This window comes from Scyliorhinus canicula, chromosome 20 (assembly GCF_902713615.1).
Source record: "Scyliorhinus canicula chromosome 20, sScyCan1.1, whole genome shotgun sequence".
NCBI classification, from domain to species: Eukaryota; Metazoa; Chordata; class Chondrichthyes; order Carcharhiniformes; family Scyliorhinidae; genus Scyliorhinus; species Scyliorhinus canicula.
Window position 1 is genome coordinate 34,952,230 of NC_052165.1, and position 129,433 is coordinate 35,081,662.

The 129,433-nt window shown below is 46.9% G+C and overlaps 1 protein-coding gene across 2 annotated transcripts; it reads right to left on the minus strand.

The window, feature by feature from the left end:
- Nucleotides 1-59,742: 59,742 nt before the first annotated feature.
- On the minus strand, nt 59,743-114,889 carry LOC119954833 (thioredoxin reductase 1, cytoplasmic-like). 2 transcript variants are annotated; one of them, XM_038780376.1, is made up of 14 exons: nt 114,711-114,889; nt 103,531-103,653; nt 99,122-99,194; nt 92,118-92,237; nt 85,804-85,946; nt 81,855-81,970; nt 78,370-78,595; nt 72,290-72,382; nt 71,503-71,579; nt 68,617-68,773; nt 67,129-67,236; nt 66,478-66,573; nt 65,171-65,305; nt 59,743-61,729 (listed from the first exon to the last, which is right to left on the minus strand). In XM_038780376.1, the coding sequence occupies exons 2-14, from the start codon at nt 103,615-103,617 to the stop codon at nt 61,667-61,669; spliced, it is 1,494 nt and encodes a 497-aa protein (XP_038636304.1). In that variant the 5' UTR covers nt 103,618-103,653; nt 114,711-114,889; the 3' UTR covers nt 59,743-61,666. The 2 variants fall into 2 exon arrangements, with proteins under 2 accessions (XP_038636304.1, XP_038636303.1); XM_038780375.1 differs by lacking the exon at nt 114,711-114,889 and adding an exon at nt 109,524-109,754.
- Nucleotides 114,890-129,433: the final 14,544 nt, after the last annotated feature.

Sequence of the window (129,433 nt, forward strand, 5' to 3'; positions counted from 1 at the left end):
TGGACTGCTTGGGTGGAGGGAGGGGGGGGGGGGGCGTCGGGGTGCACCCTGGAGTGATGTAATACTGACTCTTGGAGGGTTGGGAAAAGGCAGAAGGTAGTGTGAGACGGACTGGGTTGTGGAGGGCACAGGTGTGGGGGTCGGTGGATGGGAAAGGGAGAGGGGGAGAGATGTTTAGTTATCTTTCTTTTCTCAGTGCTTAACTATCTCTCTGTCTATTAGCATTTAGTTCTTTCTCTCTGTCATTACCAATGTTTATCTCCCTCTCTCTCGCACTGTCTACATCACTGTCTAGTTGGCTCTCCCTCTCATTTCTATCAGTCTTTATCACTTTCCATATCAGTCTTTATCTTTCTCTGTATCATTCGTTCTCTCTCTCTTTATCAGTCCTATCTGTCTCTCTTATTTTTTATTTTTACAAAAACTCCGTCAAGTCTCCCAACCACACTGAGGCGATGGGTGGAGATGCAGATCTCCACCCCCAGCAGAACCCGCCTCCGGGCAATCAATATGGCGAAGGCAAGACCATCCACCTCGCACCCTGCAGCCCCAGCAAGTCCCACACCCCAAATAGAGCAGTCTTTCAGCATCAACACAGTCTCAGAAATGGAGAATCCCGACCTTTCTCTCATTGTCTAGATCAGTCTCTCTCTCTTTTTCTCTCGTTCTCTTTCTCTCTCTCTCCTGTCTCTATTAGTCTTTATCTCTCTGTCTATTTCATTTGAGCGCGGTTCAGCGGACAGAAGTTAAAGTCAGCTTTCGGACACATTTATGGGGGGGGGGGGGGGGGGGGTTTCTCGGTGGATGCAGTGCCGAGAACACCTTACTATTCTACGCCACTTTGCCGTGTTTTTTTGGCTTCAGGAAATTTCTCGCCGCCGAGCCCGCACTTGGGAGAGATTTCCTGCTGGCGAGCTGATCTGAGAGATTCTGCCGTGGACCTAATCAGGTGGAGGCAGAAAGGCAGCACAGGATCTCCACCCACCCCCTCCCACATCATTAAATGCCCCCTGACCACCACCACCCCAAACCTGCCACGGGGGAGGACACAAGATCCCACCCTTTATTTTGCTGTGTATAGAACCATTTTCAACTTCTGCCTTGTCACCTTTACCCCTTCACCCTACCTCACACTGCACCAGGGCAGTCTGCCCAATATCTTTTCAAACATTGTAAAGTTTGAATATGAGAAATTCTCTTGCATCAGCAGCAGATTCATTCATTTCAATTACAGTGATCATCGATATAATGAGCTCACTTGGGCCCATTATCTTTCTAAGTGACATTAATGTAAAATATTATCGCTCCAAAGGTCAACCTGGACTGTTTCTGAGTGATGTTACAGGCATTGCAGTTAATGAGGTCTGACTGTGGCTGACAATCCATATCTGCACACATGTGTATTCCCTTCAGTTGCAGACCAGCTCAATGGATGTTTAACAATTGGATCTGAATGAGGTTGCTGCATTCAAACTGACACACATTTTGAATGCTTCATAGCTCCTGGGAGAGGGGGACTGGGAAGTTTGGCCACAGATTGTTCTGCTGTTGCTGTGTGAAAGGAGCCACTTCACCAATAAATAATCAACATATCATCGCCCATTGGAGAAGTTATATGCAAGTGTTTAATCTAATTATAGCTTTGTTTGAACACCGAGCAAAGGTTTGAAGGGTAGGATGTGAGTTGGACAAAGGCCATCAGGAGGTGAGGGTGGGGTGTGTGTGTGGGGGGGGGGGGGGGGGGGCGCAAGAATCAAAGCTCCATCCACAATAGGTGTTGGAACCCGGCAGAAAGTATACAAATCCATTATAACATATTTAGTGCTGTGATCTCTCTCACGAACATCCAGCAGGAGTACGCCCCTCGATCTCGCTCCGCCATTCAATAAGATTGTGACTGATCTGATTGTAACCTCAACCCCATATTCCTGCCTAACCCACGATAACCCTTTTTCCTCAACGTAACAAGAGTGTGGGCCTTTTCCAATCTGTCATGGTTTACCTGTGTGTGCGAATGTCAATCAGTAAGTGGGTTGAATCTAGGTTAGAGCCCTGTGCTCTGTCTGTGCAGTGACAGGATCACCCTGGACTCTGATTTGCAAAATTTGCAAAATTAGGTGTAAATTACTCCTGGCAGGAAGAGATCCATATCAGAATATTTTTTGAAAAGCATTAGCAATTGGTCAGGAATCATATTTGCTTTCATCTGGTAAGGAGAGTTAGATGCATCATAGGAAAATCTTTACTGAAAGCTTAATCACACTGACCTTCCAGTAAACAGGAAATTATTCCAAACGATGTGTAAATATTGTAAAGTTGAAATATGCACTTTTATTCTGTGAGTTGGCTTTTGTACGAACTGAGTAAGGCCAATCAGCCCCTCAAGCCTGTTCTACTATTCAATGATCTGCATCTTACTCCATTTCCCCACTCTTGCTCCATGTCTTTTGATACCTTTTTACACAGCGAGGGGTAATGAACTGGAACGCGTGCCGATGAGGGTGGTGGAAGCGGAGACTATTTATCATTTCAAAAGGTAATTGGGTGGGCGCTTTAGGGAATAAACCAGCAGTGCAACGGGATAGAGCAGGGGAATGGGACTGACTGGATTGCAGAGGACCGGCATGGACTCGATGGGCGGAATGGCCTCCATCTGTGCCACCATAACTCTATGACTTTACCTAACTAAAATCCATCTATCTCAGTACTGAAAAGTTCAATGTTTCTCCTAGCATCAACAACCCTTATGGGGCAGAAGTGCCAATTATTTACCTACCTTTGTGTGAATAAGTGTTTCCTAATTTCTTTCTGCAATAGCTTGTCTCTAGTTTTAAGATTATGTATGTGCTTTCTTGTTTTCCCACCTGAGGAAATTGTTCCTTCCCATCCCTATCGAATCCTTTTAATATTCCAATCTCCTCAATCACCCTTCAATACTTCTATGCTAATTTTTAAGTATATAGATTGCTGCCAATATAATATTTAATCTGGATATTGTATAGCTCTCAATATGCAGAATCACAGAATTTTCACAGTGCAGATAGAGGCCATTTGAAAATAAACCTTTGTAAATGCTCCTTGATTACCATATTGGCGACATGGATAAACTAGAATTGCAGTCGGCGCTGCTAGCCATTTGGAGCACAGCCACTTTCTCTTCGCAAAGGAATAAGGTTTGCACCATTTTGAAAATGGCGCACTTTGGCAGACTCGATGCATTCAATGTGGGGGTGGAGTACATGGTGTATGTGCTTTTTTTTAAAGACGAACGCTATCGTTGGAGATGATTGGTAGACGGTAATTCTTCTGGCTGCCTGTGGGCCCCCCACCTTCATAAACAGCCTAACATACCCCAGACTCCAAGACATTCGAAGAGCTAGTAGCGCTTGCAACAAACCACTACAACCCCATGCCATAGGCCATTGTGCAATGATACCAATTTAAAATAGCGGAGAGCACCCCAGGGGAGACCATTGCCGAATTTCTGGCGTGATTACGCAAACTGGTGGAGTATTGTGTCAATGGACCATTCCTGCCCGAGAAGCTATGGGACCAACTTTTCAGCACGGTAGCATAGTGGTGAGGGTAGCATGGTAGCATAGTGGTGAGCACAATTGCTTCACAGCTCCAGGGTCTCAGGTTCGATTCCCGGCCTGGCTCACTGTCTGTGAGGAGTCTGCACGTTCTCCCCGTGTGTGCGTGGTTTTACTCCAGCTGCTCCGGTTTCCTCCCACAGTCCAAAGATGTGCAGGTTAGGTGGATTGGCCTTGCTAAATTGTCCTTTGTGTCCAAAATTGCCCTTAGTGTTGGGTGGTTTACTGGGTTATGGGGATAGGGTGGCGGTGTTGACCTTGGGTAGGGTGCGCTTTTCAAGAGCCGGTGCAGGCTCGATGGGCCGACTGGCCTCCTTCTGCAAATTCTATGATTCTATGATTCTATGCGGAGTGAATAATATGGCGACCCAGCAGAAATTGCTGGGCGAGCCGTTGCTGGACCCAAAACGCCGTCGAGATTTTTCTCTGACAGGAGAGCACAAAGAAGGGAGTCCAGAAACTCCAGGGGATACCAAGGATGGAGGTAAACAACATCGGACGCCCCCATTCTGACACACAGCATGGAACCCCTGGAACCCCGCCGTGGCCCGAACACCATCGGGACCAGGCCTGTTGGGCTTCTGTAACCAGGCAAGACGCCTCCCCAGAATCAAAGGTGGATGATCTACGGTGGTGCAGCACTTGTGGCCCAGCGAAGCCGCAGTGATAGGAAATCACAGATCAGTCAGAAAACCTGCAGCCCTACCCAAGCGAGACACAAGCCCAGAGCCCAGGACTCTCCACATGGAAAGCCTGCTGAAGATGAGTGCATGCAATTAAATTGCATTGCTTTACCACGGGAATGCACATCCAAATAGCTGTCTAGGAGAACACCCACCCGTTGGATATGGAGCTGGACATGGGAGCCACAGTTTCAATAATATGGAGACAGACATTTGAGAAAATTAGGATGGGGATTCAACAGCTGGGTTTGCAGGACACCGAGGTAAGGCCAGCACCCTACATAGGGGAGCCCCTAGCTATCGCAGGCATGACTATGATCCCAGTCACCGATGGACAGACCATTAATAACAGACCGGGTCTGCTGGGCCATGAGTGGCTACAGCACCTCCACTCGACTGGCAATGGATCTTCCAGGTGGGCCCTTGAGAACTTTACAAAGACTTCGGGAAGTACCCAAAGGTCTTCCAGGACAGCCTCGGCAAAATTAGGGGGCTGTGGCCAAGATACACGTAGACCCTGAGGCCCATCTAAAATACATCAGGGCCGGCCCAGTCCCCTGTGCATTCCTGGCGAAAGTCAAGGACGGGTTCAGACAATTGGAAGGCCTTGGTATCATCCGATTGGTATGTTTTGCCAATGGGGCAGCACTGGTAGTCCAGGTACTAAAACCTGACAAACCCATAGGCCTGTATGGGGATTCTAAGTTGGCCATAAATAAAGCCTCTCATCTGGACAGATACCCAATGCCAAAGATAAAAGACCTTTATGCAAAGCTAGCTGGGGATCATTCCATTTCCAAGCTCGATATGAATCACTCTATCTCTATTTGCAGTTGGATGCCAATTCCGGACATTAGGTGACCATCAATACCCACAGGGCCCTCTCTGAAAATACAAGGTTGTCATTTGCTTGTGCAATTTTCCAGCACATCATGGAGAACATCCTCAGAGGGCTCCCCCATGTGGCGGCCTACTTGAACAACGTCCTAGTCACCGAAACCACACAAAGGGAGCACCTGAGCAACCTGGGGGAAGTCCGCTGCCGGTTTCCAGAGATGGGTGTGCTCCTCAAGAGGGGAAAGTGTGTTTCTCACATACTTGGGGTATCAAGTTGATCGTGGCAGCCCAATTTTGGAAAATGCAACAGAGCTGCGGTATTTCTTAGGTCTTGTAAACTACTACAGGAAATTTATTCCCAGCCTGATGATCATCTTCGTCCGTCACACGCATCGCTGAAGAAGCACCAAGAATGGGTGTGGAGAGCGCTTCAGGAGAAAACCTTCGCCAGAGTAAAGCTGCAGTTGACATCTTCAGGTTTGTTGACCCACTTCAACCCTTCCAAGCACCTTTCGGTGACGTGTGACACCTCACATTCCGGCATCGGAGCAGTATTATCCCACCACATGGAGGACAGACAGGAGAGGCCAATAGTATACGCTTCACAGACTTTGGCCGCGGTGGAACCGATTCACCATTGTGATGAACCACAAACCATTGCTAGGGCATTTTTTAGAAAAGTGTTTTTATTCTCCTGGGCGGTGGGACGATTACAAACCGGATGGTCTACACCTGGGCAGGACTGGAACTAATGTCCTAGGGGGTGCTTTTGCTAACACTGTTGGGGAAGTTTTAAACTAATGTGGCAGGGGGATGGGAACCAGATTAGGAAGTTAGAGGTCAGTAAAGAAGCAGCAACTAAAGCCAGTAAGGTACGAGACAATAAACTCAATGTGACTAAGGGGCAGAGTAGACAGGGAAGAGATGATGAACGCAAAGGTGGTCTGAGGTGCATTTGTTTTAATGCGAGAAGTGTAGCGGGTAAGGCAGATGAACTTAGGGCTTGGATCAGTACCTGGGAATATGATGCTATTGGTATTACTGAGACTTGGTTGAGGGAAGGGCAGGACTGGCAACTGAATATCCCAGGGTATAGATGCTTCAGGAGGGATAGAGAGGGAGGTAGAAGGGGTGGAGGAGTTGCATTACTCGTCAGAGATGATATCACAGCTGTGATTAAGGAGGGCATGATGGAGGATTCGAGCACTGAGGCAATATGGGTGGAGCTGAGAAATAGGAAGGGTGCAGTAACATTGTTGGGACTTTACTACAGGCCTCCCAAAAGCGAGCATGAAGTAGAGGTACAAATATGCAGACAGATTATAGAAAAATGTAGGAGCAATAGGGTGGTTGTGATGGGAGATTTTAACTTCCCCAACATTGAATGGGATTCGTGTAGTGTTGGAGGCGTAGATGGAGCAGAGTTTGTAAGGAGCATCCAGGAGAGTTTTTTAGAGCAGTATGTAAATAGTCCAACTCAGGAAGGGGCCATACTGGACCTGGTATTGGGGAATGATCCCGGCCAGATGGTTGATGTTTCAGTCGGTGATTACTTTGGGAATAGCGATCACAATTCCGTAAGTTTTAGAATACACATGGACAAGGACAAGAGGGGTCCGAAAGGAAGAGTACTAAATTGGGGAAAGGCCAACTATAACAAAATTCGGCAGGAGCTAGGGAATGTGGATTGGGAGCAGCTGTTTAAGGGTAAATCCACATTTGAAATGTGGAAGTCTTTTAAGGAAAGGTTGATTAGAGTGCAGGACAGACATGTTCCTGTGAAAATGAAAGATAGAAATGGCAAGATTAGGGAACCATGGATGACGGGTGAAATTGTGAGACTAGCTAAGATGAAAAAGGAAGCATACATAGGATCAAGGCAACTCAAAACTGATGAAGCTTTGGAGGAATATCGGGAAAGTAGGACGAATCTCAAACGCGCAATAAAGAGGGCTAAAAGGGGTCATGAAATATCTTTGGTTAACAGGGTTAAGGAAAATCCCAAAGCATTTTATTCGTATGTAAGGAGCAAGAGGGTAACTAGAGAAAGGATTGGCCCACTTAAAGACAAAAGAGGGAATTTATGCGTGGACTCAGAGGAAATGGGTGAGATTCTTAATGAGTACTTTGCATCGGTATTCACAAAGGAAAGGGACAAGACGGATGTTGAGGCTAGGGACGGATGTTTAAATACTCTCGGTCAAGTTGTCATACGGAAGGGGGAAGTTTTGGGTATTCTAAAAGACATTAAGGTGGACAAGTCCCCAGGACCGGATGGGATCTATCCCAGGTTACTGAGGGAAGCGAGGGTCGAAATAGCTGGGGCCTTAACAGATATCTTTGCAGCATCCTTGAGCACGGGTGAGGTCCCGGAGGACTGGAGAATTGCTAATGTTATCCCCTTGTTGAAGAAGGGTAGCAGGGATAATCCAGGGAATTATAGACCTGTGAGCTTGACGTCAGTGGTAGGCAAACTGTTGGAGAAGATACTGAGGGATAGGATCTATTCACATCTGGAAGAAAATAGACTTATCAGTGATAGGCAGCATGGTTTTGTGCAGGGAAGGTCATGTCTTACAAACCTAATAGAATTCTTTGAGGAAGTGACAAAGTTAATTGATGAGGGAAGGGCTGTAGATGTCGTATACATGGACTTTAGTAAGGCGTTTGATAAGGTTTCCCATGGCAGGTTGATGGAAAAAGTGAAGTCGTATGGGGTTCAGGGTTTACTAGTTAGATGGATAAAGAACTGGCTGGGCAACAGGAGACAGAGAGTAGTGATGGAAGGGAGTGTCTCAAAATGGAGAAGGGTGACTAGTGGTGTTCCACAGGGATCCGTGCTCGGACCACTGTTGTTTGTGATCTACATAAATGACCTGGAGGAAGGTATAGGTGGTCTGATTAGCAAGTTTGCAGATGATACTAAGATTGGTGGAGTTGCAGATAGCGAGGAGGACTGTCAGAGAATACAACAAAATATAGATAGATTGGAGAGTTGGGCAGAGAAATGGCAAATGGAGTTCAATCCAGGCAAATGCGAGGTGATGCATTTTGGAAGATCAAATTCAAGAGCGGACTATATGGTCAATGGAAGGGTCTTGGGGAAAATTGATGTGCAGAGAGATCTGGGAGTTCAGGTCCATTGTACCCTGAAGGTGGCAACGCAGGTGGATAGAGTGGTCAAGAAGGCATACAGCATGCTTGCCTTCATCGGAGGGGGTATTGAGTACAAGAGTTGGCAGGTCATGTTACAGTTGTATAGGACTTTGGTTCGGCCACATTTGGAATACTGCGTGCAGTTCTGGTCGCCACATTACCAGAAGGATGTGGATGCCTTGGAGAGGGTGCAGAGGAGGTTCACCAGGATGTTGCCTGGTATGGAGGGTGCTAGCTATGAAGAAAGGTTGAGTAGATTAGGATTGTTTTCGTTGGAAAGACGGAGGTTGAGGGGGGACCTGATTGAGGTCTACAAAATTATGAGAGGTATGGACAGGGTGGACAGCAACAAGCTTTTCTCAAGCGTGGGGGTGTCAGTTACAAGGGGTCATGATTTCAAGGTGAGAGGGGGAAAGTTTAAGGGAGATATGCGTGGAAAGTTTTTTACGCAGAGGATGGGGTGCCTGGAACACTTCACCAGCGGAGGTGGTAGAGGCGGGCACAATAGCATCATTTAAGAAGCATCTAGACAGGTTTATGAATGGGCGGGAACAGAGGGAAGTAGACCTTGGAAAATGGGAGACAGGTTTAAATAAAGGATCTGGATCGGCGCAGGCTGGGAGGGCCGAAGGGCCTGTTCCTGGGCTGTAATTTTCTTTGTTCTTTGTTCTTTTTCACATTTTCTCCCAAATTTGCACCCACCAACAATAAACAATAAGAAGTAACAAATTACTAGTCACTATTAACACATACAATCTCCCCCCCAACACCCCAAACACCCCCGCCCCCACACTAATGTTTGATGTTATCCAATTCTTGAAAGTGTCCATGAGTTGTAGAACCCCTCCATCCTTCCCCTCAGTTCAATCTTAACCTTCTCAAGAGTCAAGAATTCCAACAGGTCCCCCCGTCACGCCAGGGCACAGGGTGGAGAGGTTGATCTCCACCCTAACAGGATCTGCCTTCGGGCGATCAATGAGGCGAAGGCTACAACATCTGCCTCTGCACCCATTTCCAACCCCGGCTGGCTCGACACCCCGAATATGGCCTCCCGAGGGTCTGGGTCTAGTTTCACGTGCACCACTTTAGAAATTACCCTAAAAACCTCCTTCCAGGAATCCTCCAGCTTTGGACAGGACCAAAACATATGATCGTGGTTTGCGGGGCCTCCCCCGCAACGTTCACACACATCTTCTACCCCTTCAAAGAATCGGTTCATCCTCGCCCTTGTGAGGTGTGCTCTGTATACCACCTTCAGCTGTATCAGCCCCAACCTCACACACAAGGTGGAGGCATTCACTCTCCGGAGCTCACACCAGAACCCCTCCCCCCCATATCCTCTCCTAACTCTTCCTCACACTTTGCTTTGATCCCTTCCAGTGGTGTCTTCTCCTCTTCCGAAATAGCTCCGTAAACCGCTGACACTACCCCCTTCTCCAGTCCCCATGTCGTCAGTACCTCCTCCAGCAATGTGGAGGCCGGCTCCACCGGGAAGCTCTGTATCTCCTTCCTGGCAAAATCCTGAACCTTCATGTATCAAAACATTTCCCCCCACTCCAGTCCACACTTTGCTCCCAGCTCCTTCAATCCTGCAAACCGACCCCCAAGAAACAAATCTTTTAGTGTCTTAATCCTCTTCTCCTCCCATTTTCAAAAAGTTCCATCCCACCTCCCTGGCTCAAATCTGTGGTTCCCCGAATTGGCATTTCCCTTGACCCTGCCCCCAACCCGAAGTGTTGGCGAAACTGCCTCCAGATTTTCAATGAAGCTGTTATTACCGGACTCCCTGAATATTTCCCCAGGGCCATCGGGAGCGGCGCTGTTGCTAGCGCCTTCAATCCCAACCCCCGACACAAACTCTCCTTCATTCTGACCCACTGGGAATCAACCCCTCTGACCCAGCTCTGCACCTTCTCCACATTCACCGCCCAGTAATAGTACATCAGGTTCGGAAGACCCAAACCCCCTGCCTGCCTTCCCCTCTGTAGCAGCACTTTTCTAACTCTATCTACCTTCCCTCCCCATATCAACGAGGTAATCATTCCTTCAATCTCTCTAAACAATCTGACCAGGGGAAACTTCGGTTCGGAGCCCATTAGATTCGAGGGACTGTGATACAACAGACCAGACCAGACACGTACCAAGTAAAGACTCATGAACAGGCAGTGCAGAAGCACCTTGATTACCTCAGGAGCAGGGAGCCAGTGTTAGGCCACGTCCCACCAGAGGAATCATTTTGTATCCCTTTGAGCCCCTTGTTTGTGAGCTTTTCATGCAGACTTGTTGGGGTGCAGCCTCGTTCCCCGCAGTCTTTCCTCTGCCATCCATTATTCACCTTCTTCATCCACCTCTTTGACCCTCTGCCTGCCATCATGAGCCCTCACCATTCCTCCTCTCATTGCACAGCCTTCCTTCCACATTGCCCCCAGTCGAACTTCGGACCTTTGTTGTGTTGGCTGCATGAGTCCCGTAGCACAGTGCTGTCCAGATAGACACTGTTATGTGGTACCAGGGGAATAGAGATCCCTGTACTCCCAAGCCCATGCACAGTACTGATTCGAGTTGGTGACACAGGAGGGTCCATGGGTCCAGCAGTACATCACTGACCATGAAGACCAGCTCAGCATGGAGATGGAGGGCAGGAGCCAGTCTGTCCTGGCAGAGCTGGAAAGGGTAACCCACTTTCCCACGTGGGCAGCACGGTAGCATGGTGGTTAGCATAAATGCTTCACAGCTCCAGGGTCCCAGGTTCGATTCCTGGCTGGGTCACTGTCTGTGTGGAGTCTGCATGTCCTCCCCGTGTGTGCGTGGGTTTCCTCCGGGTGCTCCGGTTTCCTCCCACAGTCCAAAGATGTGCGGGTTAGGTGGATTGGCCATGCTAAATTGCCCGTAGTGTCCTAATAAAGTAAGGTTAAGGGGGGGTTATTGGGTTACGGGTATAGGGTGGTTACGTGGGTTTGAGTAGGGTGATCATGGCTCGGCACAACATCGAGGGCCGAAGGGCCTGTTCTGTGCTGTACTGTTCTATTCTAGACACATCAGACGGGCACGTGGGGGCCTGGGAGTGCCACCCTCTGGGGTCCCGACACCGAGATGCGAGAGGTGGTGGACTCGGATTCTGAGATTCCAGGCACACATAGTTTCCGTGACCGTACCAGGGATCAGTAGCCAGCAGTAACCCGCCAGACGGTCATCGCAGAAACGACGATTTCCAACAGGCTGCACAACCCCCCTACCCAGCCCCACAGCCACAGGAGGTGCAGCCGCGAGCAAAGATGAGACGTTGACCTCCTACACTCCCTCCTTCAGAGGGACTGACAGACTTTGGTGTGGGGATGTAATAACCCCCCCGAGACCCACGGAGACGACTTGATTAATCTCCCTGTGAGCCTTGGGGAGTGGGAGCTCCCCTGCTGAGGAGTGGAGGCTTATCAACCAGCTTGATAATTCCACAGGATAAAACATGGCCCAGGTAGGAGCCAGGGTTCCAGAACAGTCCCGATTGGGCCTTGGAACGTTGCTTGTATATACTTGTCCTAAACCGAGCGTTATATATAAACCTTTTTTTAAAATAAATTTAGATTACCCAATTATTTTTTCCAATTAAGGGGCAATTTAGCGTGGCCAATCCACCTACTCTGCACATTTTTGGGTTGTGGGGGCGAAACCCACGCAGACACGGGGAGAATGTGCAAACTCTACACGGACAGTGACCCAGAGCCGGGATCGAACCTGGGACCTCAGCGCCGTGAGGCGGTTGTGCTAACCACTAGGCCACCGTGCTGCCCTTATATAAACCTTTTTGACTCTCCATTCCGGACTCCCCCTCGACTACCATATTCCCTTTTGAATATCTCGATCGAACCTGCCTCCATCACCCTCTTAGGAAGTTTGTTCCAGACTCCAACCACCCTCTGGGAGAAAAAAATCCTTCCTCACATCCCTTTTACTCTTTTTGCCTATTATTTGGAATTTGTGTCCTTAAAATCTTGATGCTCTCGAGTGGCAACAGTTTATCACTATTTATCCTGTCCATTCCCCTCAGGACCTTGCATGCCTCGCTCAAGTCACCTGTTGGCCCTTTTTCTCCCAGGAAACAGTTCCAACTTCTCCAATCTATCCTCATAGCTACAAGGCCACAGTAACAATAGAAATGTAGCCAATTGCAAGTTTCCCTTACCTCAATGATCCATAAAGTACAGGTTGAGCCCCATCTGCTGAATATAGCCGGTACTGCAAGAAGCTTCAACAGTATGAATACTGCTGGAATGTCAAAAGACATTTGGGGATGTTTGATTTGAATGGTGCATGATGTATCTGCACATATTTCTGTTGCTGTTTGTTTTTATTAGTGTTATTTGATTTTAAAAAAGGTCCACCAATAATGCTGCTGATTGATAGAACCGACAGTGTGCGGACTTGGTAAAAGGCAGAGGGTCAATCTTAGCAACAATAACCTCCATCTACATCGGATTTAATGTAATAAAATATCCCAAGGTTCTTTAGAGGAGCACTGTCAAGAAAAAATTGACAGTGTTACTAGGGTTGCCAACTGTGATTAAATATATCCCTGGTTTTGTCACATGACTTGCCCCCATGCTCCAGCCATTAGTTTGCCAACACATTGATCATTGTGACGCTCTCTCTACCTTGCTACATCAATTGCAAAGCAGAAAGGCTCATTGCCCGACTGGATGATGCTTGACTGACAGCCAAATAACCTTTTTTCCACCATTTTCTATATATTTATAACTGGGAAAGAGAATTGCTCAAAGAAAAGAAATATCTTTTTTGAATTTCCCAATGATTTTCCTCCAGGGTTGCACACTCCTGTGGATTGGTTTTCAATTCCTGGAGATTCCAGGCCAATCCCGGAGGGTTGGCAACTCGAGGCGTTGCATTCAGAGCTATTGCAGCAGATGTGAAAAGGTTTGCTCAAAGAGGAAGGCTTTAAAGAGCATCTTAAAGGAGGAATGTGAGCTGGAGAGAGGTTTGGAGCAATAATGAGAGGGTGTGAATTTTAGAGTTTGGGCCTGGGCAGCTGAGGAGGGCAGTCACCAATGGTGAAGCATTAAAATTAGCGATGCTCAAGACATCAAAGTGGGGAAACACAGGGAGTTGGTGACTGGCGGAAATTACAGAGATGGGGAGGACCAAGGCCATGAAGGGGTTTGAAAACTAGGATGAGAATTTCAAAACCAAAGGTTTTCTGGATCAAGAGCCACTCCAGGTTATAGAGTAATGAGGGCAATGACAATAGGATAATGGATGAACAAGGCTGGGCACAAGCACACTACATATAACTGCTGGTTAACATTCAACTTCCATGGTGCATCCGTGCATGAATAGTGCCCCACGAGGCAACTAGTGACCTGGGAACCATACTCTGGCGAGATGAGTAAAAGAGAGGGATTGATGGAAACTGGCTCTAATAAATAAAATTGGCATGAAAAGGTCAATATGGGGTGAACATGTACGCAGTGAATTGTTGTGGGCTGGAACGCACTATCTGAAAGGAAGCAATTCCAAAAATAACTTTCAGAAGGGGAAAGGTTTTCGGGGCGATCAGGGAAAGAGCAGGGGTGTGGGCCTATTTGTTTAGCTCTTTCAAAGAGCTGGCACACGTGTGATGGGCTGAATGGCCTCCTCTGTGCTGTACCATTCTATGACATCTTATTTTTTAAAAATAAAATGCTGAAACAGTGATGGTGAAGCAAAGGAATTGGTGAACAAACAGAAGGCAGATGAAATGAAAAATGAAAAATGAAAATCGCTTATTGTCACGAGTAGGCTTCAATGAAGTTACTGCGAAAAGCCCCTAGTCGCCACATTCCGGCGCCTGTCCGGGGAGGCTGGTACAGGAATCAAACCGTGCTGCTGGCCTGCTTGGTCTGCTTTAAAAGCCAGCGATTTAGCTGAGTGAGCTAAACCAGCCCCATGATGTTGGACTAGATGTTGGACTAGTACAGTGTTTGGGAAATCCTCTTAGCTTGGGTCAGAATATGGTTCATGGCACAGAATTGAGGGCTGTCTAATGTTTGGGGGGGGGAAAAATCACCTTTGGACGCATTCCCTTCAGGAACCAGCACCAGGCAAATTGATGGTTTTATTGGGGAGGTAGATGGAGCTTGGGGCACTGTTTGCATCGTAAAATAGAACAGACAATTTCTCTTTTATAAGGTTCTCTGATGTAGCAAAACACTCAAGTTCAAAGTTCCTTATTTGGGCTTCTTTGAAAAGTATCTGTTTTTTTTTATAAGGTGTTCCCTCCTTTTATAACATCCTCCCACCCCCCCCCCCCCCTCCCCCCCCCCCCCCCTCCCCCCCACCCCCCCCCCCCCCCCCCCCCCCCCCCCCCACCCCCGGTCAGGGAGCTTTATCCTCTGGCAGTACCAGAGGGAACTGCCCGGTAGAGATGTTGAAACAAGTACTTTGGTGAATTGGCTCAATAAAAATAGCCCTCGGTCTGGAGACACTGGTCATAACATCAGAAGAAGCATTTTCTTTTACGCTATTCACAATAGACTAAAGAAATCACACACTCTTCATTATTCAAGGCTGTATCCAGCTCAACACGTTTGACATTGCATGCTGTGTCTGCAGATGGCATTTTGTACCATTAGGAAGGCTGAGGGAGGTGGCAGCCACCAGCGTTACCCAGCCAATAAAATGTGATCAACTTGTATTGATGAGGTGCCTCTGGCGTAGGGAACACATCCTCGATTTTACAATTCAAACTATGCCATGGCCTCGTCCCTCGCTAACCTCCACCAGTCCTACAATCCACCAAAGGGTCTATGTACTTCTCCAAGGCCTCCTGTTCAGCCCCAAATATAAACGCTTCACCACTGGGCAGCCATGCCTTCAGTTGCACATGTCTGAAGCTCTGTAATTTCCTTCTAAACCTTCCGCGCTCTCCCCCCCCCCCCCCCTCTATTGCTTCCTTTATGACACTCCTTCACCCCTACCCTCTTAGGCACCCAGTCCGAATTTCCCCTCGCTGTGAATAGGTGTTGAATTTTGTTTGATAATATTCCTGTGAAGCATCTTACTAACGTCAAAGGCACTGTGTTGCAAGTTGTTGCAACAAGGTGCTAGACAGAAAGGCAAATGGAAACCAAGGTGCTGAAGGAGCGGTTAGAAGGGTGGGGGAGGGGATGGGGGGGGGGGGGGGGGGGGGGGGGGCGGGGGTGGGGGGGGGGGGGTCAGAATAAACCTGATCAGACATAGATCTGGTGGAGGTCTCTTTCGAAAAGGAAGAGAGTGGGACCAAACAGTCCAGGGCAAGATATTTCAGAGTAGATGCTTCCACTACTGTCGGAGCAAAGTGGCAAACAAACAGAAGTCAAACTAGTATAATGTTTGGGAAGAGAAAAGACAGCATTGGACAAGGTTGGGAATATAGGGTGGGGTCACTTTAAGAGTTCAGTCATGTGACGTACTGATGCTGTCACTGGCAGTTTGGGCGGGCTAACAGTCAATCTATCTTTACAGCCTGTAGGAAAAACACCTTTCCAATAAAGCTCTTGTTTGTTTGTACCTTTGTGATCTGCAAGCCTATTCTTTAAAAATACCACAATATCATAGAATGATACAACACAAAAGAAGGCCATTCTGCCTATTAGTCTTGTGCCAGCGCTTTGAAAGAGTTATCCAATTAGTCCCACAGCCTTGCTCTTTCCCTATAGCTCTACAAATTTTCCCCCTTCAATTATTTATCCAGTTCCCTTCTGAGAGTTACCTAAGGGACTGCTTCCTGTCAGACACTGCGTTCCAGATCATAACAATTTGCTACATGAAAACATTTGGCTCTTTGGCTTAAATCTGTATCCTCTAGTTGTTGACCCATCTGCCGCTGGAAACAATTGTTGCTCGTTTTACTGGAGTGTGATTAACACGCCTCCGTTTAAAGGCCGTGTGCTTAACACTACTATGGCTCTGTATGTGTAATTATGCTCGGAGTCGCCAGGTGTCGTATTGAGACACCGTCACAAGTATATCAAGGTCAGGTTCAAATTAATAAATCCATACACCGATTAGTAAGTCCAAACGATTGGTGTTTATTATAACAAATATAATAAATACTCATGCATACGCTAAAGAGACTAACTTACTTCTAATACTAAACAACTAAATACTTATCTAGGCAGGAACAGGCAAGGTCAGGGAGCAAGGCCTTCGTCCCGTTCTTGGTCTGTAACTTTCTGATTGGCAAAGTTGTCAAGAGCTAGCAAGGTCTGGATCACGTAGCGATCGTTGTGTTGGCACTTACAGTTCGATGGCTGATGCTCAACGGCCGGTGATGAAACTGGAGTCAGGCTGCATGCAACAGGTCTGGGCCGGAGTCTGGAAGCAACAGACCGAGTCATGTGCTTGACTTTCTCTTTATAGGTCCTAGAAGTCCGTGCCCCTTGGGGCGGGCTCTTTCACCTGCTAGGTATCGATTGGGTCTTTCCCAATCGATATCTTTCAAACTCCCCAATCCTAGGGTCGTTTCTCGATGTTTGGGACGGTCCCTACGGCTCTTTGCTTTGGTTGCTTTGGCGCCATTCTGTCTGGGCGTCTATGGAAAAGTATCCATTGATACTTAAATGTTTCTATTGTACCTGGGCCTGGGCCGGGATCACCTCATTAATATGCAGATATGTTTCCCATTTGCACCTTTGGCTGAAACTCTGCAACTCTTTGGAAACTGGTTTCTGTACGTGCAAAATGCAAAACAGTCTTTTGCAAGCTGTGTGTCCTCACTATGACTGTTTTTCCCTGTGTTCCTTGTGGTTCTCCATTTTGTAGCCCAGTGTCCATCTTAGATGGCTACACAATTTCTCCTTATTTACTATCTTGAAGCCCTTTCTGGCAGGTTCCCTGACCTACCGTTGATAATCACTCCTCCAAATCGCACCGACACATATCCAACAACGGGGTGGGAAGGCAGAAATGGTGATTGTTCACAAAGACTTGTGCAGACAATTCTGGCCGTATCTTATTGTGTCACCAAAATGATGTTACCCCCACGGAAAAATAAAGCATTTCTTTTCTGCAACAGACACCCAGAAGACATCATCCATCATTTCTTCAATGGCTTTCACAAACACTCTGTCCATTTCAGGAAGCAAACCCTTGTGATGACCGCAAACGCAGAAGCAATTAATCAGTAAAATTGTGCCACGCCGCCCCGATGCCGGCACGCAATTCTCCGCAGAGCGGAGAATCGGCGCCAGTGGAGCCGGCGTGGTTGGCGCGGCTCCGGTCGGGGGCCGCCCTACGCGGCCGGCCTGACGATTCTCAACCCAGGATGGACCGAACGGCCGAAGTAAAACGCCGGGTCCCGCTGACGCCATCCACACATGCTGTCAGCCGGCGGGAACTCGGCGTGGAAGGATCGGGGACGGCCTGTGGCGGCGGAGGGTGGCCTGACGCCGCGGGGGCCTCCGATGCGGCCTGGCCCGTGATCGGGGCCCACCAATCGGCGGGCCGGTTACTCTGGCTGGCGGCCTCCTTTTTCCCGCGCTGGCCCTTGTAGCCCTGCGCCATGTTGCATCGGGGCCGGCGCGTTGAAGGAAGCCACTGCGCATGCGCGCGTTGGCGCCGGTGCCACTGCACATGCGCGGATCCCGCGGCGCCCAGTTCGCACCGGGATCAGCAGCTGGAGAGGTGTGACCACTCCAGTGCCGTGCTGGCCCTCTGTAGGGGCCAGAATTGCTGATCCTGAGGCCGTGTTGACGCCGTCGAGAAATGCGACGGCATTTCCGATGGCGTCAACACTTAGCCTCAGGATCACAGAATCCCGCCCCCTATACCTTGTCCAAAGTGTCATCTCTGATTTCTTACTGAACAATTTTCTTGGATTAAATTCAGGTCCATAAACCCATTCAAAAGAGCTAAATCTTGTCGAATCATTTGGTGCACCCAAATGGCAAATAATAAAAATGGGATCCCAATCATGAGGGTAATCTTAACTATATGCTCTCCTAATTGTTTTCAAAGTTTGATGCCACCTCTCTCATGTTCCCTGTGGCTCTGGATGATATGGCGATGATTTGTGCTGTCATTTTCCAGGCTACGCATGACCTCCTGGAATTTGACCCATGATCCAATTGTATCTCTTTCAGTAAGCCATATTTAGTAAAGAACTTGGTTAATTCCTCTACCACTCTCTTGGTTGTAATGTTTTTTAAATATATGGAATCAGAAGATTTGGTGAATATATCCATAATAGTTAACAAGTATTGATTTCCACTTTGCGCTCTCGAATGTGGTCCAACAAAGTCGACTCAAACTTTTATAAAAGGTTCATCGATGGCTGGAAAGGGATCAAAGGTGCTTGCTTTATTGCAGCCTGTGGTTTCCCTGTTATTTAAAACCTGTGACATGTTCAACAAAATTTAACATCATCTTTATGTAGTCCCAGCCAGTAAAATTGTTTCTGTATCTTCGCTTATGTTTTCTTTATTCCTAGATGTCCTTTTCTTTTTTTCCAATTAAGGGGCAATTTAGTGTGGCCAATCCACCTACCCTGCACATCTTTGGGTTGTGGGGGTGAAACCCACGCAAACACGGGGAGAATGTGCAAACTCCACACAGGCAGTGACCCAGAGCCGGGATTCGAACCTGGGATGGGGGCGCTGTGAGGCAGCAGTGCTATCCACTGCGCCACCGTGCTGCCCCCCTAGATGCCCTCCTAATGAAATGTCATTATTCTTACCTTAGAATCTTGTTCCTATGCTAAGGAGGTAATACATTTAGATGTATTTTAACCATTTGCCATCTGCACTAATATGCGTGGGATGCTGTTTTGACAATAAAATGCGATCCTTTACTTAATAACATTCAGGAATATACTGAACCTCCAATTCCAAGTAAACCGTTTGATAGATTTGTTTCAATTTGGAATTACCCTGCTGAAATTCCATCAATTTCTTTGAGCTAAACACATCTGTTTCTTTCCCTTTGGCTTTTCCATCTTCATTCAGCTTACTAAAGATAGTATCAGATGGTTTATCTAGACTTTCAGAAGGCTCCGAACAAGGTCTCACGTAACAGATTATTATGTAAAGTTAAAGCGCATGTGATTGTGGGTAATGTCTTGAGATGTGTAGAAAGCTGGTTAGCAGACACGAAGCAAAAATTTGCAATAAATGTATCTTTTTCCGATTGGCAGGCGGTGACTAATAGAGTACCATAGAGTTCTGTGCTAAGCCGACAACTGTTCACATTATATATTAATGAGTTAGACAAGGGAACTAAGTGTATTATGTCCAAATTTGCAGATGATACAAGGTTGGGTCGGAGCGCGAGCTGTGAGAAGGATGCAGCGATGCTTCAGCAGGATCTGGATAGGCTGACTGAGTTAACGTATGAATGGCAGATGCAGTATAATGTGGGAAAATGCGAGGTTATCTGCTTCAGTAGCTAAAGTGGGAAAGCAGATTATTATTTGAATGGTTGTAAATTGAGAGAGGTGGATACTCAGCGAGACCTTGGTGTCCTCGTACATCAGTCATTGAAAGTAAGTGTGCAGGAGGCAGTAAAGAAGGCAAATGGTATGTTGGTCTTCATAGCGAGAGGATTTGAGTGTAGAAATAGGGATGTTTTATGGCAATTGTATGGGGCACTGGTGAGGCCACACCTGGAGTATTGTGTGCAGTTTTGGTGTCCTTATCTGAGGAAGGATGTTCTTACTATGGAGGGAGTACAGCAAAGGTTTGCCAGGCTGATTGCTGGGATGGCGGGACTGTCATATGAGGAGAGACTAAGTCGATTAGGATTATATTTATTGGAGTTTAGAAGAGTGAAGGGCAGCACGGTGGCACAGTGGGTTAGCCCTGCTGCCTCACGGCGCCAAGGTCCCAGGTTCGATCCTGGCTCTGAGTCACTGTCCATATGGAGTTTGAACGTTCTCCCCGTGTTTGTGTGGGTTTCGCCCCCACAACCCAAAGATGTGCAAGGTAGGTGGATTGAACACACTAAATTGCCCCTTAATTGGAAACAAAATGAATTGGGTACTCTAAATATATATTAAAAAAAAGAAGAGTGAGAGGGGATCTCATGGAAACCTATAACATTCTGGTCTAAGGTAAGAAGAAAGGTGGGCTGGATTCTCCCCTACCCGGCGTGAAGGAGGGTGCCGGAGTAGGGGAGTGGCGCCAACCACTCAGGGGTCGCGCCTCCCCAAAGGTGGGAAATTCTCCCCACCTTTGGGGGCCAGCCCTGCGCCGGAGCGGTTTGCACCAGAAGACCGGCGCAAAAAACCGGCGCCCCCAGCAGCGGGGCTGGCCGAAAGGCTTTCGCCGGTCGGCGCATGCGCCGGCAGTGACGTCACTGCCGGCGCATGCGCGATGTGGTGTTCCCTTCCGTCTCCGCCATGGTGGAGGCCGTGGCAGTCGCGGAGGAACATAGTGCACCCAGGGCACTGGCCCGGCCCCTGATTGGGGGGCCCCGATCGCGGGCCAGGCCACCGTGAGGGCACTCCCCAGGGTCTGATCGCCCCCCGCCCCCCAGGACCCCGGGGGCCTGCTCGCGCCGCTGATCCCGCCGTTCCGGAGGTGGTTTAAACCTCGGCGGCAGGAGAGGCCTCCCAGCGGCGGGACCTCGGCCCATCCGGGCCGGAGAATCGCCGCAGGGGCCTCTCCGATCGGCGGGGCGAGATTCCTGCCCCCGCCACTTCCCGGGTGGCGGAGAATCTCTGCAACGGCGGGGGCGGTATTTTAGGCGCCCCCAGGCGATTCTCCGAACCTGCTGGGGGTCGGAGAATTTCGCCCGTTCTATCCACAGAAAGTGGTGAATCTGTGGAATTCACTACCACAGAAAATGTTGTGCGATTTCAAGAAGGAATTAGAAATAGCTCTTGGGCTAAAGTGGAAAAGGGATATGGGGGAAGGCAGGATTATGGCATTGAACTTAGTGATCAGTCATGATCATAATGAATGGTGCAGCAGGCCTGAAGTGCCAAATGGCCTCCTTCTGCTTCTATTTTCTACATACGTTTCTATGTATGTTTAAACTTAGCTCATTTTTCTCAGCCTGTGCTCTTAACTCCTCCCTTTGTCTCATCTTATATGCCTGTGATCTCATTACCACACAATCAAGAAACACCCCAGGTGGTCGGTTTGCAATTTTTATGCAGCTGGATTTTCTACCAGCAGTTCAACCACAGTAGACATCATTACTATCCATGATCCAGCTATACCATTCCTAGAATGAATTGATTCCCTGCAATGGCCAATGTTTCTACCACTCCTAACACCACTTGTCCTGTCTTCAAACTACTCTTTAAGTTTACTTTCACCGGAGGAATGTTTCATATCTCATCGTGGGTACTGCTGACCAGAGGCTCTTCCTTCAATTTGGGCAGCACGGTAGCACAAGTGGATAGCACTATGGCTTCACAGCACCAGGGTCCCAGGTTTGATTCCCCGTTGGGTCACTGTCTATGCGGGGTCTGCACGTTCTTCCCGTGTCTGCATGGGTTTCCTCCGGGTGCTCCGGTTTCCTCCCACAGTCCAAAGACGTGCAGGTTAGGTGGATTGGCCATGATAAATTGCCCTTAGTGACCAAAAAGGTTAGGAGGGGTTACAGGGATAGGGTGGAAGGGAGGGCTTAAGTGGGTCGGTGCGGGCTCGATGGGCCGAATGGCCTCCTCCTGCACTGTATGTTCTATGTTCAATATCCCTCTGGGCAACAAATATCTTTATCCCACAACATTAGGGATACTCTATAAGAGCAGCGTCCAAATATCTTGTGACTATATCTTGCTTCTTTATGTCTTAAAATTCTAATATCTTTCTCCATTCCATTTTGTAAACATGAAAAAACTTTCCTTTCACGAACTAAACACATTAGCCACCTGCTGTTCACTCTGCCTCTGTACAGGTTATGCACACATTTTCACCCCGTTGTTCACTCTCTTTGTTTCTTCTTCTCTGTATACAACCCCTGCTGGCTTCTCGGGTTCTTTAGTCCCTGATTTCTTATTTTTGTCCTTAAGATCTATAACTCCAATTGGTTTGCCATTTAACCGGTGGCATAATAATTTGGTATGACCCAGTTTATTACAATGAAAGCATCTAACTCTTCATATCTCTCATTCCCTGGCACCATCTTTCTTACCTGGAGGTAAAGCCTTCCTGAAATGTTCAACCTCTCCCTCTTTTGCTTGACTGTCTTTTCTCACACCTTTCCATTTTCTATCTTTCTCAGATCTAAAAGTGTGTCGAAGAAAGGCTTTAACCTATGAGCCAATTCATAGCCATCATCCAGCTCCATGGGTTGCCTTGTAGTTTTAACTCTTTGTTCATCCACATGAGTTCGTATTATTGCAGGTATTGAATTCTTCCAACAGAATTGCTTCTCTAAGCGCTTCATTGGTTTCTTCTATTTTTAATGCTCTCACCCACCTATCAAAATTACTTTGTTTAACCTTTTCAAATTCAATCTAAGTCTGTCCAGACTTGTTTTCACATTTCAAAACTTTTATTTGTAAGCCTCTGGTACTAATTCATTGGCACTCAATTTGGCTTCCTTCACTGTATCATTCTCCCCAGACCTTTCTTCTGACAATGATGCATACACTTCACTAGCCCGACCTGCAGGTTTACCCTATAAGAGCAGCGTCCAAATATCTTGTGACTATATCTTGTGACCAAGGGCAGCACGGTAGCATAGTGGTTAGCACATTTGCTTTATAGCTCCAGGGTCCCAGATTCGATTCCCGGCTTGGGTCACTGTCTGTGCGGAGTCTGTACGTTCTCCCCGTGTGTGCGTGGGTTTCCTCCGGGTGCTCCGGTTTCCTCCCACAGTCCAAAGATGTGCAGGTTAGGTGAATTGGCCATTCTAAATTGCCTTTAGTGTCCAAAAAAGGTTAGGTGGGATTACTGGGTTACGGGGATAAAGGGGGATAGGATGGAGGTGTGTGGCTTAAGTAGGGCGCTCTTTCCATGGGCCGGGTGCAGACTCGATGGGATGAATGGCCTTTATCTGCACTGTAAATTCTATGATGATTTCATTTGTCTCACTATTTTCTCAAATGAATTTTAAAATGCCTCAACATCCTTTTCGTCATATGCCTGTACAAATCTAAACATCTCCCCACTAGATTCACATCTGAACAACTTCCTTGCTCACCCTCTCTACTGTTCTGCTTTGGCTTCCAACATTTTAAGCTGAAATGCTCTCCTTTTCTCTCTTTCTGCCATTGCTAACCTCTTCATTCCCAATTCCCTTTGAAAAGCTCTCTCTGTCTCTTTTCTATCTTTTCCTTTGGTTTTGCTTTTCCTGCATCTCTGATTCAAGTTTTTTCATTTCCAGTTCTTATTATAATTGAATATTAGCAAATTAATTTGCACATTCTCCCCGTGTTTACGAGGGTTTCATCCGCACAATCCAAAATATGTGAGGGCTAGGCGGATTGGCCATACTAAATTGCTCTTTAATTGGCAAAAGAATTGGGTACTCTAAATGTATTTTTAAAAAAGAAAAAAAAAATTGCCTCGCTTTGCAGAGAACTTGGGCGCGATTCTCCGCTCCCCACGCCGGGTGGGAGAACCGCGGGAGGGCTCCCCGACAAATTTCACGCCCCCCTGGTGCCCCCCCGTGATTCCCCCCCCCCGGCTCGGAAGAATCGCCTCTCGCCGTTTTACACAGCGAACGGCGATTCTCCGACCCGAATGGGCCGAGTGGCCTGCCGTTCGCGGCCGTTTCACGATGGCTGCAAACACACCTGGTCAGTGCCTTCGTGAAACGGGAGTGAGAAGCCCGTTTGGGGCTTGTAGGTGGCCTAGCAAGGAAAGAACACCACGACTGTGCTCGGGAGGGGACAGGCCCGCGATCGGTGCCCACCGATCGTCGGGCCGGCGTCCAAATCGGACGCACTATTTCCCCTCCGCCGCCCCGCAAGATCAAGCCGCCACATCTTGCGGGGCGGCTGAGGGGAAGGACGGCCACCATGCATGCGCGGGTTCGTGCCATCAGCGTCATGACGTCAGCCATGCATGCGCGGATTGGAGCCAGCCAAAGAACATCTATTAACTTAAATACAAAAAACACGCACAACAAGAAGGACCATAATGCACTTGCAACACTTAATTACACTGATGGCTATACACACACAGTATTAATTGAAGTTACACCTTGTTTCACAATGACCTAAATTTTCTGAACTTTGAGGTACCCCTTCGTTCCCAAACAACATTGAATATTATACAACTCTATGAGCTAAATCCACAAGATAATTACAGGCACAAGTTATTTGACCATGTTTAGGAAAACAATCTTCAGTTTCAGCAAAGGAAACATCCTTTGAGTTCAATCTCTGGATCTTAACCAGCTGCCTGTTTAGCAAAACTCATTTTTAGGAGATCGTTTCTGCAGCTGGGTGTGGCTATGATGGTAGTTGCTACTGTGTTCCATTTCTCCAGTTATTGTGCTATGGATATATCATTCGTTCCCTTTGATGTTACCCACCCTGTGGATGCAATGGTTAATAGATGTGTGTCAATTACCTTATCGCTGATCTTTGAAGTTACCTCTTCTATACCCTTTGTTTTCCCCTCGTCACATCGGTAAAACACTTGCTTTTTTCACTGATATACTAATTCATATTTCAAAATCTGTTCAGACAGCTGTCCTTATCAACTCCCTGTTTTATTTGATCCCAATTTCATTTTTCAATCTTAATTTTCCCCAATTTTAAACAAGGCAGATTCCACTGAGGCATTCAATGAGAATTGAATTATCAGAAGAAGAAACATTTGCGGGCCTACTGGGAAAAGGCAAGGGAATGAGAGTGACTCTTCCAGTGAGTTGGCAAGGACATAATGGGTCAAATGGCCTCCTCCTGTGCTGTGACAATTCTATGAATGTCCCTATTGCCCCCTTTACTGGCAGGGGAAAACAGCCCAAAACTTGTTCCAGTTCCTACTAGGACTTAGTTTGTGTCCTTGACTAGAACCCACAAGGTGTTCCTCACAAACACCAGTGAAATGGTCAAACATGTTAGACGTTTAGCTGCTGTTGTATAAAGAGTCAAAGGTTCTGCTCCTTTTCCACAAACACCTTTAATTTACTTTAACAGACTCTGCACAAAACTCTAACATCACATCACCTGCCACAAAGGCCAACTGAAGCCCCTTTACATAATCAGTGTCAATTATTGGATACTTAACATAAATGAGACAACTAATTGGAATGTCTCTTAACCCATTACTTAACAGAAAAAAATAATTAGGTGAAAACAAAATTACAAGAAACTCAAAAACACACACGCAATTTCCCCCCTTCTTTTTTTTTCATTTTTGGGAGAAAGAAAAACAGTCACAGAAACAGGCGCCCTCATTAACAATATCCAAAAATGTCTGTGACAGCTACTGTCATCCCATTTAATTTTTGCTATTTCCCCTCTGTCCAACATCTGCTTCAAACTTGCGATGTCTATCCTTAACCTTTTTTCATTGACACTTTTTGTAGAGTGCACATTTTCCCACAAGAATTTATTGTCAATGTGACGTTCAATAGGTATATTACCCAAATCTCCAAATCCCAAAATTTCTGTCAATATCTGAGATATATAAAAGGCCATCTCCACCTCTACAAGGCTTAACGTCTCAGCAGCCAAAGTGCTCTTGACCACTCTCCTTATTTTCTTTGTTTCCCACACAAGAGGGCAACATTTACCATTGTTCCCCAACAGAAAAATTATAAAACCTCCTCTGCTTGAAACCCCATCACATAAATTTGCATAGGACACATCACTATAAACTATCAATTTCAAGTGCCTAAGGTCATCTAAAACCGGGAACTTCAAAACACACTCTTGCATTTTAGTTTGGCCAACGCTTTATTTGCTCTTATTATGTCTTCCACTTTGGGATCATTCATTTTTGTACTTAACTCTAAGACATCAAAACGCACGTCCGGTCTAGTCTGTCTACCTAACCAATTCAGTTGTCCAATTAAACTTCGCAGTTGCTCTTTTTCCATCTTTGAAACCATCGCCTCTTTTTGTGAAACCCGGCCTTGGCTAATTGCTATTGGGCTGATGCTTTCCAAATAAGATTGGTGATGTAAAGTTGCCCCTAACTTAGTCTGTCCGATTTCTGTCCAATATATTTACATGCACCGGAAGCCTGCCTTCCAACCCTGAATTCTTTTCTCAAACCAGAGATTACAATAGCTTCGAAATCACTAGTCCCACCCCACAAAGAATCACCGACATGCACCCAACACTAAGGCCAATTTTGGACACTAAGGGCAATTTATCATGGCCAATCCACCTAATCTGCGCATCTTTGGACTGTGGGAGGAAACTGGAGCATCCGGAGGAAACCCACATGCACACGGGGAGGATGTGCAAACTCCACACAAACAGTGACCCAAGCCGGAATCGAACCTGGGACCCTGGAGCTGTGAAGCAATTGTGCTATCCACAATGCTATTGTGCTGCCCTAAATCATCAGAAGTGTTGTGTTCCTCTACAGAAGCCCTATCTATATCAGATAACTGGTCCTCATAGTTCTGTAACACATGCGTACCAGATGACCTTGGTTCCTCGTCATGTCTGTCTGCTCTGTCTAAATTTGAAAATTTGTAATCTGTACCCATTATCCTTGATGAATGTACCCTAACAGTTTGATTGCCATGTTGCAAATAATTGTTTTGCCATATATGCCTATGATCTTCCCTATGCCTTTCCATTCATTAAAATTGTCTCTTTTATAGTATACTATGTCTCCTTGCTGAAAAACGGTATTTGATGGCCGTACATTATGCCTCAAAGCTCTGCGGATTCTTTCAGAGACTTCTGCTTCCAAAAAAGCTTTTCTACTCCTATGTAATGCATTTAAATACTCAGCAAAGGCAGAGCTAATTGTAGTCCCTTCACAAGCTGGAGGCTGGTCAACCCATATCCATCAATGGTCTTGTTTGAAGCAAACGGACACAACCTTCTTGTGGGGCCACCCAGAATAAGAGTGGGGCCTGGTCTACCTAGGTTGCAACTTAATTTGTGCCCTTGCGATGCACTCCTACCAGAGTTATAGCTATGGTGGGAACTGCAACAGATAGTATTACTGGCAGGGGGCTTCCCAATTGAAAAACTGGGAGCACTGAATTTACAGTGCAACAATCCTAGAGGATCCTGAGAGATGTTGAAAAGGGGAAATCTTGCATATATTACAGATCCCCCAAGGCTGATAGATTACTTCACCGTGATACTTTCTGTTGGACATGACATTTTAGAATGATGCTAATTTCAGATTGGCAGGGCCGGATGCCAAGTCGTGGAAGTAAATGAAGCGGTTTAATAATAAATCAGTCGAAATTATTCAAATCTACTGTTCTGACAACTTGCAATGAGTCATCTATCTAGGCAAGTGAGCAAGTCTTAATCCTCTCCATCAATCTGCAATGCTGGTATAAAATAATTGGCTGTTTAAAAATATCCCCCACCTTGCTGAAATCTGACTGAGGGCCAAATTGGAACATTACTTTATTCTTAATAGTTTGAATATTTCAAGGATATTTTCGGGTTATGAGTCACTTGGTTATTTTTTGCATGCCTGTTGTGTGCAGAACTCAAAGCCTCTTGACAATGCAAAATGTCTTCCCTTGGTTTGCAGAGCAGGGATATATTTTTAAACATGCTGACATCAATCTGGAAGTGACACCTGGCCATGGGAGTGGGAAGTGTGTCGATTCTTCCCTCACCCTACCATATATGGCCTCTTGAAAGAAAGAAATTCTCAGGATATGATAGCAATGATCGGATAATGACCAACCAATCTGACCTACCAATGCCGATTGCAGGATATACATTGGCCAAGATATGGGGAGAGAATCTACCAGCCCCCCCCCCCCCCCCCCCCCCCCCCATAAAAAAAGTTTTATGCTCAATTGAGTGGGGCTTGGACCCACGACCTTCTGACTCTGCAGTGAGTGGTATCCAATGAGCCAGGAACAGGAGGTGGCAAAGGAGACTGATAGAGGTAGCAAATGTACGCTATATGGATTTGCTGCAACCACAGGACCTGATGTAGTTAGTTAGCAAAGCTGAGAAAGCAATGTCTCCAAAGTCTTTTACCTTATTTATTTGTATCTCATAAACATTAGCAAATTATCACCAATCTGGCAATGCAGCATTGCTCATCCCAAAGGTTAATGTCAACCAGCTTTTGACCTCATATGAAAATTAAAGCTCTCTCCTAATCTGTTACACTGGGCATAATTCGCCCCAAAAATGACTAAGCGTAGTTTTGGGCGGGATTCTTAGGGTGATCTGCATCGGCTGGAATGGTGCAATCGAGATTGCTATTCACTTAGTGCAAAAAATGAGCCTCCACATGAAACTCGCCATGCCTGAGTCCCCAGGCGTCTGATTCGCCTGACCCGCAGCACAGCTGCTCGCAGCTAATGAGGGGAGCATCATTTAAAACCTCATTCCCTCAGCCCCAGTCAATCCAGGAGGATGGCAGCACGGAGACCTGCTCCTCGATTTGGAGATGCCAACCTGGCCTCTGGATGCCATGGAGGAAAGGAGGGGAAGCCTGTATCCACGAGGGTGGAGGAGAAACAGTAGCACGGTGAGTAAGGCTGCCTGGGAGGGAGTGCTAGCTGCAGGTAGTGTGGGCAGCATGACCAGGAGGACCTCTGTCCAATGTCGGAAGGAGATGAATGACCTCCTGCGAACTGCAAAGGTACCTTCCCAATCTCTCCTCCTGGCATCAGTCCTGTCTGCTACACTTCAATTCATAAACCCAACCCCCCCCCTCCCAAATGCACTGCTGACACCTTGCACCCTCCCAACATCGACCTCCACGTTTGTCCTTAGAACACCCTGGTAATCGCCGTCACAACCCCTTAATATCTAGGCCCACGCATGCCACCTGATCCCCCCTGACACATCAAACATACTGCTCACAATGTCCTCTCTTTGTCCCAGCAGGCGAAGATAGCCCATAATAAGAAGGAAAGGTAGAAGACGGGCCGGGGGGGGGGGGGGGGGGGGGAGGGAGAATCCCAGTGATTTGAGTCCTCAATCCCTATGAGGAAAGGGCCCTAGAGATTGCAGGGATTCCCGAGGAGAGAATATATTTTTTAACAGACAATTTTATTGAGGTATTTTTGGCATTATAAACAGTAACAATATGCATTAGTGTGCAGATACCAATTACAAAAAACATAGTGCAAATAACAGTACCACTCTCGCAAATAGACCCGCCTATTCTTCCCCTCTACTCTACACTATTCTCCCCCCCCGCTGATCATTAGTTCCCCGCGAAGAAGTCGATGAACGGTTGCCACCTCCGGGCGAGCCCCGATAGTGATCCCTGTAAAGCGAACTTGATTTTTCCCAAGCCGAGAAAGCTTGCCATGTCCGACAGCCATACTTCGGTCTTTGGAGGCTTTGAGTCCCTCCAGGCCAACAGTATTCGTCGCCAAGCTATCAGGGAAGCAAAGGCCACAACATCGGCCTCTATCCCCTCCTGTACTTCTGGGTCTTCTGACACCCCCAAAATCGCCACCTCTGGACTCATCGCCACCCTTGTTTTCAGTACCCGGGATATGACTTCTGCAAATCCCTGCCAGTATCCCCTGAGTTTTGGACACGCCCAGAACATGTGGACATGGTTCCCTGGTCCTCCCCCACATCTAGCACACTTGTCCTCCAGCCCAAAGAATTTGCTCATCAGGGCCACCGTCATGTGGGCCCGGTGAACCACCTTGAACTGAATCAGACCGAGCCTGGCACAATGTTGCGGTTGCATTTACCCTCCTCAGAGCGTCTGCCCATGCGCCTCCCTCCAACTCCCCACCAAGCTCCTCCTCCCACTTGAGTTTCAGTTCCTCGGTCACTGTGTCCTCCGCTCCCATAAACTCCTTATAAATATCTGAGACTTTCCCCTCTCCTACCTCACCCCTGGAAACTACCCTGTCCTGGATCCCCCTTGGTGGAAGGCATGGAAAGGACGGGACCTGTCTACGTACGAAATCCAGCACCTACAAGTACCGAAAGTCATTACCCCTCGCCAGCCCGAATTTCTCCTCCAGCACCCTCATGTTCGCGAAGCTCCCTTCCAGGAACAAGTCACCCATCCTTCCCACCCCCACCCTCCGCTATGCTCGAAACCCGCCATCCATCTTCCCCGGGGCAAATCGGTGGTTGTCACATATTGGGGACCAGACCGACGCTCCCACTTCCCCCGCATGCATCCTCCATTGGTCCCAAATCCGCAGAGCCACCACCACTACAGGGCTGGTGGAGTACCTGGCCGGCGGGAGCGGCAGGGGAGCCATGACCAGGGCTGCCAAACTGGTGCCCCTGCACAAAGCAGCCTCCACCCGCTCCCAAACCGACCCTGTACTCACCATCCATTTCCTTATCATGGCTATGTTAGCCGCCCAGTAGTAGTTGCTGAGGTTCGGCAACGCTAGCCCCCCCCTCGCTACAGTTCCGTTCCAGCATCCCCCTCTTTACCCGCGGGGACTTCCCCGCCCAAACAAACCCCAGGATGATTTTATTGATTCTTTTAAAGAAGGACCGTGGAATGAAAATAGGGAGACACTGAAAAATAACCAGGAATCTCGGGAGGATCGTCATCTTCACCGTCTGAACTCTCCCCGCTAGTGACAGCGGGAGTGCATCCCACCTCTGAAACACGCTCCTCATTTGCTCCATCAGCCTGGACAAGTTCAACCTATGCATCTTACCCCAGTCGCGCGCCACTTGTATCCCTAAATACCTAAAACTTTCCCCAACCAGCCTAAATTGTAGCTCCCTCAGCTTATTCTCCTGACCCCTCGCCTGCACCACAAACATCTCACTTTTTGCCATGTTCAACTTGTAGCCCGAAAACCGGCCAAACTCCCCTAGGATTTCCATAATCCCGTCCATCCCTGCCGCTGGATCCGACACATACAAAAACAGGTCGTCCGGGTAGTGCGAGACCTTGTGTTCTACCCCCCCCTGACCATTACCTTCCATCCCTTGCAGCTCTCAGAGCAATTGCCAGCGGTTCTATGGCCAACGCAAACAGCAGTGGAGAGAGGGGGCATCCCTGTCTTGTCCCACGGTGTAGTCTAAAATACTCAGATGTCGTCCTGTTCGTGCTTACACTAGCCTCCGGGGCCTGATATATCAGTTTAACCCAGTCCACAAAGCCTTCTCCAAACCCAAACTGTCCCAACACTTCCCATAAATAGTCCCACTCCACCCGGTCAAAATCTTTTTCGGCATCCATTGCCACCACTACCTCCACCTCTCTGCCCTCCTGGGGCATCATAATCACATTGAGTAGCCTTCTTAGATTGGCTACCAGATGCCTGCCCTTAACAAACCCCGTTTGGTCCTCCACAATCACGTCCGGTACGCAGTCTTCGATTCTGGACGCCAGGATCTTGGCCAGCAGTTTAGCGTCTACATTAATCGGGGAGATTGGCCTATAGGACCCACAGACCTCCGGATCCTTATCCCGTTTTAATATCAGCGAGATGGTGGCTTGCGACATCGTCGGGGGTAACACTCCATTGTCCCTCGCCTCGTTAAACACCCTAACCAGCACCGGCCCCACTATACCCGCAAACGTTTTGTAGAACTCCACTGGACACCCATCCAGCCCCGGGGCTTTACCCGACTGCATGGCCTTCAGGCCCCCCATTACTTCTTCAGCTCTAATCGGGGCCCCCAGCCCCATTACCATCCCCCAGCCCACCTTTGGAAAGGTCAGCCCATCTAAGAAGCGCCTCATCCCCCTCCGGCCCCGTGGGGGGTTCCGAGGCTTACAGCTTACTGTAAAAGTCCCTGAATACCCTGTTCAGTCCTGCCGGGTCTCCCACCCAGTTCCCTGTCCACCCGAGGAGAGAATATTGATTGACAGCGAGGTCAGTCTGTTCCAGATAAGTGAGGATCCATTGTCCCTTTATCCAGCTGATTTGTCTCAAGTGAGTTGTTGATGCCCCAGACAATGATCCTTCCCTTTCACTGAACCCATTCCCATTGTCTTGCAGGATTACCATCTGATGAGGCGGGGCCATCCAGAGTCACTGCCCCCATCACCACCCAAGTGACTACCTCGGAGGAGAGCTCCGAGGATAACACAGGCGACGCGTCACAACTATCACCCGTGTTCAAGTCAAAATGCAAGATTGAGAGTGACCTCTCCAGTCTCTTCAACGAGTGTAAAATTCCACATCCTGTGACTGCTGAAGCCAATCTGGCACGACTGTTTGAAAACCAGCTGTCCCTACCAGCAAAATAGCTTAATATTAATTACGAGCCCAGAGACACACCTCGGTTGGCAACATTAGCAAAGAGGCTTCTGGCGAGAATCACACAGCTACTGATGTACATCAGGTGGACGCAGGAACATCCAAAGGAGACAACAGTTGGAGGTCTGCTGGATCCCTGGACTCGGTTGAAAAATGAAATGAAAATCGCTTATTGTCACGAGTAGGCTTCAATGAAGTTACTGTGAAAAGCCCCTAGTCGCCACATTCCGGCACCTGTCCAGGGAGGCTGGTACGGGAATCGAACCATGCAGCTGGCCTGCTTGGTCTGCTTTAAAAGCTAACGATTTAGTTCAGTGAGCTAAACAGCCAGATGCTGAGCCCCTGGATAAGGTTCTTCCTTGCCTGGCGCAAATCCCGTTTGAGAGCATGACTGGTTTGGCATAATAATCATCTCCACTTTCCCGCCTTATCCCCATAACCCTTGATTCCCTCACTGATTAAAATCTGTCTATCTGTGCCTTGGACATATTTAATGGCCCAGCCTCTACAGCTCTCTGTGGTAAAGAATTCCACAGATTCACTGCCCTCTGAGAGAAGAAATTCCTCCTCATCACTGTCTTAAATGGTGGCCCCTTACTCTGAGATTTCAATCACCCGTCATTCCTGTGAATGACCTTGTTCTGAATGGTCAAGCAATGCATCCATTTTAGAACTCTCCTCCATGTTTTCAAACCCCTTCATGCCCTACAATTCTCCAATAAACTGTACTCCTCTAATTCGGGCCCGGTTTTCCTTTGCTCCACCATTGGCAGCTGTGCCTTCAGCTGCCTGGGTCCTATAAGCTCTGGCATTCCCTCCCTCCACTTTTGTCTCTCTACCTTTGCCTCCACCTTCAAGATGTTCAAAAAAACCTACATCTTCCTTCTTGTCCTCAGTGTAGCTCAGTGTTAAGTTTGTTTGACATGGTTGCGAAGTTCAAAGTGTAGGTGTTATCTACTGAGCCAGAAACAGGAGGTGGCACAGGAGATGTCAGGTGGTGAAGGTATGCTATATGGATTTGCTGAAACGCTAACCATTGTAACCACAGGACCTGACGTAGTTAGCTAGCAAAGCCGAGAAAGCAATGTCTCCAAAGGCTTTTACTTTATTTATTTGAAATGAAATGAAAATCGCTTATTGTCACGAGTAGGCTTCAATGAAGTTACTGTGAAAAGCCCCTAGTCGCCACATTCCGGCACCTGTTCGGGGAGGCTTGTACGGGAATCGAACCGTGTTGCTGGCCTGCCTTGGCCTGCTTTAAAAGCCAGCTATTTAGCCCAGTGTGCTAAACCAGCCCCTCATAAACGATAGCAAATTATCACCAATCTGACAATTGCAGTACTGCTCCTCCCAGCCGTTAATATCAATCATCTTTGAGTTTAATGACCTTAAAGTTATCTCCTAACCTGTTACACTGGGCGAGATTCTCCTGCTTCGTTGCTCTCTCGCTCGAGTGAAACGAAGCCAGTGAATAGCGGGAGAGACTGAAAACGAGAACTGCGCCAGGCGCCAAACAATTTGCAATGCAACCGGCCCACTTTGTAGGCAAAATTAGGATCTTGCCGTAGCGTGGCGAGAAACCAATTATCACCATTTAAGCCCTATTTCCATACAGTTAACGGGAGCGACACCATATCCAACGGCCTCCCCAGCAAGCGCTCACGCTGGCCCCGATTAGTACTCCTTTTTAAAAACATGAACCTGGGAGAAGGGAGGTGGGGAGTCCAGCAGGTGATTAGCCATCTTTGCTCACAGGCAAAGAGCTCAGGGGCACTGGGCTTGCCAATCTAGTGCTCGGTGGGGTGGTGGGAATCCTCGGCTGGGGAGGGGAACCCTAGCTTGGAGTGGGGGGCCTTCTGCAAGAGCGGGCTGCCGGGGGGAGGGGGGAGGTGCTGGAGGGGCAGCCACATGTGGCACTACCATGCCAACCCCTGACTTGTCTGTATATGTTCAGGCCCGTCTGCCCCAGCGTCTACCCCAGCGTCTGCCCCACCGACCACCCATAAGGCCCACTGCCCGCTGAGGCCTCTGGCCATGCGGCTGAAGGCTATTGCTATTGGCAAATTGGCAATCGTAGCGAAGTGAACACTTCACACATCCCAAGTGGATTCTGTGGTTGGGCGGGCCATATAGCACGTGGGAGTCATTACCTAGCATCCCAGTCTTCCCGTGATGCCTGGACTCTGTGTGTGAACACTGCGAGAGGCAACACCACACATGCAGCAGCCAACATCCGAACACCTTGGGTACTGTGTCACATCACTCCAGGGTGCTGGGACTGTGTCAGCACTGTCAACGGTCACTGTCGAGGGGGGGGGGGATGATGATAACCCACAACGAGCTTAGCGCCAGTGCTCCTCAATCTATGCCATAGTCTGACCACTGCCTGTCTGCTGAGTGATCACTCACGCCCATCACCTGCACGTGATGTGCCCACGGGGAGGGGGGGAGGGGGGGATGGGCCAAGGGTTTGGAGGCCGGCCCGCATTGTGGAAGAAAGTGACAGAGGCATTAGGGTGTTTAATGTGTTATACAATTCCTCACTCTCCCGATGGCCAGAGGGCCCGGTGCACTTGTCGGCGGCACAAACACAGCTGTGCCGCCCTCTCCATGTGCTGACTGTGAGTCGCGGCCTCATCATAGGGGTGGACCTCGGGAGCTGGTGGCCACCGTCGTCGTTCCATGGGAAGGGTCTGGGTTGGCACCCAGCACCCCCTCCTCCCATTCAGTTCCAAAAGGCCCAGAGATTCACCTTGGGATAGAGAGGCAGCTTGTTCGAGTCCTGGCTGCCCCTGCATCATCTGGCTCTGCCAGCCCTAATGGCTCCCCGATGTCTGCACCATCATTTAAACGCCCTCAGCAATGCTCCTCAGTAACTGGAGCACCTTGGCAATGCCCAGTTGTGACAGGGACAAGCTCTGCAGTGTCTTGGCCATTCCCATTCCATCCTGAGAGCGGGATATGTCGCACAGAACCTCATCAAGGTCAGCCTGGTACTGGGTCACATCCCCCAGCGAGTCGGACATCCTGTCGAGACCCTCAGCCAAGGCCGCCACCGACTGCGCTACACCATGGACACCTTCACTAATGGTGCTGACATTGTGCACCAGCTCTCCATTGCGGTCGCCATGTTAGCAGAGTTGGCCTCAGTGTCACGCATTGCCGGCGACATCTCCAGTGCCCGTAGCCTCTGGGACTCCTCCACTCGGCTCTGGACCAGCTGGAGTGTTGCTGACATCTCCCTCTGAATGTCCTGAACGCACCCAAACATCTCCATCAGCTCTGGGTAACCCTGAACCAGAGGCTCAGGATCTGACTGGGATCCAGCTGGGTCCTGGTATCCAGCAGAGCTCCGACTGCTGTCTCGGCTGAGGGTTCCTGCCTCCACCTGCTGTACATCGGCAGCTGTGTGGTGCTCACCAGATTGTGCCCCAGAGGCCTGACCACTAACATTTCCCATTGAGGTGCGTGTATGTGCGCTGGTGGGGGGCGGGGATGACAGCTGTGACGCCTCGATCGTGTCTTCCTCTGAGCTCCCCTCTGAGGTGTTCTCCTGGGAGACAGGAGAGGGGGCCACCCAGGATGGGCCGACGCCATCGGCTGGAGGACCTCTGGGAGAATGGACATGTGGTCAGTGAGAGGGATGTGTCAGTCAGTCAGTAAGGTAATAACAACTCATGTTTGATAGGTCTCTGGGTGGGGCTCAATGGTTTCTCACCTCTGCAGCTTCCACAGGTGCTGGGCCAGAGCTGTCGCGATTTTTTTTTAATAAACAATTTTATTGAGGTAGTTTTTGGCTTTATAAACAGTTACAGACATCAACAGAAAGAAAGCAAAAAAGGCAAAATGTGTAAACATCCATGTACTTTCAATACTTCAATCGTAACATACTGCACAAGCCCGCTCCTCTCCCACCGGTACTACCCACCATTTTATCCCTCCTACTCTACTCGACTCTAGCCCCCCCCCCCCCCCCCACCCCCCACCCCCTGCTGACGCTCACTCTCCCGCAAAGAAGTCAATAAATGGTTGCCACCTCCGGGCGAACCCCTGTACAGATCCCCTCAAGACGAACCTAATTTTTTCCATACCCAGAAAACTCGACATGTCCGCAAGCCACAACTCAGTCTTCGGGGGCTTTGAGTCCCTCCACGCCAATAGTATTCGTCGCCGGGCTATCAGGGAAGCAAAGGCCAAAACATCGGCCTCTTTCTCCCCCTGGCCAAATTTAACTTGTGCAGCCTGCCCCAGTCTTGTGCCACCTGGATTCCCAAATGCCGGAAATTTTCCTCAACCAGCCTAAACGGTAGCCCTCTCAATGTGTTCTCCTGGCCCCTTGCCTGTACCACAAACAGGCCGTATTTAATTTGTATCCTGAAAACTGGCCGAACTTCCTCAACATTCCCAGTATACTTCCCATCCCGGCCACTGGGTCCGACACGTACAGGAGCAGGTCGTCTGCGTAAAGAGACCCTATGTTCTACCCCGCACCTCACCATCCCCTTCCAACTCTCAGCGTAATCGCCAGCGGCTCTATGGCCAGCGCAAACAACAGCGGGGAGAGCGGGCAGCCCTGTCTGGTCCCTCGGTACAACCTAAAGTACTCCGACACTTCTCTGTTAGTCCTGACGCTGGCCCTCGGGGCCTGATATAATAACTTGATCCAATCCACCAATCCCTCCCTGAACCCAAACCGTCCGAGCACCTCCCATAGATAGTCCCACTCCACCCGGTCAAAGGCCTTCTTGGCGTCCATCGCCGCCACTACCTCCACCTCCCTGCCCGCCGGGGGCATCATTATCACATTAAGTAATCTTCTCAGATTGGCCGCCAGCTGCCTACCTTTCACGAACCCCGTTTGATCCTCCCCAATCACCTCCGGTACGCACTCCTCCATTCTAACCGCCACTACCTTTGCCAGGAGCTTGGCGTCAACATTAATCACGGAGATTGGCCTGTAGGACCCGCACGCCTCCGGGTCTTTACCCCGCTTCAATATCAGTGATATAGTGGCTTGCGACATTGTCGGCGGCAGGGTCCCTCTGTCCCTTGCCTCATTGAAAACCCTCGCCAAGACCGGGCCCACCAGCTCAGAAAACTTCCTATAAAACTCTACTGGGTATCCATCCGGCCCCGGGGACATCCCCGACTGCATGGCCTTTAGGCCCCCCAATACCTCCTCCACTCTAATCGGGGCCCCCAGCCCATCCACTGGCCCCCACCTACTGTTGGGAATGTTAACCCGTCCAGAAACCTTTTCATCTCCTCCGGTTCTTCCGGCGGCTCCGAAGTATACAGCTTGCGATAGAAGTCCCGGAATACCTTATTCAATCCTGCCGGGTCCTCCACTTTGCACCCCTCCTCGTCCATCACTCTACCTATTTCCCTGGCCGCCTCCCTCCTCCTGAGTTGCTGCGCTAACAGTCTGTTAGTCTTTTCCCCATGCTCATACATCATGCCCTCGCCTTCCTAAGCTGTTCCACGGCCCTACTCGTGGATAGTGCCCCCAGTTCTGCCTGTAGTCTCTGCCTCTCCCTGAGTAAAACCTCCCCCGGGGACTCCGCGTGCTCTTCATCTATCCGACCCATTTCCCTGACCAATCTATCCATCTCTGCCCTGTCTGCCTTGGCTCTGTGGGCCCCAATTGAAATCAGCTCCCCCCGCACTACTGCCTTTAGCGCCTCCCACAGGGTTGCCGCTGAGACCTCCCCCGTGTCATTCACCTGCAAGTAATTTTTTATACATTTCCGAAGCCTCTCACAGATCCCCTCCTCCGACAGCAGTCCCATGTCTAGCCTCCATTGCGGGCGTTGGTAGCTCGCTCCCCCGATCTGCGGGTCTACCCAGTGCGGGGCATGGTCTGAGATAGTAATTGCCGAATATTCCGTGTTCTTTACCTCCCCTATACAATCCCTGCTTAGTACGAAGAAATCTATCCTAGAATATACTTTATGGACGTGCGAGTAAAACGAGTAGCCCCTTCCTGTCGGCTGTCTAGCTCTCCAGGGGTCCGCTGCCCCCATTTTCCAGGGGTCCACTGTCTCCATTTTGTCGCAAATATTTTGTAGAAGTTCGCCAGGAACCCATCTGGTCCCGGCGCCTTCCCCACCTGCATGGAGTTTACACTTTCCATGATCTCTCCCAGTTCTAGAGGTGCTCCCAGACCCTGTTTATGTTTTCATTATTAACGAGTTTTCATTGGAATGGATTTCACCTAGGTTCATGACGTCTCTATGCTGCACATTCATTTAAAAAAATGTTTTAAAATAAATTTAGATTACCCAATTATTTTTTCCAATTAAGGGGCAATTTAGCGTGGCCAATCCACCTGCTCTGCACATTTTTGGGTTGTGGGGGCGAAACCCACGCAGACACGGGGAGAATGTGCAAACTCCACACGGACAGTGACCCAGAGCCGGGATCGAACCTGGGACCTCGGCGCCGTGAGGCAGCTGTGCTAACCACTAGGCCACTGTGCTGCCCCGATGCTACACATTCTTAATCAGGCAGGCGACGAACATTTATTGCAACAGACACCAGGGTGAACAGCTTTTCTTCTATCCTGTAAGTAAATAAAGCATCACTTCAGCAGGAAACCACCACCGAGAAGTTCTCATCCAAGCCACTCACCATCCTGACGTGGGAATATATCGGCCGTTCCTTCACCGTCACTGGGTAAAAATCCTGGCATTCCCTCTCTGTCAGCACTGTGGCTGTAGCTACAGCATATAAGCTGCAGCAGTTCAAGAAGGCAGTTCACCACCAGCTTTTCAAGGGTTATTAAGAATGGGCGATAATGCTGACCTAGCCAGCGAAGCACACATCCCTTCAATTCATTTTATAAAAAGATCACAAGGCTTGATCTAAGAGATGGATTTCTAAAGATAGTTTTTAAGGAGTGCCTTGAAGAAGGAAAGAGAGGTAGAGATTCAGAAAGGTAGCCCAGGCAGCTGAAGGCAGCCACTTAGGATGAAGTGATTAAAATCGAGGAAGCTCAATAAGCCAGGATCAGATGAACGCAGGTACCTTGGAGGGTTGTGGGGCTGGAGGAAATTAGAGATTGTGAATCTAAATACGCCTTCCGCCAGCGTGGAAAGACCATTGAAGACCACCGTAAGCATGGCGTAGGCTTTTCAGTAAGCAACTGCCTGGAATGGTTAACTGAGTCCCCGTAGCAATCTCGCTACGCCTCATCTCCCTGCAACTATCATCTGATGGAGGTGCAGCCAACATCATATGCACTTATGCACCAACTCTGCTTGCCAGTATCTCAGACAAAAAACATTTCTATGACTCCCTAGGTGACATTCTAAGGAACATTCCAATTAGGCTATTCATCCTGCGTGACATCACAGTGCGCGTGCTTGGGCAGAGGGTGATTCACGGCCAACATGCCATGGGCAAAATCAATGATAATGTCCAACTTTCTTTTGACCTTAGTACCTTGAAAATGAATTCTGCACCAGCACCTTCTTTCAGGGCAAACATCGCCATACGTTATCATGGTGCCACCCAAACCTGGACATTGGCACTAACTAGACCCGGTCAATATTGGGAAGGCACAATCAACTCTGTGTTCTCCACACCCACACCTACCATGGCACAGATTGTGACTCTCAGCACTCTGTCAGCAGCAGAGTGAAGGTGCATCCCCAAAGGTTTTACAGCTCTAAACACGATGGCCCGTCTTACATCAACATTGGCCATGCTAAATTGCCCATAGTGTCCCAGAAAGTAAGGTTAAGGGGGGGTTTGTTGGGTTACGGGTATAGGGTGGATACGTGGGTTTGAGTAGGGTGATCATTGCTCGGCACAACATCGAGGGCTGAAGGGCCTGTTCTGTGCTGTACTGTTCTATGTCTATGTCTATGTCTATTCCTTACACACGTAATGATGCCAAATACAGCACCTCAGACTTATAGGGTGACGTACAGTTATCAAAAAAAATAGCTGAACAATTCCCATCTTCACTGTCTGCAGTGTATTATATCCTAACGGGACAAAGTCACGAATGCGGCAATTCTCTCAAAGGCTCCCAAGGTTGTTACCATTCACCAAACAGAGCCGGCTTCATTGGCTCAGGCAGGCCCACAGGGGCGGCTTCATTGGCCCCGGAAGGCCCATAGGGGCGGCTTCATTGACCCAGGCAGGCCCACAGAGGCGGCTTCATTGGCCCAGGCAGGCCCACAGAGGCGGCTTCATTGGCCCCGGCAGGCCCACAGAGGCGGCTTCATTGGCCCGGCAGGCCCACAGAGGCGGCTTCATTGACCCAGGCAGGCCCACAGAGGCGGCTTCATTGGCCCAGGCAGGCCCACAGAGACGGCTTCATTGGCCCAGGCAGGCCCACAGAGGCGGCTTCATTGACCCAGGCAGGCCCACAGAGGCGGCTTCATTGGCCCCGGCAGGCCCACAGAGGCGGCTTCATTGGCCCCGGCAGGCCCACAGGGGCGGCTTCATTGGCTAAGGCAGGCCCACATGGGTGGCTTCATTGGCCCCGGCAGGCCCACAGGGGCGGCTTCATTGGCTCAGGCAGGCCCACAGGGGTGGCTTCATTGGCCCCGGCAGGCCCACAGGGGCGGCTTCATTGACCCAGGCAGGCCCACAGAGGCGGCTTCATTGGCCCTGGTAGGTCCACAGAGGCGGCTTCATTGGCCCCGGCAGGCCCACAGAGGCGGCTTCATTGACCCCGGAAGGCCCACAGGGGCGGCTTCATTGGCTCAGGCAGGCCCACAGGGGCGGCTTCATTGGCTAAGGCAGGCCCACAGAGGCGGCTTCATTGGCCCCGGCAGGCCCACAGGGACGGCTTCATTGGCCCCGGCAGGCCCACAGGGGCGGCTTCATTGGCCCCGGCAGGCCCACAGAGGCGGCTTCATTGACCCCGGAAGGCCCACAGAGGCGGCTTCATTGGCCCAGGCAGGCCCACAGAGACGGCTTCATTGGCCCCAGAAGGCCCACAGAGGCGGCTTCATTGGCTCAGGCAGGCCCACAGGGGCGGCTTCATTGGCCCAGGCAGGCCCACAGAGGCGGCTTCATTGACCCAGGCAGGCCCACAGAGGCGGCTTCATTGGCCCAGGCAGGCCCACAGGGGCGGCTTCATTGACCCAGGCAGGCCCACAGGGGTGGCTTCATTGACCCAGGCAGGCCCACAGAGGCGGCTTCATTGGCCCAGGCAGGCCCACAGAGACGGCTTCATTGGCCCAGGCAGGCCCACAGAGGCGGCTTCATTGACCCAGGCAGGCCCACAGAGGCGGCTTCATTGGCCCAGGCAGGCCCACAGAGACGGCTTCATTGGCCCAGGCAGGCCCACAGAGGCGGCTTCATTGACCCAGGCAGGCCCACAGAGGCGGCTTCATTGGCCCCGGCAGGCCCACAGGGGTGGCTTCATTGGCCCAGGCAGGCCCACAGGGGTGGCTTCATTGGCCCCGGCAGGCCCACAGAGGCGGCTTCATTGGCTCAGGCAGGCCCACAGAGGCGGCTTCATTGGCCCAGGCAGGCCCACAGAGGCGGCTTCATTGGCCCCGGCAGGCCCACAGGGCAGCTTCATTGGCCCAGGCAGGCCCACAGAGGCGGCTTCATTGGCCCCGGCAGGCCCACAGGGCAGCTTCATTGGCCCAGGCAGGCCCACAGAGGCGGCTTCATTGGCCCTGGCAGGCCCACAGAGTCAGCTTCATTGGCCCAGGCAGGCCCACAGAGGCGGCTTCATTGGCCCAGGCAGGCCCACAGGATTTCATAGATTTCATAGAATGTACAGTGCAGAATATAATTTTGAAAATGCCAATAAAAAGATTTTAAAAAAAATAATGAAAACATACATTTGAACTTAATGCAAAATTCAAGGTAACTGAAAGAAACTTTCATAGAATTTACAGTGCAGAAGGAAGCCATTCAGCCCATCGAATCTGCACTGGCCCTTGGAAAGAGCACCCTACACAAGCCCACACCTCCACCCTATCCTCATAACCCAGTAACCCCACCCAACCTTTTTGAACATGAAGGGCAATTTGCCATGGCCAATCCACCTAACCTGCACGTCTTTGGACTGTGGGAGGAAACCGGAGCACCCGGAGGAAACCCATACAGACATGGGGAGAATGTGCAGACTCCTCGCTGACAGTACCCCAATCTGGGAATCGAACCTGGGACCCTGGAACTGTGAAGCGAACAATGCTAACTACTGTGCTACCGTGCCACCCTATGAAACAGGATGAAAGACAACAGCATGGCCAAGGACTTTCTGTATCGTGAGATAGCTGGAGTTGGAAGAGGAGTAGGATGCCTAAAACTCCACTTCAAGGATGCTTCCAAGCGTGAAATGAAGGCCCTAAACATTGACTATCGTGCTCGGGAGTTGCTAGCTGACAACAGATTGAAATGGGGACACCCCCTGTGGGCTTATGTGTGGAACCATGAAGACCTGTGTCGACAGCAGCTTGACAGCAGATGCTAACACCAAAAACAAGAGCCCACAACGACAACTGGTAGCTTCGTATGCAGAACATCTGGCAGAAAACCTGTCTCCCACATACTGGCCTCTTCTGCCATCAGTAATGGTGCGCCATATGAATACACCCTCTCTGAAGTAGATTTTTTACTGGGTGTCCATCATTTTTCGTAGTTGGAAGGATGCTGGTGTTATGTGATGGAATTTTGATTTCGAAGCTGAGATATCAATGACCTAACATTGTAGCTGTCGGCCCTCTTCTTGCTGGATTCCTGCCAGCAAGAGGAGGAAAGAAATCACAGCACTTAAGTTTCAAGATAAATTAACAAAGAGAATGTCTTATAAAAAGCGTCACAGACTCGAGGGGCTGAATGGCCTCTGTCTGTGCTGTAACCATGACAGGAAGGTGCTGAAAAAGTTTGGTAAAAGTTTCAGGAGCATATGGATTTTTAGGGATATTGAGACCATTGAATTGGAGTCAGATTTAAAACTGATGACTCTGAGGCAATTGTAACCCTCAGGCACAGAGTAATAATGAGCATGTTAATGTTTACTTAAGGTGCTATTGATTTTGTAATTGTGTTCAGAAGCAGATTGAAGTAACCCAATAAAATTCTGTTAATATTTGACACCAAAACCTGATCTAGATCAACAGGGATTGGGAAACCGGTTAGCAGGTGAGATGATTGATGGTTAATAATTTTGTAAATCATCACTTGCACATTCAGCTGCCAATCTAATCCTATGGGTGTCAGCCATTACACTTGAAATGTAATCAGATTTAAGGACGTAATGTCCCCAGGCTAAAAATACAGAGAGCAATTGTCATAGATGCCATAGAATTTACAGTGCAGAAGGAGGCTATTCGACCTAAGCGCAATTTAGCATGGCCAATCCACCTTACCTGCACATTTTTGGGCTGTGGGATTAAACTGGAGCACCCGGAGGAAACCCATCAGCCACGGGGAGAAAGTGCAAACTCCACACAGACAGTGACCCTAGCCGGGAATCGAACCTAGGACCCTGGAGCTGTGAATCAATTGTGCTACCCCCCCCCCCCAATTGACTGAAAGCTGGCAAGAAAAGGAATGGAAAGGGAGGAATTTAGTTCCACACAGATAAATAGCTGTGATAAATTGGCATAGCTTTGTTTCAGTGATGAAATGTGCAGGCAGCTGCCTACTTACTGCCGAGCTTATCATGATATTTGTTTTGGTTTGGTTTGGTTTTGTTTATTGTCACGTGTACCGAGGTACAGTGAAAAGTATTTTTCTGCAAGCAGCTCAACAGATCATTCAGTACAGGGAAGAAAAGGGAATTAAACAGAATTCAAGAAAATACATGAGAATACATAATAGGGCAACACAATATATACAATGTACTACATAAGCATTGGCATCGGATGAAGCAGACATGGGTGTAGTGTTAATGAGGTCAGTCCATAAGAGGGTCATTTTGGAGTCTGGTGACAGTGGGGAAGAAGCTGTTTTTGAGTCTGTTCGTCCGTGTTCTCAGACTTCTGAATCTCCTGCCCGATGGAAGAAGTTGGAAAAGTGAGTAAGCCGGGTGGGAGGGATCCTTGATTATGCTGCCTGCTTTCCCCCGGCAGCGGGAGGTGTAGATGGAATCAATGGATGGGAGGCAGGTTCGTGTGATGGACTGGGCGGTATTCACGACTCTCTGAAGTTCCTTGCGGTCCTAGGCCGAGCAGTTGCCATACCAGGCTGTGATGCAGCCCGATAGGATGCTCTCTATAGTGCATCTGTAAAAGTTGGTAAGGGTTAATGTGGACATGCCGAATTTCCTTACTTTCCTGAGGAAGTAAAGGCACTGTTGTGCTTTCTTGGTGATAGCGTCGACATGAGTGGACCAGGATAGATTTTTGGTGATGTGCACCCCTAGGAATTTGAAACTGCTCGCCATCTCTACCTCGGCTCCGTTGATGCTGACAGGGTATTAGAGTAATTGTGGTAGTGTACTCCAGTATTAGATATAATATGGTGCATGTGGTGGTTGTCCCTTTTTAAAAAAATAATTTTTATTAAAGTTTTCACAAAATATCAACAACAAAATGGAAAAAGAACCCCATAGAAGTAAATACAAAACAAAACACCCCAGTACCCACCTCCCCACTGCACATAAATAATAAATTAACACCCGTCAAAACACAAAGCAAACATAGCAAATATGTACACCCCCTCAGATCCCCCAGTATTGATCAACAAAAGTAAAAAAGAACTCATCCCCCAACAACCCCCCCCACCCCCCCTTCCGGGTTGCTGCTGCCACTGATCGTTGTCTACCGTTCTGCCAGGAAGTCTAGAAACGGTTGCCACCGCCTAAAAATCCCTTGCACCGACCCCTCAAAGCAAATTTTCTTTTTTAGAAATTTAGAATGTCCAATTCATTTTTTCCAATTAGGGGACAATCCACCAAGCTTGTACATCTTTGGGTTGTGGGGGAGAAATCCACGGAAACACGGGGAGAATGTGCAGACTCCGCACAGACAGTGACCCAAGCCGGAATCGAACCTGGGACCTTGGAGCTGTGAAGCGATTGTGCTATCCACAATGCTACCGTGCTGCCAAAAACACTCACACACTCACACACAAGCACATATAGACACATGTCTACACTTATACATACATACTCACGTATAAAGACATAGATACTCAAACTCATATATACATATACACAAAGACAGACGCGCACACACACACACACATCCGCACAATGACACACATGCTCACATAAACATGCACACATCCACAAAGACACACATGCTCACATAAACATGCACACATCCACAAAGACACACATGCTCACATAAACATGCACACATCCACAAAGACACACATGCTCACATAAACATGCACACATCCACAAAGACACACATGCTAACACACATTTACACATGAACAATGACACATGCTGTTGAGAACCCTGCTGATGTTAAATGCCAGGTTTTCCCAAAGCCCAAAAGGATAACTTGGAACACCGTGGTATAATGGTATTATAATTTGGTCTCATGTGAGGAAAGATATTCAAACCAGTGAAGATCAGTCCAGTCTTCTTGTAATCAATTAATAAATAATATTTATTCACATAAAATAAACAGGCAACAAGAAAGACTACCATACACTGCAACAGCACACTTAACTACAATAATGGCTGCACACACAGTATTTAATGAGGTTAACCCTTATTTCCAGCTATCTACGTTCCTGAACTCTGAGAAATGCCCCTTTCCCAAACCACATCCAATATTATATAACTATCTGTGCTAAATCCGGCATATAGTTACCACCCACAGGTTATTTTCCAGATTGGGAAAACCTTCTTCAGTTCATCCTAGCGGTTAATCTATTATTTAGCATGGCCAATCCACCTAGCCTGCACATCTTTGGGTTGTGGGGGTGAAACCCACGCAAACACGGGGAGAATGTTCAAACTCCACACGGAGAGTGACCCAGAGCCGGGATCGAACCTGGGACCTCGGCACCGTGAGGCATCAAGGCTAACCCACTGAGCCACTGTGCTGCCCAGTGGTTAAGCTCTGTTAAGAGTTTTTAAAACAGCAACATTTGTCACGACTTTTGTTTTTTCCTTTTGGGAGAGCAGGATTTCTCCAGCTGTGTGTGGCTAGGATAGTAGCTGCTCCTCTCTTCGTGTACTCAGCTATCCTCCTATGGTTAGACGTTTTTTCCCCTTTGATGTTATGGTAGTTTAATATTACCTGGGACCAGACTTCTCGTATATAGGTGCAAATTATATTCCTCTCTCTCCACGTTGAACTCACCTCTTCTACAGTTCTAACACCTATTTCTACACACCATTGGTCACAGTCCTCAAGAATTTATAGACGAGCAAACACACTCACGTGTTTACATGTATTACCGCCAAATGAAATAGATCCCACAAATTTGGAAAATTGCATGTGGGGCCACCCTATTGCTACATTGGTGTGCTTTCAGCCTGTTCCACGCTGAAAACTGAAGGCCCAATTTACAGCAAACCCCTCCCCCCCAACCCGGCCCCCACCCAACACCACCACCCCCAAAAACAATTAAATATTGGTTTCTGCTCATTTGAAAATATCCCAGCTGCACGGTCAAAATAAAATGTTCTCATTAGCGAATCTGTCAAGAGAAATTCTACCTGTTGCAGTCCCCCTCAGTGTTGTTGTAAGCAACATAAGGCTGAGTTTATCAGTCAGTGGACAACAGTTCATTACATGTTGCGGGGCTGTGAAATCCAGGCTCTCAGTACATTGTGCTGCACATTTACTTGATACAGCGTGCTCTTACTACACCCAGACATTGATTTTTTTTTTTTGAAAAGCACAATCTGGCTTGTTGGAACAAATCATTTCGAAATTATCCGAGGAGATCGAAGCAACCATGTAATTCAGTACTTGAGCACTTACTGTTCCGAATTATTAAAGGACAGAAAGTACTTACAATGACATGGTGTCGTCCAAAACCTAAACCTTTGCAAAAAATTATTTACTTTTTGGGGTGAAATGAAGGAAACGTGGAAACCGCTTTAAAGTCATAGAGCTCTAGGGGGGAATTTTCCCATAATTTGTCAGAGTGTCAGGTTCTGATGGAAAGCAGGTGTGTGTCTCTCCAGGTGCACTGTCGGGCTCTCAGCACAGATTTTGAGCCACTATGGCAAAACAAATTGGGGGCGTGGTTGATTCCGTGATTTTGGTGGGGTAGGGCCCGGTCAAACCAACAAGGCTGACTCCACATAGATTGGGGCACCATCTTTAAAGGGTGCCCTGATCTGAGCTGAGGTCAAATTCTCTGTTGGCTCTGCCAGGTTCACACAGGTTAGTAGTGCCAGGTTGGCAATGCCAGGTTGGCACAGGCTGGCAGTGCCAGGCTAGCATTGCCAGCCTATGCCTGGGAAAGTGTGAGGGGCAGTGTCCAGGTAGGCCCCTCTCACTCCAGGGCTATATACAATCTTTATCAATGTCACAAGTAGGCTTACATTAACACTGCAATGAAGTTACTGTGATAAGCCCTTAGTCACTACATTTCGGCGCCTGTTCGGGTACACAGAGGGCGAATTCAGAATATCTAAATTACCTAACAGCATGTCTTTCAGGACTTGTGGGAGGAAACCGGAGCACCCGGAGGATGCCCACGCAGACCCGTGGAGAAAGTGCAGTCTCCGCAAAAAGAGTGACACAAGCCGGCTAACTTTGGCCCACAAGTACTTCACAATAGCTCCTCAGCGAGGTATGAATATTTAGCCGGGGTGGGTGGGGGGGCATGACCTGGATGTGACTTCAGGCTCCTCATCCCCCTCTCCTCTCTGCCTCGGTGCTCAGAGACCAGCTGATGGAATGCAGGTCAGCACAGACAGCCAGTATCCGATCAGTGACACACGTCTCTCAATAGAGGAAGCCATGCATTCTGAAGAGTGGGTCACCCATCTTGGCTTGGATAGACCCCTCCTCTGTCTGTGACCAGAACATACGACCCCTTTGGAAACTCTACCACATCTCCAAGGACCTCATGCTGTACGTCCATCATCTGCCAACTAATGGTCAACTTCAGACAGGCGTCATCAAACTGGGGTTCAGCATCTAGGTTACATCACCCACACATACCCTCCCATATAGATCCAACTCCGAAATGGCTACACACTCACCCTGGCAGATCTCAAGAGTTCATTGAGCCTTTTTTTCTGGCACTTCAACCAGGTTCTTTGGACAACCCCGAAGGCTGCTGACCTCTCCAGTGACCTCAAACCAGGCTGCTTTGGTCTGGCTGGGGAGTCTCCTACTCCAGTCTGCAGGCATGAAAACTTGCCACCCGTCCTTCAGAGCATGGAGGAGGCCTCACAGAGTGTCACCAACTAACAGTGGGGTGATATACCTTCAATTCACCGAGAGGCAGAGAGAGCGAGTGAACATTAGGCTTTATTAATCATGAACTTGCCTAGCCAGAGTCGGTTGTACAGATGAATGCCACCCACAGGTGGCCGGTCTATATATGGCCCCGGTGAGGGCGGAGCCCACTGGGGTTACAGTACAGTACCTGGAAGCAGCTCGTATCACCACTTCCAGGTCATAGGTCATAGGTTACAGTATCATAAATGCATTAGGTGAATACGTTCACCACATGGGGCATTCCATAATCTGGATTCCTAAGCAACTGCTGGCTCCATTGTCTAGGTTAAAGAGTAGAATGTGAGTCTTTTCTTAAACACTTGTTATCCATAAGGAGGAATGGGTCAGGTGTGTTCAAATGTTCTTTCCTCACTATAATAGGGTAAGGGTCTTGAATAATTCACTAGTCAGCAACATTTAGAAACAAATTCGTAGCTGCTGCCTATGGTCCACTTAATCTAAAAATGTCAAAGTTAAAGTTTTGTGTCTCCAGCTTTCAGCCACCAGAGCATTTTCTGCACATGCCAAATTCCCACTCCAGGGTGCCTTTAAATGGGTAGTTGTGACCAAATTCTGGCTCACGGCCTTCCCCCCCCCCCCCGAGTTATCCTGCCTTTCATGGCTGATTGAACACACTACTCGCTATTCTCCTCTGCAGTTGATCAGCTTCCCACCAGGTGTCCATCAGTTGGTCGCAAGATGCTTTATCCAAGAGCTTTAAAAAGAGAGGGGTTGACAAACCATGCACTCCCATGGCAGATTCCCGTCCACGTATCTTCTCCACTCTTTAGAGAACTATTCCATTTTCTCCAGTATCTCCTGTTACTGAAGACTTTCTTTTCAATTCTATTATTAAGCTGCATCCCTGATGCATAAATTTTCTTTGTGAAATATTCCTTTGGCTGTTCGGGTACACTGAGGGAGAATTCAGGATGTCCAATTCGCCTAACAAGCACGTCTTTCGGGACTTGTGGAAGGAAACCGGGGCTCCCGAAGGAAACCCACACAGCCACGGGGAGGACGTGGAGACTCCGCACAGACAGTGACCCAAGTGGGAATCGAACCTGGGACCCTGGTGCTGCGAAGCAACAGTGCTAACCACTGTGCTGCCATGGGGTGGTAATTTATCTAATAAAAGTCTATTAACCTTAGTTTTGAAATAGAACATAGAAACGTATAGCACAGTACAGGCCCTACGGCCCACGATGTTGTGCCAACCATATATCCAACCTAAGATCAACCTAACCTACACTTCAATTTACTGCTGTCCATATGCCTATCCAAGAGTAGCTTACATGTCCCTAATGACTCTGACTCCACCACCTCTGCTGGCAGTAAATTCCGCACATCCACCACTCGCTGTGTAAAGAACCTACCTCTGACATCTCCCCGATACCTTCCTCCAATCACCTTAAAATTATGACAGCCATTTTCACCCTGGGGAAAAGTCTTTGGCTATCCACTCTATCCATGTCTCTCATCACCTTGTACACCTCTATCAAGTCACCTCTCTTCCTTCTTCGCTCCTGTGAGAAAAGCCCGAGCTCTCTCAACCTTTCTTCACAAGACATGCCTCCAGTCCTGGTAAATTTCCTCTGCACCCTCTCCAAAGCATCCATATTCTTCCTATAATGAGGCGACCAGAACTGGACACAATATTCCAAGTGTGGTCTAACCAGGGTTTTATAAAGCTGCTGCAAAACCCTGCGGCTCTTAAACTCAATCCCCCTATTAATGAAAGCCAACACACTATACTCCTTCTTACAACCCTATCAACCTGAGTGGCAACTTTGAGAGAGCTATGTTCGTGGACCCCAAGATCCCTCTGTTCCTCCACATTTCCAACAATCCTGTCTTTAACCCTGTATTCAGCATTCAAATTTGACCTTCCAAAATAAATCACTTCACATTTATCGAGGTTGAACTCCATCTGCCACTTCTCAGTCCAGCTCTGCATTCTGTCAATGTCCTGTTGTAACCTGCAACAGCCCTCGACACTATCTACAACTCCACCAACCTACGTGTCAGCGGAAAACTTACTAACCCATCTACTTCCTCATCCAAGTCATTTATAAAAACCACAAAGAGCAGAGGTCCCAGGACAGATTCCTTCGGGACACCGCTGGTCACCGAACTCCAAGCGGAATACTTTCCATACACTACCACCCACTGTCTACTTTCGGCCAGACAATTCTGTAGCCAGACAGCCAAATTTCCCTGTATCCCATGCCCCCTGACTTTCTGAATGAGCCTACCATGGGGAACCTTATCAAATGCCTTACTGAAATCCATATACACCACATCCACTGCCCCACCTTCATCAATGTGTCTCATCACATCCTCAAAGAATTCAATGAGGCTTGTGAAGTATGACCTGGCCTTCACAAAGCCATGCTGACTATCTTTAATCAAATTATATTTTTCTAAATAATCAGAAATCCTATCTCTCAAAATCCTTTCCGGTATTTTGCTCACCACAAACGTAAGACTGACTGTCTGTAATTCCCAGGGATTTCCCTATTCCATTTCTTGAACAGGGGAACAGCATTTGCCTCCCTCCAATCATCCGGTACTACTCCAGTGGAGAGTTATGACGCAAAGATCGGCAACGGTGCAGCAATCTCCTCCCTCACTTCCCGTAGTAAGCTTGGATATATCCCGTCTGATCCAGGGGACTTATCTATCCTGGGGCTTTTCAAAATTTGGCCTTGTAGCCCCAGGAACAATCTTTGAGTGTGGATACTTCAAGAAACATTGAGGATTAAATTGAATGACCCTTGAAAACAGAGACTATGATGTTTGATTAACCCCTGCCTGTTCATTGCAATAGAGGCAGCATGCTGTATTTGTGCTGCCTGTTCCTCGAAATGATTGCTGCATGTAGATGTTGCTCCCCACTCTCTTCATTGGCTAAATACAGCAGCAGAGGTCCCAAAATCAGAGTGGCTGCTGTTATTTTAAAGGTAGTTGGCACTTCCTAAAGGGAAGGTGCACAAACTGCTGTGAGCTTTCTGAAAAATTAAACCAGTGCTGTGGAACTTTGAAGAATGGGTGAAAGAGTGAGCATAATGTTAAATTACATGAAGGATCTCTGTCCACCAGTGCTATTTAAAGAGAGCATGAAATACTTCTAGGTTAATTGCTGGGTTATTATGTTATTATACTTGATTATAGTTTGAATGCTTACAGGAAATTGCCAGCCTGGTATTTCTGATCATTTAAAAAATAGCACTGAAGCAACTTGCTGGGACATAATTGGCCGGGCAGGGTTTTCTCTGGGAATAGAATGTGACGAGAGAAAGAAAAGAGGTCACACAGAGCAAGTCAAACTGCTGGAAGCAGGAGGCTATAAATGCTGATGATTTCCAAGGACTAATTTAGCTCTCAACTTCAGTGATGACTAATGCGGGAGACATCTTCACTTCAGCTGTAATTTAAATCTACAAACTGCACCAACCACAACTCCAACTTCAGAGCAAAACAAGGGCCACATTCATTTCCTTGTAGCTGTCAACACTTATGGCTCTTTAATTCTTCTATCCATCTGCGGGGCAGCAGGGTAGCATGGTGGTTAGCATAAATGCTTCACAGCTCCAGGGTCCCAGGTTCGATTCCCGGCTGGGTCACTGTCTGTGTGGAGTCTGCACGTCCTCCCCCTGTGTGCGTGGGTTTCCTCCGGGTGCTCCGGTTTCCTCCCACAGTCCAAAGATGTGCGGGTTAGGTGGATTGGCCATGCTAAATTGCCTGTAGTGTCCTAATAAATGTAAGGTGGGGTGGGGTTTGTTGGGTTGTGGGTTTGAGTAGGGTGATCATGGCTCGGCACAACATTGAGGGCCGAAGGGCCTGTTCTGTGCTGTACTGTTCTATGTTCTCTCTCTCTCTTGTGTTCCGTTTAAGACAGGGCATTGACTGGCGCCTGCTCGAAAAGTTGTTAAGGGTGCATCCACAAACACTTTTACCAAGAAGGCATCCTGCAAACCTCCTTGTCAGAAGTGTGCATGTGCATCTGAGGCCCTAAGGCAAACTATGGCGATGTTGGACACCTTCCGTACCCCACTCTCTCCCTCAGCAGCCGTCACGCCAGTTTTACAATTTTTAAAGGCACAAGTGAACATCGCCGATGGGAATCCAACCCATTGGAGAGGGGGAATCGCGAAGGGTAGCAGGTCGGGCCCACTAATGATATGTAAACTGTCCCTACTGTATAAGCGGAGTGAAACGCATTGATGTCGTTTTGGAGGTGACAGAAAATCACAATTTGCCGTCAAATCAGTGTCTGCCACGATTTTGCTGTGGGAAGCTATTCTCCGGCCAATCGCATTTCCCGATTTTGGCATCGGCTAACGGAGAATCCCGCGCCCACAATGTTTTGACCTCAACTGTTTTCTGAGATAGCGAGTTCCACAGGCTCACCACTCTCTCGGTGAAGAAATTTCTCCTCATCACAGTCCTAAACGGTCTACCCTGTATCTTTAGACTGTGACCCCTGGTTCAGGACTGCCCCGCCATCAGGACCACCCTTCCTGCACCTACCCTGTCTAGTCATGTTAGAATTTTATATGTTTCTATGAGATCCCCCCTCATCTAATTTCCAGCGAATATAATCCTAACCGATTCATTCTCTCCTCATACAGAAGTCGCTTCATCCCAGGAATCAGTCTGGGAATGAACCTAGTGTGTTAATGTCAGTTCTCTGCAAGAGTAATTTAGTGGGCAGCAGTCTCATGGCACCAAGGTCTGCGGTTCGATCCCGGCTCTGGGTCACTGTCCGTGTGGAGTTTGCACATTCTCCCCGTGTTTGTGTGGGTTTCGCCCCCACAATCCAAAGATGTGCAAGGTAGGTGGATTGAACATGCTAATTGCCCCTTAATTGGAAAAAATTAATTGGGTACTTTAAATTTATTTTAAAAAGAGTAATTTAGTTAGTCCCACTTTTATGCACTTTTATGCCCTTTTCCCTTAGTCCAGCAAATTGTTTCCCCTCATGCGCTTATCCAACGCTCTTTTGAAAGGCATGATTGAAACTGCCTCCACCAGACTTCCCACGCAGTGCATTTCAGATCCCAACCATTCACTACGTACAGTTGGTTTTTTTCTTGTGTCGTCATTGGTTCTTTTGTCAATCACTTTGAATTGGTGTCCTCTGATTCTTGATCCTGGGAACAGTTTCCCTATCTACACTGAATAGACCCCTCATGATTTTGAACACCTCTATCAAATATCCTCTCAGCCTTCTCCTCTCCAAGGTGAAAAATTCCCAGTTTCTCCAAACTATCCACGTTCCTAACCCCATGACTTGTTCTCATAAATCATTTTTGCTCCATCTCTAACACCTACATACTTCTCTGAAAGTGCGGTGCCCAGATTTGGACACAACACTGCAAATAAGGCCCAGTGTTTCCTAAAGTTATGGCTAGCCTTTAGCATCTACGCAGTAAAGTTTTAAAATATCTGTCCAGATGTGGGTGCAACTGACTAGGCCAACATTTATTGTCCATCCCTAATTGTCCTTGACAAGTTCTGATGAGCTGCCTTCTTGAACCGCTGCAGTCCATTTGGTGTAGCTTATTCAATAAGCGCATTTACTTCAGCGGCTTTTCCCCGGCGGCTTTTCAAAAATGCCGGTTATGATTCCGGACACCTCGTTGGCGGGCCGCATAAAAACCTTTGTCGGGCCGCATGCGGCCCGCGGTTTGCCCACCCCTGTTCTAGGTGGTAGTAGTCAAAAGAGCATCGATGAGTTGCTGCAGTGCATCTTTCGATAGAACACACAGCTGCTACTGTGCATCAGTGGTGGAGGGAGTTAATGTTAAACGTGACGAATGTGGCTAAGCTACTTTGTCCTGGTGGTGTCAAGTTTCTTGAGTGTTGTTGGAGCTACACTCATCTAGGCAAATGGAGAGTATTCCATCACACTCCTGACTTGTGCCTTGTAAATTGTGGACAGACTTTGGGGAGCCAGAGGGTGAGTTGTTCTCCGCAGGAATCTCAATGTCTGACCCATTCTTGTAGCCACAGTATTTATTTTCCTGGTCCAGTTCAGTTTCTGGTCATTGGTAACTCCCAGGCATGTCGGGCAAGAAAGCAGTGAGAGCATAGGCAGTTTCATTGCTGGCCTGATTTGAAGAATGTTTTACCCCTTAATGGGGCTCTTGAACCTGTGTGAGATGGATGGAGGCAACAAAGTCAGGGGTATTGCGTACAGAATGTTAGCTTGTTTCATGGCTTGCAAATTTTGTTTACCACAATCTCAACAATGAAAGCACTTGTTTTTGAAGGGGAGGGCTTTTTATTTTAACTCGCACTTCTGTGGCAGGGAAAAATAAATCTATTGAGCATATGAAACTCAACACAATGTGACACTTCATTTGCAATAATAATGTTCATATCTTTGGTCTTTTTTGGGGTTAAGCAGTAGAATATTTTAATTTGACAAAATATAGAGTAATAAGGACATCAAAAAGATGTCCAATTTTAACATGTTAATTTATTAAACAGATGCATGGCATTTTCCATTCAACCACATTGAATGCATTTTAAAAATTGAGGCCAGTTCAATTATACAAATAAACAAACTAAGCCTTTCTATTGATCAGATAACAATTATTCATTTATTAATACTCATAACCAAGGCCCAATTTCTATTCCAAAAACGGATGTCTAATAAATAATGTTTATTAATGTTCGCCACTCAATATTCATCCTGGCAGTAACTGCATATTTTACATTCATGCAGGAAGTTGACCTATTTTTGGAATAAATGTGAAAGCTTTAGTTGTTAATGTAGGTTGCACTTTATGAAATATATTTCTATATTAATGGAGATTGAAATTCTTCAATATAGCTCAGGGGCTGGTTTAGCACACTGGGCTAAATCACTGGCTTTTAAACCAGAACAAGGCAGGCCAGCAGCACGGTTCAATTCCCGTACCAGCCTCCCCAAACAGGCACCGGAATGTGGCGACTAGGGGCTTTCCACAGAAACTTTATTTGAAGCCCACTTGTGACAATAAGCGATTTTCATTTAATTTCATTCATTTCTTGAAAATGTTGCACTTCCCGTGATAGGTTGGTTCATTATCCATTTCCCAGCACGTCGAATCGAATAATAAACTGACTGGCAAATGGTACTGATGACCTCACTCACTCATCCCAATACTCACTCATTCCAGTGCTGACCCTCACTCACCCCAGTGTTGACTTTTATTCTGGACCCTCACTCACTGATCCCAGTGGCCTGTCCAGGGCCTCACTAACAGAGAGTGAGGGATGGAAGGAGAAATAAATCTCATTTTTTCAGAAATTTGTTCAATTATTTATTCAATTTTGCAGGCACTAAATATCACCAGATCGCATGCTGTCAGTACACACGATCTCAAAGTCTCACTCGTTGAACCACGACTCTTCCATGCCCCTTCCTGTACCTCAGCACTGTGCATAAACCTGCTGATTCAACACGCTTGGGTCAACACAAGCACCATTATCTACAATTTATGAACAAAATGTGTGTCTTGGGGATGCATTATATCCTGCCCTTGAGATTATCGCTTATTATCCGACGAGATTTTAATTTGTTCAAACAGAATGTCCTCTGGGAAAGGTGAATATTAATTTTTGCTGCAGCATTTTTCGATGCATTACAAGTAAAGACTCTGGAAATGTTGAGATGAGATAGGGCGCAGAACAAGGGTGTAATTCATACGTGTTATGGGCCAGGGTTTAGAGAACCCCAAAGTCTATCATGGAGTTCACCTGACCCACAACTTTTAATAGATTGTGGTATAGGGAGCACTAGGCCCACTCTACAGTTGTGGTACAGCAAAAATTGAAACATTTTTCTTTTAAAGCAAAACAATGTTTATTCTATGAACTCAAGTTAATCTTTTTAACACATAGTGAACATCTTAGCAACCATCAATTCAAATACAACCCCCAAAGAATACAATACTAACTAATCCTTTAAGCTTTCCTTTCAACATCCATAAGACTTAAAACACCTTTTACCAGAAGCACATCAGGTTAAAGTCACTACTGTTATTAGTTTTAAATCACCAGGATCGATTTAGTCTTTAGATTACAGAGATTCATACACCTTCTGGCTGTGACTGCAGCTATCCTGCTTTGAAAAAACCAAAACACACCCTGCAGCAAACAGCCTAAAACGAAAGTAAAAAGCTGACAGACAGCCTAGCTCCACCCACACTCTGACATCACTGCAGTAATAAACACCCATTTCTTAAAGGTACTCTCACATGACATACAGGAAAGACCATGGGCTGGATTCTCCGATTCTGGGACTACGTCCCCACGCCGGCGTGGATTTTACGCCAGCAAAACAGCCGATTTCCCCGTGGAATGCGAGCTGCTGGATTTCTAGCTCATCGCAGACAGGATGAGGAACTATGCTCCGCTCCATTGGGTATTGGTGTGTTGTATACCCTCCCCGGTTATTGTTTGCCCTTAACCAAATTGTGTGCCGAGAGAGATTAATTGTATAGTTCTTTCAAAATACTGGCACAGGCACAACAGGCCAAATAACTTAATAATAATAATTTATTGTCACAAGTCAGCTTCAATGAAGTTACTGTGAAAGGCCCCTAGTCGCCACATTCCGGCACCTGTTCGGGGAAGCCAGTATGGGAATTGAACCCGCACTGCTGGCTTTGTTCTGCATTACAAGCCAGCAGTTTAGCCGTGTGCTAAACCAGCCCCTTGATGCTGGACGCTCCTACAATTTTACTTGTGTGGACCTCAGCCTCTTCGGAGCTCCATATTAACCCACAAATTGAACATCGCTCGTGCCATGAGTAGATAGCTACCCTCCAATCCCCGATATTTAAACAACCTATAGAATTTATAGAATTCCTACAGGGCAGAAGGAAGCCATTCGGCCCCATCAAGTCTGCACCAACCCTCTGAAAGAGCACCCTATCTAGGCCCACTCCCCTGTCCTAACCTGCATTTTTATTTTGGGACACCAAGGGGCAATTGTATCAAGATCAATCCACCCAACCTGCACATCTTTGGACTGTGGGAGGAAATCAGAGCACCCAGAGGAAACCCACGCAGACATGGGAAGAAGGTGCAAACTCCACACCGTTACCCAAGGCCAGAATCGAACCAGAGTCTCTGGTGTTGTGAGGCAGCAGTGCTAACCAGTGTGCCACCATGCTGTCATCACTAAGAAACGTGAAATAATGTGGATGATGGAAATCTGATGTAAAAGCAAAAAATTCTGGCAAGACTGAAGTGGGTCTGACAGCATCCGTGCAGGGAGCAAGAAACAGAGTTAAGTCCATGACTCTTCAGGGCTATTTTGCTCTACCGCCTCTTAAGCAAGTACAAAACCAATCATATTTCTCGCTCTCCTTAGCTCCGAAGAAGTTATATAGACTCTAATGTTAAGTTTCTCTCTCCACAGGTGTTGCCAGATCTGCTGAGCTTTTCCAGCATTCTTAAAATAACCCAGCCCCAAATTTGACACGGTCTGACACACCAACAAGAGGAACACATCATCCAACAAGTGAAATTGTTTCAACCCCCTGCATGACCTGGGTTCTTATACATCAGTCACTGAAGGCAGACATGCAGGTACAGCAGGGGGCAAAGGCAGCCATTGGTATGTTGTCCTTCATAGCGAGAGAATTAAGAGTACAGGAGCAGGGATGTCTTGCTGCAATTATACCTGGAACACTGTGTGCAGTTTTGGTCTCCTTATCGGAGGAAGGATGCTCTTGCTATAGAGGGAGTGCAGTGAAGGTTTACCAGACTGATTCCTGGGATGGCAGGACTGACATACAAGGAGGATGGAGTCGGTTAGGATTGTATTCAGAGTTCAGAAGTAATTGGATGGGGAAGGGGTGAGAGATCTCCTAGTAATCTAGAAAATTCTAACAGGACTAGACAGGGTAGATGCAAGAAGGGTGTTTCTAATGGTGACTGTATCCAGAACCGGGGATCACATCCTGGAGGATACAGGGTCGACCATTTAGGACTGAGGATGAGAAAATTCTTCACCCAGAGAGGGAGCAACCCGTGGAATTCAATGGCACCAAAGGTAGTTCAGGCCAAAACATGGTAAGTTTTCAAGAAGCAGTTAGATATAGCTCTTGGGGAGAAGGGGATCAAAAGATATCCTCCACTATCGCCGAACAGTGACAGCCATGTGTACCATCATATATCAGTCAGGATCTCATTGAATGGCAGAGCAAACTTGATGGGCTGAATAGCTCCCATGGTCCTAAACCCGCGACAGAAGTGATGACAGCCGAAAGAGAAACGGGGGCTCAAAATTCAATGTCAGCTGTCCATTATACCCTCTATCTTGTTACACACCCTACCTGGTTTTCTATGGCTGATCTGCCACCACTATTAACTACTGATCTCCACGGTCACATCCGCAATAGAAGATGGCACGTTTGTGGTGATAGCATGGTTGTGCTGCAAGTCACTGACTGGCCACTAGCATAAAAGTGAATGTTCAAGTTGGGCGACTGCTCAGACTGGCTGGAGGGAGCTGAAGAGAGAGGTTGCTTGTAATAATAATAATCTTTATTATTGTCACAAGTAGGTTTACATTAACACTGCAATGAAGTTGCTGTGAAAAGCCCCTAGCCACCACACTCCAGCGCCTACCCGGGTACACAGAGGGAGAATTCAGAATGTCAAATTCACCCAACAGCAAGTCTTTGGGACTTGTGCAAAGAAATCGGAACACCCGAGAAACCCACGCCGACACGGAGAGACTCCATAATCATACTGTTATTCATCTGTTTTGTACGTAGCTTACCCACAGTTAATATTAATAAATCATTTATAGTTTTAGCTACTTCTAATATAAATCAGGCCACCCAACAAGAACATTACACAGGGTTTACATCATTTGAGATTTGTTTAATTGCACAACTTCAGTTCTTTAAAAACAGCACATCAGAAACATTAAGTTATATGCATCAATATGGAACACAAGAGGCTGTAAAATCAAAGCAATTGACACAAAATAATTGGATACAGTATTTTTGAAAAATGCACAAGTCACTCACTCATTCCAGAAATATATCTGCTGACATTTGGATAATTTAATACTTCTGCTGGTGAATTTTGTGCAATAGACAGTAGTCACCAGAGGGTATAATTCTTGTAGATCCGAATGCTGTACATGTTACAAAGGTGTAACCTGTGCTCTTCTTATACAACCAACATTATGATTTACAAATTTGTTCCTAGAACAGTTAAACACTGAATGCTAAGGCAAGTCAGTGCTTGAAACTATACTGAATGAAACTATAATGAATCCAATGAAACTATAATGAATCCAATAATCCAAAGAAAAGTTTTGTTCAGTGCATGAGTTAGGAACATTAATGATTCCAACATGGAGGGTTCATCTGAAAGAGCTCTTCTTAAAAGTTTCCCCAAATAAGTTAGTGATAATTGAGTGAAACTAAACCTGGGCTGTAATTGTTACACAACAGATCCAAAGCATCTAATTCACTTCGCTCCATGACTCTTCAACCAACGATTGAGGAATTAAAGCCTGGGTCGTCTGCCAACAGCAGCATTGGAACAAAGTAGTTTATTCTTGTACCATAAAAGTTACTGTACAAAGTCAGAGCTTGATGAATCCTGGGGACACTCTCAGCGATACCAGATTCACCACCTCTGCTCTAGATTTACACCACAACCTTAGCACAAAAGTGTGAACCAAACTACTACTTGCACAAACACCCAATGCAGTGCCAACCCACTATCAATCTTCAGTCTTTCAATGGCTGTTTAATGACCTTCAATTCACCCTCTAGAGAGCCCATGATCTTGTTCTAGAAGGCAGGGGTTTGTGTAGAGCCAAATGCGGATTTGTACAATTTTTATTCCAGAGAGAGAAAGAAGGAACATGAGCCCGGTATATATTTTTTTAAAATCTACTAACGGAAACAGCATCTAGAGAGTCTTCAGTCGTGACTCCAACGACAACAGGAATGTTTCGGGGAAAGTGATGGCTTTAGGAATTAACCAGCTTTCTGAGAAATCTTAATGCCCGACATCTAAAGATATTGGGGATGAAATTAGTGTTGCAGCCAACAGTAAATTGTAACTAGTTTGCCACTCACTCTGCTCATCTGTTCCTGAGAGGGGGGTATGAAACAGGCTGCCCCCCCCCCCCCCCCACCCCCAGACAAATTTCAGCCCCGTTGCATTCAGTGCAGAGTTTTAACATAACAAGAATAAATATATTCAGCTTCAACATTAAACATGATATGCAGCTTCAATATTAAACATGATATCCAAAAAGCTCACTTAACCCCCCAAAGAGGTGAACATACAGTGAAAAGAAAGGGAAAAAAACTCTTGGTGGAAAGTACCCATAATACAATAATAATATTACAATCGCTTTCTTCTGCGTCTTTTTGATTTTGGTCAGCTGGAGAGTTCTCCGGTTATAGTGGAAGCCCTTGACGTCTGAAGTTTGCTCAAAATTGCTAGACTGTGCTTGCGTTTTTTTTCCATCGCAGCCTTCCATTCGAAACTGGTTCCAGGCCGGGACTTCATGAAAGCATCGGGATGATGCCCCCGCAGCGCAGCAGCGTGCTTCCGTGGTCAGGTATAACCCTGCCATTGCACTAGTTGCCAAATTAAGTTCACATCATCTCACACTGCAGCAGATTCCTCAACAATGGTGTGAAACATGAGGAGTTGCAGTGTCCACAGAATCAATGGGAGTCCCTGCCCCCACTGAGTTATTCAGTGAGACAATGTGATCCATTACAGCAACAGTGGCAACAGCAGGGATTTAACCTCAGCAGCCAGATTGTTGGACATTTTGACCAGACTGCTTAGTGACAGATAGTGTGGTGAATATCTAAAAAAAAAAAGAAATGCCATCTTTAATATTCATCTATAATGGAAAGCAAACCTGGTCTAGTTTTAATGAAGTTTTGAGGTAAGCTCAAGCCATTGCGACCTTCCTTAGCAGGGTAGGAAGGAAAAGCGAAGTAAGGGAAAGAAACGGTGGCCATTGGCTCTCAATTGGTGGGATGGCCAGTGTGGATCAGATGATCGATGCCATCTGCATGGGTCTCACCCCCACAACCCAAAGAGGTGCAGGGTAGGCAGATTGGTCACCCAAGTTAGGCCTCATCTGATGGCCTCGGGTTGTGATCTTTTCATTAATCAAACCTTCTCATCCCACTTTCAGCAGGCTTTTCAAACTGACCAAAATGAATACTGCGCTATTTTTAAAGAGTGAGGCACGCAGGAGGAATCATCGTTTTTGAAAACCAAAACAAGGGTTAGCCTTTTGAAGGCAAGATTGAAAAAGAAAAAAATTTCTTCAAAGTAAAATCCCCCCACAAAAGAAGAATCCAAGAATTAAATTTTCATCCAAAAGGGAAAGGATTAAACATCAATGGACATAATTAGATGAAAATGTTCATCTCAATATGGAACACAAGAAAAAAGGTCCAAGTACCTCAACAGCAGGAATCTAATTTCAAGTGGATGAGACAAACCCTGTTAATTGAATCATTACAATTTTCATCAAACGGTATACGTAAATCCGCTTTAAGCATTCATGCACAAATATCTCATCAAGCTAGCTAATTATGTCCCAGCAAAGGGCAATGAGATGCTAGACGAAGGCTCGTTTATAAAACATAAAAAGGTGCTTTGAATTATAATACGGAGTACTTTACAGGATTACTTGGGCAATATTTTCTTTTTTAACCTGCCCACTGAAACCTTGCACTTTCTCCCCAACAGACACAATACTGCAATCGTGTTTGAGAACAAAGAAAAGTACAGCACAGGAACAGGCCCTTCGGCCCTCCGAGCCTGCGCCGACATGCTGCCCGTCTAAACTATAATCTTCTACACTTTCAGGGTCCGTATCCCTCTATTCCCACCCTATTCATGTATTTGTCAAGATACCCCTTAAACATCACTATCGTCCCTGCTTCCACCACCTCCTCCAGCAGAGAGTTCCAGGCACCCACTACCCAGTGTAAAAAATCTTGCCCCTCGCACCTTAAACCCATGCTTCCTCGTAATTAACCCCTCTACCCTGGGGAAAAAGTCTCTGACTAGCCACTCTGTGCCCCTCATAATTTTCTAGACCTATCAGGTCACCCCTCAACTTCCTTCGTTCCAGTGAGAACAAACCAAGTTTATTCAACCTCTCCTCATAGCTAATGCCCTCCATACCAGGCAACATCCTGGTAAATCTCTTCTGCATCCTCACAAATCTCTTCTGCACCCTCACTGAAGCCTCCACATCCTTCTGGTAGTGTGACGACCAGAATTGAACACTATAATTGAACACTACGGGGCAGCACAGTAGCATGGTGGTTAGCATAAATGCTTCACAGCTCCAGGGTCCCAGGTTCGGTTCCCGGCAGGTCACTGTCTGTGCGGAGTCTGCACGTCCTCCCCGTGTGTGTGTGGGTTTCCTCCGGGTGCTCTGGTTTCCTCCCACAGTCCAAAGATGTGCGGGTTAGGTGGATTGGCCATGCTAAATTGCCCGTAGTGTCCTAAAAAGTAAGGTTAGGGGGGGGGGGGGTTGTTGGGTTACGGGTATAGGGTGGATACGTGGGTTTGAGTAGGGTGATCATTGCTCGGCACAACATCGAGGGCCGAAGGGCCTGTTCTGTGCTGTACTGTTCTATAATCCAAGTGTGGCCTAACCAAGGTTCTATACTGCTGCAACATGACTTGCCAATTTTTATGCTCAATGCCCTGGCCAATGAAGGCAAGCATGCCATATGCCTTCTTGACTACCTTCTCCACCCGTGTTGCCCCTTTCAGTGACCTGTGGACCTGTACACCTAGATCTCTGACTGTCAATACTCTTGAGGGTTCTACCATTCACTGTATATTCCCTATCTGTATTAGACCTTCCAAAATGCATTACCTCACATTTGTCCGGATTAATCTCCATCTGCCATCTCTCCACCCATGTCTCCAAACGGGAATACAAGAGGGGTGGAAATTCTGTCTTTTGAATATAGGTTGGTGCGGACATAGCCATCTATTGCTAATCACACAAGTAATCCTGTACTGATGAGCAATATTGCATCTGTGTATTATAACCTGCAGTTTTATAAACGGTCTTCAGAAATCGACACAGATGAAAGATTGTATTTTAAAATTCTTTAGTTAGGAACAATAGTAGGCTATTCAATTGGGGGATAATGGCTGGTCTGTAGCTCATCCATTTTGCCATCTGAATTCCATCTTCCTCAATACCCATGCGATCAATCAATCCCAATTCTTGAAAGCTCCAAGTGTCCCTTTGCATTGAAGCCTTTTGGAGAGAGTGATCTAGATTTCCACTAGTTCTTTATTGTTCTCTATTCACTTATTCCCCCACATCTACCCAATTGAATCTCTATCATATATATTTGATCATTTCTGAACCCATTATAATGGACTAGATGCTGAGATCCCTAGATGCAATGCGCTCCTTAAAATATAAATAATCTAGATAATCTTTATTAGTGTCACAAATAGGCTTACATTAACAATGAAGTTACTGTGAAAAGCCCCGAGTCGCCACATTCCAGCACCTGTTCAGGTACACAGAGGGAGAATTCAGAATGTCCAATTCACCCAACAAGCACATCTTTGGGGACTTGTGGGAGGAAACCGGAGCACCCCGAGGAAACCCACGCAGATGCGGGGAGAACGTGCAGAGTCCGCACAGACAGTGACTCATGCTGGGAATCGAACTCAGGTCCCTGGCACTGTGAAGCAGCAGTGTCAACCACTGTGCCGCCCAAATGTCACTATCCTCCTCTAATAGGTTTCTTTAAAAAAAAAATCTGACCACCTCTTCTACCATGACTCTGTATGATTCTATGTGAAATACTCAAAGATGTTTTGTGAGGTTAAGAATCCACACAGCGACAAACTGTTGCTCTGCTACTGAGTTCCATGTAGCAGAAATCCTCCTCCTTCAAGGACCACATCCTAAGAGGGGGGTTGACAACCATGAATTTCCATTGGATTAGTCCATGATTAGGCTTAGTAAAGTACTGCAGTGATTTGCCGTTGCCTTCTGTAGTGGGGCTGACCAGGAAATACTCCCACTCTTACTGTCTGCCATCAGGCCTATTGGAAAGATCAACAGACTGTGAATCATTTGTTTTGCCATATTCTGGACACTCCTTACGTGGCCATCAAGCCCCAAATGGAGCTTGCAGCCGAGAGAAAGGGACGCTAGACTTCCGTCCTTAACAAAAAGTACAAGATTAAAATTACTATGCTCGAGTATCCTAAATTAATAACATTATACAAGTTTTAATACCTCTGCACAGACTGGGTGGATTCCTATTGTGCTATCCAACAGCTCCTTGGTCATTCCGCATTTCATTGCGGCCCCAAACCCCTGCGTGATTTCTCCTGCATTCGGACCCAACACGTGGAAACCAATTACCCGATTCTGAAAAAAGGAAGTGCACTCCGATTAATTTCACATTTACAGCTGGAAAATTACTTTTGATGAGAAAAATTAACCCAAAGTGCTTTTTCTCCACTTGCTATTCTTCCTCCCTCCCCCTATGTAGCAGTAGGCAGTGTTATGCTCCAGGGTTTAAATAGATTTTGGTTATGGGGAGCACTTGGGCCTACTTTACAGGTGTGATGCAACAGAGAACTAAGAGTATTTTTAAACAACAACAATGTTTATTCTATGAACCCAATAAACACTTAGAAACATAGTTGAACATCTTAGCAACTATCAATTCAAATACATCCCCGCAAGGAATACAGTACTCTATATAAATAGCCCTTAATCTTTCCTTTTAACATCCACAAGACAAAAATCCTTTTTACAGAAGGACAGCAGGTTTAAATTCTCTACTGAGAGCAGTTGCCACTTTAAAATCACCAAATCAACATTCTTTAGCTTGCAGAGATTCATACACACCGTGCTGTAACTGCAGTTTCTCCAAATCTAAAACAAAACTAAAACAGAGCCCCAAAAGCAGCTTTTCAGCTCAAAGTGAAAGACAGAAAGGCAGCCCAGCTCCACCCACACTCCAACATCACTGCTGCCATTTGAGAAACTCACACTTCTTTAAAAACGGACCCACTACAGCTATCTGATAAACACCCATTTCTTTTTTTTAAAATGAATTTAGAGTACCCAATTATTTTTTTTCCAATTAAGGGGCAATTTAGAGTGGCCAATCCTCCTATCCTGCACATCTTTGGGTTGTGGGGGTGAAACCCACGCAGACACGGGGAGAATGTGCAAACTCCACACGGACAGTGACCCAGGGCCGGGATTCAAAACCAGGTCCTCAGCGCCGTAGGCAGCAATGCTAACCACTGTGCCACCATGCTGCCCTAAACACCCATTTCTTAAAGACACTCTGACATGACAGCAGGCACAAGACCACCCACACAGGTCTAGGAATTCAGGAAATGATTTGAGATACACCCCAGGAGGTATGCCAGCTCAGAATCAGAAGGTGGGGGGTTTTCAAGTCCCACTGCAGAACCCCCCCACCCCCTCAAGAGCCAGACTGACTCCAGTTTAATCCATCGAAATCAACAACTTCCTGCTGGCACTGGAAAATAGTCCATAAATTAACCGCTTGCAATACATACTTGATCTTGCTTGTTGCAGATAATCTTGGCATAACACTTGTTGTTATCCCTTGATGGAATAGTCCACTCCAGAGGCCAGAAGTAACTGTGATAGGTCTGAAAAAATAAGTTGGAATGATATTTAGAGTTACTGGAAAAAGTCAATGCAACATTTTTCACATCATGATCCAGCAACTTCACATTCTCCTGCGTCTGCATGGGTCTCGCCCCGACAAACCCAAAGATGGGCAGCATGGTAGCATGGTGGTTAGCATAAATGCTTCACAGCTCCAGGGTCCCAGGTTCGGTTCCCGGCTGGGTCACTGTCTGTGCGGAGTCTGCACGTCCTCCCCGTGTGTGCGTGGGTTTCCTCCGGGTGCTCCGGTTTCCTCCCACAGTCCAAAGATGTGCGGGTTAGGTGGATTGGCCATGCTAAATTGCCCGTAGTGTCCTAAAAAGTAAGGTTAAGGGGGGGGTTGTTGGGTTACGGGTATAGGGTGGATACGTGGGTTTGAGTAGGGTGATCCTTGCTCGGCACAACATCGAGGGCCGAAGGGCCTGTTCTGTGCTGTTCTATGTTCTATGTGGTTAGGTAGATAGGCCATGCTAAATTGCCTCTTAATTGGAAAAAAAAAGATTGGGTACTTAAAAAAAAACGATCCAGCAACTTACATCCACATTCTCCATGCCATATTTTTCAATAGCTTTCTCTTCTGAATAACCACAAGCTCCATATTCCAAGGGAGTAAAGACTGTGGTGGGCACGTTTGCATAGTCACACTGTCAGTGTTATAAATCAGAAAGAAAGTGTCAATACCAATGGAACATCCAGGCTCCAAACATGCATAGAGCTATTCTTATGAGTATTCTCCAAGTTTGCATTGTTTAGAGCAATAACTTGCATTTATATAGTGCCTTCAACATCCCAGCCAAAAATTGACTGACATCACGCCAAGTAACCAAAACGAAGTAGGTTTTAAGGGATGCCAAACAAGTTGGAGAGTTTAGGTGAGAATTTCAGAACATGGCCTAGACAATTGGTATGGCCAATATTGTACATTTAGAGGAAACAAAGTTGGACTTAAAGACCACTTGATCGTTGGAGACCACAGTTATTCTCAGTGCAATTCCATCCGTTTTTTATTTTACAACTTGGCTGGTCCAGGTCAGTTTCTGGTCAATGTAACCCCAGGATGTTGATAGTGGGAGTTTTAATGATGACAATGCCATTGAATGTCAAGGGGAAGTGGTTAGATTTTCTCGTTGGAGATGGTATTTGCCTGGCACGAATATTACTTGCTCAAGCCTCAATGTTGTCCAGACCTTGCTGCACGTAGGCATGGACTGCTTCAGCAGGGGTTGCTGAACGGCCATTGATGAAGCAGCTGGAGATAGTTGGGCATAGGGCACTACCCCAAGGAATTCCTGCAGTGACATCCTAGGACTGAAATCCAGCAACCACAATCATCTTTTATGTGCCAAATGACTTAAATCAGTGGAGGGGACAAATAAAGTGAACTTCTTATAGATATTGTGGGGCTGAATTATGCTATTGGCCACCAATAGCTCAGAACCATGAAACATATACGCAATAATTTGAAAAAATTATCACTGAAATATCATATCCATCTGCCAAAGGCTAACTATTGGCATCCAAATTGTTGCAAAGTTCTTTGGAAGTTTAGTGACTTGAAATTGGGTGAGAGCATTGCTGGCAAGACAAGCATTTATTGGCCACCCCAATTGCTCTTGAAGCTGTTGGTGCATCCAGCTTCATTAATTAATGGAATTTAAAATTGCCACAGCTGTCAGGCTGGGGTTTTAACTCATCTCTGGAACATTGTTCCAGGCCTCTAGATTACTAGTGTACTCATGTAACCATTATGCTGCCATCCCATTAATTCCCCCTAAACAAGTTGCACTTCATCAGACTCCTGCCAGGCAGAGAGCATGACAAACCCCCGAGTATTCACAATCCTTAATTGCCACCCAAACAAGACAGCAAATTGTTGGTTGGAGTCCGCAGTTTGATGCCATACTCATAGGAACTACTGCCCCAAGAATATGGATTTGGAGAAGCATCAGTTTTCTGCCCATAATGGGCTTTTTACACTGCTTTGGGTGCTGCAAGAAGCCAGCAATAAAAATGTAGGTTTGTACCTTGACCGAAGAGCTGTTATAGAGCCTTCCAGCAAGTAAGCGGCCAGCCTGGATCGCTACTGGAGTGAGCTGCAACTTGCCATCCAGTATGTCCCCAATGGCATAAATGTGGGGAATATTTGTTTGTTCCAAATCATTGACTGGAATCTTACCAGACCTAAAATACAAAAGAAAACGGATTTAAAATAAAGATCATTGTTGGGAAATATTCATCAGGTCTGCAGCATCTGTGGAGAAAAAGGTCAGTGCTGGAAAGCACTCTGGCTAGGCAGTCCATTGAACCCGCCACACTATTCAATATCATTGTTGATCATCCAAATCATTGATAAATGCCGAACTGGAGCCCCAGTACCGATCCTTGCAGTACCCTACTAGTCACAGCCTGTCAATGCAAGAACAACCCCTTTATTCCTACTGTTTTCCACCTGTTAGCCAAGGAAACAGGAACATAGAATTATAGAATCGCTACAATGCAGGAGAAGGCCATTTGGCCCATCAAGTCTGCACCAACCCTCCAAAGGGGCACCCTACCTAGGCCCACACCCCCATCCTATCCCTGTAACCTAACCTACTAAGAGTCAATTTAACATGGCCAATACACCTAACCTGCACGTCTTTGGACTGTGGGAGGAAACCAGAGCACCCGGAGGAAATCCACGCAGACACGGGGAGAACTTACAGACTCCGCAGTGACAGGCACTCAAGGTAGGAATTGAACCTGGGTTCCTGGCACTGAGGTAGCAGTGCTAACCACTGTGCCACCCAATTTAGATTTAACATCTTCAGTATCTTTGCTTGCATTTTACCAATGTTGCATTAGTTAATCCTTGATATTGCAAACAGAGGGCAGCATGGTGGCTCAATGGATAGCACTGCTGCCTCACAGCGCCGAGGTCCCAGGTTCAATCCCAGCTCTGGGTCACCGTCCGCGTGAGGTTTGCACATTCTCCCTGTGTTTGCGTGGGTTGCGCCCCCACAACCCAAAGATGTGCAGGTTAGGTGGATTGGCCATGCTAACTTGCCCCTTAATTGGGGAAAAATGAATTGGGCACTCTAAAAAATTTTGTTTTTTTAAATTGCAAACAGCCCCCTGAAGCAATGTCATGGTTACTATATTGACAACTGGCAATGGGCACAGATAAGGAGAGCTCAGCCTTCAGCATCAACCTGCTCTCTACCAACCTGGCTAGCAAAGAAGACTATGTTAAAATAGAAATCAAGGCCAGAGTTTGAACAGAGGCCTGCTCAATTTGGAACAAAACATACATTAGTTACTAGCTGGATAGAGGGAGGGCAAGATTCATCCTGGTTACCAATGTATTCCAAGCTAAATTCACTTGTCAGGATATTTCATATTTGAACTATAGAAGCATTTAGAGTTTTTTTTTTTCTTTTTTTTTTAAATTTAGATTACCCAATTATTTTTTCCAATTAAGGGGCAATTTAGCGTCGCCAATCCACCTACTCTGCACATTTTTGGGTTGTGGGGGCGAAACCCACGCAGACACGGGGAGAATGTGCAAACTCCACACGGACAGTGACCCAGAGCCGGGATCGAACCTGGGACCTCAGCGCCGTGAAGCGGTTGTGCTAACCAGTAGGCCACCGTGCTGCCCTAGGAGCATTTAGAGTTACGCTCCAAGGCAAATCCAATCCTGCTAATTTTGTTTTATTGGACTTAGTTAACAGGACAGCTCGATGGTCTTTGTGGGCCTCATTTTACTCCTGATTGTATTTACATAGCACCTGATCACAGGGCATACAAACAAAAGCACAAGTGTAGTTTTGCTGTAATGTAGCCCCCCCACCGTGCCCCACCTAACTCCCGAAAATCAAGCCAAGAGATCTTAAAAGCATCTTGTGGGAAAAAAACCAGCATCTCTGACATTGTAGTACTCCCTCAGTACTGCACTGGAAGATCAGCTTAGGTCCTGGAGTGGGACTTGGAATGCTCAACCTCTGACTCAGGGTGGAGAGCTCCCAATGATAGCCACAGGTGATATACCAAAAATTTTGCTTACCTTGTTAGACAACCAAAAATGTTAGGTAGAATTGGAGCGAGACACTTCAGGCAACAACAACTCCAAATTAAAAAGTATCCCATTATCTGTTCGGGGGGGGGGGTAGACGAGCTGGGAGAGAAGTACGGGTTGGTGCAGGAGGAAGGATTTAGGTACCTGCAAGTCAGGAGTTTCCGACCTTCCCAATAGCGCCAGCCCCCTTGCTGTTCGAGGAGGTACTGTCGGCAGGGGGTTTGGAGAGGGGGACTGTGTCGGTGATCTATGTGAAGATTGGAGGAAGATAGGGTGTCCATGGAGGGGATTACAGCCAAATGGGAGGTAATGGAAGAAGGTTTATGGTGCGAGGTGCTGTGAAGGGAAAATGCCTCAACCTCACGCACAAGGTTGGGGCTAGGTCAGGGTGGGGCGGGGGAGTTGGTTTTTCTTTTTAAACCTGCTTTGAACTTGAGCCAATGTTTTAGGCTGCATATTGCTGGGTGGTTTTTGCTGTTGATTCTTTGTTTTCTTTTGTTTGTATGATGAAAATGCAGCGAATAAAAAAGATTTAAAAAATAAATGCATCCCATTATGCAAAAGCTTCGGATTCTGGAGATCAGCCAAAAGTTCCAAAACACAACGGTAGGTTTTTGTTCGGCAATTGTATTGTGCGTCATGGAACCAAGGTGGACAGGCAAGCCAGAAGCAGAACGGAATGCTGGTTTCTACATTCCCTCCAATTTACAGAGGGAGTTGGAGGGATTTCAGGCCACTCACTGGTCTGAGCCAGCAAATACCCAATGGGACACGGACTTCCAAGTCTGACAATGTTCCACAAAAACAAGGTCATGCACAGGAAATGCACTACCAAGAAATAGCATTCGCTTACTTTTCATTGATCTTGACTCCCACTGTCTCTAAGCCAATATTTTTGGTTTTGGCATCCCTCCCAACAGCCAGTAAAACCTGCAAAAACAAAAAGCTTTGAGAACATTCCAAGCAAACAAACCTTTCCAACGCCTTGTCGTTAACGCTGTCAGCACATGATGGAAGTTTTCACTCATCAAATAGAGCTCTTCATAGGCAGATTTTTCACTTCATTGGACAGGGCAATGAGGGGTATCTGGGCAGAGTCAGTACCACTTTTTGATCATTAATTGGAGGAACAGGGCAGCACGGTGGCCTAGTGGTTAGCACAGCTGCCTCACGGCGCTGAGGTTCCAGGTTCGATCCCGGCTCTGGATCACTGTCCGTGTGGAGTTTGCACATTCTCCCCGTGTCTGCGTGGGTTTCGCCCCCACAACCCAAAAAATGCACAGAGTAGGTGGATTGGCCACGCTAAATTGACCCTTAATTGGAAAAAATAATTGGGTAATCTAAATTTAAAAAAAAAAATTAAATGGAGGAACTTCCTTGGGGCCCACGCATCAGAACCACACCTAGATTATTTTTTATTTTTTAAAGTGAGGTTAAGCCGACATGTCAGAGTGACTTAAACTCGGTGGTGGTTCACCCGGAGAAGCACCACCAGCATGGACCAGCTGGGCCAAATGACCCACTTGTGCTATACCTTTGATGCAAATCTCACCATCCAACTCAGACAGGCAAAGCTCAAAGCCAAGAGCACAGATGCGTAAAACAATCTCCCATGTCCACAGTTTCACTCTCTCACTTACTGTGTTATATTCCCCTTCCAGGGTCTCGGAGCCATCTGTAGATTGAGCTGTTACTTTCAACTTCCCTGGAGTTCCTGGTTCAATTTGTTCTATCTAGAAAAAGGAGGGGAACAGACAAATCAGATGCTGGAATGGAATTTCATATTACTATTTCACAAGGCAGAGGCAGACACACATGAATTGAAGAAATAGTCATATTTTATACATTTTTTCCAGTAATGTTATTAAAACCTTGGTTAAGATGCATACAAGACGGTATGTTAGCTAAAGCGGTGTTTAAGGAGTCATAAAAGTGAGGTAATCTTTGGTTTTCCAGGTGAAGTGCTCGACTAATTGTCTTGAGAACCACTTACACTAGTGAATGTTGTTTTATGTTTAAAGGACAGCTGAAGTGTAGATAATTTATGAGGGGTATAGTGTTTTGCTCCTGGCTAAACAGGTCATGGGATGTCTTGTGGGAGGAGACAAACTGCCTTATGCTTTGTGTACAGGTAATTTAAATAAGGGGATGAGCCAAGTCAGTCTAAATATTAGTTCTTGGACTGTAATCTGAACAGAGGGGTTTCAGTTTTGGTCCTGAAAGGTTCTCGCTCCAAAGATCAAGTACAGAGAAAAGAAAGTAAAAAACTTGGTTGTTCTTAAGAGTAGTACTAGAACTATATCACTGACTAATTGGAATAGAATGGCTGGTTTAGGAATATAAAGTTTCTTCATTTACTTGAGAGCGTAACTCGACGGCTCTAATTCTGTGTTGTTAATGTGGTTAATTCCGTACTTTCAAGTTAAAGTTTGTTTTAATATAAATATAAAAGATACCAATTGGTCAACGTTAACAAGTCTGGGGTACAGTAAAATTTCCCAATTGCAAGTAGTTGGATTCTCATCTGGGAACCGAGACGGACTAAATACCCCCCACTCAGGGGAAAGAGGATAGAGTTAGCACAACATTTCTAATACTGACCATTAAACAACGAAAGTAGAAGGTGCGATATTCTTTATCTTATTCAGGTTGAACGTGAAAAAAGAACGTGCATTCATATAGCACCATCACTTTCAGGACAGGCCAAAGTACAAATAAAGTACTTCTGAAGAGGTGTAGTCATTGTTGCAAAGTAGGAAATGTGGTAACCAATTTGCACACAGCAAGCTCCTAGATACAGCAATGTGGTATTGACCGTATAATAGGTTGTGGTTGGGGGGGGGGTTTAAAAAAAAAAAAAAGAGAGAGAACCACCCAGGTTAGATAGAAGGGGAAATCAGTCCTACGTACCAAGGGGTGCAGATGCCCGCAGTCGAATAAAATGTAAAATGCTGGTAGGCTTAAGAGGTGCAAAGAAGCAAAAGGGAGCTCAGAAAATGAAGTCATCTGGATACATTTCTACTGAAGCCAGTCAATGCAATGTAAATAGACGAACTTTTTTTGTGACAGTAGTTTTGTTGCATCCCGTTCACTTCTTTTATGCGTTTTCTTTCATTTATCGTTTATTGCTATATTTTTTCCATTGTTCTCCATATATGCTTGATAAGACTAATGTAAATTTTGACCACTTGTACAGTGAGATGCAAATTATTTATAACCTTGGTTCGAAGTGAAGCAACCAAAGTGGAGACACACCTGTAATAAATGAAACGCCAAAATATTTTTGAAATCCGGGGATGGCGGTAGGTGGGGATTGAGTACTTCAGTGACTTGTTTATGGGGGGGAAAATTGTACGAGTTGCTTAAAGGGAATGGCTTTAGGTACCTGCAGGAACTGGATTTTGTGAGGAGGGGTACCGTCCTTCCCGGGCGGCAGGATAAGTTGATGTCGGAGGACGAAATGAGGGAGGGGAGCGTGTGGGATATATAAAAAGGAATTGATGGAGAGGAAGGGCACTGGTGGGGAGGTCTGGCGCGGTTGCAGGTAGGATGGAGCTGGGGGTCGGTGTCGATGTGCCGTTCTTTTGATATTTTGTATTTTTATATTTTGTAGAAGCGCCTTGAATAAAAACTTTACAAATTTTCAAAAATCATTAAATGTTAGTTGAGGGATAACCACAATTGTCTCAGTGTCAGGGACCCAGGTTCAATTCCAGCCTTGTGCATGTGGAGTTTGGACTTTCTCCCAGTGTCTCTGCGGGTTTACGCCAGGTGCTCCGGATTCCTCCCACAGTTCAAGCCATGGTAAATTGCCCCTCGTGTCTAGAGATGTGTAGGTTAGGCAGGGTTATGGGGATAGGTCGGGGGAGTGAGCCGAGCTGCTCATTCAAAGGTCGAAGCAGACTCAATGGGCAGAATGGCCGCCCTTCTGCACTGCAGGAATTCTGTTCCATGTTAAAATATTGGCCAGAGGGCTTGAAGGCCCCCGTGTCCGGCCAGGTACCCAGTGGAGTTTTATAAAAAGTTCTCGGGGATATTGGGGCCAGTGTTGTTGAGGATGTTTAATGAGGCAAGGGAAAGAGGGATGTTGTCCCCGACAATGTCACAGGCAACCTTTTCGCTGATTCTTAAGCAGGACAAGAACCTGGAGCTGTGGGTCCTGCAGGCCGATATCCCTGTTGAATGTAGATGCCAATTTGCTGGCCAAAATCTTGTCCTCCAGGATCAAGGATTGTGTTCTGGACGTTATTGGGGAGGACCAGACGGGGTTTATTAAGGGCAGGCAGTTGGTGACCAATGTAAGAAGGCTGTTTAATGTGATCATGATGCCCCCGGAAGGTAGGGAGGTGGAGGCAGTGATCACAATGGCTGCAAAAAAGGCTTTTGATCGGGTAGAATGTGACTGTGGGAGATACTGGGACGGTTCAGATTCGGGTGGGGCTTTATTGACTGGATCAGGTTACTGTATCAGGCTCCTGTGGCAAGTGTGCGGGCGAATAGAACATTGGACTATTTTAGACTGCACCGGGAGACGAGACAGGGATTCCCCCTCTCCCCACTGTTGTTTGCGCTGCTATTGGCAATTGCTCTGAGAGCTAACTGGGAGAGCTACCGTTTAAGTTAGTAAAGGGAAGCTTTAGGTACCTAGGCATCCAAGTGGTGCGGGAATGGGACCGGCTGCATAAATTGAATCTGGCCCGGCTGGTGGACCAAATGAAGGATGATTTTCAGAGATGGGACATGCTTCCGTTGTCTCTGGCTGGGAGGGTGCAAACGGCGAAGATGACGGTCCTACCGAGATTCCTATTTGTATTTCAGTGTCTCCCATCTTTATTCCGTAATCCTTTTTTAAGTGGGTCAACAGAGTGGTCACGGGCTTCATCTAGGCGGGCAAGACCCCGTGAGTAAGGAAGGTAATGCTTGAGTGGAGTCGGGAAGAGGGCGGGCTGGCGCTGCCAAATTTTAGCAACTATTACTGGGCGGCTAATATAGCCATGATCAGGAAGTGGGTGGTGGGGAGGGGTCGGCATGGATGCGTATGGAGGCGGCTTCTTGCAAGGGCACCAGTTTAGGGGCATTGGTAACTGCGCCCCTGCCATTCCCGCCGGCACAGTACTCCACCAGTCCAGTGGTGGTGGCGGCCCTGAGAGTTTGGGGCCAGTGGAGGCGGCATGTGGGAGCAGCGGTCTGGGCCCCCTCACCAGTTTGCCCCAGGGAGTATGGATGGGGGGGGGGTTCAGGTTATGGCGGAGGTTGAGAGGATGGGGGATATGTTCATAGAGGGGAGCTTTCTGAGTACGATGGCGTTGGAGGAAAAGTTTGGGTTGGCGAGGGGAAACAAATTCAGCTATCTGCAGACTTCCTTCGCAAACAGGTGTCAACCTTCCCGCTCCTACCACTAAGGGGGATTCAGGACAGGGTAGTTTCCAGAGGGTGGGTAGGGGAAGGGAGCGTCTCGAACATTTATAAGCAGACGATGCAGACCAAGGAGCTGAAGCGCAAGTGGGAGGAGGAGCTGGGAGGATAGAGGATGGTCTACGGGCAGACGCGTTGAGTTGAGTCAACCCGTCCGCAACATGTGCCAGGCTCAGCCTGATACAATTGAAGATTGTTCACCGGGGTCATGGGAGAGTGGCCCGGATGACCAGATTCTTTAGGGTGGAGGACCGGTGCGCAAAATGTGTGGGAGGACCGGCGAACTATGTCCACATGTTTTGGACATGTCCAAAGCTTAGGGGATTTTGGCTGGGGTTTGCAGCCATCATGTCCACGGTGTTAAAAACAAGTGTGGCACTGAGTCCAGAGGTGGCGATTTTCAGGGTATCAGAAGACACGGGAATCCAGGAGGAGAAAAGGGCAGACGTTCTGGAGCTTGGAGGGACTCAAAGCCCCCGAAGTCGGAGACCTGGCTGTCGGACATGGCTAGCTTTCTCTGTTTGGAGAAAATCAAGTTCGCCCCGAGAGGGTCACTGTTAGGGTTCGCCCGGAGGTGGCAACCGTTCATCGACTTCTTTACGGGAAATTAATCGTCAGCACAGGGGGGGAATGCAAGTAGTTTAGATTGGAGTTGGGGAGGGGGGGGGGGTCAATAAGGGCGGAACCTGTATAAGAGGCAAATGGCTTTTGCACTATGTTTATGCTTTAATGTATATTGTTTCTTTTGTTGTTGTTACAATACCAATAATACCTCAATAAAATGTTTATTAAGAAAAATAATATTGGCCAGGGCGCCAGGAGAGCATGCCTGCCCCTTCATTGTTAGGGTACCTGAACCAGAGCCAGACCCCAGTTTATATTCGGAAAGCAGAGGAACATCAACAATTTAATCAATTTGTCAACTGAGTAAAGGGAAAACCCAGAGCTCCACGAGTGATTCCACCGACAACTGGGGATCTTTTATATTGAAAAAACATAATACCCCATTAATGCCCTAAGGAAAAACAGCTTTTCAGTTAACAGTTCTTACAAAAAAAATAACTCGAGCTTACCTTCCGTCTACTTCCAATTAAGCAAAATCTAAACGCACAGGTCGAATGCCACTTATTAATAGTTCCCACCTCAGTGGCTTATAGGAGTTACACTTCTCCTTTCCTCAAACCAGAGCAAAACCCAAAATGAAGCTTAAAAAAAAAGACCCAGCCCCTCCCATGAGTCTTATCACAGCCTGCCTAGCTGTTAGTTAAATCACAGCTTTAGCAGACTTTTATTTTAAATAAATAAATTTAGAGCACCCAATTCATTTTTTTTCCAATTAAGGGGCAATTTAGCATGGTTACCTACCCTGCAATTCTTTTGGGTTGTGGGGGTGAAGCCCACGCAAACACGGGGAGAATGTGCAAACTCCACGCCAACACTGACCCAGAGCCGGGATCGAACCTGGGACCTCGGCGCCGTGAGGCAGCAGCACTAACCATTGCGTCACCGTGCTGCCCAACTTTGGCAGACATAACTTTAGCCAAAGATTTTTAAATAACATGGCTGCAACAAGCATTTAATGCAATATATATTTAAAATTTCCTGCATTTGTCATAACATACATCCAGGAGTGCAGACAGGTAGTGATTGACACACAGGATGACCAGTGAGCACACAGAACACAGCAGCCAATCACCAGACAGGACACGACCACTATAAAGCCAGAGGGCACTAGTTTTCCCACTCTCTCGGGATCCAGCCTCTGAGACAGTCAGAGCTCGTGAGCATAGCCAGTGCAAACACCATGTGGTAGTCAGTTAGTCTGGTCAGGTTAGCCTCAGGTCTCCAGTCAAGTCAGCATAGTGTCAACCCACAGTTAAGCATGTAATATAGTTAGATGTTGAATAAAATAGTGTTGCATCTCATCAAGTGTTGGAAGCCTGTCTCTCTCTACACTGCTTCAAACGCAGTCCACATAGACCCAGCTTACCCAACACATCAGCATTCATCACAACATTTAACGGAAGGCAGATGGGCCTCTACCAACATCTTATTTGCAAGGTTGCACCTCCGGCAGTGTAGCACTCCCCGGGTTGTATGCTCAAGTCCCTGGATGAATCTATGACCCTCTGACTAGAATGCCAAAATTAATTTGCACATGGATGTGTTCAGTTGAATGCATTTGGATATGTGCATCACGAATCTGGTCGGCTTATCTGTTTTGCAGCCCAACCATTTTCTAAATACATGTGGAGATAAAGCAGTCTATTTAACACCAGCACATAAAAATAAACACTTTGCTTACCTTAGACGGCACAAACTGCCTTATGATTTTGACCCCATGCGACTCCAGGTAATCTCCGACCAGGTTTGCCATTTGTTGGTCAAATCCCCGGAGCAGGATGGAACGAACCATTACAGTCACGTCCAGACCCAGTCCAGAGAGAAATCCTGCACACTCCAACGCCACGTAGGAAGCTCCAATCACCAAGGTCTTGCCCGGAGAGTAGGCGAGCGAGAATAGATCATCACTAGTGTATCAAAAACGAGGGAAATGTCCTTTAATCAGATACTTTAATCAGGCTTGCATTTCTATAAAACTCACCACCCGGACGTGCTTTACATACAATCGTGTACTTTTTTTGAAGTGTAGTCACTGTTGCAACGTACTTTGGAAATGCAGCAGCAAAATTGCCCAGTAAGAGCAATATGATCATGGGCAGAAACCTGTTTATATTGATTGAGGATTAAATATTGAGCAAGACACTAAGGGAGAACTCCGCTGCTGTTCCAAACATCAATCTCCAACCTCAGAATTTGTTTCCATGATGTTCCTTCATTCTTTGAAATACCAGACAATTTAGACCTGGAGTGTAACATTGAGATGCAAGGTCTGCTAGATTTTGTAGTTTATTTTAAAATTTTGCAAATTGATCATTTAATTTGAATTAAGCAACATGGGAAAGTTACACAAGCAGCAAAACGCTGCAGGTGCTGCTGGAGAAAACTCAGCAGGTTTGGCAGCATCAATCGAGAGGGGACAGTATTATGGTGTTTCCTATATTTGTACATGGGTTAGTGCCCATATTTAATTGCCCTGGAGAAGGTTGCAGTGAAATGAACTATATAACCACTTGCCCCAATAGGGACCACCCTAGACTGGGAGCAGTCCCTCAATCACCTTCAGCCATTCAAACAGTCACTTATTTTGGGTCGGAGAAAGTGAACTACTTCTCCAGCAAGGAGGAGGATGACTATTTGAGATATTATCTTCTTCCAAATAGTCAGAGCCTGTTAAATAACTTGCTAAAATGATACAGATGGCGGCATGGTGGTGCAGTGGTTAGCACTGTTGCCTCACGGTGCCAAGGTCCCAGGTTCGATCCTGGCTCTGGGTTACTGTCAGTGTGGAATTTGTATTCTCCCCGTGGGTTTCATCCCCACAACCCAAAGATGTGCATGCTGGATGAATTTGGCCAGGCTAAATTGCCCCTTCATTTGAAAAAATTAATTGGATACTCTAAATTTTTCTTTTTTTTTTAAATGATACAGATAGGGGGCCGGATTCTCTAATCCCGCAGCAGAGTGTCCACGCTGTAGTAAATGCAGTCACGTTACCCGACGATTAATTCTGGCCCCTACAAGGGGCCAGCATGCCACTGGAGCGGTTCACGCCGCTCCAGCTGTTGACCCCGGCACGAATCGCCGCCGTGGGATCTACATATGCGCAGTGGCGCCAACGAGCACATGCACAGTGGCTTACTTCAACGTATATTAAAGCATATTCAGGTTAAAGAGTTCTTTAAAGTCAATAAGATCAATATTAATGTCCACAAGATATTCTAGTTCTAATAAAGAATCCAGTGAGGACTTATGAATATTCACATGTTGAAAGTAACTTTTCCTTTTATCCGAGGGCTTACTATATTGCTTGTGCATTGCCCAATATACAATACCCCTTTCTAGTCGCCTGCATGAGTGATGGAATCTGTAAAGGCATTTTGCTCCAGTGTAGCATTTACCATTACTACATCATCCTCCATTCTTAAATACTTCCTTTGATGTAGAATCGAGATCCGAGCTGCTTTAATTTAAGTGGTTGGTCTGCTACTTTCAGGACCAACAACAGCTGGAATTGTGAAATTTGAAGTTTTCTTCTTTTAAAATGGGCTCACCTGGGACAGCACGGTGTCACAGTGGGAGCAGAGGTCCCAGGTTCGATCCCGGCTCTGGGTCATAGTCCATGTGGAGTTTGCACATTCTCCCCGTGTTTGTGTGGGTTTCGCCCCCACATCCCAAAGATGTGCACGGTAGGTGGATTGAACATTCTAAATTGTCCTTTAATTGGAAAACATGGGGTGGGATTCTCCAACCGCCCCCCCGCTGGGTGGGAGAATCGCCAGGGGTCGGCGTGAATCCCGCCCCCGCCGTCCTCCTAATTCTCCCGCCTCCCAAAAACCGGCCGGGCATGAGTCGCGCCGCCCGCCTCGGAGAATATCTCCGACCCACAATGGGCTGAAGTCCCGCCCGTCTGTTGCTGGTCCCGCTGGCACAAATTGGAGTAGGTCCTTTACAGGTGGGACCTGGCAGCGCGGGCTGGATCTGACCTTGGGAGGTGCCCCCACGGCGGACTGGCCTGCGATCGGGGCCCACCGATCCACGGGCGGGCCTGTGCCACGGGGGCACTCTATCCTTATGCACCAGAGGCTACACCTCCGCCATTCCCGGTGCGGAAGCAAATCCCTCTGCGCATGTACGGGTCATCCAGGAGCATGTGCTGGCGCCCCCTCGCACCAGTCAGCGGAGGTCCTTTGGCGCCGGTTGGCGTGGCACCAAGCCCCTTTCACACCGGCTGGCAGGGCACCAACCACTCCAGGACTGGCCTAGCCCCTGAAGGTGCAGAGGATTCTGCACCTTTGGGGCGGCCCGATGCCGGGGTGGTTCACGCCACTCCGCTCCGCCGGGACCCCCGCCCCACCGGGTAGGGGTGAATCCCGCTAATGAATTGGGTACTCGAAAAAAAAAAATGGGCTCATCTGGCGCTTTTACTTTCCCAGCAGAAAGTTGAGAAGACGTGTTCTTAGGCTCCAGGCAGAACAAATGGTAGCAGGCAGAATTCAACTGCCCTTAATGATGGTGGTGACCTGTCTTCTCGTACAACCAGCTGCCCATTTCAGAGGCAGTTGCGACAACCACTTACTGTGAGCCTGGGGTCACACGTGGGTCAGGCCAGTTTAAAGATGGCAGATTTGCTTCAGTTGGGTTTTTAGAATGATAGTTTGTAACTCTGTAGTTTCACACTCCCCACCGACTTATTCTCCAGATTGTTGATAAATTCAATTCCCCAGTTGCCATGTTGGTTTTGAATCTAGGTCTCGCAGATAGAGTCTGCGTCTCTGGGTTATTGCAGTAGTAATGCAGCCACCATGCTCCTGGATGACCTAGATGGTTTAACCCTATGCGATAGCACAGTGGTCAGCACTGTTGCTTCACAGTGCCAGGGACCCGGGTTCTATTCCCGGCTTGGGTCACTGTGTGGAATCTGCACATTCTCCATGTCTGCATGTGGGTTTCCTCCACATGCCCCAGTTTCCTCCCACAAGTTCCGAAAGACAAGCTGTTCGTTGAATGGGATATTCGGAAATCTCCCTCAGTGTACCCGAGCAGGTGCAGGAGTGTGGCGACTAGGGGCTTTTCACAGTAATGTCATTGCAGCGTTAATGTCAGCTTACTTGTGACACTAATAAAGATTATTACTACTACTATATGTAAATATACAAAGGATAATACCTAGTGATGCAATGCTCCTTATCGCCCGGGATTCCCAGGTACCGAGGCCTCTCTCCAGTGGCTAGGATGAATGTTTCAGCGGTATAAAATGTTTCCTTTCCTTTTTTATTTGTTGCCTAAGAAACAAAGCAATTGCGTTAGTAGATTTACCACAATCATACGAGGACGCTAAGAATCAAGCTACGAGGGGGCAGCACGGTGGCACAGTGGTTAGCATTGCTGCCTACGGCGCTGAGGACCCGGGTTCGAATCCCGCCCTGGGTCACTGTCTGTGTGGAGTTTGCACATTCTCCCCGTGTCTGCGTGGGTTTCGCCCCCACAACCCAAAGATGTGCAGGTTAGGTGGATTGGCCATGCTAAATTGCCCCTTAATTGGAAAAAAAAAAAGAAGAATCAAGCTACGAGGAGAGGTTGACCAAACCATGATTTGCTTCCTAGAATTAAGGTTAACGGATGATTTCATCAAAAACAATTACATCTATGAAGAGAAGCTGATAAGAGTTGAATTGGTTCTGATGATTGGGAGTCTAGAACTAGGAGGCACAGTCTAAAACCTAAAACAAAATCTTTCAGCGTGTGAAATTAAGAAACACCTCTTTACACCAGGGTGGTATTCCGTATGCGTCACCCAGAATCTATGTCTAGGTCATTACATTGGGTGTTTATCGACATCTTATGTTTTTATCATGTATGGAATGATCTGCCTGGACTGTATGCAGAACAATACTTTTCACTGTACCTCGGTACACATGACAATAAATCTAAATAGCCTCCTTGAGTTCCTAGCTTTTCAATTCAAGCGTTCAAATACTTGCTTCAATCACAGATGGCTCACCATACTAAAGGCATCATTAAAGGTTGCGTTTTAATTGTGCTCGACATACTGTTGTGATATTCAAGTCTCTGCTCATTGTATAATACACAAATGCAAGTGTAAAACCCTCCATGGACTAGAGCAGGGGCGGGCAAACTTTTCCGTGCAAGGGCCACATTCAGAAATTCACAAAGGGCCGCATAGTATATTAAGTAAAATAATTACTTCACCCGGTTATGCTTCTGGGCGCCTCATATAGAACATAGAACAGTACAGCACAGAACAGGCCCTTCGGCCCTCGACGTTGTGCCGAGCAATGATCACCCTACTCAAGTCAACGTATCCACCCTATACCAGTAAGTAACCCAACAGCCCCCCCCCCCCCCCCCCCCCCCCCAGTAACCTTAAAAAAAAAAATTTTTTTTTTAAATTTTTTTTTTAATGACTTGGTGGGCCGCAGAAATACCTTTGGCGGGCCGCATGCGGCCCGCGGGCCGTAGTTTGCCCACCCCTGGACTAGAGCGATTTGACAGTGTAATACCATCAAAACTATATTTGTTGTTTAATTATTAATAGAGCTATAAAGGGCACCTGAGAATAATCATGTTTTTAAGATTAAGGAAAGCCCAAAGGGCCTCTTCTGTACAGTATGATTCTGTAGAAAAAATTCTGCAGGGGTGAGTAAGGCGTTTCGGGATTTTTACAGCAGGTTGTACAGGTCGGAACACCCCACAGGCCCGGAGGGGATGAGGCACTTCCTGGAGAGGCTGACTTTCCCAAAGGTGGACGGGGAGCTGGTAGAAGGGCTGGGAGCCCTGATCGGGCTGGAAGAGATAGTGGAGGGCTTGAAGGCCATGCAGTCGGGTAAGGCCCCAGGACTGGATGGGTACCCAGCGGAGTTCTATAAAAAGTTCTCCAGTATGTTGGGACCGGTGCTGTTAAAGATGTTTACCGAAGCTAGGGAAAGAGGGGTTCTGCCCCAGACGATGTCACAGGCCACGATTTTGCTGATCCTGAAGTGGGACAAGAACCCGGAGCTATGTGGGTCTTATAGGCCGATTTCCCTATTGAATGTAGATGCCAAACTGCTGGCCAAGATTTTGTCCTCCAGGATTGAGGATTGTGTACCGAACTTCATTGTGGAGGATCAGACGGGGTTAGTTAAGGGCAGGCAGCTGGTGGCCAATGTGAGAAGGTTGTTAAACATGATCATGATGCCCCCGGAAAGTAGGGAGGTGGAGGTAGTGGTCGCGACGGACGCGGAGAAAGCTTTTGACTGGGTTGAGTGGGATTATTTATGGGAGGTTCAGATTGGGAGGGGCTTTATTGACTGGGTCAGGTTGCTGTATCAGGCTCCTGTGTCAAGTATACGGACGAAAAGGGCAGCACGGTGGCCTAGTGGTTAGCACAACCGCCTCACGGCGCTGAGGTCCCAGGTTCGATCCCGGCTCTGGGTCACTGTCCGTGTGGAGTTTGCACGTTCTCCCCGTGTCTGCGTGGGTTTCGCCCCCACAACACAAAAATGTGCAGAGTAGGTGGATTGGCCATGCTAAATTGCCCCTTAATTGGAAAAAATAATTGGCTAATCTAAATTTTTATAAAAAAAAAAAAAAAAAAGTATACGGACGAACAGGACGACTTCGGACTATTTTAGACTGCACCGGGGGGACGAGACAGGGATGCCCCCTCTCCCCACTGCTGTTTGTGCTGGCTATAGAGCCACTGGCAATTGCTCCGAGGGCTTCAAGGGGCTGGAGCACAGTCTCGCTGTATGCAGACGACCTGCTTTTGTATGTTTCGGATCGAATTGAGGGGATGGAAGAAATTATGGGAATTCGGCTGGTTTTCGGGGTATAAGCTTAATATTGGGAAGAGTGAGAATGTTTGTGGTCAAGGCGAGGGGTCAGGTGAGGCGACTGGGGGAGCTGCCGTTTGGATTGGTAGGAGACAGTTTCAGGTACCGAGGTATCCACGTGGCGCAGGATTGGGACCGGCCACATAAATTGAACTTGGCCCGGTTAGTGGATCAGATGAAGGAGGATTTCCGGAGATGGGATGCGCTCCCTTTGTCGGGCAGAGTTCAAACAGTGAAAATGATGGCGCTCCCGAGATTCCGGTTTGTATTTCAATGTCTTCCCATCTTCATCCCGCGGTCCTTTTTTAAGCGGGTCAATAAAGTTATAGCGAGCTTTGTATGGGGGGAGGGGGAAAGCAAGTCCCAGCAAGTGAGGAGGATAATGATTGAGCGGAGGAGTCAGGGGGAGGGCAGACTGGCGCTGCCGAACTTTAGCATTTATTACGGGCGGCTAACATAGCCATGGTTAAGAAGTGGCTGGTTTGGGGGGGGGGGGGGGGGGGGGGGGGGGGGGGCGGCATGGGTGCGTATGGAGGACCAGCGAACCATGTCCACATGTTTTGAGCATGTCCAAAGCAGAGGGGATTTTGGCAGGGGTATGCAGACATCACGTCCAAGGTATTAAATACAAGGGTGTTGAGTCCAGAGGTGGCGATTTTCAGGGTGTCGCAAGATTCAGGAATCCAGGAGGAGAAAGAGGCAGACGTTCTGGCCTTTGCTTCCCTGGTTGCCCGGAGGCGGATATTACTAGCATGAAGGGACTCGAGGCCCCCGAAGTCAGAGACCTGGCTAGTGGCTTTCTATGCCTGGAGATGTTCGCCATGAGGGGGTCATTGTTAGGGTTCCCCCAGAGGTGGCAACCATTCATCGACTTCTTCAGAGAGAATTAACCGTCAGCAAAAGGGGGTGGGGGGGTTAGCGTCGGTTAGGGGTTAAGTAATGGTGGGACCTGTGGGGGAGGAGGCAGTATTTGCGCTAGGTTTATATTTTTATGAACATTGTTTATATTGCTGCTGTTACATTGCCAAAAAATACCTCAATAAAATGTTTATTTTTAAAAAAACAAGTCAATATGGGAAGGAGATAATTAGGCTCTTATTCATCTGCTGCCTTTCCCATCCTGATGGGCTGCAAGTTTTCACAATGTTTGCAATAAACCAAACCAAATGTGGATTTTAAGACATCTCACTCAAACTTAAATTTCCAGCTGGCTTCGTTAGTTAGATTTGCTAACAGTAGCCTAGAAATAACTTGGTGCAAATACAATTCTCAGCAGGTACCTTGATTTTGTGCGGTCCAACAAATTCTCCATAAGCATTCACATAGGTAACACCATTGTCTTTTAGAGAAACCCGGTAGCCCCAGTTCAAGGAACCTATGTAATTCCTAATCGCATCTTTCATAGTTGTCCAGTCATGACTAACTGTAGAGGAAAAAAATGTTATTTAGTAAGTAGAATCTTTTTTGGTTCTTAACCTTTATGGAGAAGAGAAGTGGTAAACCATGTTTTTTTGTTTAAAAGGAGACTTACTTCCAGATAGAGGGAGGTATACATTTAGAGAGTCATGGAGGTTTGCATCAAGTCGATGGATCACAAGGGCAGCACGGTGGCGCAGTGGGTTAGCACTGCGGCCTCACGGCGCTGAGGTCCCAGGTTCGATCCCGGCTCTGGGTCACTATCCATGTGGAGTTTGCACATTCTCCCCGTGTTTGCGTGGGTTTCGCCCCCACAACCCAAAAACGTGCAAGCTAGGTGCATTGGTCACTCTAAATTGCCCCTTAATTGGAAAAATGATTGGGTACACTAAATTTATTTATTTTTTTTAAAGTCTATGGATCACAGAATTGGGGAAACATTCAATGCTCCCAATTTCCAAACTAAAACCTCAAATACCAAATCATACCATCAAAAAGTTCATGGTTCCCAATTTCTCTTCATTCATTTACAGGATGTGGGCGTCACTGGCTAGACCAGCATTTATTACCCATCCCTAGTTGTCCTTCAGGTGGTGGTGATCTGCCATCTTGAATGGCTGTGGTCATATTCTGCTAAATACCCATGCATTTATGAATTGGAGATCCTAATTTGGGAGCTCCAACAGCACGGTCATCCATTGTTCCTCCAATCAACGTTTGGAAGATTACAGTCACCTATGCCACTGAGCATGGCACTGGACAACAATGTCATCCAGAGCAGTGGACTGGGTAACAGGTCCTCCATCCTTCCACTGTACTTGTCTAAAGCGCAAAAGCTCTGCTCCAATGCCATTGGTTAGTTTAGAATACATCTGAACCTCATTGCACAATGTGCCTCCAGTTCTGCTTCAGCCAAGTTTCTTCACTCTTGACACGGGGATTCACAATATCACAAGGTAACTTGAAGATCATTCCCAGTTCAATTCATCCAAGCCGCAAGGCCCTACAATCCCAACTCCCAGCATGGACTTATTTCTCTTCCTCTTTAACCCTTAAATCCATTAATGTGTTGATAATGGAGGGCGACGGCAGACAGGTTATTTTGCATCAGTCTTCACTTGTGGATACAAGTAGCATGCCAGAAGCAACTATAAACCAGAAAGTGAAAGAGGAACTCCAGGAAACCAGTCACCAGAGAGGTGGTACTGAATGAATTGTTGGAGCTACAGACTGACAACATCTCAGGTCGAAAAGGAAGTGACTAATGATGCGTTGGTTTTAATTTTCCAAAACTCCCTAGAATCAGGAAAGAATCCACTAGATTGGAAAATAGCAAATTGAACTTTATTCAAAAAGAGGGATGTAGACAGAAAGCAGGAAACCAAGTCCATAGAACATAGAACAGTACAGCACAGAACAGGCCCTCGATGTTGTGCCGAGCAATGATCACCCTACTCAAACCCACGTATCCACCCTATACCCGTAACCCAACAACCCCCCCGCCCCCTTAACCTTACTTTCCAGGACACTACGGGCAATTTAGCATGGCCAATCCACCTAACCCGCACATCTTTGGACTGTGGGAGGAAACCGGAGCACCCGGAGGAAACCCACGCACACACGGGGAGGACGTGCAGACTCAGCACAGACAGTGACCCAGCTGGGAATCGAACCTGGGACCCTGGAGCTGTGAAGCATTTATGCTAACCACCATGCTACCGTGCTCACCCAGTTAGTTAAAAACTGGTGGTCGGGAGAGTGTTAGGAGCTATTAAAGTTACAGTGGACATTTGGATAATTAATGTAAATCAGAGAGCCACCATTGGTTTGAGAAAGGGAAATCATGTTTAACCAACTTATTGGAGGAAGTATCATGTGCTGTGGATAAAGGGGAATCTGTACTTAAGAGATTACCAGAAGGAATTTGATATTAGCCAGAAGGCATTTGATACAAGTGCGACAAAAGGTTATTCCAGAAAACATCAGGTAAAGGTAGTTTAAGTGATCCATATTTGTATTGTTACTCGTAAGAAATAGAGGCAAAGATGGAAGCAGGTTCAATTTAGTCTTTTGTGCAGGAAGGGTAAACCTATAGTTAGACATGGGTGTTTGCACCTGGGGGTTTTGGTTCCAGTTAAAACTGATTCTATTGTGCTGAGTATTCATGGTGTGAAAAGCAAATTAAAGCTTGAGAGACGGAAAGATGTTGCTCAGCAACCAAGGCCACCTACATGGAAATGAGCATGGAGTTTAGTTTTCAAATTGGAACCAAAGGAGGAGCTTTCCGGCTAGAGAGAAAATCTCTCTTGGCTCTGCTGAAGGAAAAACCATACCATAATGTAAGGGGCAAAGGAGGAAGGAAAGAACAGTTAGCTAAGGAAACATGAACATAGAAGAGCCATAGAATTCCTGCAGTGCAGAAGTAGGCCATTCAGCCCATCGAGCCTGCACCAACCTTAAACATAGAACATAGCGCAATACAGCACAGAACAGGCCCTTCGGCCCTTGATGTTGTGCCGAGCATTGTCCGAAACCAAATCAAACTATCCCACTCCCTGTCATTCTGGTATACTCCATGTGCCTATCCAATAACCGCTTGAAAGTTCCTAAAGTGTCCGACTCCACTATAACAGCGGGCAGTCCATTCCACACCCTAACCACTTTCGGAGTAGAGAACCTACCTCGGATATCCCTCCTATATCTCCCACCCTGAATCTTATAGTTATGCCCCCTTGTAACAGCACCATCCACCTGAGGAAATAGTCTCTAAACGCCCATTCTATCTATCCCCTCATCATCTTATAAACTTCTATTGTCGCCTCTCATCCTCCTCTGCTCCAAAGAGAAAAGCCCTAGCTCCCTCAACCTTTCCTCATAAGACCTATCCTGCAAACTAGGCAGCATCCTGTTAAATCTCCTTTGCACCCTTTCCAATGCTTCCACATCCTTTCTATAATGAGGTGAACAGAACTGTACACAATACTCCAAAATATGGTCTCACCAGGGTCATGTATAGTTGCAGCATAATCTCGCGGCTCTTAAACTCAAGCCCCCTGTTAATAAACGCCAACACACGATAAGCCTCCTTCACGGCTCTATCCACTTGAGTGACAACCTTCATAGATCTGTGGGCAAGAACCCCAAGATCTCTCTGTTCCTCCACATTCCTCAGAACCCTGCCATTGACCCTGTAATCCACATTCAAATTTTTTCTACCAAAATGAATCACCTCGCACTTATCAGGGTTAAACTCTATCTGCCATTTTTCGGCCTAGCTCTTCATCCTATCAATGTCTCTTTGCAGCCTACAACAGCCCTCCACCTCATCCACTACTCCACCAATCTTGGTGTCATCAGCAAATTTACTGACCCACCCTTCAGCCCCCTCCTCTAAGTCATTGATAAAAATCACAAATAGCAGAGGACCCAGCACTGATCCCTGTGGTACACCGCTGGTAACTGGTCTCCAGTCTGAAAATTTTCCATCCACCACCACCCTCTGTCTTCTGTGTGATAGCCAGTTACTTATCCAATTGGCCAAATTTCCCTTTATCCCACGCCTCCTTACTTTCTTCATGAGCCGACCATGTGGAACCTTATCAAACGCCTTGCTAAAATCCATATGTACGACATCAACTGTTCTACCTTCATCTGCACACTTGGTTACCTCCTCAAAGAATTCAATCAAATTTATTACCCTTCACGAATCCGTGTTGATTATAACCTTCTGAAAAGAACACCATACCTAGTCACATTCCCCCATCCCATCCCTGCTACCCCACCTAGCCTGCCCATGCCTGGACACAAGAGGAAATTTAACAGAGCTAATCCACCTAACCTACACATCTTTGGACTGTGGGAGACATGCAGACGGGGGAAGAACATGTAAACTCCCCACACAAAGCCAGAATTGTATTTGGGTCTCTGGTGTTGAGGTAGCAGTGCTAACCACTGTGGCACATTCTATAAATGGTGAGAGATTGCGGAGCAGTGTCCTAATTCATGAATCACAAAAGATACAGGTGCAGCAAGCAATTAGGAAAGCCAGTACAACATTATTGTTTATTACGAGGGGAATTGATTTTACAAAAATAGGGAAGAACTGTTCAGTGAAGTTGGAGCACACTGAAAAGGGGTTGACTATTGAGAAAGCAGGAAAATATTTGAAGTGGTTCGAAGGTTTGTGGTATTTTACAATGATATGTTTGAGAGACATTAATTGAAATAATTGTGCAGCAATTAGTGGCTGAATTTCAGAGTTTGTGTAATAGCATTCAGGATAAAGAAATCCTGATAGTTGAAAATGTTGGAGGCAGAGCCTAGTTAAGCAGTGGAGAGAAAGCTTTGTTTGAAAAGGTAGTTGGAAAACCTGGAGGGATGCTCTTGATGAAAACAGCAGAGTTTGAAAGAAGATTAAGAGTCTTTGAAGTAGAGTTTGGAAACACTCATGTGAATCATTTGGGGGAATTTGAGGAGAAATTCATAGAAGAGCGATTTGAATGGCATCTGCCATTTGGTTGCAGAGTAGAGTGTTGTCAGATCAGTCAGCCTGTGGGTTTAAAAGGACGGTTTACTGAAAACCTTGTAGCAAAGATATATTTTGTAACATGTTATCCTTAAAACCCGTGGAACCTTGCGAAGTTAAGTGGGAATGAAGGGGTATTGTGTTACAATCAAATTTTACATATTCAATAAATGTTTAAAATGTTTACATTTATAAATTGTTAAAAACTAATTGGCAGTTCTGTTCCACTGTTGCAGCAGATTTTCACAGGTTTTCTAACGAAAAGTCTGCAACACAATAGTTTGAGCCAGGGTTCCATTCTGAGATTTCCTTGTCCAGTAGTACAAACAGATTGTGACAAAGAAACTCACAATATAGGGGGTAACTAATTGACTTACAAGATTGACCAACAGTAAGGCTAACAGGAAACTGTTAGCCTTCAATTGTTTAATGACTTGGCTAAAGAAATTGTTGCCAAATTTGCTAATCACACAATGATGGTGGGAAAGTAAGTGATGAAGAGGACAGAAGGAAGCTACAAAAATAAGTGAGTGGGCAAAGATCTGGCAAATAGAGTAAAATGTGGGCAAATGTGAAACTGTCCATTGTGGTGGCTGGAAGAATTTTTTAAAACTGCATTATCTAAAATGGTGAGAGATTGCAGAAAAAATATCAGCACCTTAATGCATGAATCACAAAAGGTACAGCAAGTAATTAGTAAGGCCGAGGTGTTCAGATTCTTGGTAAACCAAGTGGTCGATATGCCATCAGGGATAGTCGAGATGTAGATTTGAAGTCTGTCACATCAGCCATGATCTTATTAAAAGGGCTCGAGGGGCTGAATGGCCTATCCCTGCTTGGTAACTACTGCAATAGTTCCTGAAATCAGTTTCAATTTTGTTTCAATTCGAACCAAGAGATTCCTCATTTTAGTCTTGGAATTTTATCAAATCCAGAAAATGGCTCTACCTCAATGAGATATCTCTGACAAGTTTATCCAGTTTTAAAATCATCCAATCCTAGCTATGGTCACCTTCCTACACCCCAGGTGTAGTTACCAGGACATAAGCAGAAGCTGTATTATTCTGTTTTGGCTCTATGGTACTTGCATTGTTAGCTGTGGATCCAGTGGTTGCATAGGTAAAACACCCTTCAAACCGTTTAGGAGCGCATATATTGACTATCTTTCTTCAGTGATGTATTTCAAAGTTCATTTGTGGCAGATTTTTCCAGGGCCAACGAGGTCCCCACCACTAGTCAATGTCACTTGAGTCGCTTTTTTGGGCCCTGTGGAGTTTCTCACGGGTTTAGCCCACGCTTTCAGCAATGGGGAGCGGAACGCAATTGGGCCACCATTTTGAAAGGGTCCTCCACCCATAGGAAACGTCAAACCCCACATCTCCAAGCGAGGACACCCCGCTATGGGGTCCCAGAGGGCTCCCCCCTCTTCAGGATCATCCCCCCCCCCCCCCCCCCCCCCCCCCCACCTCGGGAGGGTAAAATAGTGAGGCTGGTTAGGAGCACTGGAATAGTGAAATCCTGAGGTAGCAGCAGGTGACTGAGACAGGTAGCACCAAGGTGCAAATATGCCAGCTTGATAACGAGATTGGACGCATAATTAGATCAAATATGAAATGCTGCAATTTCTCGTCCACACTTCTGGTGTTTACAAACCTTTCTCATCAAACGTCCAGCCAAATTTCCGAGCGTCCTGTAGACTTTGGTGCAGAATTGCAGCTTGATGCATCAGCTTTTTGGGGATACAACCCACATTGACACATGTCCCTCCAAGACCTGATGGTGAAAAAAAAAGACAAAATACAAAAAAGCTAATTCAAGAAATATTTGGGCTGAATCAGACTCCCCAAGTAGAAAACCAGACCACAAAAAACACACCAAGGGCAATTTCAGATGAAAATAGGAATTGGGGGTTGGAGTAGGCCACTCGGGCCCTTGAGCTTGTTCCACCATTCAACAAGATCATGGCTGAACTGCCTGTAACTTCATAATACTGGATTCAAGTTGCTGGCAGTGAATCCTACCCGTCAACAGTGTGGACCAGAATCAAATGCACACACTGTCTGCTGTTGTAAAACCATATAGTAAGGCGGCCATTTGGTCCACTGTGCGTATACTGATTTTTGGGGAATAATTCAATTAGATGCATCCTTCCGAGAGGAGGAAAAATACTGGTTTCTACGGAAATGAAACAAACTCCCTGGGAGACTGTGGAAAGATTTACAATGGACAATCACATTATTTATTTCAGAAAACATTGTGAAATATTCGTTAAAAGTATTATCGGAGAGGGCAGCACCGTGGCGCAGTGGTTAGCATTGCTGCCTCACGGCACCAAGGTCCCAGGTTTGATCCATTCTCCCCGCGTTTGCATGGGTTTCGCCCCCACAACCCAAAGATGTGCAGGGTAGGTGGATTTGCCATGCTAAATTGCCCCTTCATTGGAAAAAATGGGTATTCTAAATTTATAATTAAAAATTGGGTACTCAATTTATTTTTTAAAAATTGAGTTTTGCATGTGCTGAGTTTAGGAGACTTTGAACCTGTGGCTCTAAGATTGGGGTCTTTCTTAGCTTCATGTCTGTTATTGCCTCAGGTGAAGGAGAGACAGGAAAGTGGAGTTGAGGCCATGAAGAACAACCCTTCAGCCCTCCAAGACTGCGCCAATCCAGATCCTCTATCTAAAACTGTCACCTATTTTCTAAGGATCTGTATCCCTCTGCTCCCTGCCCATTCATGTATCTGTCTAGATACATCTTAAATGATGCTATTGTGCCCGCCTCTACCACCTCCCCTGGCAATCCGTTCCAGGCACCCACCACCCTCTGCATAAAGAACCTTCCACGCATATCTCCCTTAAACTTTTCCCTTCTCACCTTGAACTCGTGACCCCTAGCAATTGAGTCCCCCACTTTGGGAAAAAGCTTATTGCTATCCACCCTGTCTATACCTCTCATGATTTTGTAGACCTCAATGAGATCCCCCCTCAACCTCAGTTTTTCTAATGAAAATAATCCTAATCTATTGTCATGATATACACCAGTGTATCATGGTGCAGACACGCGCTGATGGACACACACAGGGACCAATCAACATGCACAAACACCGCAGCCAATCACCAGTTAGAATACACACACTATAAAGGCAGAGGGCACCACGGTTCCCACTCATTCTGGGTGCTGCTTCTCGGTGTAACAGGAACTCATCCAGCCCAGCACAGACTCAACACGTGCTGAGAGAATCAACTGGTTCGGACAAGGCTTAGGTCTCTAGTTTAAGTTAGCATCATTCAGACCCACAGTCATCGTGTGTTAGTTAGTTAGAAATAGTTAATAAAATTGAATTGAACCTTCATCAGTGTTGGAAGTGTCTGTTTATCTCTCAAGTCTACACTAGCGAACACGACATACTCAACCTCTCTTCGTAACTAGCGCCCTCCATACCAGGCAACATCCTGGTGAACCCCCTCTGCACCTTCTCCAAAGCATCCACATCCTTTTGGTAATGTGGCGACCAGAACTGTACGCAGTATTCCAAATATGGCCGAACCAAAGTCTTATACAACTGTAACATGACCTGCCAACTCTTGTACTCAATACCCCTTCCGAGAAGGAAAGCATGCCATATGCCTTCTTGACCACCATCGATCTGCGCAGCCACCTTCAGGGTACAATGGACCTGAACACCCAGATCTCTCTGTACATCAATTTTCCCCCAGGGCTTTTTCATTTACCGTATAGTTTGCTCTTGAATTGGATCTTCCAAAATGCATCACCTTGCATTTGCCCGGATCGTACTCCATCTGCCATTTCTCCGCCTAACTGTCCAATCCATCTATCTATATTCTGCTGTATTCTGACAGTCCACTTCACTACTGCTACTCCACTGATCTTAGTGTCATCTGCAAACTTGCTAATCAGACCACCAATACCTTCCTCCAGATCATTTATGCATATCACAAACAACAGTGGTCCCAGCACGGATCCCTGTGGAACACCACTGGTCACATTTCTCCATTTTGAGAAACTCCCTTCCACTACTACGGTCTCCTGTTACCCAGCCAGTTCTTTATCCATCTAGCTAGTACACCCTGGACCCCGTGAGACTTCACTTTCTCCATCAGCCTACCATGGGGAACCTTATCAAATGCCTTACTGAAGTTCATGTATATGACATCTGCAGCCCTTCCCTCATCAATCAACTTTGTCACTTCCTCAAAAGAATTCTACTAAGTTGGTAAGACATTATCTTCCCTGCACAAAACCATGTTGCCCATCACTGATGAGCCCATTTTCTTCCAAATGGGAATAGATCCTATCCCTCAGTATCTTCTCCAGCAGCTTCCCTACCATTGACGTCAGGCTCACCAGTCTATAATTACTTTGATTATCCCTGCTACCCTTCTTAAACAAGGGGACAACATTAGCAATTCTCCAGTCCTCCGGTACCTCACCCGTGTTCAAGGATGTTGCAAAGATATCTGTTAAGGCCCCAGCTATTTCCTCTCTCACTTCACTCAGTAACCTGGGATAGATCCCATCCGGAACCTGGGGACTTGTCCACCTTAATGCCTGTTAAAATACTCAACACATCTTCCCTCCTTATGCCGACTTGACCTAGAGTAATCAAACATCTATCCCTAACCTCAACACCCGTCATGTCCCTCTCCTCGGTGAATACCTATGCAAAGCACTCGTTAAGAATCTCACCCATTTTCTCCGACTCCACGCATAACTTTCATCCTTTGTCCTCATTTCTCTAGTTACCTTTGCTCCTTATATATGAATAAAAGGCTTTGGGATTTTCCTTAACCCCATTTGCTAAAGATATTTCATGACCCCTTTTAGCCCTCTTGATTCCTCATTTCAGATTGGTCCTACATTCCCGATATTCTTCCAAAGCTTCGTCAGTCTTCAGTCGCTTAGACCTTATGTATGCTTCCTTTTTCCTCTTAGCGAGTCTCACAATTTCACCCGTCATCCATGGTTCCCTAATCTTGCCATTTCTAGTCCTCATTTTCACAGGGACATGTCTGTCCTGCATTCTAATCAACCTCTCTTTAAAAGTCTGCAACATATCAAATGTGGTTTATCTTCAAACAGCTTTTCCCAATCCACATTCCCCAGCTCCTGCCGAATTTTGGTACAGTTGGCCTTCCCCCAATTTAGCACTCTTCCTTTAGGACCACTCTCGTCTTTGTCCATGAGTATTCTAAAACTTACGGAATTGTGATCACTATTCCCAAAGTAATCCCCGACTGAAACTTCAACCACTTGGCCGGGCTCATTCCCCAACACCAGGTCCATTATGGCCCCTTCCAGAGTTGGACTATTTACATACTGCTCTAGAAAACCCTCCTGGATGCTCCTTACAAATTCTGCTCCATCTAGACCTCTGACATTAAGTGTATCCCAGTCAATGTTGGGAAAATTTAAATCACCTATCACCACTATTCTGTTGCTCCTACATCTTGCCATAATCTGCTTACATATTTGTACCTCTATCTCACGCTCGCTGTTGGGAGGTCTGTAGTACAGCCCCAACATTGTTACTGCACCCTTCCTATTTCGGAGCTCTGCCCATATCGCCTCACTGCTGGAGTCCTCCATAGTGCCCTCCTTTAGCACAGCTGTGATATCCTTTGACCAGTAATGCAACTCCTCCACCCGTTTTACCTCCCTCTCTATCCCGCCTGAAGCATCGATATCCTGGGATATTTAATTGCCAATCATGCCCTTCCCTCAACCAAGTCTCAGTAATAGCAATAACATACTCCCAGGTACTAATCCAAGTCCTAGATTCATCTGCCTTACCTACTACACTTCTTGCATTAAAACAAATGCACCTCAGACCACCAGTCCCTTTGCGTTCATCATCTGCTCCCTGCCTACTCTTCCCCTTAGTCACGCTGACTTCATGTTCTAGTCCCTTACAGGCTTTAGTTACTACCTCCTACTGTCCACTAACCTCCTCGTTTGGTTCCCACCCCCCTGCCACATTAGTTTAAACCCTCCCCAACAGCATTAGCAAAAGCACCCCCAAGGACATTGGTTCCAGCCCGGCCCAGGTGTAGACCGTCCCAATGTCCCAAAAATCTGAACCCCTCCCTCCTGCACCATCTCTCAAGCCACGCATTCATCCTGCCTATTCTTTCATTTCTACTCTGACTACCACGTGGCACTGGTAGCAATCCTGAGATTACTACCTCGGAGGTCTGACTTTTTAAAACTTGGCCTCATAACTCCCTACATTCTGCTTGTAGGACCTCATCCCGTTTTGTACCTATATCATTGGTGCCTATATACACCACGATAATTGGCTGTTCACCCTCCCCCTTCAGAATGTTCTGCAGCCGATCTGATATATCCCTGACCCGTGCACCTGGCAGCTGATGGAATTTAAATTCAATTAATAAATCTGGAATATATAACTAGTCTCGTTTCCAACCACAGAAACGCCTGTCTACTGCCCTTACAATTGAATCCTCTATGACTATAGCCCATCCACTCTTTTTCCCGCCCTTCTGTACAGCAGAGCCAACCACGGTGACATGAACCTGGCTACTGCTACCTTCCCCTGGTGAGCCATCTCCAACAGTATCCAAAACAGTATACCTGTTTTGGAGGGAGATGGCCCCAGGGGAATGGGTGCAAACAGCCAAAGGTTCGACTCCTGTTCACAATTCACATAATGAGAGTGTGTGTAGTAGTAATGTCACTGGATTGGTAGTCCAGATTACTCTGGGGGCATGGGTTCAAATCCCACTATGGCAGCTGATGGAATTTAAATTCAATTAATAAATCTGGAATAGATAACTAGTCTCAGAGGAGACCATGATTGTTTTAAAAGCCCGTCTAGCGCACAAATGCCCTTTAGGAGAAGCAAATGTGATTATGTAACTGCCCTTTGGAATGTGCAAACAAGCCACACAGCTCAAGAGCAATCAGAGTAGGCAAGGAGTGCTGCTATTGCCAGCAATTCCAACACCCCACGGAATAACGCAATAGTTTGATTTGTCAAGGATAGCAATTGGCAAAACAGATACAGAGCTCTTGTCTAATGGTTCAGGAATTTCCTTGCTCAAATCAAAGGAAATCAATTAGTTGAGTATTGTGCAAAATGTTAAAGAAAACTTACGCAAGGAAAAGATCCACTCCAAGGAAATCCATAAAAAAGTTTCTTTGGTGAAAAGGTACAGGAAAATGTGAAAAGAATGCAAGATATTGGGAGACATATTTTATGTATTTGTTGAAGTGATGTTTTCAAATCCTGGGACAGGTGCAATTAAGATGTTGCAAACCTGAGGTCATCATTATTACAAGCCATGTTTATGTTTTCAAGGCAGCCTAATTGGATTGTTATCTTTTCTGGGGTGTAGATAATTAGAGACATGCGTTTAAACCAGGGGTGGGCAAACTACGGCCCGCGGGCCACATGCGGCCCGTCAAAGGTTTTTATGCGGCCCGCCAATGAGGTGCCCGGAATCATAACCGGCATTTTTGAAAAGCCGCTGAAGTAAATGCGCTTATTGAATAAGTGTATTTACTTAACCGGCATTTTTGAAAAGCCGCTGATGATTCCGGGCACCTCATTGGCGGGCCGCATAAAAACGCGCGTAGTGGGGTGGATGAGTGGGGCTGTCTCATTGGTCGGTTTAGTTGGGTGTGCGACCAATAGGAGTCCAGGTTACAAACAATATGCCTTATTATTGTTTGCAACCTGGACTCCTATTGGTCGCACACCCAACTAAGCCGACCAATAAGGCAGCCCCACTCATCCACCCCACTACGCGCGTTTGTATCGTTGACTCGGCTAGGCTGTGCTTCTGTCAGTGTTAAGGATCAGCACAAGCAACTTGACACCTGATTTCAACAAACTGGTAAATGACTGCAGTCAGATGCATCATTCTCATTGACATTGTTCTGTTACTGAGTTACTTTGCTTTTCAAATAAATGTGCTTTTTTTTCTTTAAAGACCTTTTATTTTGGCTATTTAAAATATTAATTATTTTACTTAATATACTATGGGGCCCTTTAAAATTGTGAATTTCTGAATGTGGCCCTTGCATGGAAAAGTTTGCCCACCCCTGGTTTAAACTCAAGTAGGTCATGGGACAAATGGAATAAAGATGAAGCAATGGGAGGAACCAGGTCTGGAGCAATAAGAATTTTGTTAAAATTTTCTGGAAGTGGTAAACTGAACAACACCTTCTGCGGAGCTGTCATTTCAACATTAATCTGACAGACAGTGATTTGCAGGCTCTTTGTTGAAAGGAGCTCTCACTCACTCAAGCGGTCTTTCAAAAACTCTATCCAGATAACAGCAAGTAATCCTGTTTGCCAACTTTGTTTTAAAAAATGTTCTTTGACCGGTTATGAGGAGATAGAGACGGTATTAGTTAGGAATGGGTTAAAAAGTATTTCATTTTATTGTTAAGCATTTTTTAAACGGGTAATTGTAAACTGTATTTCTGAGATGTTACGGTAGTTTCGTTCGGTGTTTGTTTTAATACACCATATCCTTATTTGTGTGTGGAACCACTCCTGGAGCAAAGTATCCTTTCCATAAATTTTAAAGTGCTTGTTGTTCCTGTCCGGTATCCTAGCAAATGTTGGGGTCTGGTCTGGTATTGTAATGAAATTAGTAAACATTTATTTACCCCATGTAGTCCCGAGGGGTGTGGGTTTAACATAATCCAAGACCAGCACTTTCTTCCCATACTTGGCAGCCTCCTGTGAAAAAAAAAAGCACGATGTGAATGAGATGTAACCATGGATCAAAAGAAAAGTCCACTTTTTAGTGCACGATGAACACAAGCTAGAATACTTCATTTGGCCCTTCATGCCTAATCTACCATTACATGGCTGACTGAGATAAACCACTATTGTAATTGAAGCAGCCAATTTCCACATAGGAAGGCCCCAAAAACTGGGGAGAACTCCTCCACTGTGGGATCTTCAGAATCCACCCAAGAGAGAGATCACTTTTACGTAGCACCTCTGACGTGGCAGCACTCCCTCGTGACAGCCTAGATTTAGAGCTCACCTCCTCGGAATGGGACTTGGAACTCAATCTGATCATTCTCAAGCTACATAAATAAACCAGATTTACATATACATCTTGGTATTTACTGATGTGAAGAAATGACTTGGGAGGCAAAGATAAAATATGGAATATGTCAATATTTCAGAAACCATTAGGTCAGTAGGAGTTTGAATAAATTGGCAAAAAAGTCAGGGGGAGGACTAGAGGCAATCAAGAGATATTAGAAATGTAGAATCATCGCTTCTCGGCCTTTTGGCTAAGATCTGGTATGTCTCTTGTGGAGACCATGAATTGGATTCAATTTGAATTGTTTTTTGGAGCAGGCAAGGAGCTGGATTAGGGGTTCGCCCTGACCAAACTCTGGAGCTCTGGCTTTGTAACTCAGAAAAAAGTAATTTTAAAAAATTTAGAATCATAGAATTTACAGTGCAGGAGGCTATTCAGCCCATCGAGTCTGTACTGGCCCTCGGAAAGAGCGCCCTACTTAAGCCCACGCCTTCACCCTATCCCCGTAACCCAACTTAACTTTTTTGACACCAAGGGGCAGTTCAGCATGGCCACTTCTTGAGGAGATCCACGCAGACTTAAGGAGAACACGCAGACTCTGCGCAGACAGTCACCCGAGATCAGAATTGAATCCAGGTCCCTGGAGCTGTGAGAACATAAGAACTAGGAGCAGGAGTAGGCCCTCTGGCCCCTCGAGCCTGCTCCGCCATTCAATGAGATCATGGCTGATCTTTTGTGGACTCAGCTCCACTTTCCGGCCCGAACACCATAACCCTTAATCACGTTATTCTTCAAAAAACGATCTATCTCTATTGTGAGGCAGCAGTGTTAACCACGGTGCCGACCCCAACTGTGGTGATGCACTAGCTGAAAAGATGGAGGAAGCAATTTCAACAGCAAAGTTTTGAAAGGAAATCAGATTTGTTGGGATTATTGGGCAAGTGAAACTAATGGGATGGTTCTTTTGAGAGCTATTGTGGGCTGAATGGCCACCAGCATGCTGAATGCTACTAGGCGTAGATTCTTTTTTTTTTTTAAATTTAGATTACCCAATTATTTTTTCCAATTAAGGGGCAATTTAGCGTGTCCAATCCACCTACTCTGCACATTTTTGGGTTGTGGGGGCGAAACCCACACAGACACGGGGAGAATGTGCAAACTCCACACGGACAGTGACCCAGAGCCGGGATCGAACCTGGGACCTCAGCGCCGTGAGGCGGTTGTGCTAATCACTAGGCCACCGTGCTGCCCTAGGCGTAGATTCTTGATCAAGTTTTTTTCTATATAAAGAAAGGCAATCTAAATCAGTACCAATGTGTTGGGCACAGGCTCACGGCAATGGAAGATGAATTCAGTGATCCCCACTCAACAGTGAAGTCGTTGCATACCAGCAGAGCAAGGGGCTGGCTTCAGAGGAGCCAAAATGCCACCTCATTTCACGATAGTCTTTATCAGGTACTACCCGGTTCGCAATCACAAAGAAGACATGGAGAAAAGGAACCCACTGGACATCAGCTTTCCTCTGCCAGGTCACAATCTTTCCAGAGCATCAGGTGCTGGCTCCATGCCACATAATGCCATTTTCTAACTTAATTTACCCAGGGCAGTCATTGAGTAGGTGCAGTAATGGAAAATACAAAAAGCAGCAGAATCAGGAGAAAATATGAGAAAAGGCTAAAAGGTTTGAGTCACTGCAAAATGCATAGGAAGGGAGACAATATTCAACTGGTGGATGGGAAGCAACAAATTTATAAAATGTCTTTACCTCGCTCCCAGGAGCATTAACAAAATTTTTCAAGAGGCACAGGAGGAGATATCAGAACAGATGACATTGAGTTCGGGTTTCGAAATGTGGGGGTCTAAAAAAAAAAGGGGGGGGGGAAGAGAAAGGGAATTCAGAGCTTAGAGTCTAGGCTACTGGAAAGCACAGCCGTTGGTGGAGCAAATAAAGATCAGGAGACTCGAGAATTGGACAAGCACAGAAATCAGAGGGCTGTACCAGAATTTAAAGGTCAAGGCAGGAAGCAATGTAGGATAAGAGGGTGTGATGGGTAGCCTGGGCTCGGTGCAAGTTACACGACGAGCAGAGTGCAGGGTTTTGGATGACTTCAGGTTTTTGGGAGGATGGCCAGAGAGCCTTGGGAGAATAAAGTCTAAGAGGTGTAACCTGCCACCCATTACTCACTAGTACCACCCTCCCCACCCCTGACATAACAGGCACCAGAGCAGATACCAGGCGCCAGAGCAGATACCACCCATTTTGTCCTCAACTCACTCGTGGAGGATTCAAGATTCTACGGTAGGTATACTACTGCCTTGATGCAAAAATGAATGGAGTCATAGTGATTTCATGATACATATGTTTTGGGAATTAAATGAAAGATAAATGGGAAAACCTGGGTTTGAGAAACTGGTAAATTTTCCCAAGATAATTATCATTCAAAAGATGCTCCATGTTTATTTAAAAGGAGTTTATAGTAAAAAGGTACAAAAAACAAATATTTTGGTCTTCTCTCAGCTTTGGAGCCATTTGGCGGGATTACCTGCGGCTAAATGTTGACTCTGTCGGAAATGCCGTCGTGTTTCTCGGCAGCGTCAACATTGCCTCAGCCGCTCCAGCTGCTGATCCCGGCATCAACTGGACGCCGCGGGGTCCACGCACGCGCCGTGGCTCCCTTCTCTGCACTAGCCCCAACGCAACATGACGTAGGCTACAGGGGCCGGCGTGGAAGAAAGAAAGCCCCATGCCCGAGAGGCCAGCCATCCGATCGGTGGGCCACGATTGCGGGCCGGGCCACAACGCCCCCCCCCCCCCCCCCCACCCCCCCACCCCACCCCACAGGCTGCCCCCGGACATTTCCACGCAGAGGTCCTGCTGGCTAAGAGCAGGTTAGACTGGCACCAGCGGCTCTCGGGTCTCGTTACGACCACTCTGCAGAGAATCGCGTCCTGGCGTCGGGGCACGATTCGTCGGGATTCTCCAGCCCAGCCCCAGACGGAGAGAATCCCGCCTCTTAAGTCTGGTTAAAATTGCAGTTGGTTCTCTTAGAGATACAAATTATTAATTTATCTCCCCATTTCTGCATGGGTCTCACCCTCAACCCAAAAAGTTGTGCCGGGTACGTACATTTTGAAAAAAGAATTTGGTACTAATTTATTTTTTAAAAACAACTTAGTCATGTAACTTTCCAGATCAAAGAAAGGTTGGAAAGCAACAGGTAAAAAGGGTCTTAAATAGTCATGTACTTTTCAGAGAAAGGGACAGATTTGGGAAGTTGTCTTTCTGGGAAATTCCAGGGGTGCCTTACTGCCACGAGGATGGGCTGCAAAGAGGTACCATTGCATTTTAGCTCATCTTTGCTTTTTCTCACCAGTCAGGTTTACAGAGCTGTAACAGTTATAAAATAGGCAGAGTTGGGCAGCACGATGGCGCAGTGGGTTAGCACTGCGGCCTCACGCCAAGTCCCAGGTTTGATCCCGGCTCTGGGTCACTGTCCGTGTGGAGTTTGCACATTCTCCCCGTGTTTGCGTGGGTTTCGCCCCCACAACCCAAAGATGTGCAGGGTAGGTGGATTGAACATGCTAAATTGCCCCTTAATTGGAAAAAATAAATGGGGTACTCTCAATTTAAATTTTTAAAAGTTAGTAGTGCTCATTTTGTTTTGTTCGATGCTTGTACAGAAAAATAACGTTCAAAATGTGAAATCTTGTGGAATCTAAACTAAATTCTCAGCTAGATCTCTCGATCACAACAAAAGCAGAGAATTTTTTTTAAATGTTTTTTGAATTCATCGTTTAGTTGGCCTGAAGTGGATTTCACATGCTATACTCTGTTCAAAGATAGTGGCGTAATGGCCCACAAATTGCTTCCTTCCAATTATTTTCACAAGCCCAGTGATCCTGTGCATGAAGGAATACAATGCAGAATCATTCATCTCAATTTACTCTCTACAGTCAGACATCTCATGCACAACAGCCATGTAGTAATTTCTGTACTGCCACTGCACTTAACTGTACCTTGGAAGCAGCTAGCCCCCCAGAGCCTCCTCCAATGACGATCAGATCGTAGTCATAGGACCCCGGCGATTCACTGGCTTCATTCATTGCCAGCCAATGTTCAAGCTAGTCTTCGTGGTGAACCTTCAGGGGGGACAAAACGGAAATGAACACAAAACCCACTCCATCAACACGGGAATCAATTTCTCATTCATTGGCTCTTAAGAAAGTGTGGTCTTTGATCATTCGTGCCAATAATACGCTTGAACAGAATAAGTTCAAAGTTAACCATGCAGACTAGAGGGTCCCTCCTCCCAGCATGAAGACCTTCCAATTTGATAAAAGAGATGCAGAACTAGCCTGCATTTACATTTTGCTGCTTCATGTCCTACCATGTAAAAATCAAAGATTTGCAGAAAATAAAAGTTAAGAAAAGTGGTTGATAGACAATGCAAAGAAAAAACAAACCCTATGGGGAAGGGGAAGTCTGAAAGAAAGCAGAAAAAAAAAGAGGGATTGGAGAAGAAATTCAACAAAAACAATGAGAACTTCTACAGATCTCAAATCAAACATCAACTCTGTTGGTCCATTCTGAACAGTAGCTATTAAAAAACAATTAAGGCAGTTGTCAACCACAGTTACATATCCTGATCAAGGAACTCATTTCACTATTGAATTATTGCATGAAATCACGACTAACCGTGAGGAACTTTATAGACCCTTATAATGCTGCATTTAAAATAAAAACAAAGCTAGAAAACATGGAAGGCAATATGATCTGAACATTTATCAGTCAAATGCTTCATTCAAAAAATCTAATTTAAAATGGTCTCAGCTATATTCTATCCACTGATTTTGTCAGTACTTTTCTCCGGTCCCCAAATCCATACTGCTATGAGAGAGTACCTTTAAGAAATGGGTGTTTATCAGTGATGTCAGAGTGTGGGTGGAGCTGGGGTGTCTTTACTTTTGTTTTAGGCTTTTTGCTGCAGGGTATTTTAGTTTTGTTTTCAGTGTTAGAGCTGAAGCCAGACAAAGCAGATGTACTGCTGTTCTCTCTACCATGAAAAGATCATCTCTTATCATTTGGTGAATTCAGAATTATAAATGTTCTCAGTAATGAATGTAAACCTGATGTGCTTCTGTTAAAATGTGTTTCTTTTGTCTTCTGGATGTTGTTTGGGAAGTTAAGGATTACTTAGTGTTGTATTCTTTGGGGGTTGTATTTGAATTAATGGTTGCTAAGATGTTCACTGTATGTGTTGAAAAGGTTAACTGGAGTTCATAGAATAAACATGGTTTTGCTTTAAAAAATACTTTTCCATTTCTGCTCTACCACACCTGTAGAGTGGGCCGTGTGCTCCCCATACCACAATCTATTTAAAGTTGTGGGTCAGGTGAATTCCATGACATACTTTGGGGTTCTCTAAACCCTGGCCCATAATAATACTTGGCTCACGCCTGCCGACATAAGTTGCCAAATTCCAAAAAATAAGTTAAGCAAGGTGATCAGGATCTTTCACCACCATAACTGCACAGAACAAGGCCATTTGTGGGAACATTTTCTCAACAGGAGAGATTTGTTGCTGACAGTCTCCTCGATTAATACTAAGAATCTTTATTGTCACAAGTATGTTTACATTAACACTGCAATGAAGTTACTGTGAAAATCCCCTAGTCACCACATCAGCGCCTGTTTGGGTATACAGAGGGAGAATTCAGAATGTCAAGTTACCCCTGTGGGAGGAAACAGGGAGAATGTGCAGACTCCGCACAGACAATGACCAAAGCCAGGAAGTGATCCTGGGACCCTGGTGCTGTGAAGCAAAATGCTAACCACTGTGTTACCATGACAGTCATGGCATGTTCCAACTGGAGAAACTAATCATGCCTGGGCCAGGGAAGAAAGAAAAACTGTTAAGTTGACAAGTTCAATCAGTTCAAAGTACAAACCCAGAGCTGACCTCAAAAGTTTTCCTAAATTTCGTTCAGGGTGGTGGTGGTGGCTGGGTGAGAAATGCTCCCACGTGCCCTGCTCTGGCAGGTGATGGTTTCCCAGGCTATCATGTTACTCTAATCCTGTTCAATGAAGCAGCAGGATTCTAATGGAAATTTTGCAACAGCAATAATTTTATTTGAGGTTATAAGCATCATCGCCTGGGAAGATGCTTCATCTTGACATTAAATAGTAGTCAAATGACTGTGGAACGCTTTTCATTATTGAAGTTTGAAGATTATTTTGGTATTAAAGTTTTAAATTTAGGGTAAGTGAAAGGGGTTATTGGACTGGTTTTACAGCTAACCCACAGCAAGTCGGGACGGTTTAATTGTTAGGGATCAAAGGGAGGCTCAAATTGTTCGACTGGAAAATGGTGCAACGTTTCAACACAAGTGTCCGTTTGATGGGCTGCTCTCTTTGTCCCTTTTAACAAAGTTTAATTGTTGCAACCTAAAATAGTATTAACACTTGAGAAAATGCCAGCCACATAAATAGAGGAGTCTCCCAAAATCCTAGAAAGGTGCTGTAGTAGGTGTCAGGTTGTAAACAATTTGTGCCATGAACTGTCCATTTACTTTCAAAATGGAAGGAAGCTGCGAGAGGTTAATTACCATTAGTAGCTGGATTAATGGCCAATATGATTCTCATTTGTCATGGGAAAGAGAGCAGAAGAAGCCATCTTTGACATCAGATTACAGGTTTCCCTGCTGAAAGCATTATCACTGATAAATGTTCCTGTGTGGTCAGCAGACAGAAGTTGCATGGCTTTGTGATCCACCATATCCAGATGCAGGAGGAAAACAGTGATGAGACATCTCATAATTCCAGGAGACTTGTCCTGATATGGCTGGGGTGGAAAGAATCATTGGAATAGACTTCACTACTGGGAGTGTATTTAAGAAGAGCACCTAGCGATACCAAACTTTCAAAAAAAGGTTGCCTACAGGCAATTCTGAGGGCATTAACCCCTGCAGCCATAATTTTTAAAGGAAGTCAATCGATAAGTTCCCCCCCACCCCCACCCCTATCAAGAAAGCAGGATGATAAGATAGGAATCCAGAGAGATATTACAGAGATAAAACAAACAAAACAGAGACAGGGTGCAAAACAATAAACAGGTTTATTAAACCCTGGATAAAAAGCAAATTATTGCGCTTGCTGAAATCTGAAACAAAAAAAAGAGAAAATACTGGAAAATCCCAGCAAGCCTGGCAGCATCTGTAGAGAGAGAACAGAGCTAACGTTTCGAGTCCAGATGACCCTTTGTCAAAGCTTTGTCGGAGCTTTGACAAAGGGTCTCGAAACGTTAGCTCTTCTCTCCCTACAGGTTTATTAACCCAACCTCTAGGAGGCCATCGGATTCAAATGCGCCTGACAGATATAGCAACAAAACCAAATACATTGTCTCCACCCAACGGAGGGTTACCAGAGAAATAAACTAGGTGACTGGTCGACAGGAGAGACAGCCTAATGGTATCCAGTGGCAAGGGCTTAAGCACCACTGCTTCTGCTTCTTTTCACACTTCTCCCTCCTTTTCTCGGCAGCTTTATAGTGATCTCACTTCTGATCACATGTTTATGACACTTTTCTGAGCAATTTAAAACAAAAACATCCATTTGTCAGGGAGTTTCAAATCTTTCCAGCCGTGAATTATATTATAACTTTGGTCTCTCTACAGAGATGGCAACAAAATTGCCTCTTCAATGGTGCAGGAGGGCAGTGTCAAATGTGCAGAATGAGTGACAGCAAGTCAAGCATCCCGTTCTTACATCCCTTCCTATGATCATCCCATTAAAGTCAGGGCAGGGGTTGGTGAGAAAGATGCAAAACGTGTGCTGGTGTTATTTGTTTTTCTCCATTAAGACAGCTGGTTTGTAATGTAGAACAAGGCCAACAGCTCAGGTTCAATTCCCGGACCACCTTACCAGAACAGGCGCCAGAATGTGGCGACTCGGGGCTTTTCACAGTAACTTCACACTTGTGACAATTAAAGATTATTCTTAAAGTTCTACTTTGTATGCAAGACAAAAACTGGATCTAAATTCATTGGGGGCAATTTTAACCCAGTTCATTGGGATCAGGTGTACACAATTTTACACCCTGTCCAATTTTACTCGTTGGGAGCAGCGTGTGAAACCAGTATTACACCCAGCTGGAGGCTGGGTGTAATACTGGTCCCCATTGAAACAAAGTGACCGAGTGTGTGGAGGAAGCAGATTAAAGTGTAATTTTCAAAAGGAATTGGATGAGCACCTGAAGGGATAATAGAATTGCAGGGTTACAGGGATAGGGAGGGCAAGGGAAACCACCTAAATTGCTCTTGCAGAGAACATGCACAGACAGAATGGCTGTAACACTGAGGCCATTAAAAAAAATTCTCCCACAGGTTGTGTAGAGGAGTCACCGGTTATTTGCTGTGTGGTCAGGTTCTGGTCTTTTGGGAGTGTGGTTAGAAAGAGCAGAAAGATGGGATTGAGAGAGTTAGTCTTTCTCCCAAAATAGTTTCTCAAACCCCTCACTTATTTGCAGCAAGCAAACCTGATCTCTTTCTTCCTCACATGCAAGCTGACATTAACCTTTTACTTTACACTGGGGGTTGGTTAACTCAGCTGGCACCAGACAGCTGGTTCATGATGCAGAGCAATGCCAACAGAGTGGGTTTAATTCCTGTACTGGCTGAGGGTACTCATGAATCATAGAATTAACAGTGCTGAAGGACACCATTCAGCCCATCGAGCCTGCACCAGCCCTTGGAAAGAGCACCCTACTCAAGCCAGCAACTCCACCCTATCCCCATAGCCCAACCTAACCTTTTTGGACACGAAGGGCAATTTATCATGACCAATCCACCTAGCCTGCACATCTTTGGACTGTGGGAGGAAACCAGAGTAAACCCACATAGACAGGGGGAGAATGTGCAGACTCCACACAGATAGTGACCCAAGCCGGGAATCGACCCTGCGATCCTGGACCTGTGAAGCAACAGTGCAAACCACTGTGTTACCGTGCCACCACTTCAACCGTTCCCCCTTGTCCAAGGTGTGGTGACCCCTCAGGTTAAATCAACAGTAGTCAGCTCTCAGGGAGAGAGCAGCATGTGGTCCTCTGGGACAGTAGTAACATTTACATTTTAATTTCTTCCCCCCCCTCAAAAAAAAGTCATTATCCCCCAACATTTAATGCTCCTACGCCAGCTTGGGAAGCATTTCTTGCTCAAAATCCCCCATTGCCCTGGAGAAGTGGTGGGGAGCTGCCTTCTTGAACCACTACGGTCTGTTCTTTGGGTTCCCCCACTTGTCAAGTGGAGTTGGGGGCTCCAGCCACCCTCCCAAGTGTCTACTTTGTGAACACTTCCAGCCTTTGCAGCTAGGGTTTTGCTGAGTCATCCTCAGTGACGATTTCTCAAGAGTGAGACACCACCAGCTCCCCTTTTACATTGTGTAATTCCACACGAACCTGCGCCAAACAACATCCACTGTCTGAAACTATTTCTTTATAACCCCCAATTCTAATATCAGTTTTATGTTTGCGACGCTGAAAGGATGGGAGCACGTTTAACAGCAAGTGGGCAGGATTGTCTCTCTTTTTAAAAAAGAGAGATTTTGAAGTAAGAGGTCTGAAGAGAATAAAGCAGCTAAACCCGGAAGATGTAGTAGAGCTCATTAATGCCTCTCGGGTCACAGAAACAGCCTGCTTAGGTCAGTGAGGATTGGAGATAAAATGCTCTCTGCCCCTTGTTCTCTACCCAATGTGGAAGGAAGTTCGCTACCCGCCTTCCCGCTCAGACCGTGAGCAGAGACAAACACATTGAGATTCGGAATCCCGCGGGCATTTTCCCCAATCGCCCGCTGTGCTTTTGTTAACATTCGGAAAAAGGGCTTGTCCATTCATTTTCCCGGAGAAGGTAATGCAAAAAAAAACCCCCACACACATTTTAACAATATTCTAGAGATCAGTACCAAGCAATTCCTGAACACAAAAGCCTGGATTCTTTTTTAGAAGAGTGGCTCCTACCTGCAGAGTTTTGCGCCTCTCTTTCTCTCTGCTGCTTCCCAGTCAGCACATTTGGCCCAATCGCCCTCCTTTGTTAGTCTGTTCACCGCTTCCTGAACCTCTTTCCACTGACGAAATACAGTGAGGCGGCAGCAGCCTATACCCTCCTGCAACCTGATGTCGCAACCACGAGGAGGAGCCTCCCGCTCCTCATCACTTACCTTCCACAGATGACTGACCTGTGAGCTACTTTCTTCCCCCACTCGGATTGGCTCGGGGCTGGATAAGATTTAACTGTTGAGATTACTGGCAATTTGTGAAAAGATTGAGTTTGCATGAGGTCAGCAGAATTCCTCAGATAGCCTGGCGAATGGTATCATCTCTGAATTGTGGTCAAGGCCCTGGCCGCATGCGGGTTGCTGCAACACGCCTTTCACTTCCTCGCCTGGCGACCCGACACGCCTTGTTGCTGTCCGGCGGCGGAGGTCCTTCTACAAAGGTGTGTCCACCCCCAACCCCCCCCCTCAATCATGGGAACTTGGGGTCCAGGGTGATGCATGCAGCAGTGCGGTGCCAGTCATCATTTGCACCAGTTCACGGACTCCCAAGAACCCTGCCATATTTGCGGTTTATGTCTATGAGCCACACCTTAGGGGAGACCCAGAATCTGCAAATTCTTCCTCCTCGACCTGTTCTCCAGATCCTCGAATTTCTCCTGCCACGTTTTATGGAGCGCCTCGTGCGCCTCCACTTTCACCACCAGGCACAGGATCTCGTCCTCGTTATCAGAGGCCTTCTGCTGCACCTCTTTAATCACTGCCCCCTGCATCCTCTGGGTCTCTACCAGCCTTTCGATCGACGCCTTCATAGGGGCCAACATCTCTGCCTTAAATTCCGCAAAGCAGCTTTGTAGAAACTCTTGCTGCTGCCGCGACCATTGAGCCCACGCTGCCTGGTCTCCGCCGGCCGTCATCTTGCTTTTTTGCGCCCGTTCTCCTCTCTTCTCTAATGTCCCTTTTCTGACCGCGCCGCTCCTGGTCCACTCCATACAGTGCTGGGGGAACCTCACTGCCGTCTTCCCACACCGGGAATCGTCAACCAAGTGCCGCTGGGGCTCCTTAAAAGGGCCCAAAAGTCCATTCACGGCGGGAGCTGCCGAACGTGCGACCTACCCAGGCATAGCCTGTTTCACGATTATTAAAAGCTCAAGTGAACCTCGCCGTTGGGAATTTGCCCCAGTGGAGGCAGAGAATCACGGAGGCCCTGGAGAATACTGGGTCAGGCCTGCTAATGATATACCAACAGCATTTACTGTACGTGTGTTCTGAAATGCATTGAAGCCGCTGTCGGGGCACCGGAGAATTGCGATTTGGCACAAAGCTGGCACTGGCCACGATTTTGCCGTCAAACCCGATTCTCCGCCCAATCGCATTACGCGATTCCAGCATCGGCTGAGGAAGAATCCCATCCTTGCTAACTAGCCAACCGTATAAGTTCGATCTTGAAGGCCATCTTTATTCTGTGTTTTGCAGGTGTGCATGTAACTTGGAATTTGAGCTTTATACTCTTTTAACTGTATGATAGAAATATGTTTGTTTTCCAGTGATTCTGCTGCAGAAATCACCGCGGATTTAGAGCCTGACATCAGGATCTGTCAGTGAGGACGTGAGAATTCCCTTGCTAAATCTCTCAGACTCTCCTTAAAACTTACCTCTTCACATGTCCTCGTTTCTTAAAAATCCATTCATGGAATGTGGGTATCGCTGGCAAAGCCATAATTTGTTGCCCACAACAAATTGCCCTTGAGAGCAACTAAAAGTCCACCATACTGCTGTCGGTCTGGAGTCAAATGTAGACCAGATCTGGTAAGGATGGCAGATTTCCTTCCCTAAAGAACATGAATGAACGAAGGGGGTTTTCTGACAATTGATGATGGTTTCATGGTCATCATTACTGAGACTACCTTTTGTCGTTTCCCAGTATATTCTGAAATTGAGGCAATTTTTTAAATTTTAGAAACTGACCACAAAAGTATGGTCATTCATGATCACTAGACTTCTCTTGTGGATTGAAACCACTTCCCTGTCTCAAGAGGGAACAAAACGAACCACCCAGTCTGATGCTGAAGCAATGTCTTTCCTGAAACTAATTCAAAAGGATATTATCGATCAAATGGGTCTTTAAAATGCTAAGTCACTGGCTGTCTCAAACTCTCAAGGATTTAAATTCACAACAGGATGTACAATTGACATAACCACCCACGTTACATAGAAAAGAACTTTGAAATTGTACAAGTCACATGATGAGGCAGCCATATTTTCTGTTTGCTTTTAAAAACACCAGAAGCTGGTCTACAGACAGAGTTCCACCAAAGGCCATCAAACCCATTGCAAGTGATCCAAGCAGCTGAAGTAATGAACAGCAATTCCTTGAAAGTGGAAGAAAGACTCCCTCCAACTTTCTTCAACTTCAGGTTCTGTCGCCATCTGGGATGGCCACTTCCAGAATACAAAATGGACACTCGCAAAGAATGTAGGGAACTGTGGACAATGTTAGGAAAACAAGCAGGCACAGTGCCTGAATGTATATTCGGGAAACAGTTACCAGATGGAATCGAAACTCTGGGTCAATTAGCATATTGATGGCCCATCTCCAGGAACAAAGGAATGACACTCAAGTAACTGATACTATTGCAGCGCCAGAAAGACACAAACAAAGCAAGGCCAACGGCCACCTAAGACACACCCAGCCATCAGGGCACCCACCCCTTTATTGGTCAAGATCGATAGCAATGATCGAGGAGCGGCCCAATTGATTAGGGCCAAGTTTAAGGCCCGCCTAAAAGCGCACAAAGCCCCTCCAAGTATAAGAAGGAACCCCCACGAGAGAGATTCACTCTCTTGGACTTGGCTCTCAAAGCGGAGAGACCGTCCACCAGCATCAACGGTCAAGATCAACGCTTGCTACCAGACAGACGACCTCAGCTGTTCTCCTGTACCTCTTCGAACCCAACAATCTCAGATCCGAACAACGGCCATTGTTTCTCTGACTGAGTGGGCACCCGAAGCTAAGTATAGGCATTAGCGTTAGAGATAGTTTAGTTTGTAGTACTTTGTGCATGTGTAGATCTTACTGTGTGTGTCAATAAATAGTATTAACTGAACTAACTAACTGGTGTATTGGCTCTTTGATCAGCATTTGGGTTTGAATCGAGAGATACCTGGCGACTCTAAGGCATAAACATAATTAGGATTCAGAAAGGCGACCATACTGACCGCCATATTTATAGCAAGTAAACAGAGCAACATTACTTGTGACTCTGGTAGGACTCAACCTAGAAGTGGCTTTGTCACTCCGAGAGAACCCAAATTTGAATTAGAATCCAATTGGAAAAAGAAAAACCACAAGCATAAGACCAATACTGATCAAACCACTAAAATTCGGAAGTGTGTTATTTGCATGCGTACTAACAAGGATACAAGGTAAACCTGAGAGATTTTGTCGCGTAAAACTGTCGGGAGTTTTGTAGGCCGGAAAATAGCGTAAGCCGTACCCGTGTTTACATCACCACTTTATCACTCCCTGTTCCAAATTCGGTAGAAACACCAGAAATAGTGTTAGAAATGGCAATGAAGGCAATGGAACGCCTTATGAACGCCCAAGAATTCGAGTTTTCACACCCACAACCCAAAGATGTGCAGGTTAGGTGGATTCGCCACACTAAATTGCCCCTTAATTGGAAAACATAATTGTGTACTCTAAATTTAAAAGAAAAAAAATAATTGTAATCTCATTGTTTTGTCTTCATCTGTATCTGGGGCGGGATTCTCCCAACGGGAGACTGAGGGCGGAATTCTCCGCTCCCGCGCGGCATCGGGAAGGCCATCGTGAACTCGGCCGAGTTTCACGATGGCCTCGGAGGCCGCTCCTCGCACCCTATTCACCCCCGCCCAGGGGGCTAGGAGCGGCGCTCCGTAAATCTCGGCCGCCGGACCTTGAAGCTTGCGTCAAGGCGGCGCGCCAAGAATGACGCGACGGCGGCGCCTAAGTGACGTCCGCCGCGCATGCGCAGGTTGGCCGGCTCCAACCCGCGCATGCGCGGCTGATGTCACGACGGCTGCCGGCTCCAACCCGCGCATGCGCGGTTGCCGTCTTCCCCTCCGCTGTCCCGCAAGACGTGGCGGCTTGATCTTGCGGGGCAGCGGAGGGGAAAGAGTGCGTCTCTTGGAGACGCCGGCCCGATGATCGGTGGGCAAGGATCGCGGGCCAGTCCCCTCCCGAGCACGGCCGTGGTGCTCTCACTCCCCTCTCCGCCCCCCACAAGCCACAAATGAAACTTTGGCGCCATGTTCACGACGGCAGCGACCAGGTGTGGTTGCCGCCGTCGTGAACCGGTCAGGAACGTCAGGCTGCTCGGCCCATACGGGCTGGAGAATCGCCGGTCGCCGTGAAAAACGGCGAGGGCCGATTCTCCGAGCGGGGGGTGGGAGAATCGCGTGGGGTGCCAGGGCGGCGTGTCGTGAGTCGCCCGGCCCTCCCGCGATTCTCCCACCCGGCGTGGAGAGTGGAGAATCGCGCCCTAAGTGCCGACGCCGGAGTGAAAACCGGAGTGTTTCATTCCGGTGTCGGAGGCCGCTCCTCGCCAGCGCCGCGTAAGTGACGTCACCTGCGCATACTTAGGCTAGCCGGCGCCAACCCGCGCATGCTCGGTTGCCGTCCTCCCCGCGGGCGCAAGAAATGGAGGAATGATCTTGCGGGGCGTCGGAGGAAAGGAGTGCGTCCTTCGGAGAGGCCGGCCCGCCAATCGGTGGGTCTGAAAGAAAGGATGAATGAAAGGAGGGAAGAAATAGGGGCAGGAGAGAGAAAAATACAAACTGAGAGAGAAAGGAAGAGAAAAAAAGAGGTAGAAAGAGAAAGAAAAAGAGAGACAGGAAATGAGAAAAGGAGAAAGAAAAAGAAAAAGAGAGGGAGAAGGAAAGAAAAAATAGAGAAAGAAAGATAAAGAAAAAGAGAGAAAGAAGAGGGAGGAGAGAAAAACAGAGAAAAGAGGGCGAGAAAAGCACTTTGCATGACCATGGGATGTCTCAAATTGCTCTGAAAGGGATTTATAAATACAAATGTTGTTCAATAATGCACAAAGCACACAAAACCATCTAAAATTAAGCAGGTTTTACAATGTAGACATTAAAGTTTTGGAGGATTACTTGCCAGTTTTGAAAGGTCTTGCTAGTTTGTGGGTCGATTCCAACTGCACAGCTCCTTTACTTCCTCAATACTGGGTGCACCAGTAAGGTCAAACATGTCAACAGCTGCTCCCTGAAGGGTTAGGCGGACTGCCAGAGTCACGGTGACAGTGCAAAAATCCACAGTGAATTCCAGCAAGCAAACACAATCACTTCTGCATGTGTGAACACTGAGACTACTGTGTTCTGAATGAGTCCCTGAGTATATATCTCATATATTCAAGTGTTTCGCTGTCGGCCATGACTCAGTTGGTCGCTCTCTCGCCTCCAAACCATAACCATTTCATGTCCCACCCTGGGACTTAAGTGCAAAAATTGAAGGCTGACACTCCAGTGTCGAACGGAATGCTACACCGTCGGAGGTCCCACATTTTGTAGAGATGTTTACCTGGGGCTCCATCTGGCGGATGTAAAAGATCCGAAGGTGCTATTAAGAAGAACTACTGGGGAGTTATCCCCAGTGCTCTGGGCAATATTTATCCCTCAATCAAAGTCACGTGAGCAGAGTATCTATTGTCTCATTTCTCTTGTGCGTGTTTGCAGTGTGCAAAATTGGCTGCTGATTTCCTGCTTGCAACAGTGAATACGGGGCAGCACAGTAGCATTGTGGACAGCACAATGGCTTCACAGCTCCAGGGTCCCAGGTTCGATTCCGGCTTGGGTCACTGTCTGTGCGGAGTCTGCACATCCTCCCCGTGTGTGCGTGGGTTTCCTCCAGGTGCTCCGGTTTCCTCCCACAGTCCAAAGATGTGCAGGTTAGGTGGATTGGCCATGATAAATTGCCCTTAGTGTCCAAAATTGCCCTTAGTGTTGAGTGGGGTTACTGGGTTATGGGGATAGGGTGGGGGTGTTGACCTTGGGTAGGGTGCTCTTTCCAAGAGCTGGTGCCGAATAGCCTCCTTCTGCACTGTAAATTCTATGATTTCAAAAAGTACTTCAATGGCTGTAAAATACTTTGGGATGTCCAGTGGTCAACAAAGATACTACATAAATGGAAGTTCGGCACCACAGTGGCGCAGTGGTTAGCATTGCTGCCTCACGGCGCCGAGGTCCAGGCCCTGGGTCACTGTCCATGTGGAGTTTGCACATTCTCCCCGTGTTTGCGTGGGTCTCGCCCTCACAACCTAAAGATGTGCAGGGTAGGTGGATTGGCCACACTAATTGGATAAAGTGAATTGAGTGCTCTCAATTGGAATTTATAAAAATAAATAAATGAACAAAGTTATTTTATTCTTTTGCCACAAGGGAATGATGTGCTGAATATTAACGAGAGGACAGTAAGAGACAGTCCATGGGATCAGTGGGCAGGGAGGTCACTTCTTTATTCTTTCATGGGATGTTAGTGTCACTGGCAAGGCCAGCATTGGCTGTCCAACCCTAACCCCAAGTGGCTTGCTAGGGCAGTCAAGAGTTAATCATCTTCTGGAGTCACCTGTAGACCAAACCAGGTAAGGATATTAGTGAATCAGATCCTCATTGCTGAGACGAGCTTTACATTCCAGATTTATTAGTGGAATTTAAATTCGCCAGCTGCTGTGGTGGGATTCGAACCTGTGTCCGCTCGGTGTTAGCCCCGGGTTTTGGGTCCAGTGAAATTACCACTGTGCCACCATCTCCCCTGTGATGTTGTGAAGCTTCACTGGTACCTGCCTGCCAGATGTACGAGGAAACTTTGACAGTTTCTTCTCTGGTTCAGACTCTTCGCCAGGCTCAAGTCCCACAAGTAATGCCGACATTCTCCCCTGGAAAGGTTGGAATGCCTCATCACTCAATGTGTGTGCCAGCTGCCACGCATTGAGGGTGGAACTAGAAACACAAATTCCCTGGCATTCACACTCTGGGTGGAGGTTCTGCCTCTTACAATACATTGCAAGAACAGTGGATATCTGAAGTGAACAGCAACTTGCATTTATCAAGTGGCTTTAACAAAACATCCTGCGTTTCTTCACAGTAACGATATAAAATAGATTTGATACCCAGATACCTCAGGAAATGTCAGGTGCCCCAAAAGCTTGGTTAAAAAGATAGGTTTTGGGCAGGACAGTAGCACAGTGGGTTAGCACAGCTGCCTCACAGCGGCGAGGACCCAGGTTCGATCCCGGCTCTGGGTCACTGTCCGTCTGGAGTTTGCACATTCTCCCCGTGTTTGTGTGAGTTTCGCTCCCACAACCCAAAGATGTGCAGGCTAGGTTGATTGGCCACGCTAAATTGTCCCTTAATTGAAAAAAATGAATCGGGCACACTACATTTTTTTTTTAATGGTTTCAAGGAATGTCCGAAAGAAAGGGAGAGAGGTGGAGAGGTATAGAGAGGGGATGCCAGAGCTAAGGGCCAAGGCAGCTGAAGGCCTGACCACCAATAAGGGAGCAAAGGAAATTTGGGATGTGCAAGGGGCCAGAGTTGAAGGAGCGCAGAGATCTCTGAGGGCTGAAGGGGGAGGGAGGGATGAGATCATGAAGAGATCTGAAAAAAAAAATTAAATCAAGGTGCTGCCAGACTCGGAGGCAGTAACCTGGTTGGGATGGGTTGGTCGTCAGGAGAAACTAGATGGAAGAGCTGATATGGAACACAAGACACAGGGAGTGGTAATGATGGAATAGTCTTTAACACTGTCATCACCATTCTCTTTGTCTTGTATTCCACAACATAATCCCGCCTACAATCTATCCCTTGTACTTCTATCTTGCTCTACCCTCCCCTTCCCCATTTTCAACAATATAAAATCCATTACATTTCTACTTCTCTGAACTTCCGATGAAGAGTCATATTAGACTACAATCGTTAACTTTGTTTCTTCCCCCACCGATGCTGCCAGATCTGAGCTTTTCCAGCATTTTAGAACATAGAACACAGAATATACAGAGCAGAAGGAGACCATTCGGCCCATCAAGTCTGCACCAACCCATTTAAGCCCTCACTTCCACCCTATCCCCGTAACCCAATAACCTCTCCTAACCTTTTTGGACACTAAGGGCAATTTAGCATGGCCAATCCACCTAACCTGCCCGTCTTTGACTGTTGGAGGAAACTGGAGCACCCGGAGGCAACCCACGCAGACACGGGGGGAACGTGCAGACTCCGCACAGACAGTGACCCAGCGGGGAATCGAACCTGGGACCCTGGCACTGTGAAGCCACAGTGCTATCCACTTGTGCTACCGTGCTGCCGTGCTGTTTTTATGTTCTAAAGCACTCTTTGGTTAGCTCTCAACTACCCTCTGGAATGGCCTAGCAAGACACTCAGTTCAAGGGCAATTCAGGATAGATAAAAAATGCTGGTCTTGCCTGTGCACACCCACAGGCCATTAAAATTTTTTTGAAAAAGACTATTTAAATTGTAGTCACTGCTAAAATGTGGACAAACACAGAAGCCAATTTACACATGGCAAGCTCCCATAACCAGAGTCAAAATAAATTTCACATACATTTGACACTGCCAAAAGTGATTGAAAATGTAAAGAGAAACTGGAGGATTTGTATTCCTCAGTCACACCCAGTTCCAGAATTGAAGTCCTTGCTGTTATGCATACATCGTTAATCCACAATAAACACATTTAATTAAAGGATACGGGATGTTGGATGAATGAGCCATTGTCTTTCTTATTTTTAATATAAATTTAGAGTACCCAATTAATTTTTTTTTCAATTAAGGGGCAATTTACGATGGCCAGTTCTCCTGCCCTGCATATCATTTTGGGTTTTTGGGGCGTGGACCCGCACAGACACGGGGAGAATGTGCAAACTCCACATGGACAGTGACCTGGGGGTGGGATTGAACCCGGGTCCTCAGCGCTGTGAGGCAGCAGTGCTAACCACTGCGCCACTATGCCACACCATTATCTTTCTAAGTTTTATTCATCACCCACCCAATGAAGGCAATGTCCCAGACTGGCATAGAGTCCAAAAATATTAATCCCCTCTATCATATTCATCAATCGTCCGTTCTTCAGGGCAGATCCTAATTATTCAAAAATTACAGACTTTGCAGCTGAATCTGGTCATACGAACAAGAATCGGCCTATCATCCTGTTTTGCCAGTCAGTTCGACCATGGTTGATCCATACCACAACCTGGTACCTTTGCTCCAGACCCCAGACTGCTCTCCTCATAAAAATCTATCGATCCTAGTCTTGAAATCGCCAATTGCCCTCATCATCCACCACCTTCTAGGGGGGGGGGGGGGGGGGGGGGGGGAGTGAGTTCTCGATTCCCACTAGGCTTTGGGTGTGAAAAAATCTTTCATGATTTCATATTTGTAAATGACCCAGTTCTAATTTTAAAACTGTGGCCTCCTGGAAGAAGTTTATCTCTATCTACCCTAGCACTTCTTTTGATTGTTTACTCCTGTTTCACACACATACGGATGACTAGATATAACTGGCATGTAATGATGCTGGCTAATGTTATTCTCCACAGACCAGGTTGCCAAGGGCACCAGGTTTGCTAGGTTCAAAACAAATGCATGATTATTCCAGGCCATACTGGCTCAGTACCTTTCTCAAGTGGAGTAACCAAGGGTTAAGTTAGCAGTTATGACATGGACCCAGACTAAAAATGTCCTGATCTTAGATTTCTAACCCGGACTGTCAACCCACATTTTGGAGGGCAGCATGGTGGCGCAGTGGTTAGCATTGCTGCCTCACGGTGCTGAGGTCCCAGGTTCGATCCCGGCTCTGGGTCACTGTCCGTGCGGAGTTTGCACATTCTCCCCGTGTTTGCGTGGGTTTCGCCCCCACAGCACAAAGATGTGCAGGCTCGGTGGATTGGCCAAGCTAAATTACCCCCTTAAATGGAAAAAATGAATTGGGGACCTCGGCGCCATGAGGTATCAGGGCTAACCCACTGCCTCACCGTGCTACCCTTATTCACTTCAAATTGAAACAACTGGTGTGAGAATATTATCAGCGGCTTGCCTCAGTGTGTTTCCTGAATGAACAACTAAAAGCCTTTGGGCGAAATTCTCCGCAACGGCCGACGCCGGAGTGAAACCCGGAGTGGCCGCTCCTCGCCCCCTATCCCCCCCCCCCCCCCCCCCCCCCCCCCGGCTTTGTGGGAAACTCGCCCGCCGGGCCTTGATGCTTGCGTCAAAGCGGCACGCCGAGAATGATGCGGCTGGCAGCGCCTAAGTGACGTCAGCCGCGCATGTGCAGGTTGGCCGGCTCCAACCCGCGCATGCGCGGTTGCCGTCTTCCCCTCCGCTGCCCCGCAAGACGTGGCGGCTTGATCTTGCGGGGCGGCGGAGGGGAAAGAGTCCATCGTTTACAGATGTTCTCCTGAGCACGCCCGTGGTGCTCGATCCCCTCTCCGCCCCCCACAGGCCCCACACTTAGCTGTCACGCGCTGTTCACGCCGGCAGCGACCAGGTGTGGTTGACGCCGGCGTGAACCCGTCGGGGTCATCAGGCCGCTCGGCCCATCCGGGCTGGAGAGTCGCTGGTCGCCGGGAAAAACGGCGAACGCCGATTCTCCGAACGGCGTGTCGCAAAACGCGACACGCCATTTTGGGGGGGTTGGGAGAATCGCGGGGGGTGCCAGAGCGGACCTCCTGCGATTCTCCCAACCAGCGTGGGGAGCGGAGAATCGCGCCCTTTGAGTCTATTGCATGCGCTCTGCAAATTACACCTCCAATATGCCCCTCACATTAAGAAAGAATCTCAGGATACTCACAGGTACTGAGAAAAGCAATCTGGCAAAAGGGGGGAAAAGAGTTGCAGGGAGAATGTTTGATCAAAGTATAATTAAAGCAGAAATATTCCAAGGAGGCTTTAAATGGTAAAAGAGGATGTGACAGTGGAAGCAGAGATGACCAATGATTTTAAAAGGAAATTGAATGAGCAGTTGAGAGAAGTAAACTTGCAGAGTCATGATGGGGATAGTTGGAAAAATTGGACATATTAAATTGCTCTACAGGGAACCAGCATGGACTTAATGGGCTGAATGGTCTGCTTTTCTGCCATAATGACTCTATGGGGCAGCACGGTAGCACAGTAGTTAGCACTACTGTTTCTCAGCGCCAGAGACCCAGGTTCGATTCCAACCTTGGGTGACTGTGTGAAGTTTACATGTTCTCCCCGTGTCTGCATGTGTTTCCTCCGGCTGCTCCTGTTTCCTCCCACAGCCCAAAGATGTGCAGATGGATTGGCCATGTTAAATTGCCCCTCAGTGTCCAAAGGTTAGGTGGGGCGATGTGATGCAGCTGGTGAACCTCCTCCTGCGCAAGGATGAGCTAGATTCAGTTCATTTAAAAAAATATATTTAGAGTACCCAATAATTGTTTTCCAATTAATGGACAATTTAGCGTGGTCAATCCACCTACCCTGCACATCTTTGGGTTGTGGGGGCAAATCCCATGCAGACACAGGAAGAATGTGTAAGCTCCACATGGACAATGACCCGGGGCCAGGATCGAACCTGGTTGCTTGGTGCTGTGAGGCAACAGTGCTAACCACTGCGCCACCGTGCAGCCCCGGGCTTGATTCAGTTCAAGTTGGTGCACAGGGTACTCATGAGTCGGACAAGGGTAAGTGGGTTTTTCCAAGGGGTGACAGATGGGCGTGAGAATTGTGGGCGGGGCTGGTGAATCATGCTCACATGTTCTGGGGTTGCGAGAAGCTGGAGAGCTTTTGGGCGGCGGTGTTCGTGATGTTATCCAGGATAGTGGGGGCTGAGTTCACGACACCCTTTGGTAGCAATCTTTAGGGTTTTGGAGGAGCCGGAGCCGCTGGCGGGGAAGGGGGCCGACGTTGTCGCCTTCATCTCTCTGATTGACCGGCGAAGGAGCCTTTTGAATTGGAGTTCGGATTCTCCACCAAGGCTGGCGGCCTGGCTGGGGGATTTGTACAACTTTCTCCGGCTGAAGAAGATTAAGTTCACTCTAAGGGGATTAGAAGAGGTTTTTGAAGTGGTTGGAGGCCGTTCATGGCTTTATTTGAGGGGTTGTTCATTGCGGGGGAGGGGTGGGATTAAAAGGGGAAAACTGTACAAACTGTTAAATATGCTTTTATGGGCTGTTTATTTTGTTGACATTTTGTCTGTTTCGAATAAAGTAGCTTTTTAAAAATGAATGGTGGGGAAAAGGGCAGGGAGTGAGCCTAGGTAGGGTACACTTTCAGAGGGTCAGTGTAGTCTGGATGGGATGAATGGCCACCTTCTGCACTGTAGGAATTCCATGAGCATGATTATTGATAAACATTGCTCACCTCCATTTTTACTAGTTGATTCATGGGATGTGGGCATTTCTGGCTAGGCCTAATTATCCTGGAGCAGGTGGTGGTGAGCTGCCTTGTTGAATCACTGCAGTCAACATGGTGCAGGCACACCCACAGTGCTGTTAGGGAAAGAGTTTCAGAATTTAAAAAATATATAAATTTAGAGTACCCAATTCATTTTTTCCAATTAAGGGTCAATTTAGTGTGGCCAATGAACCTATCCTGCACATCTTTGGGTTGTGGGGTGAAACCCACGCAAACACAGGGAGAATGTGCAAACTCCACACGGACAGTGACCCAGAGCCGGGATCGAACCTGGGTTGTCGGTGCCTTGAGCAGCAATGCTAACCACTGCGGCACCGTGCTGCCCAAGAGTTTCAGAATTTTGACCCAGCGACAGTGAAGGAATGGTGATATATTTCCAACTCCAAAGAGGAATTTTACTTCAGTCTCAAATAATCCTTGGTCCGGTTTCCAACGGATAACAAGATGACCCTTCTTGGCGACTTCAATGACAGAGTTGAAAAGGCCACTAACCTCTGGGGGGGGTGTAATTAGCAGAGAAGGGTAGGAAATCCAATGTTACGGTACCCTGCTCCTGACCAAAGCAGCATCAAACAAACATTGAGAGAGAAGCTGGGAGTTGCCCAGGCACAACCATCGCAAGAAGAAAGGGCCCTGGGTTTCGAATGCAGAGAAGACATCAACATCGAGTGATCGAAGCCTGCCAGCCTCCTTTACAAAGTGCGGGTAAAACCTAAAGCTCAGATGTGAGGCTGAGTCATATTTTCCTGAGTAATAGAATTGTGAATAAAATTGCGTTAAACTGTGAGCCTGTTTTGTCCTTTGTTCATCTCGTAAACAAAGACACCTGGGTTAAACTTTGAGTAAGAAAATTGGTTGAACGTATCAGAGGTTTTAAAGGTACAACATTTTGGCACCCTAGATGGTCCTTCGATAAGAAGCGATACTTTGCTCCGAAGTCGCACCTTCAACCCAGCGAGTGAGGGACTAATACAGATTTCGACCAGTAAAATTGAGCCATCAACCGTGTCTGTAACACGAGGCGAACAAATTACGTATTTAGATCTTGGGTGGTCAAGGGAGTTGGGTAAAATCTTGGAGGGAATTTAGTGAAAACCAGACCCCTAACCCTGAGGATTCCCACACACCTGAACAAATCTTAGGGAGAGAGAGAGACTATACAGAGTAGAAAAATGGTAGACTGCCCAGAGTAAGAAGTGACCCAAGTGGGTACTACAGAATATTAGCAAACGGGACCGGGATCCCTAAAAGTCATGGAAGAAGTAAAGGATATTCAAACCAACTTGTGGAAGGTGGCCAATGACAAAAGGCTCCTCGAGGGATCCTTTGTGTCAATGGGGGAAGGGGGAATGTGAGTCTTAGAAGAAGCTAGTGGGGAAATATGAGTTTTTCGAGGAAGTCATTGTTGAAATATAAGTTTTTGAGGAAGTAATTGTGAAATATGAGTTTTCGAAGATGTCATTGTGAAAATATGAGTTTTAGAAAAAGTCCGTGTGGAAATTTGAGTTTTAAAAGAGGTTGATGGGAGCGTCTGTGCAATTATTCAAACAGAAGAGTTTAAACTTACTCTATATATTTGTGAGAGAATTTACCTTTTCTTTGAGTTTGAATTACAGTTTTGAATGAAGACGACTGTCCTAATCTGCCTCATTTACTTTCTTTGAAAATTCTAATTATTTTTCAGTTTGTTGAGATTGAATGAAAGTAATGCTTTGAATTGCTTTTGTTTGAATGGAGGTCTCCGTGGATGAATGAGGGTGTGTGTGCGTACTAAGGAATTTGTGAATTTCCTTGGGTTTTTTTTACGTGTTAGATTCTGCAAAACTGAGTTTTTAAATCAATTGGGAGTTATAAACCAAATTTTCATTTTATTTTAAATTGACAGATACATCTAAACCAAATTAACTCATTTGGTTCCAGGCCGGGTGCTTTTGCTTTTGTTTAAATACAGATGTATCACAAAAGTCACCGACAACGATTCTAGAGGCTCCAAGAATTCCAAGATTGCTCTGTCACAACAGGAACATTTTTCTTTTGTGGAAATGGTTAACTCATTCAGATTTCACTGTTAAAGTTTGTGAAGTGTTACACTTACCTTCAACGCCTATTGCAATGTCTGATAATTTTTTTTAAAATAAATTTAATTACCCAATTATTTTTTCCAATTAAGGGGCAATTTAGCGTGGCCAATCCACCTACTCTGCACATTTTTAGGTTGTGGGGGCGAAACCCACGCAGACACGGGGAGAATGTGCAAACTCCACACGGACAGTGACCCAGAGCCGGGATCGAACCTGGGACCTCAGCGCCGTGAGGCGGTTGTGCTAACCACTAGGCCACCGTGCTGCCCATGTCTGATGATTTAACTTCTCTAAAACTACCATGCTGGGATATAATTGCTCTCAAGATCCAATTGATTAAATGGCAATTAAGTGAAAATAGTAACTAGTATCACCATCGATAAACAGGAGTATCCTGTATTTCCTGTTAAGCAGTGGGGTCTGGCGAGGACAATGGCCGGTGGTGGGCGTATACATATGACTTAAACCAAGCTTCCCAGTATAAGAAAACAGCATCAAACAAACCTTGAGAGAGAAGCTGGGAGTTGCCCAGGCACAACAATCGCAAGAAGAAAGGGCCCTGGGTTTCGAATCCAGAGAAGACATCAACACCGAGTGATCAAAGCCTGCCAGCCTCCTTTACAAAGTGTGGGTAAAACCCAAAATCCAGCTGTGAGACTGAGCAATTTTTCATATTTTCCTGAGCAATAGAATTTTTTTTTCTTTTATAAATTGAGAATACCCAATTCCTTTTTTTCAATTCAGGGACAATTTAGCGTGGCCAATCCACCTAGCCTGCACATCTTTGGTTTGTGGGAGAGAAACCTACGCAATCATGGGGAGAGTGTGCAAACTCCAAACGGACAGTGACTCAGAGCCGGGATCGAACCTGGGACCTCGGCTCCGTGAGGCAGCAGGACTAACCACAGTGCCCCTGAGTAATAGAATTGTGAATAAAATTGCATTAAACTGTGAGCCCGTTTTGTCCTTTATTCATTTATTCTTTATTCTTTATAAATAAAGACATCTGAGTTAAACTTTGAATAAGTAAACTTGGCGAACGTATCAGAGGTGTTTCATGGATTATCATAGAATTTACAGTGGAGAAGGAGGCCATTCGGCCCATCGAGTCTGCACCGGCTCTTGGAAAGAGCACCCTACCCAAGGTCAACACCTCCACCCTATCCCCATAACCTAGTGACCCCACCCAACACTAAGGGCAATTTTGGACACAAAGGGCAATTTATCAAGGCCAATCCACCTAACCTGCATATCTTTGGACTGTGGGAGGAAACCAGAGCACCCGGAGGAAACCCACGCACACACGGGGAGGATGTGCAGACTCCGCACAGACAGTGACCCAAGCCGGAATCAAACCTGGGACCCTGGAGCTGTGAAGCAATTGTGCTAATCACAATGCTATCGTGTTAAAGGTACAACAGTAGCCTCCCCTGCATCTGCTGTCTTATTCCTTCCAGATGGTAACAGTTATGGGTGCTGTCCTTTAATTACATTTGTCTATGAGATTTGGGGAACCAATGACGGGAGAATGGGGCAGAGCAGTTGGAAATAGGGAATCATGTGATGAAACCATCAGGAATATGATCAGTCAGAATTGGCAACCCTAGTCCCGTGGCTGAAGCAGCAGTGCCCCTGCCTCTAAGGCAGACTGCCTGGGTTTGAGTAGAACATAGGCTTGCTGACTCGGGAAGAACTCAGTCACTTGTCTCAAGAAGCTAATGTGTATTGGTGCTGGTCCCAGCCTGTATAAGTGGTGAGTGGTAGTGGCAAGAAGGGCATCTCATTGTAAAACCACCCACTAAATTCAACAAACATGGTTGATTTGAGAGGAGATGAGAAAAGGTGATCAATTAGCATTGTAGCAAAACCATGAACAGGAGAGTTAAAAAGGAGAGATAGCAATCCTATATTCATAGAATTTACAGTGCAGAAGGAGGCCACTCGGCCCATCGAGTCTGTACCGGCTCTTGGAAAGAGCACCCTACCCAAGCCCACACTTCCACCCTATCCCTATAACCCAGCAACCCGACCCAACACTAAGGGCAATTTTGGACACTAAGGGCAATTTAGCATGGCCAATCCACCTAACCTGCACATTAGGATCCTAGAGGAAACAAACCCATTAATAAGTATATTAGTAGTTTTTATTTTGTGGCATACCTTTAATTTTTTTAAAAACCTGAGCACAATAGCTGGGAACTTTCACTGAAGACCATCACTGGACTATTCTGGATATTAGTGGGATTTCTGACTTCAGGTCATCCATCTCACTTTAGCTGAGCGTGATGACTATTCCATTCCTTTTGCTTGTGGCACTTTAGCTGGTATTGTGCATTTTATATATTGAATCTATTTTGAGTTGACACTAGTTTCTGTTCAGCTCTGCCTTCCAGCTCCATCAACTGCTTTGTTTACTTTTTCCTGAGTCCACACCCAGTCTTGCTTAATCAAGCACAGTGAGCATCAATAGTAAACTAACACATATGATCAGACACAGAACACTAGAGCCGGTTTCTATTGTGTTTCTTTTTATAAATTTAGAGAACCCAATTATTTTTTTTCCAATTAAGGGGCAATTTAGCATGGCCAATTCAACTACCCTGGACATCTTTTGGGTTGTGGGTGTGAGACCCACGCAGACACGGGGAGAATGTGCAAACTCCACCCAGCAGTGACCCAAGACCAGGATCAAACCTGGGTCCTCGGCACCATGAGGCAGCAGTGCTAGCCACTGCGCCACCATGCCGCCCTCTTCTAAAACATTCCTGAAAGATTCGATGAGGCCTACAAATATTCTTTAATTACAGAGTTTTTAACTGTTCGAACCCTCGCAGTAGAGGGGAGGGAAATATTCCATGATTTGGATCCAGCTTGTTTCTATTTCCCCAATTCTATGCCACTGGTTTCCAAGTTTCTGCCAAAGCTGGTAATCAGCTGGAAACAAATACTATATAATAACGGACACAGTAGCGTACTGATTTTGTCACTGGAGTAGTATTCCTGAATCTGAACTGACAATCAGGAGATGTAAGTTCCAATCCCACAATGGTAGTTTGTGACTTAACTCAATGTAAAAATAAAAGAGCATTTCAAACAAAATGTGAAACATAAAGGGCGAGATTCTCCCAAAACGGGAGAAATCGTAAACCTGGCGTAAAACGAGGGCGGGTTTTACGGCAGCGCGCCCCTTCCCGACGGGGGACCGATTCTGGTCCCCGGTCGGGGCTAGCAGCCCGACGCCGTAGGCTCCGGCAAGACGGGCTTAACGAAAATCGTTAAGCCCGCTTGCCGGAGTTAGCGCCGGCTGACGCGTCATATGACGTCAGCCGCGCATGCGCAGTTTGGAAGACTCAAACCCACGCATGCGCGGGTGACGTCATCGCGTTTTTGCGCGAAACCCGCGCATGCGCGGGCCGGGTTGCCCCTCAGCCGCCCCGCGAATGGATCATGCGGGGCGGCGGAAGGACAAGTAGTGCGCGGGCATCGGGCCCGCTGCCCGCGCTCGGTGCCCACCGATCGCGGGCCCATGGCACTCTTGGCACGGCCGTACCAATAATCGGTGCCATGGTTATTAATAGCGAGTTTGTGACGCCGTTTTTACGAACGGCAAGACCAGGTGTGTTTGCCGTTCGTAAAAACGGCGGAAAGGGCTGGGACTTCGGCCCATCTAACAGCTGAGAATCGCTGCCGGCCGTAAAAAAACGGCGGCAGCGATTCGGGTCGGGACTTCGGCGGGGGGGCGGGAGAATAGCGGGAGGGCGGCAAAAATGTCGGGAAGGCCCTCCCGCTATTCTCCCACCCGTCGTGGGGGGCGGAGAATTTCGCCCAAAGATAGTGGCTGGATTCTCCATTCACGAGTCTCAACGCTCCCACTATCGGAGAATTGCGCTGACGCTGGAGTGGCGCAGAGGAGCGATTCACTCGATGTAAATGTCCCAGCACGCTGGCCACATGCATCCCGCCCAAGTCCCGGAAACCCTGGCATCTGATTCGCTGGAGTCAGGTTTAGCGTTGTCAGGCTGACAAGCTGGAGCAGCTTTTAAGCGCCCCACATGGCCCACACTCTCATAGCAGCCAACAGGATGGCTGGGAAAAGACCTCCTCCCAGGTTCATGGATGAAGAGATCACCAGGATGCTGTACACCGTAGAAGAGAGGAGAGAGACCCTCTTCCCTCGGTTGGGGCAGAGACAGCAGCAGTGGTGATTACCAAAGCCTGGGAGGAGATGGCAGAGGCAGTGTGTTGGCTGCCTCACCATGCGGACCAACATGCAATGCCATAAGAAGATGAACGACCTCCTTCAAGGAATTCGGGTGAGTAACCACCTGTGTGCCCCTGGCATCACCCCCATGCTTGATCCTTCACATCTGCCCCCAATCGCCTAGATATCAGTAACACCCCACCTGCTAACATGTCCCTCAGAACCTACCCTCCTGAAACCCTCAACAGATATCCTGGCCTCTTTGGCCAGGTGTCTTGCCCACTCATGCCAACAGCTAGAAACCCCTCTGTAGAAATGGCCTGCCTGCGCTTCACTTTGTCCTTTATGTGTCCCCAAGGATAAGGCTGGCCATAATAGATGGAACTGCAGAAGGCAGGCAGGGAATCCCTGATATTCAGGTCCACACCACCTTTGAGGAAAGGGCCATGGATCTAACGGGAGTGGCCGAGGTAGCGGGCAGTGGCTGATATGGAGTTTGGCATGTGGCAAGGAAGTTTTCGAGTACCCAATTCATTTTTTCCAATTAAGGGGCAATTTAGCGTGGCCAATTCACCTACCCTGCACATCCTTTTGGGTTGTGGGGATGAGACCCACGCAAACACGGGGAGAATGTGCAAACTCCACACAGTGACCCAGGCCGGGTTCGAACCTGGGACCTCGGCGCCATGAGACTGCAATGCTAACCACTGGCCACCATGCTGCCCATGTGGCAAGGAAGTGAGAATCTAGTGCAACTCATAGCTCCCTATCTTAAGTGAGTCTATCATCTCCCAAAGACCTGTCTTTCCCAAGAGCTGAACTCAGGTCTTTTGTCTTCCAGGGTCCCTATCAGACCAGGTCAGGCCATCCGACATCTCGGCACTGCTTTCACCATCGCACAGACTATTACCTCAATGGGTAATCCCGTAACAGCCTCCCCGAACAGGCGCCGGAATGTGGCGACTAGGGGGCTTTTCACAGTAACTTCATTTGAAGCCTACTCGTGACAATAAGCGATTTTCATTTCATTTCACTTTCAATCTTAGTGATTAGGCTCCTGGCTCACCATCTGGTGAGCACCACACACATGCTGCAGCACATCAGGTGGAGGAAGGGACTCCCGAGGGAGCAGTCAGTCAGAGGGCTGCCGAATCC

Coding starts and splice junctions, on each gene's coding strand:
- LOC119954833 (XM_038780376.1), bottom strand. CDS start 103,617: ATGAATGAAGCCAGTGAATCGCCGGGGTCCTATGACTACGATCTGATC. Junction 67,237..68,616: donor ATAACAGCTCTTCGGTCAAG/GTACAAACCTAC, acceptor TAACACTGACAG/TGTGACTATGCAAACGTGCC. Junction 61,730..65,170: donor TCCACCCAGTCTGTGCAGAG/GTATTAAAACTT, acceptor TTTTTTTTTTAG/ATATTCACCACACTATCTGT.